General features: G+C 39.1%; 2 protein-coding genes across 2 annotated transcripts; both read left to right on the top strand.

Moving 5' to 3' along the window:
* The first annotated feature begins 4,516 nt into the window (after nt 1-4,516).
* Nucleotides 4,517-6,250, top strand: LOC125225551. Its single transcript, XM_048129309.1, has 2 exons — nt 4,517-5,211; nt 5,410-6,250. The coding sequence occupies exons 1-2, from the start codon at nt 4,517-4,519 to the stop codon at nt 6,248-6,250; spliced, it is 1,536 nt and encodes a 511-aa protein (XP_047985266.1).
* A 25,614-nt stretch (nt 6,251-31,864) lies between these two features.
* On the top strand, nt 31,865-73,228 carry LOC125225550. The gene is made up of 4 exons (XM_048129308.1): nt 31,865-31,874; nt 59,254-59,381; nt 69,598-69,766; nt 73,104-73,228. The coding sequence occupies exons 1-4, from the start codon at nt 31,865-31,867 to the stop codon at nt 73,226-73,228; spliced, it is 432 nt and encodes a 143-aa protein (XP_047985265.1).
* Nucleotides 73,229-144,179: the final 70,951 nt, after the last annotated feature.

Below are 144,179 nucleotides of genomic sequence, written 5' to 3'. Positions count from 1 at the left end.
TTTAGAATAAATTTATTCAAAAATTTAACACACACACACCCACGGGAAGAAAGGGGGTATACACAAATTTATTCAAAAACAAAAAAAAAAGAAAAATGTTACAAATAAGAAGACATATAAAAAAAATGGTGCTACGAAATGGTCTATTCTCAGCACATTGTTGGCGATAGTATGAGATAATTAAATTTTTATATTTAGTGCCATTGTTTTAAAAATGTCAAATCTGCAATAGAACTAAATAATTTCTAAATATTTTGGATATTTAGTTTCTAGAAGCTTTATGTTCACAATTAGGGATACATTTTTACTTGTACAAACTCATCATAGGTATAGGTAACTTAAGAGGCCATTTAAAAATTGAGAACATTATTTTAAGTGAATCATCAGATTTATCACACAGCATTATATCTCCAAGTAAATAAATCGCCTGCACTAAAAGACGGCTCAATTACCGCCCTTGCAATCGCAAAATGCCTTTTCAAAAGGCTATATTGCTTTCATATAAACATACGCCCTTTTGAAGTTACAACTCCTAGTTGCGCCGAGCGTTCATCTAGGTCACATTTTGTCTCTAAATTTTCTCGTAGTCCTGAATCTGACAGATTTGCTCTAAAACTTTTCAAGCTAAGGCTCGTGTTAGTGTTTGCTAAGCGATGCGTGCAGGTATTCAGTGGATGAAAGGAGGAACTCGTAACTAGTGGGGTTAGTTAAAACTCTAATTCTGTGTTGTGAAGTGATTGCTTTCTACGCCAAATAAGAATAGAATAGAATATAATAGAACAGAACAGAACAGGACAGGACAGGACAGAACAGAACAGAACAGAACGGAACGGAATGGAACGGAACGGAACGGAACGGAACGGAACGGAACGGAAAGGAACGGAACAGAACAGAATAGAACAGAATAGAACAGAATAGAACAGAATCATTTATTGCATATCACATGTGTCGCTTAACTTCAAACGGTTAAATCCATTCTGCTGTAAGGTTGATTATTTTTTCGATTATATTATATATTTTTATACATAATCAACCTTAAAGCAGCAGAATGGATTTAGCTGAGTTTGAAGTTAAGCGACACATTACAAGCATGGATGGAGTGGAACATAGTGGTACATGTGACACCCTGTAAGGGCGCATTGGATTACTAAATAAATTATTTCGTCGATTATATTTTATAAGTACAGTCAAGTGCAAAAATACGTATCGAAATAATCGTCTCATAAATATGGTACTACGCTCTTATTACACCGGACTAAGATGCTATAGGACATATTTTTGAGTAAGATGTGTACACACCATATTTTTACACTTGACTGTCTTGACTGTACTTCAAAATTCTGACTTTTTATTATTTTGCACATATGAAATAATTGATTTTTCATCACACCCGCACTTTAAATGTGCTATTGCACACAGGCGGAGCGTGAGTTATAGAAAAATCGTACTCCCAAGGGAATAATGAAATTTCTTGTACCGTACTTAACATTTTTACAGATATTTACATATTTTTTACATTGCGAGTGTGATGAAAAACATTGTGTGTACCTAACTCGGGGAGTATGAATATTACTAACTCGAGTCTTTAAATTGCTCCGGCAAGCCGTCGCGATTTAACTTACTCTCGTTAGTAATATTCAACTTCCTCCCCTTGTTGCACAATGTACTGTTATGGATTATTTATAAGTACCTACATCGACATTTTCAGCTTTTAAATGCCTAGGTACATATCAGTGATAACAAATTGATTTTATTACATAAATAAGAATCGCTAAGAAACGTCTCGTGTGTCGTAAATGTAACCAGTCGTGTGAGTGCGACACGTACGTAATATCCGATCGGCACAAAGGACGCGACGTGGAGTGTCGACTAAATGCAATAATCCGGACTAGTGTTGGAACAGATTCGAGTCTGAGCTTATTGAGTCTTGGCTTTTACGGCCCAGCCACGACATTGGTCTAAGCGCGACAGCGGTGAGCGGCAGCCATACGTGCGAATGAAAAGTCCCATCTTTGTATCTCGCTTCAATATATGGCCGCCGCTCACCGCTGTCGCGCTTAGACCAATGTCGTGGCTGAGCCGTTAGCCTCGCTTAGCCAAGTCACCCTTTACTCAGCGCTTGGCATAGAATGACTAGGGCTGGCTAACGTTGGCAAAGGACCAGTGGCCTATTTCACAACAGTGACAGTTGCCCGAGAGTGACACTCCGCCGTTCATTGCCTGTTCAACGAGGACGTATTGACGCTGAGTAACAATGTTACTTATCAAACCTGAAATGGGCACAGAATTGTCGGTGTTAAGGGGCTGACAACACCCAATTGCGCAAAATTGATGTTACTTGCGCAGTTTTTTATGACAAAATATTAGTTTTAGTAAAGCAAGTAAATTATATATTATTATTTATTATATTTCAACGAACATAGTCGTACTCGATACACGATTTAATGAAATCGGCTCGATAGAAAAAAATGGCAAAGATTGGTCTCGAGTTCGTCATTAAACGGTTCTACAGCGTAAACGTAATAAGGGCGATAAATGAAACCAGGCATTTAATTAAATATTGTTATCATTAATTAAGAGGTGTTTTTGAGTTACTCTTAATTTTCACCCCATAATGAATGTTTTAAATTTTTTCCAGCAGCAATGTACTGTAAACGTGGTTGCGATGACAATCAATGACAACTGTCAACCAACGAGCGTTTAACGCGAGTGTGTTTGCATTACGTTGCGGGCCGAATTAATTTGTATGGATAAAAAAAATATTTCAATTTTAATTAAAAGTTATGTAATTACATTTTTTATGTCCTATACTCACCACCGTTAAGAGGTTCGCCCGTATTAGGTTTACACCCTGTATATCGTTCAATTATTCACTTAGTTGTCTTATTAATATTACAATAACAAAAATATACATATCTAAAACACCAACGAATCATTTTGCACAAATAATGCATCTTTCTATTTTATTTTAATATTTTTCCGTACTTTTCGTACCTAGCCGCCCTCTTTCAGTGACATCGCGCTCTCACTTACTCCCATACGAATAGACAGTGTACACTAGCGTCAAGGCCATTGGGTGTTGTCAGCGTCTTCAACGACGACGTATTGACTCTGAGTAACAATGTTACTTATCAAACCTGAAATGGGCACAGAATTGTCAGTGTTAAGTGTCAACGTCGCTATGGTGAAATAGTCCACAAAATAGTGTTACAGTAGACTCGAATCTAAGCTGATAAACTTTGAGACTCTTTTAGCAAATCTTTTTCTTAGATATTAAACTAAACTTGTGGATATAAACAGGTGTCTAATGGCTTTTATCTTCATTATCAGATCAGCGCAATAGTGCCATCGTCGTCCAAGTCACATGTGCATGGAATGTGGGAAGGCGGTCAAAGTTTACTTGTATTTATAGGATCAATCTAACGAAGGGTGGGGAAGGGACTGTTGGTTCTAGGCCGCTTTATCCTTTATTAATTATTGTTAAAAAAGGATATACTAAGATTCATTAAAAAAAACATTCATCACTATTATGAACTTCGAAAAAAAAAACAAAAAAATACTCAGACTCAATAGACTCGATATTTTACCATCCCTAGCCCGACTTGCTTGATACTACGCCACGGTGCTATCCGAGTCATTTAAAATTGCACTAGGAGCAGAATTGAGATCTCAAGGAATCTGTTATATTATTGATATTTATATCAAATCAATAATATAACAAGTTTCTTCAGATCTCAATTCTCCTAAATATTTTTTATTTACCATTCTGTCACTTGTGATGGCAGGGGCCTGGCAGCACCACTATTTATGTGCCACCAGTGGGCTTTGTCGCTTTTTCCTTCGTGTATGATATCTATGTTATGGACCAAGTGATAAATCGGGCACTATACATAATGCCCGGGCCATTATATCAGTTTATAATAATTTATATGTATATAGTGGCTATGCAACGCGGCAATGCTGCTAGCATTTTTGGCACCTTTGGATCAGGTGACAGCCGGAACGGAACTTAATTATTAATTTAGTTTTAATTTTAGTTTAGAGTAGCTGTTGTAGCGGTAACTCGCTACCCGCTCCGCTCCGCTCATGACACTTAGACCGCCGGCTGGGCGCGCAGTCACAAAGCAGCGGCGCATACGTCACACGCCCCGCGCGCCGCGCGCATCACCCGCCGTCGCCACGGGGGCCGGATCGACGGGCCCCGCCACTTGCTCTCGGACCGCGTTCATATGCACCCGCGCGCTTGGTTTATATAGCTGCCGCTTACGCAAAAATCGAAATTGTAACGTTTAGTTTTATTTTTATTTAAATTTTAATATAATTTGAAGTTAACGTTGCTTTGCTTATTTATCGCTTCAACGACATCGTCCCTGCTTCGCAACAAAAGCTACGTGTAGTGACCTACCCGGTTTCTACAAATTGGTGACCCCGACGTGAATTACAAGCTCCTCTCCATTCACTACTTGGCGGTGAACAAACGAAGGGCTCCAGGCCAATCGAGCTGAATGCAGAGCAAATGGAGGCGTTTGAAACCTGTAAGTACAGACTGGCACAAGCAGCACTTCTAGCGCATCCAGATTCCAAGGCCGAGCTCGCGATTCAGACAGATGCATCGGACGTGGCGATTGGCGCTGTACTTCAACAACTTAGAGATGGCATATGGGAGCCATTAGCTTTCTTTTCGCGGAAGCTGAATGCAGCACAACGAAAGTACAGCCCGTACGACAGAGAGCTACTTGCAATTTACGAGGCAATTCGGTACTTTAGGTACATGGTAGAAGCACGTACTTTCAGCATCTATACTGACCACAAGCCACTTACATACGCATTCAGCACACGCAGGGACAACTGCTCACCACGTCAGTATAGGTATCTGGATTACATTTCCCAATTCACCACTGACGTCAGGTTCATAGCCGGCAGGGACAACGCAGTGGCAGACACTCTGTCACGAATTGAAGAACTTGCCTTTGCCCCTTTTGATTACCAGTCTTTAGCCCGCGACCAGGATGCAGACACGGAGTTGCAGGACCTACTCAGAGATGGTTCTTCGCTAGATCTTCAGAAGGTAACAACTCCGCACTCCAACGTACCAGTCTACTGCGACGTGTCGACTCCAGAGCCTAGACCATACATCACGCCAGCGTATCGGCGTCAGGTATTCAGCGCTCTCCACAATCTTAGCCATCCTGGTGTTAAAGGCTCGGTACGGTTGGTCACACACAGATATGTATGGCCTGGCGTGAGGCAAGACTGTCGACAATGGGCAAGGGAGTGTGTACACTGTCAGCGTTGCAAAATAACGAAGCATACTTCCTCACCAATCGGACAATTCAAGCCACCTCAAGCCCGTTTTCGACATGTCCATATTGACATTGTCGGTCCCTTACCCCCATCTCATGATTTCAGGTACTGCCTCACAGCCGTCGACCGCTTCACACGATGGCCTGAGGCGTACCCGTTGAAGGACATCACGGCGGAGACCTGTGCAGCCGCATTCCTGGCTGGCTGGGTTGCCCGCTTCGGTTGCCCTGAGCGCATCACAACGGACCGCGGCCGCCAGTTCGAGTCGCGCATGTTCCAGTCCTTGGCAAGTCTGATGGGCACCGAGCATCACACCACGACCGCATATCATCCAGCAGCTAATGGGTTAGTGGAACATCTCCATCGCCAGCTTAAGGCCGCCATCACGTGCTACGCGTCACCATCATGGACTGAGGTGTTGCCATTAGTACTACTTGGGATCAGAAGCGCCTGGAAAGAGGATATCCAGGCGTCTGCAGCCGAACTGGTCTATGGCGAGCCACTCCGCTTGCCTGGGCAGTTCCTGACTTCATCGCCAGACCAGGTGGTTAACTATGAGGACTATGCCAGCCGGCTTGGTGCTCATATGGCAAAGCTAGTTCCCCAGCCGACGTCTCGCCATGGAACCCGACCATTCTACATTCCCAAAGACCTCAATACCGCCACGCACGTTTTCCTACGACAAGGTCCAGCAAGAAGACCTCTTCAAGCGGCGTACCTAGGGCCTTATAGAGTTGTGAGAAGAGGGCCTAAAACATACGTCCTGCAGGTGCAGGGTAAAGAAGTTACCGTTACCATAGATCGCCTAAAACCGGCTTATATGGCGAAGGAAGAGCAACCAGCACCTACTGATGTTCCAGATGATGGCAGAACCATCGAGCACGATACCGAGAGAAGAACGAAGAGCGGGCGAACAGTCAGGTTCCCGGATTACTATCGCCCGTAGTCACGGTCTCAGCGGGGAGTACTTGTAGCGGTAACTCGCTACCCGCTCCGCTCCGCTCATGACACTTAGACCGCCGGCTGGGCGCGCAGTCACAAAGCAGCGGCGCATACGTCACACGCCCCGCGCGCCGCGCGCATCACCCGCCGTCGCCACGGGGGCCGGATCGACGGGCCCCGCCACTTGCTCTCGGACCGCGTTCATATGCACCCGCGCGCTTGGTTTATATAGCTGCCGCTTACGCAAAAATCGAAATTGTAACGTTTAGTTTTATTTTTATTTAAATTTTAATATAATTTGAAGTTAACGTTGCTTTGCTTATTTATCGCTTCAACGACATCGTCCCTGCTTCGCAACAAAAGCTACGTGTAGTGACCTACCCGGTTTCTACACTGTTAACCTTTAGTTTAGAATAGTTTTAATTTGCTTTGTTTTTTATTTGTAGTTTTACCTTATAGCAGTGTAACTACTTGAACCTACACCAACCATCGTAAGTAAACCTTCAGAGACGTATGAAAATATTACCAAAACCCTTTTCAAATTTCATCAAAATAACGTTCCACAAATTCAATGAATCCGCGAATACACAAGTAATTCAACATTTCTTCGTCCATGTTACAGGGACTCTGACTCGGAATTGCAACCCCACAGTTAAACAACACCCGTACAATGTTTTATGACAAATGTGCGATAAGATACAGGTTTTCTACAGACTTCTTTATACAGATTTTGAGTTAATATGACGTGTCTGAGGAGCTGGTAGCCTATCGTTAAGTGCGTGCGACTTTCGTTTCGGAGGTCGCGGGTTCGAACCCCGGCTCGCACCAATGAGTTTTTCGGAATTCATGTGCGAAATTTCATTTGATATTTGCCAGTCGCTTTTCGGTGAAGGAAAACATCGTGAGGAAACCGGACTAATTCCAATAAGGTCTAGTTTACCCTTGGAAGGTCAGATGGCAGTCGCCTTCGTAAAAACTAGGGACTACGTCAAATCTTGGGATTAGTTGTCAAAAGCGGACCCCAGGCTTCCATGAGCCGTGGCAAATGCCGGGATAACGCAAGGAGGATGATGATGACGTGTCTGAGTGGTCTAGTGGTAAAGACGTTAGCCGCGTAAGCTGAAGACCCGGGTTCGATTCCCGGCTCGGCCACCAGTAGGCCTTGCCGTTTTTTCTTTCGTGTATGATATCTATTTCAATTCATCATATCAAATTGTTGATTTAGAATTAGTCTCCATGAAATTCAATTAACTCAAGAATATTGACACAAGTAATTCAACATTTTTTCATCCATGATTCAGGGAATCTGAGTCAGAATTGCAAACACGCAGTTAAACAACAGACGTACAATGTTGTATAATAAATGTGCGAAGTCCGCGGTAAACAACGCCTTGTGCGGGTAAAGTAAACACATTCGTGAAGAAAACTGAGGAATATGTATAATAGAACATTACATCAGAGGCCGGGAAAATGAGGATTTCCGGCCAAGTGGGTATATAGGGATATGGATACGAGGCCGGGAATCCGTTTTCACGCCGAGGCATGTATAGTGCTTTTCTCTAACATACAATGAAATAAAAAATGTTGTCGAAATTAAAAAAAAAGTTACTTTGCAGCCTAGGCCTAAAAAATAATATGAAATCCCTTTACAGTCCTCTCGAGTTGTTGCGCCCAAAAAAGCGATACTTCCCAGCCCATTTTAAGGAACGTAAAGACAATATTTCATTGCATGTTTGAGAAATAGTTATTTGTTATACAAGGGGGCGAAGTTGTATTTTAGAGTGTGGAATTGAAAAACGAGCAAGTGAAAGGATTCTATAGTTGAACCACGAGCGAAGCGAGTGGTTCGAGAATAGAATCCTGAGCTTGTGAGTTTTTTAACACACGAGAAGTAAAATACATTTGCACCCGAGTGTAACACAAAACTTTTCCCCTCACTATAGCGAGGAAACTACAACGCAAAAAATGCGTTTATCACTGCTTCCAGTAGTTCCACAGGTGGTAAATCATCTTTATTACTAGATTCACCTTCTTTTATCAATTTTAAAGCAGTTAATTTTACTTTATTGAAGGTCAAATTACTTGACCCACTAGTGGATAAAATGCGTTTTTACCCGCTGGCATTAAATGACAAAACATGTGTTTCCGAGCTAGTTAGGGGAAAAAATAAAATTTTGAGAAAACCCCGACCGCGACATAGTAGACCGATTTTCATGAAACATGGCTAAGAACACTCCCGACTTACTCAGCTTTCAGACAAAAAAAAACTAAATCCAAATCGGTTCATCCGTTCGGGAGCTACGATGCCACAGACAGACACACACACAGACAGACAGACAAACAGACAGACAGACGGACAGACAGACAGACACGTCAAACTTATAACACCCCGTCGTTTTTGAGTCGGGGATTAAAAATAATGGAAATCGAGATTATAACACTATAATAATTTTGAAAACGCTATATAATAGGTAATTAATTGTACAGGTTTTTTTTTACACAGGGGAAAGGAATACGGAAATGACGTAGAGCACTGGTTCAACCGTGAGGCAGCAGAAATCGATTTTTCAACACTGCATTTTTGAGGTTACTTCACAGAATATACTGAGACGTTAAAAATCATGATCTCTTTTTTATTTAGGTACAGCTGCAAAAGTGCATGGCGAATTTATCAATGAGTTCATTCGTTATTTCTCTGTGCAATTTTTCAGCTGACTACATAATAATATTTCTAAAAAAAAATATTTTAAACCGATATTGTGAAAGCGCGCAAGTCGAAATGTAGCTTACAAAGGTTTGAAATTCTCATTTAATATTTAACCCCCGACGCAAAAACGACGGGGTGTTATAAGTTTGACGTGTCTGTCTGTCTGTCTGTCTGTTTGCCTGTCTGCCTGTCTGCCTGTCTGCCTGTCTGTCTGTCTGTCTGTCTGTCTGTCTGTCTGTCTGTCTGTCTGTCTGTCTGTCTGTCTGTCTGTCTGTCTGTTTGTCTGTCTGTGTGTTTGTCTGTCTGTGTCTGTCTGTGTGTGTGTCTGTGGCATCGTACCTCCCGAACAGATGAACCGATTTAGTTTTTTTTGTCTGAAAACTGAGTTAGTCGGGAGTGTTCTTAGCCATGTTTCATGAAAATCGGTCTACTATGTCACGGTCGGGGGTTTTTTCAAAATTTTAATTTCGTGGTTAGGTTATATATACTTCTGAGTGACCCAGTTTATTATAAATGAATAACAATCAATCATTGAGGTGTTGCAATGTTGTTTCAAAAACATCACCGCCATGACACCATATATAGTTTCGTTATCATAGTTTTTACTCAGAATTTCAGGCAATTATTTGGAACTAAACCGGATAATCCCTTATAAGGTAATATCGCTATTATGTCACGTTACGATAACGCCACGGCTCATTATAATATGCCAATGATAGGCTTACTCTATTCAATGGCTGCTTAGCTTTACGTATCGGAATACACCATACGCCAATTATGGCTGATGAGGCCACTTATGATCGGACATCTTAGACCTTTGAACGACAACATACGTCATGCTTATACAGAATGAGTCCTGTAAATGAGCAAAAACATAGAAATGTAAGTAGTCCTCAAACTAGCCAACTGTTCAGCGACATTTGACCATAAATATTTTTTTAGGATTGAGAAGTAAAACATAGTAAGTAAATATACTTTATTGCACCATTTGTTATTCGCCGAACTCTGGTCAGCGTTGGCGCGCCGTCCGTTTTGGAGCCACCCGGTCTCGTGCGTGATGACGGAAAGAGACCCGACGGAATGACCCTTATTCCCTGGCGAATGGGACGGCCGCTCATCTGGGATGCAACCTGCGTGGATACCTTGGCGCCGTCCCATTTGGCCTCTACTTCTTTAAGGCCGGGCGGGGCAGCGGCTACGGCTGAAGCACTGAAGCACCGCAAATATGCTGGTCTTTTGAGTGGCCACGTATTTGCGGCGTTTGCAGTGGAGACCTTAGGGCCTTGGTGTCAGGATGCGCGAACTTGGTTCAAGGATTTGAAGAGAAGGCTCCTTGACACCACCAGGGATCCTAGGGCTGGTTCATTCCTGGGGCAGAAGATTGGCATTGCCATCCAGCGGGGAAATGTGGCCAGCATTATGGGTACTCTTCCGCAGGGATCAGATTTGGGAGATTTTATTTGATAGTTTAATAGTTTTTAAGGGAAATTTTAGATGTTAAGGCTGATATATGGTATGTGTGTTTATGTTTAATTTAATGTGTAATTAATATTTTTGTGTAAATTTAATGACAATATAATATTATGTAGTTATTTTTTAATATGCATAAAATTAAAATTATTATTTGGGTTTTTGCACCATTTTACATGTAAAAAAATATACAGAATGTTGAGTGAGAGTATAACTAGGTAACAACGGTCTGATCGCGTATAGACTATTTGTCTTTCAACAAACTAGGGGCATCTATATGGCTATTTATTATTTTATATAGGATAACAGAATCAATGCAGTCTCTCCGACACTCAAGCGTCTGCATTTTATGTCGGTTTAAGGATTCCACATAATCTTTGTATTCAGATCCACATTTGTAATCAAGTGCTTTTAGGAACTTTTTTTGCAATCTCTCTATCCTGTTAATATGTATGCTATAATAGGGTTTCCAGACCGCACTTGCAAACTCAATCCGACTTCGTACATAACTGTTATAAAGAATTTTTAGCGTTAAGGTATTACTAAAAGGTTTACCAATTCGCAGTATCATACCTAATTGCTTAAAATACTTAGATAGGATAGAATCAATATGAGGTATAAATGATAATTTGTCGTCCATGACTACTCCAAGATCACGAATCTCGTTTACTCTTACCAGGTCATGGTTACATAACTTGTAATTGAAATAAGATAATGCTTTTTTTCTGGAAAAAGTAATTGTATTACATTTCTCTGTGTTTAAAAATAAATTATTCTTTCTACAAAATATCTCAAAATTACTTAGATCTCTTTGTAAAAGTTCGCAATCAGAAGAATTACGAATAACTTTATAAATTTTTGCATCATCTGCATAAAGAAGAACGTGAGAGTGGGAGATGCACTTTACGATATCATTTATATATAAAATAAACAACAGAGGTCCCAAATGGGAGCCTTGAGGCACGCCTGAGCTGATATATTTACTTTGAGAGATAAATCCCGACGCTACCACTGACTGTGTACGATTTTCTACATAAGATTTAATCCAACGAAACAAATCACCATGTATACCGAGTTCCCAGAGCTTGCATAGTAAAGTGTAGTGACATATTTTGTCAAATGCTTTGGAGAAATCGGTATACACGGCGTCCACAGAGAAACCATCATCCATAGCCAGTAATATGTCATTCGTGAAAGTTAACAAGTTTGTATCTACTGAACGGCCTCTGTAGAACCCGTGTTGATTGGGTATTATATGGTGTCGCACAACAGCAGCGAATTGGTCGGTAACTATCTTTTCCAGGAGCTTGCTAAACTGACATAACTTGGAAATAGGTCGATAGTTTTCAATATTACGGCTAACCGGACCCTTTGGCACAGGAGTTATCCAGGCTTTTTTCCAGATAGCTGGAACACAACCCTCCTTGATAGATTTATTAAAGATTATTGTAATTGGAGCTGTTAGGGAAGCATAACAATTTTTAATAAAAAGTGGGTGTACTCCGTCAGGTCCTGCACCCTTATTCACATTAATAGATTTGAGATATCGTGCCACAATTTCTTCGCTAATTTCAACTGAATGCATATCTATCAAGGGATTAGTTGGTGCTGCCAGATTATCCGCATCAGCAGAACTCCTGTCGTAAACTTCAAACACAGAATGAAAGTGGTTATTAAATAAATTACAAATGTCTTCACCATTACAGGTAACAATATCCTTATAAGTCATAGTTTGCGGTAAACCGTTACTAGAAAAAATAGATTTTAAATATCTCCAAAAGTATTTAGGATTATTCATTATATTGTTTTCTGAGTAAGAAATGAAGTCACGGTAGCATTTTTGTTCCATTTTTTCGGCACGTTTTCGTAGAATTTTAAAACTGTCATAATCAAGTGGATTCCTATACAGCTTCCAACGCTTGTGAAACTTACATTTTTCCTTAAGAATTTTTTTCAAAGATTTATTATACCAAGCCGGTGATTTTGATGAAGACCGTAGCTTTCGCCGGGGAACATACTTTTCAATTAAGTGATTTAATAAATTATATAATTTTTCTACCGAACCTTCACAACTAATGCTACAAAAATAATTACCCCAATCTATATCCTTTAATTCTTTATTAATGTCTGTGTAATTAGCTAAATGAAAATTGTAAACCTCTTTCACAAGTGGCGTTAATTGTGGCACATAGGAGAGTTCAACATCAATTGTCAATGCCTTATGGTACAATACATCTTCAGATACCAGTGGTTCATCACATGTAGATACTACACAATTCCTATTGCATAATACTAAATCTAGTAAATTATTATATGAATTTATGATGGAATTATATTGTTTAAGGTCAGAAAAGCATAGAAAGTCTGCAAAATCTCGAGTTGCAAAGTCGTTACCCGACGAAAGCATCATCGCACCTGATAATGTCGGTACCCATTTTGCTTGAGGTGCATTAAAGTCACCCATTATAAGAAATGTATCATTACAATGGTCTACTGTTAATTGACACACAATATCAAAAAATGATATCAATGATTCCCTGTAAAGGGGTCCATTCGGCAAGTAAACACAAGCAATATTCAAATCACAGGTATTGGCCCGTTCCGCTCCTACGCTAGTATTATTTCTCAGCGAGGCTTTTAGAGGGACGGATACCCACACACACTCACAGCCAGCCGCGGAGGGTACGGGCCAGTCGCGGCGCACCGGACTAAGGTCGGCACGCACGGCCAAGGCCACTCCTCCACCGCGCACAGCACCACTGTCAGCTGCAGATCGGTCGCAACGAAACACGCTATATCTGTGATCAAAATACTCACGATCATAAAAATTCCCTGTTAACCACGTTTCGGATATACCTATGAAATCATAACAGGATTGAATAACATGTGATAAAAATGTACGAGACTTTGTGCGTAAGCCCCTCGCATTTTGGTAATAACCATTAAAAGATTTTATTGACACAGTATAAGAGTAAAAATAGACTGAAATCTAAATAATTTAATGCCGACGGGTTAAAATTACAAATAAATAACCACGTTATTCGAGCGAACTGCTCATTCGTACTATCAACAAGCATGTATTCCCCATTCTTTTGTTTCTCATACCTATATATATAAAATTTAATTCTAGTTCTAGTAGTATTTCTTAAGTTAATTATACACATAACGGACTCAGTATACACTGTTAGCATCGAGCACTTTCCAAAATAATTCCTATTTGTAAATGAAACTTTTTCATTATTAAGATAAAATAGATCACATAACATAGACATCAGGGCCCACAATAAAGTGGAGTGAAAGTTTGATACATTACTATTACACGTCTTAAGTGCGTACTGTATTTGCATATTTAACACTATCTTCATAAAATAGCAAAACAAATTTGTTTTTTTAAGATTAACTACCGGTAATAAAATACACAAAGGTCATTTTAGCTTATCTAAATCGGCAGAACTATTTATATAAATTACCCTAGTATTATCCTTCTTTCTCATTAATATTCTACAGTCGCGAATCCACAAATAAGAATATTGTAGCTCGTTTTTAATTTCTCTGGCTCGTTTTAGTAGCAGTTTATTATCCGGGGTCAGGTGATCACCGATGTACACACTGGAGGCAGGCCCCGGGAGCTCGATGTCTGCAGTGGTGATTCCACGTCGAGCCCGAACAGCTGATAAAAGCTCATCCTTTCGCTTTCGCTGAGTAAATCGAACGACAATGGCAGGTGGTCGTGAGGTTTTCTGTGTACTTTCAGCGCTCAGGTAGCGACGAACCCTGTGAATCGAGTCAACGTCACTGTCCATAAGTGTAAACCCGACCTTGACACATATGTTACGCAAGATCAATAATAAATTTTCTCCTTTGTTGAACGGGATACCCGAGATTTCCAAATTATTCATCATGGAATACTGTTTGGAAGTATTATTTTCTTTAACAAGCTTTTTTATAGTTTCGTTAGCCTCGGATAAACTTTTTGTATAATCACCATCATCCATGCTCCTGCGAAGCTGCTGGTTCTCTGTACGTAGATCGACCGTCTCCGAGCGTAGCTCGGCTGTCTCCGAGCGCAGATTAGATAGCTCTGCACGTACCTCGTTGCTACTGCTAGAAATTTCATTAAGTTCTTCCCGCATGCTCCTAACAGTGCCCTCGAGCTGCAAGAACTTGGATGACCAGGTTTCTATTTTGTCGGCTAGTCCGTCAATTTTACCGTTGAAAGTATTTCTAAGTTCAGTCATGTCACGAGTCAGTTGTTCAAATTTGGCGTTCATGTTGTTCATCAAAGCCTCCGTATCGATACTTAAGATCGAAGGCATGTTGTCGACGTTGCTATCCAGACGTTCGTTATTTACTACGGGTGTACTTGGGCTAGACGTCGATGAGCCTTTTTTAGCACTTTTACAGTCGGGACATTTCCACTTTTTTAAATTCATAGGGAGTATTCTTTTAAAATCTTGCTCCGATAGTCCACCACACCCATAGTGCATATTTCCCTCGCAATTTGATGTGCATTTTATGAGTTCGCTGGAACCAAGCGTCTTCTTGCATTTTGAGCAATTCATTTTGTTCTAAAGTCCACCGTCAAATTATAAGTAACGAAACAGAGTAGAGTTCACGCGGCGATGAAGACTTTAAAATCACCCAGATAACGCTCACTGTCCAATGCACAGCCGGGCGCTGGCTACGTTATCTTTTAGCACACCTCTCAGAGAACAAATGTTTCAAGCGCCGCGCAAATCGCAGCACTTACGACGTTTTAGTCCAGTCTGAGCAGCAACCGCTCGATGCAATGAAACCAAGCACAACAGTGAAGCCTAAACACCAAAATTACACCAAATAAACACATTTTTAACGAAAAACATTGTTACTTGTCGATTGTCACTATGTTGATGGTTCTCTTGAACTAAATTTTACTGTCTAAAACTTTGATTATTCTCGTAAACAGATTTAAGAAACGGGAGCAAAATAAAACACAAGTGCAGGTACCGCGCGCGATGTTGCCATGATGTTATGTGCACAAATACAATGCAAGCGTCAAGAGGTCTCTCAAATATCGTCTTTATCGAGAAATTATTAATATTTTCATCCTTTCTTGCTTCGACCTAACTATACCTAAATATTATTACATCTTTAGCTTAGCATCTTTAGTTTCGTGCTTACCGTGGGTCTCGGTCAATCTGTGTAACAGGGCATTTTCAGAATTTGGGACCCCTCAATTAGCGTAAGTTGTTAACAAAAATTAACTCACTGTCAGTTGTGTGACGATAATCAAGTGAAATTTCAATAAGAATATTGTTTTTGTGTTAGTTACATAAACTTTAAGGGATAATCTACATTCAGAATGTGAAAAAAGTAAATTTTTAGACATATTTTATGCTCGTCGTCACAAAACTGAAAGCGAGTTAATTTTTGTTAACGACTTTCGCTAAATGGGGGGTACCAAATTCTGAAAATGCTCAACAATGTCCTATAATATTTATTTATATGGTTTATCTTTTTAATGTTAATTTATCTGTCAAATATTTTAATAGTGGTAATAACAAACATCTCCATTACATATTGCCATCGAGCTTCTTGACTCAAGCCTCACGCATCACTGACATAATAACTAATTATATAATTTACCTCAAAGCCAATTAAGGCGTAATACGGCTCAGTGATCAGTACACTACAGCTGTGGTATTCATTACACAATACAAGTACAGTCAACCAATAAGACTCCTAGGCCACTCTGGAACCCTGTCGTATTGGCACCTCTTGCTTGTTGCTTTATTGGCTATAGCAGTCACTTTGACTTTTACTGTGAAAGGGTTCTACAGTGACCTAGGATTGAGATTGGTTGACTATACACTCACCATCATATGCACGGTGCTCGTGAGGAACCCGCATAACTTTAACAGCGTATTCCTGGGTACGTAGCCGAAAGGCACAAGTGCTCACGAAACGCTCACGAAATGAAACGCTCGTAGATATCTATCTCTATCGCTCTTGCGTATTGGCGTGACAGAGCCAGACTACCTTTCGCGGCGTTTCGTTTTCGTTTCGCGTCGCAGAAATGCCATTCGGCTACGGCACCTGATCACATTTTAATATTAAAATGTCATGTAAACTCTTCTCGATTTCGCATAGATTTATTGCCAATCTAGAAAAACTTCATCTTATTGTTACTCAGTTCAAAAGCCTTTTTTAATGGCGTCGATGCGCCACGTTAGGGCACAGACTCACCAGTCAACAAAAAATGACAAGAAAAGCTTTAAAAAATGGTTTTGTAGAAAAGAAAAACTCATTATAAGCGCCAATATTATGAATAACATTTACTTTTTATGTGAAAATACCGCCCAAAAAATGTGAACATTTTTTTTGCAAAAATTGTGCAAATAACATTATTTCTTTCTTTTGGCCTCAGCAGAAACACGTGGTTAAAGTTATGCGGATTTCTCGCAATCACTCTGTATATCGGAGCTGCCAAAGCTTTTTATACTATGTCGGTGGCAAACAAGCATACGGTCCCCCTGATGGAAAGCGGTCAGCGGTAACCTATGGCCTGTAACTCAAGTGTCACATGCACGTTGCCAACCCATTAGAAACTATTACACTCCTTTCTGCTATGTTAAGTACACAGCAAAAAGGAGTGTATAAGTTCTAAGGAGGGTTTGGTTGCCGACGACTCAAAGGCCAGCACACCGCACCCTGGTTGAGCTTGGCAGCCTTACTTACCGGCAGGAACACAACACTATGAATTGAGTCTAGTGCTATTTGGCTGCGGTCTTCTGTAAGGTGGAGGTACTTCCCCAATTAGGCTCTGTTGTAGGTTCGAGCGAGATATTCGCTGTGCTGTGCCCTACCACACAAAGTGGAATATCATTCGCTATGCCCTACCTCTTACGAGCTCTCACAAATATCGGAACAGTGTTCGTAGCCGAATGCACAAACGCTCACGATAATACCTCTTTCGTAGCTATCTATCTCTATCGCTCTTGCGTATTGGCGCGACAGAGCCAGACTACATTTCTGCGGCGTTTTGGTGGTGTTTCGCGTCGCACGAATGCCATTCGGCTACGGGGCCTGGCCTCTATTGTCAAGACGATAGATAGTGTTGTTAGATAGTGTTCCAATATTTGTGAGAGTTTTAGCAGCTCCGATATACTTGATGACGACTGTACTTGTAGCTTAGTAAACATATATTGTAATTGGATCTCTTATTGTTTGTTCTAATTGTACAAATAGAGTTTTCTGAATAATATAATATCTTCTATTTTTGCTAGACAAAACAAATACAGTCACCGGCCTAAATAAGTGATGATTTCTGTACCTTGGCGCTTTTAATAGTTTGACGATTTCGTATGACATTTTATTATTATTTTTTATAAATATTAAATATTAAGGAGCAACTGGCGCGCATCGACCTAGTCTCATTGACTTTAAATATAGCTTTTGAAATCGGATATTTGACAACAATAGGTCATATTAGATATTTATTGATAATTAGGTACTTAATTCAAAGATAGGTATTTATATTTAGAAATCATTTACAAGTCAGAGTCAAATACAATATGAGTACTTATGTGATAATAAAATAACACAGGATTTAAACCCAAGACTTCCAGTTTTATTTAACTACTTTTTGTATACCCATCTCCAAGTCAATAATTGAATTTATTTCCTTCTTCCAATATTTTTCATAAAATCTGTGATGAATTTTTGTCGGCATAGTTATTGCCCTTTTAAAACGATTACTGGTATTCTCAATTTTTCATACAAACTTACTCAACTTAGCCAACGCCATTCTAGGCTTATCCTTCTAAAAGTTTCAAAATAATTTACATTATTTTAATATTTTCCTCTCATTTTTATTACAACAGTTACAAGAATGTTATGACTAGCCAAAGTTCCCCGTCCGGGTGTTCCGCTCGGCTAAAACATTTGATTGACTAACTTTTCATTCTCGGAGATGTTCTATGAAATTACTTTAAAAGTGGAAGTTTTGCGTTGTGATCTTAGCTTCAACTCATTCTACCGGATCGAGACTAATGCTAGGTTTCTTGTAGGGTGAGATTGTAATTTTTGAAGACTGCTTTTAGTGTCACGCGGAGCGAACTGCTCCACGTGACACTTAATCCAGCCTAAGTAAGTTTGGATTAGTAAATGGCAAAAAAACTTAAGTTTTTCGAAATATCTTGACCCCAAGTTCTAACAATCCAATAAGTAATACAGGTTACCTAGCCTAGTCCAGGTCGGGAATGTTTGACTTTCGCAAGGGTGCTAGTAAGTGCCGCTGCAGGAATGCAATTAGTGCAGTTCGAGTTGCGGACAAATATGTGACTTTCAAATACAAAAGGGTCCTTAATTCTAAGGAATTCTAAGTAATCATAAGATGACAGCTTCCAAAGTCCATCCTGTAACAACAAATTAAATTATTTATTTTAATTTGTATTTTTAATTAGTCACACTACTATTCAAGTATAAACTAAAATTTATTTATTCCACCAAAAACATTTATAAAAAAACTAGCCAAGTCTCGATGGAGCTGCTTGTTTATCTCTAAAAAGTAATGAAATCTAGACAAAGTCGTGCCAAGTCTAAGGTTCTTTACTGCGATTTCTTTATTATTATAGTTAATGTTATGTGTTTCCGAAAACTTGTGCCGTCCCTGAGGTATAACAGTACCAGTGGTTCGACCACTTAAATCAACGAATCAACTCAGGTGATTTTAAGCTAGCGAAGCGAACGACCTTACTACTAGAAGGAATACGTTTTTTACCAAAAATTTAATTTTTGGCACAAGCTTTTATTACCGACTTGTACCTTTCTTTCAACAGTCATCTACTGCTCTCCGAGACGTTTCTAAAAACCTTTTACTCGATGGGGATACGACGTTCCATAACAGAGTTCCTATGACCATCTTTCTGCTCCATCATCAGATCAGCTCTATGATACCATAATATTGCATTTTCACGTGATTTCCATATGTGTGCAAAATTTCAGCTCAATAGGAAACCGGGAAGTGGGTCAAATTTAGCTTCCACGTTTTGACCCAAACTAACATACAAGGCAAGTTGAATAAAAACTTGTAAAAACGAATGACGCTGGTTCGAATCCAGCTCTAGACACTTGAGCGCCTTTGTATTTTTAATTTGTATATGTCATTTATTTCAGTTTTGCTAATGTGTCCTTGTTGTAGGTGAGGCATAAGGACCTTTTTGGTGTAGAACGCCACGTATCACTAGAACGGGGCACAGAGTGACAATTGAGGCCAGGAATAGAGCTTATGTCGTTTAGCTGAGAGGTCAATTGACTTGTACACGGTGTATATACTTGCAGTTTTTATATAGTGCTAAGGAACACATTTTAAGCTATTCTCAGAAAAATAAGAAATTTTGAAAGTGGGAAAGCTTAAGAGGGCTTTCTTGTGAAAAATAGTGAAATCGCAACCGAGCGCTTAGTCAAAACGTGTGTGGTATCAAATTAAAGGGCTTTGCGAGTAGTTTACAAATATGTAACATATTATAGGACTTTTTCTACTTGGTTAAATTATGAGAAAATGTCCAGAAGTGGTAATAATTGTGACGGCGAAGGCTCGTTTTCGAAAAATTTCCAAAAATATATAAAAGAAATTTATAATCACTAAGGCATATTTAAGATCAATTTTAGTAAACGTTGCAGATTCATTTCTTAGTATGAAAATAACTTCGATGTGATGAAGATTTTCAAAGTTGTCACTTAATTTTAGGTAATTTCTGAAAAAAATTGACTGCGTCTTAGCCTCGTTTACTCTTTTTCAAAACCTTATAATAAAATTGTAGTCTGATAAGATTATAGTATATACTTACGTATTATAAAATTAACAGTTTCAGTATTCAAAATTGTCCAAATTTACTAAATAAGATCGACTAATTCAGCGCTATACCGGTTTTCCTAAACGTGCATCAGAGAAAAAATCATAATTAATTTAATGAGTTAGTTTTCAAAAATCCCGTCTGATAAGAATCAAGATAATAAGATGCTCTAATTGAAACTTGAATTAAATATATCTATTAGATAACGGAAAGTGTACTATTTCACCGACTAAAACTATCAATTTTACATTATTTTGAAGTTTTTCTTGAAAGCACCGTTCCATCACAGTGTAAGCCTGTAAGGCCTGAGTGGACTGGGACGCTCCTCGTTCGGCGGAGCGTGAAGCGGGGCGGGCGACCGTGCGTACACCTACACCACAGTATAATAAAGAGTACTATCGTACAGTATGGCCACTCCCGCTCCCCGCTGAAAGTGCCGCCCACCCCCTCTCGGTTACCTCAGTTACCGCCTGTCAAAAACGCGAACAGTCGACCTGTCATATTTCACTCATACAAGCATAGTGCGCGTTCACCTACACGAGCTTAGAATGTGTGCTAGGAACGCGCCTCTTTCATATATTTGATCCCCAGTGTCCGAGGTGTGCCTACACCCTATGTAGCGTCGACTCAGGACACTTGTATGATCTTCAATTGTTTGATGTGCACGCTGCACGCCCCGCCCCGCTAACGTGCACTCAGGCCTCACACTTAGGCGCCGGTACCTTAGAATAATAAATAAATAAATATTATAGGACGTTAAATAAAACTATGGAAACGGATTAAATCGCGTATAATGAATTTAAAATACATCCCGACGTTTCGAACTGTAAAGACTAACGCTGTAAAGAGTTCGAAACGTCGGGATGTATTTTTTCTCAAACATGGTATGAAATATTGATGTTATGTGCCTTATAATTGGCAGCGAAGTATGACGTTGCAGGTGCGGCTAGGACGATTGATAGATAATGGAATTTCATACAAACCTTGCAGGCCAAGGCCGGCAAAGTCTTCTTTTTTAATTTCCAAACACAGATAATTGTGACATAACATCCAGGTATTTAGCCAATTAAAAAAAAAAAAATGTTTTATTAGAGTACTATAAGGGGCTTTATTGACGTGCCGACTGCAACTGGTACGGGCCCTAGACAATATTTGATTTTGGGTGCGTTTTCATACAAAAAAAAATTTTTTTTCGTTTTTTTTTTTTTGAATTTTTTTTTTTTTTTTGAATTTTTTTTTTTAACTTTTTGTTTTTTTATAAGCGTATACGGGGTGTCAAAGGGGAACGAAAATTCGATTATTTTTGCGCTACGACGCACCGTTTAGGAGATACAGCCATCCAAACTTACTATTTTCAGTAGACTTTATTTATTTCATACCATGTTTGAGAAAAGCACTATACATACCTTTGTCCCGGCCTCTGTAGTAATGTACTATAAATTCATTATACGCGATTTAATCCGTTTCCATAGTTTTATTTCATGAGTAACTATCGCGGTAACCGAAGACAATATTATTATAGGACGTTCTTACACAGATTGACTGAGTCCCACGGTAAACACATGAAGGCTTGTGTTGCAGGTACTCAGACAACGATATATATAATATACAAATACTAATATACATAGAAAACATCCATGACTCAGGAACAAATATCTGTGCTCATCACACAAATAGATTCCCTTACCGGGATTCGAACCCGGGACCGCGGCGTAGCAGGCAGGGTCACTACCGACTAGGCCAGACCGGTCTTAAATAAGAATGACGTGTTTTCATAATTCATACGACAAAACAAACAGGTTTTTCCAAAACGAATATTTTTAAACAATTATGTTCTTACCTATTTATTTTATTACACTATTATGCATATTTTAGATGCAATTCCAAAGTCATTTAAATTCATAGTATCTGCGAGCGAGTAAACGAGTGAAAGTTTCGGAACGCTCCCGATATAAAAGCCCGGGTGTTCAAAAGTTAGGACTAACAAGAATGGACGCGCCCGGGCCGGTAATTAATTAATTCGCGGCCGGGCCCGCAATCTACCGTTACTCCCTAGTGTATGGCGACACAACAACGTGGTTCATCTAACTTTAAAGCCAATACAATGACGTGCAGTATTTAAAAAGTTAACGGTTCACGACTCGAAACAGCTGAAAATGATTTGATGTGACTTCTGATGTGTTTTTTGTGTCCAATTAGGTTTTTTAAGAAAATTAGGAATAAGCTACCTACAATTATTGCAATAAAATTAAGGGCAGTTTTGGTCAAACTTAATAACCTAACCACAAAATTAAAATTTTAAAAAACCTCCGACCGCGACCTAGTGGACAAATTTTCATGAAACATGGCTAAAAACACTCCCGACTAACACAGCTTTCAAATAAAAAAAAACTAAATCGAAATCGGTTCATCCGTTCGGGAGCTACGATGCCACAGACAGACACACACACAGACAGATAGACAGACAGACAGACACGTCAAACTTATAACACCCCTTCGTTTTTGCGTCGGGGGTTAAAAAGTAAGCGAGAACCATATAAAATTATTCTCTAAGGTATTGGCGCCTACTATGGCCCGGTTTTTGACTCACTGCAATTTTGTATTAAAAATTAGTAAAACAAATACCTAAGTTACTTAAAATATGTAAAAAGAGTGTCTCTTTTCGCCAACAAACTGCTGTGCAGTTTGGCGAAGATTTAAATTTTAATTTGTGTTATGTGTTTTCTGTAATAAAAAAAAAATCGAAATCGGTTCATCCGTTCGGGAGCTACGATGCCACAGACAGACACACACACAGACAGACAAACAGACAGACAGACAGACAGACAGACAGACGGACAGACGGACAGACAGACAGACACGTCAAACTTATAACACCCCGTCGTTTTTGCGTCGGGGGTTAAAAGGAAGAATAACGAAGGGATTTTAGGCGTTACCTTATAGAGAACGTTGGGCAAAAGGTGGTATAGGTATTCCTTATTTCTTACTACAAACTATAATATCAATATACTTCTTTTCTCTACTCTCCTTCAGTTATTCATGCGAAGTTACTCGTTATCTCGTTTGACTAAAAAGCAGCGTTTCATCTCATGCGTTCGATCGCTGGCGCTCGCTAGTTAAAAGCGATTTTGTGCCAGGACTCAATTAAAATGTGTCTTTGTGGAACTCACAGTGAAACTTTTGAATACGAGTGGCGTACTGCGATTACGTAACGATTCGACTGGCATTTAACGCCGACACCGCATTGACGGGTAAAGCATAAAAAATGGCACGTTTTCACTATATTATTATGTCGCAAAAGCCGTGATCTGAAACTTGGAGGCTTCCTTATTTGCTGGCGAAGGTTTTCTGTTCGACGGAGCCGGGAAGTGTTAACTTCGTTTTCCGCAGCTGTCTGATACATTACTTACGCTTTCCAGCCGGGGGACGGAAAAGTAATGTTAAAAGTGGTTTTGTACAAGTGTATTTTCGCTGTGTAATGTGAATTGTCGCATCTGGCGAATAATTATTATAATCCATGTTAGCTGATTCTGCACCGAATGTACCTAAGGAAAATACGTGTAAGTGTTATAGAAGAACGACAAAGATAACGTTTGAGGTGGCATTTTCACTTTAGGAATTAGTTACGTCACAATACAGCGTGAGAACAATTTGAGATTTCGTAGCACAAACCATCTGTATGAAGTGAGAAATACCAAAGCCACAACGCAAAAGGAATTTTCCCAGCGCGCACTTCGCTACACTCTTCATTTTTGCACATAATACCAACCCGCGAACCACGAAACACCTAGCTTATTTTACACCGCAGATAAATAAAACTTCTTTCGCGCAAATATTTTCCAGCAAAACTGGGTCAACCAGGTTGACCGCGGTTGGAAAAACTTTCCCCGTTAACGAGTAGTATTATCTCTGATTGAGTTCGCGAACACTAAGATCTCCGATCATCGGCTTTGGGTTTCGAGTTTGAAATTTGAGGCAAAGTGAATTGAACTCTGGCCGAAGTGGAGTAACTCGCAGATCACTTCAATTGCCAGATAATCGACCAACTACTTAGCCTCCTGAGACCCAAGGGTCTGGGTAAAGCAATGGACTACTCTGAGTTAGATACTGGATACCAAAGTATCCAACACATTCTGGATATTTTAAAAGCATTTTAAATCGGCGTTCAATCGCATTATGTTATTTCACGCCATTTTTTCCTTGGTAATCCACCATTTTGGCGTGACTACACTATCAAAGCATTTACTGGCAAGAGCTACAAAGTGCATGGTAGCCGACGCGCGCCCGCATTTTAACTGAAAATTACTCTGTTTGCTCACATACTCTGTGTGCACTTACAATGTATGAGATTAAATGTTTGGCGACTTTCACGCGGTGGGAGGTGAATTCAGATTTCTAAAATATTAAATTGATTTTATAATCTGATATTCCCCTCGCTTCTTTACTATTAGTGTGAGAGAGATATAATTGTTAATATCAACTCAAAATCGTATATTTATGATAAGCATATGCTTTTGAACTGCAATAGCTATTAAGATCAATAGGGATTCAGTTTGGGTACAGTTGGGAATACGGAAATTTAAGTTAAAAGTCAGAGATTAGTGTATTCTGTGCTGCAGCATTCAATTTTATTAGTAAATTATTATAGCGATGGAAAACACGAACAATTGCTCCTTTCAATAAGTTGTAAGTATTCTCAGTTGCTAATAAGAACAGAAAAATCAATCGAGTAGTCGGATATCAACAGAAATCTGTTTAAAATATAGTTTTTGGAGGTGTTATTGCGTTTTCTAGGCAGATTTTAGGTTCTGCTTCTTTGAAAGCTTACATTATCCCGCGTTTCCTCTAACTAATAATAGCTAGTCCCATATACTCCTTCTAGTTGTCATGTATTTGCAACTGCGTCTAACGCTGAAGCTTCGCGCTCGTGCCGGCTTTGAGCCGAAATAGTCTGTCAGCCTCAGACCGAATTGCTACAGAAAATTATTTAGTAACGCGAGATGTGACCTACATTAGTTTTAGGCGGATCGCTGTTACATTGTTTAGGCAGATGTGGGTCGTAGCTTTTTTATTATTTTAGTTTTTAGTTTTAGTAAAAGTATCAAGTCGTCTGTATGTTTTTTTTTTATGTTTGTTCCTCGATATCTCCGTCGTTACTGGACCGATTTTGAAAATTGAATGTATATGCATACAGATTGGTCCCATTTTTCTCAGAACCCAGTTCTGATGATGGGATCCTGGAGAAATCGAGGGAACTCCTCAAATCTGAAAGGCATACATATGGTGATTTTTGTGTTTTTAAAGGAACAGCATGCATTTAGGTACGGAACAGTGACATTTGGTGCAGTGGAACTGCTGATGATGGCCAGAACGGAACTCTTCAAATCTGAACGGCACGCTTATAGTGACTTTGGTATTTTTATACGAACAGCATGCACTTTCGTCCAGAACAGTGACATTTGGTGCAGTGGAATTTCTGATGATGGTCAGAACCGAACTCCTCAAATCTGAACGGCACGCTTATAGTGACTTTGGTATTTTTATAAGAACAGCATGCACTTTCGTCCAGAACTGTGACTTTTGGTGCATGGGAACTGCTGATGATGGCCAAAACCAAACTCCTCAAATCTGAACGGCACGCTTATAGTGACTTTGCCATTTTTATAAGAACAGCATGCACTTACGTCTAGAACAGTTACATTTGGTACAGTGGAACTGCTGATGATAGTCAGAACCAAACTCCTCAAATCTGAACGGCACACTCATAGTGACTTTGGTATTTTTGTAAGAAAAGCATGTATTTAAGTTCAGAACAGTGACATTTATTTAGTTATGTTTGTTAAGCATATTGAGTTTTGAAGTCAAAAGTTTGTCAAGCTTCGATTTCTTATAATATAATCGGATTCATGAGGAATTGAGGAAACTCCTCAAACCTTAACGTTATACGTATATTCATTTGTGTTGCCATCTAATAATTAAAGCATTAAAAGCAGTTTAAAAAAATACTTACACATTTCTACATAATCCAACATTCGCAAGTAGCTTTCACCAGAACCCGAAAGGCGACTGTTTTTTTTTCTTAAAAATTATTTATATTTTATTGGTTTATTTTCATATAATATTCCTGTATTACATTTATTTATTACAAATCATTTTGATAAATGTTTATGTTCGAACAGCACCGGACACTTGGTATTTTTTTTCTTTTGTCATATAATATATTTTATTTCAGTTTAACACCTAACATTTTCGAATAAAATTTGTGCTAATTAAGCGTTCTGTACCCAAAATATATCCAACATTTTCATTAATATCTTTGCTATGAATAACGTAGTTTATAATAAAAGAGCTTACATCCAAATAAATTTAAGCATCCCACAATTCGGTTTTCCAAACTTTATGAACAATAATTAAATTCCCAAGGTAGAAAGCCCTTACGTTTACCGTGTACCTGACCACATATTCTATTTACTATGGAGAATCGAGTTTTAGAACAAACCAGTGTATTCATTTATGACATTATATATTTAAGGATGTCTTTGAAACAGTTTAAATGAGGGAATTTTTATACCTCTTATTCTATTCATAATCATGAAATCTTTATTATGTTGCAGGAATAAAATGTCTTACATTTTTTTTTCTACTGAGTTACGAATTTTTCATAAAACCATAAGGGTCATAACTCACAGATAAATTAAAAAAAGTTTTAGGTACCCTTTTTTGTCTCTTATTAAGATCGAAAGAGCTCCTGAGTAGAAAAAAATTTGAAAAAAAAAACAAAGTGAAATCGACAGCAAAATTTAAATTTACAACACAAAACACAGACAAACATTGATGACGTTTGTATGTATAATAAGTAGAATATGTAAATTATAAAACAGTAGACTCTTACTTCGCAACAGAAGCTGAGTTAAGTAGACACGCAAGATTTCACGAACTAACCGGGTACTTACAGATTTGCACTGCACAAACTTTGCACCGCATGCATTTTCGCTAAGCTTTTGCAATAATTGTCATCCTACCTATAGCTTAACAACTTGTTTGTTTACGGTCTACACAAGAGAACCTTCCTCCACCCGATGTGGAGACAAAAGGTCGTATCTTCAATTTATCAATCGCAAAATAATTCACATCTAAATATCTTACCTACTATTTTCTGAATTTCCTTTTTTCAACTCTTTCTTCAACTCTTGCCCTCTTTCAATTCTCTATTTTTACTTGTTACGCGTAAATAATATTTATTAAGGGTTACCCTCATCTGGCAGAATAATTTTGGTCAGAAACACACTCCGCATAACATGTTTCGCAGAAAAACTTTCGATCGAATTTTGCCTAAAACTTAGTTGACATTATTACTACCACGCATACGACACATTTGGCAGAATATTGTTTATACAGAATATTACTTTGGTCGACTTTGATTTAGCATAATTTTATGTTCCATAATAATCGTATAGCATACTATTACAAGAGCAGAATTATGACACGCTATCGAAAAGGAAATACTGTCCCAGAGCCCCCGTTAGGTACGATGACGAGCGAAGCGAGGAGGAGTGTTAGGTATCTTGCATCCCCAACACATCCGTCTCGCTATCAAAAAGCAAATTGCAACTTTATGCCGCCCAAATATTATGCACAAATATTATCTGCAAAAGTAGTATTCGGCTAGAAGACTATTAGGTATGCTCATCAATTTTATGCCAACGTACGATTCGGTATTATAAAAATTTGCAAAATGATTGATGCCAAAGCATATTCCGCGTAAGGTGTTTCTGCCAAACGTGCATGACTTCTGCCAAGAACTATTATTCAAATCAGATATATACGAAAAAAGTTTTAACAACGATGCATCTTTTAAACATTTTCACAATAGGTACTGGAAAAAGGAACCGGTTTAAGTCCAAGTTACCACTGTTAAGATAATTACTTCATTTTTGACAACCCTAGTTAGTCGACCTTGATGCCGGCCATGATTTGACCTTGAACCACTGTTAAACGTCGGTTTTGTAGGAAGTGTCCTTTCTGTACGTTTGTACTAAGTATTATTTATTCTGTGAAAAAGGGTATGGTAAAACATACCTACGACGTTTTGGACGCAAATGTTTGTACTTTGCGGCCGCAATTAAAAGTTTGTAGGTAATCTCCTCTCGTCCATTCTATGGGTAAAAGTTAGCAAGTATTATTGATTTTTCCGTCAATTCATTGAATGCGTAATCTAGGTACTTTATTTGAATAAAGTATTTTACGATATACAACCGTGTTTTTTTGTTTTCCGTTAAATTCGACACGCAGTTAGGTTCATCATCAGGAACCACTCTGTATATCGCTTTTCATTAATTTCGATTTTTTTTTTCCTTTCCATACATAACAAATGAATTAATAAGTGTGAGATGACCTTAATAATAACATTAAAGTCAGTGTCAAGTGTCTGACGGCAAATGTCAAAACAAATGACATAAGGAAGTGGTAAGAGATGCCACACACCGTGTTCAGTATTTAATTTATTTTTTTAATAATTCGATAAACGTAAGAGAGAAAGAGGCATATATTCAGCAGTGGACGCAAATATGCTGAGAAGAGAGAGAGAAGAGAGAAGAGAGAAAGACGCTAGTTTCTAAAGAAATTAACTGCATTTGACCTAAAGAACCTTTTCTTAAAGTAAACGGAATTCAATAAAAACACTGTGTATTTTTATGTTATAGGTACATAATATATATTATATCGTATAAAGTATTTTTAAACGTCAAAGAAACAAATAGAGGGTCATTGACCTCACGTATCTCAGTTACTTAGGACAAGCACCTGCAGTATTGAGCCGTAACTTTTCCATTTCTGTTACCTAGTTACGTTACTTCTCACTGGAACTTTCAGCTAATGTCTCTGCCGGACGTCTTGAACCTAATGCGATTTTGTCTTGAGACTTTTAAGACTTGTAAGTTTTGTGAGATTTCAGTTTATCTGACCTTTTAACCCTTAAATGCATGACTTTGACAAAGATTTATTCAAATTTGAATTTTGACATGCTGTCAATAGAGTCAAAAATGCATGATGCATATATACATCACTATGCAATTAAGGGTTAAATAAATAAATAAATATTATTATAGGACGTTCTTACACAGATTGACCGAGTCCCACGGTAAGCTCAAAAAGGCTTGTGTTGTGGGTATTCAGACAACGATACATATAATATACATAGAAAACATCCATGACTCAGGAACAAATATCTACCGGGATTCGAACCCGGGACCGCGGCTTAGCAGGCAGGGTCACTACACGCTAGGCCAGACCGGTCGTCCGGATAAATAAATAATACGGATGCAGTGCGAAAAGCTCGACCTTCGTATTTTTCCGGAAACATTCGTATTTTTCATGCTAAATCAGACAGCGTCAGTAAGGTACAGCTGGGCAAATCTCGACTGGGGGACAAATGTAACTGGTCCATTTTTTCCATGTTTTACAATGTTTGCATTATTAAGTAGAGTGTCCACCGGTTATACACAGAGTGGGGCCTGTAACAAAGGCGAAGAATTGAACTCTAGGCTATTCTCCTTATACTGATCAACATTTGTTCGGCGACTTTTAAAAATAACTTGAAAGTTTTTTCTAAGAGGTAATGTATTGCGAATTTTGTTAAGTCTAAAGTGTGACAGACAACGTCAATGACAACAATAATGGCGTACATTGAAGCTAATATTTATTTTGTATGAAAAATTAAAATTTTAAAGACTTCATAATTTTTAAAAGTCACTGAACAAATGTTGATCAGTATAAGGAGAATAGCCTACAGTTCAATTCTTCGCCTTTGTTACAGGCCCCACTCTGTATATTATGGTAGGCGTGTTCAGTGGATAATTCAATTCAATTCAAAATATCTTTATTCATGTAGGCCTAATTACAAGCTCTGATGAATAATAGTTCATTAAATATATATTATGATATGATCTTAATCTAACCTAATTATCAGAGCAATTTATTGTTGTAATTATTGTTCATAATAATATTGAGTCTTTAATATACAATTTCATATAAAAATAATCGTTAAAAATCGATACATATAGAACTCAACATTATAGTGTAATAATGGAAAACATTTATTAGTTACAATTGTTCCCCCAGTCGAGATTTGTCCCGCTGAACCTTACCAGCCCAGCCACGACATTGGTCTAAGCGCGACAGCGGTGAGCGGCAGCCATACGTGCGAATGAAAAGTCCCATCGCTGTGTCTCGCTCCAATATATAGCCGCCGCTCACCGCTGTCGCGCTTAGACCAATGTCGTGGCTCTTGTATTACACAGAAAGTGACTGAAGCACATTAAATGTGCTTCAGTCACTTTCTGTTTCTGTTTCTTTAGTCATTCATTATTCAAATTTTGAATAATGAATGACTAAAGAAACTGGTAAGGGAAACTGCAACTTAACTTTAACTTTAGTTAGAACTTAGAATTAGTATATAATAGTATCAATTGTAATTTCAACTCAATTTTAAATATTTTCTAAATATGTACATGTGACGTGTAAAAGTGCCCCTGTGGCCTATTTGCTGAATAATTTATTTTGATTTTTTTGATTTTTTTGCAAATCACAACTTAAAATAGAAATTAATTTTCAAATTGAGAGTTTTGATCGATTCACGGTTATTTTCATTAGACTTATATTGACCGGGATATAGACCGTGATTACCTTTTTAATTTTTGTCGAGCTCCCGGAATTTCGACGCAGTTGCATGCATCATAATCACGCAAAACTGAAGAAGGCGGGTGGATGTCAAAGTTGCGTAGACAGCGCGCGATCTACCCTCCTTGGTGCGCGTCGGCTGCGTTCACTTTCAGCGTTATCACTGGTTGCATTCACACTCAATGATATGTCTAAACACACTAGACTCACAGTGTTTCTTTTTGTTCAATCAAAAGGTTCGGTCAATTAAGTCTATTTGAAATATTTATAGGTAATGTACATGTTACAAAATTTACATACGGTCCATCTTCGTCTAACATAACCCTGTTTCGGTTCACAGGACCAAAAATCCATATTTTTGGTCCTGTGAACCGAAACAGGGTTATGTTGACAACTTACCAAATATTTACTCACTGATATAGGTACTTAGGTTGTTTATTTTTATGTATTTTATTTAGTTTGAGGATCCTCTTTAATTACTGACGACCGGTATGGCTCAGTCGGTAGTGACCCTGCCTGCTGAGCTGCGGTCCTGGGTTCGAATCCCGGTAAGGGCATTTATTTGTGTGATGAGCACAGATATTTGTTCCTGAGTCATGGATGTTTTCTTAGTATGTATTTATCTATTTATTTTAAGCATGTATATTGTCGCTTAGTACCCATAGTACAAGCTTTATTTAGTTTGGGCCTAAGTTGACCTGTGTAAGGTGTCCCCAATATGTATATAAATGAATTAACCTTCGCAACAAATGTAATATACGATAATGCGTTTTTCTTTCTGTCGTGACACTGACTTACTGTCACTTTATTTCTTTATATCAACTCCTTTTCGACAACACCCGACGAGGAGGCCGTAAAAAGAAGTGTTAAAAGAATTTTTGAATAAAGGCGCAAAGAATAATTTTAAATTAGCCAAGATTAGCACGACATGGATGAAGGTAACTTCCAACATGCAAATTCCTTCAACCCCCTACATGAATGTCCGGAGTTAAAGAATGCGGGTCACTGGAATACTTGCAGCGGGTCAAAGGGTTAACAAGGTAACTCCGTAATTTGACGGGAACTTTGCAAAATTTGACCGTACCAAAGACATATATCTAACTCCGTATAGACGGATAAAGTCTAAGAAAAAACGTACCTCAAGGCCCTAGAGAAAAAGGTACGGTGGCCTAGATGGCGTTACACCTTTGGGGAACGCTCGGCTAGATGGCTAGAATAAAAAGTTTTAGGTACCCTTTTTTGTCTCTTATTAAGATGGAAAGAGCTCCTGAGTAGAAAAGGTATGAAAATAAAAAACAAAGTGAAATCGACAGCAAAACACAGACAAACATTGATGACGTTTGTATGTATAATAAGTAGAATATGTAAATTATAAAACAGTAGACTCTTGCTTCGTAACAGAAGCTGAGTTAAGTAGACACGCAAGATTTCACGAACTAACCAGGTACTTACAGATTTGCACTGCACAAACTTTGCATGCATTTAAATAAAAATAAATAAATAAATAAATATTATAGGGTCATTCTTACACAGATTGACTGAGGCCCACGGTAAGCCCAAGAAGGCTTGTGTTGTGGGTACTCAGACAACGATATATATAATATATAAATACTTATATACATAGAAAACATCCATGACTCAGGAACAAATATCTGTGCTAATCACACAAATAAATGCCCTTACCGGGATTCGAACCCGGGACCGCGGCGTAGCAGGCAGGGTCACTACCGACTGCGCCAGACCGGTAAACTTTTGCAATAATATTTTTTTTTTTTTGGTTTCGCTAAGCTTTTGCAATAATTGTCATCCTACCTATAGCTTAACAACTTGTTTGTTTACGGTCTACACAAGAGAACTTTCCTCCACCCGATGCGGAGACAAAAGTTCGTATCTTCAATTTATCAATCGCAAAATAATTCACATCTAAATATCTTACCTACTATTTTCTGAATTTCCTTTTTTCAACTCTTTCTTCAACTCTTGCCCTCTTTCAATTCTCTATTTTTACTTGTTACGCGTAAATAATATTTATTAAGGGTTACCCTCATCTGGCAGAATAATTTTGGTCAGAAACACACTCCGCATAACATGTTTCGCAGAAAAACTTTCGATCGAATTTTGCCTAAAACTTAGTTGACATTATTACTACCACGCATACGACACATTTGGCAGAATATTGTTTATACAGAATATTACTTTGGTCGACTTTGATTTAGCATAATTTTATGTTCCATAATAATCGTATAGCATACTATTACAAGAGCAGAATTATGACACGCTATCGAAAAGGAAATACTGTCCCAGAGCCCCCGTTAGGTACGATGACGAGCGAAGCGAGGAGGAGTGTTAGGTATCTTGCATCCCCAACACATCCGTCTCGCTATCAAAAAGCAAATTGCAACTTTATGCCGCCCAAATATTATGCACAAATATTATCTGCAAAAGTAGTATTCGGCTAGAAGACTATTAGGTATGCTCATCAATTTTATGCCAACGTACGATTCGGTATTATAAAAATTTGCAAAATGATTGATGCCAAAGCATATTCCGCGTAAGGTGTTTCTGCCAAACGTGACTTCTGCCAAGAACTATTATTCAAATCAGATATATACGAAAAAAGTTTTAACAACGATGCATCTTTTAAACATTTTCACAATAGGTACTGGAAAAAGGAACCGGTTTAAGTCCAAGTTACCACTGTTAAGATAATTACTTCATTTTTGACAACCCTAGTTAGTCGACCTTGATGCCGGCCATGATTTGACCTTGAACCACTGTCAAACGTCGGTTTTGTAGGAAGTGTCCTTTCTGTACGTTTGTACTAAGTATTATTTATTCTGTGAAAAAGGGTATGGTAAAACATACCTACGACGTTTTGGACGCGAATGTTTGTACTTTGCGGCCGCAATTAAAAGTTTGTAGGTAATCTCCTCTCGTCCATTCTATGGGTAAAAGTTAGCAAGTATTATTGATTTTTCCGTCAATTCATTGAATGCGTAATCTAGGTACTTTATTTGAATAAAGTATTTTACGATATACAACCGTGTTTTTTTGTTTTCCGTTAAATTCGACACGCAGTTAGGTTCATCATCAGGAACCACTCTGTATATCGCTTTTCATTAATTTCGATTTTTTTTTCCTTTCCATACATAACAAATGAATTAATAAGTGTGAGATGACCTTAATAATAACATTAAAGTCAGTGTCAAGTGTCTGACGGCAAATGTCAAAACAAATAACATAAGGAAGTGGTAAGGGATGCCACACACCGTGTTCAGTATTTAATTTATTTTTTTAATAATTCGATAAACGTAAGAGAGAAAGAGGCATATGTTCAGCAGTGGACGCAAATATGCTGAGAAGAGAGAGAGAAGAGAGAAGAGAGAAAGACGCTAGTTTCTAAAGAAATTAACTGCATTTGACCTAAAGAACCTTTTCTTAAAGTAAACGGAATTCAATAAAAACACTGTGTATTTTTATGTTATAGGTACATAATATATATTATATCGTATAAAGTATTTTTAAACGTCAAAGAAACAAATAGAGGGTCATTGACCTCACGTATCTCAGTTACTTAGGACAAGCACCTGCAGTATTAAGCCGTAACTTTTCCATTTCTGTTACCTAGTTACGTTACTTCTCACTGGAACTTTCAGCTAATGTCTCTGCCGGACGTCTTGAACCTAATGCGATTTTGTCTTGAGACTTTTAAGACTTGTAAGTTTTGTGAGATTTCAGTTTATCTGACCTTTTAACCCTTAAATGCATGACTTTGACAAAGATTTTTCAAATTTGAATTTTGACATGCTGTCAATAGAGTCAAAAATGCATGATGCATTTATATACATCACTATGCATTTTAAGGGTTAAATATATACGGATGCAGTGCGAAAAGCTCGTCCTTCGTATTTTTCCGGAAACATTCGTATTTGTCATGCTAAAGCAGACAGCGTCAGTAAGGTACAGCGGGGCAAATCTCGACTGGGGGACAAATGTAACTGGTCCATTTTTTCCATGTTTTACAATGTTTGCATTATTAAGTAGAATGTCCACCGGTTATATATTATGGTAGGCGTGTTCAGTGGATAATTCAATTCAATTCAATTCAAAATATCTTTATTCATGTAGGCCTAATTACAAGCTCTGATGAATAGTTCATTAAATATATATTATGATATGATCTTAATCTAACCTAATTATCAGAGCAATTTATTGTTGTAATTATTGTTCATAATAATATTGAGTCTTTAATATACAATTTCATACAGAAATAATCGTTAAAAATCGATACATATAGAACTCAACATTATAGTGTAATAATGGAAAACATTTATTAGTTACAATTGTTCCAAACAGTGACATTTGGTGCAGTGGAACTGCTGATGATGGTTAGAACGGAACTCCTCAAATCTGAACGGCACACTTATAGTGACTTTGGTATTTTTATAAGAACAGCATGCGAACTGCTGATGAACTGCTGATGAAGAGTGAGCCGCCCCTGGTTAGAGTTCCGTTCTGATAATCAATATAATCATTCTCATCTGTAAGTACTTCAGAATAATCCAAATTTCAAAATTGGTTCAGAAATGACGGAGATATCGAATAACAAACATTAAAAAATATACAGACGAATTGATAACATAATCCAACATTTGAAAGTATTTATCACCAGAACCCCAAAGGAAGGCGGTTTTTTTTTCTTAAAAATTATTATGTTATAAGTAGGTACATACATTATATCGTATAAAGTATTTTTAAACGTCAAAGAAACAAATAGAGGGTCATTGGCCTCACGTATCTCAGTTACTTAGGACAAGCACCTGCAGTATTGAGCCGTAACTTTTCCATTTCTGTTACCTAGTTACGTTACTTCTCACTGGAACTTTCAGCTAATGTCTCTGCCGGACGTCTTGAACCTAATGCGATTTTGTCTTGAGACTTTTAAGGCTTGTAAGTTTTGTGAGATTTCAGTTTATCTGACCTTTTAACCCTTAAATGCATGACTTTGACAAAGATTTATTCAAATTTGAATTTTGACATGCTGTCAATAGAGTCAAAAATGCATGATGCATATATACATCACTATGCATTTAAGGGTTAAATAAATAAATAAATAAATAAATATTATAGGACGTTCTTACACAGATTGACCGAGTCCCACGGTAAGCTCAAAAAGGCTTGTGTTATGGGTATTCAGACAACGATACATATAATATACAAACTTATATACATAGAAAACATCCATGACTCAGGAACAAATATCTGTGCTCATCACACAAATAAATGCCCTTACCAGGATTCGAACCCGGGACCGCGGCGTAGCAGGCAGGTCACTACACGCTAGGCCAGACCGGTCGTCCGGATAAATAATACGGATGGAGTGCGAAAAGCTCGACCTTCGTATTTTTCCGGAAACATTCGTATTTGTCATGCTAAATCAGACAGGTACAGGTAGTAAGGTACAGCGGGGCAAATCTCGACTGGGGGACAAATGTAACTGGTCCATTTTTTCCATGTTTTACAATGTTTGCATTATTAAGTAGAGTGTCCACCGGTTATACACAGAGTGGGGCCTGTAACAAAGGCGAAGAATTGAACTCTAGGCTATTCTCCTTATACTGATCAACATTTGTTCGGCGACTTTTAAAAATAACTTGTATTTTGATTTTTATCACCCTTGAAAGTTTTTTCTAAGAGGTAATGTATTGCGAATTCTGTTAAGTCTAAAGTGTGACAGACAACGTCAATGACAACAATAATGGCGTACATTGAAGCTAATATTTATTTTGTATGAAAAATTAAAATTTTAAAGACTTCATAATTTTTAAAAGTCACTGAACAAATGTTGATCAGTATAAGGAGAATAGCCTACAGTTCAATTCTTCGCCTTTGTTACAGGCCCCACTCTGTATATTATGGTAGGCGTGTTCAGTGGATAATTCAATTCAATTCAATTCAAAATATCTTTATTCATGTAGGCCTAATTACAAGCTCTGATGAATAGTTCATTACATATATATTATGATATGATCTTAATCTAACCTAAGTAATTATCAGAGCAATTTATTGTTGTAATTATTGTTCATAATAATATTGAGTCTTTAATATACAATTTCATACAAAAATAATCGTTAAAAATCGATACATATAGAACTCAACATTATAGTGTAATAATGGAAAACATTTATTAGTTACAATTGTTCCCCCAGTCGAGATTTGTCCCGCTGAACCTTACCAGCCCAGCCACGACATTGGTCTAAGCGCGACAGCGGTGAGCGGCAGCCATACGTGCGAATGAAAAGTCCCATCGCTGTGTCTCGCTCCAATATATAGCCGCCGCTCACCGCTGTCGCGCTTAGACCAATGTCGTGGCTCTTGTATTATACAGAAAGTGACATTTGAATAATGAATGACGAAAGAAACTGGTAAGGGAAACTGCAAATCACAACTTAAAATAGAAATTAATTTTCAAATTGAGAGTTTTGATCGATTCACGGTTATTTTCATTAGACTAATATTGACCGGGATATAGACCGTGATTACCTTTTTAATTTTTGTCGAGCTCCCGATATTTCGACGCAGTTGCATGCATCATAATCACGCAAAACTGAAGAAGGCGGGTGGATGTCAAAGTTGCGTAGACAGCGCGCGATCTACCCTCCTTGGCGCGCGTCGGCTGCGTTCACTTTCAGCGTTATCACTGGTTGCATTCACACTCAATGATATGTCTAAACACACTTGACTCACAGTGTCACTACGTTTGTTCAATCAAAAGGTGACGACCGGTCTGGCGCAGTCAGTAGTGACCCTGCCTGCTGCGCCGCGGTCCCGGGTTCGAATCCCGGTAAGGGCATTTATTTGTGTGATGAGCACAGATATTTGTTCCTGAGTCATGGATGTTTTCTATGTATATAAGTATTTATATATTATATATGTATATCGTTGTCTGAGTACCCACAACACAAGCCTTCTTGAGCTTACCGTGGGGCTCAGTCAATCTGTGTAAGAATGTCCTATAATATTTATTTATTTTTTATAAAAAGATTCGGTCAATTAAGTCTATTTGAAAAATTTATAGGTAATGTACATGTTACAAAATTTACATACGGTCCATCTTCGTCTAACATAACCCTGTTTCGGTTCACAGGACCAAAAATCCATATTTTTGGACCTGTGAACCGAAACAGGGTTATGTTGACAACTTACCAAATATTTACTCACTGATATAGGTACTTAGGTTGTTTATTTTTATGTATTTTATTTAGTTTGAGGATCCTCTTTAATTAATGACGACCGGTATGGCTCAGTCGGCAGTGACCCTGCCTGCTGAGCTGCGGTCCTGCATGGGTTCGAATGCTGAGCTGCGGTCCTGCATGGGTTCGAATCCCGGTAAGGGCATTTATTTGTGTGATGAGCACAGATATTTGTTCCTGAGTTATGGATGTTTTCTTAGTATGTATTTATCTATTTATTTTAAGCATGTATATTGTCGCTTAGCACCCATAGTATAAGCTTTATTTAGTTTGGGCCTAAGTTGACCTGTGTAAGGTGTCCCCAATATTTATATAAATGAATTAACCTTCGCAACAAATGTAATATACGATAATGCGTTTTTTTTCTGTCGTGACACTGACTTACTGTCACTTTATTTCTTTATATCAACTCCTTTTCGACAACACCCGACGAGGAGGCCGTAAAAAGAAGTGTTAAAAGAATTTTTGAATTAAGGCGCAAAGAATAATTTTAAATTAGCCAAGATTAGCACGACATGGATGAAGGTAACTTCCAACATGCAAATTCCTTCAACCCCCTACATGAATGTCCGGAGTTAAAGAATGCGGGTCACTGGAATACTTGCAGCGGGTCAAAGGGTTAACAAGGTAACTCCGTAATTTGACGGGAACTTTGCAAAATTTGACCGTACCAAAGACATATATGTAACTCCGTATAGACGGATAAAGTCTAAGAAAAAACGTACCTCAAGGCCCTAGAGAAAAAGGTACGGTGGCCTAGATGGCGTTACACCTTTGGAGAACGCTAGGCTAGATGGCGCTAATATTAATATTTGACATTTTAACACATATCAAGTTAACAATATGGCCAAATTGTCAAAACTGAGGTCCAAAAGTTTTAAGCTTGTGTCGAGAGATGGCAGTTTATGCAGTGTGATTACACATTTTACTTTGACAGTAACTTTCTATAATACTCGATCCTCTTTGACCGTACACAGGAGTATTTGAAACAGGAAATATTTGACTTGTAACGGAGTACGGTTGATACAAGTAATACAAAATACAAACGTTTATTCAGTAAGTAGGCCATATGTCAATTGGCACAATAGATGAAATATACTACATACGTTACACGAAAAACATGTCTCAACATAAGAAAACCTACATAAATCTGTAAAGAAATAAAAAAATAGTACCAAATATGTAGTCTGGCGATCAATACAATTTTTTCAATATGTTTCGAAATACTAAATAGTTCTTTGTTAATCGTTAACCGCTCGCTTCGATAAGAGCGAAGCTCTTAAATAATGATGGGGAACCACAATAGCCGAATCGCACCCAACGAAATTGTTGCTTAATTTATTTGTGCCGTCCTTTATAATGGAGATTTATCGAATGAATTTAATTAAGTTGCGGCTGCACTTATCTGGCAGGACGGGATAAAGCTACCAGTTGGAAAAGAGCAGTTTTACTATGTGAGTTTTGTGTTCTTAATGCGTTTCTTCGTTCGGTCGGGTTATAATGTGGCGTCGACTCTATTAGGGCAAAGCCATGATGCATCGACGAATTATGCCAAGCGCTGATGAAATCTCGCTGGTGGATTTATTGATCATTGGAGAATCTGGTTCAATTCTGCTGAATCGAATCAGGGTTCGTTAGGGCTCACCATTGTCCCACAAAAATGCTTTATGTACAGCAGTGCAGCCACAGTCGTGGAAAATTAAATTAAACCGTCTATACATACTCGTAGGCTCGTAGCACCGAACTGTGATCTCCAAATCTTTATTTGGATCGCATTCTGTCGACAGTGTGCGTTAAAAATATATATCTCTCTCTCTTCTTCCAAATCCTGTTACCCTCTGCTGGGGTGTAGGGCTCGAATCATATTTGTCAGCTACTTACTCCTAGCTTTTACCCGCGGCTTCGCTCGCGTGTAAAATTCGAAATTTGCAGAATGCTCCATATAAAATTCCACCCCCCCCCCCATTTTAGGAAAGTGTGGGGGGGGGGGTAAGAAAGAAACAAGTAGCCTATGGTCACTCTCCATCCTTTCAACTATCTCTACTTAAAAAATGGCACGTATTTAACCGGGCGACTAAATAACCATAGAAATGGGTATCAAATATAATAGTTTGGCGACTAAAATGGGGCCTCAAATTATTTCAATATGAGGTAGCATTTTAATGTCATTACGGCTACGGTTTATTCAGACGCGAGTACCAACTATTTATTTGGCAACTGAATTATTATATTGGAAACAATTTAAGAGAGACAGTTTAATAGGAAAACGGCTATCTATTAATATAAAATATACAGTTCTGTACGGTTGGCGGAATAACAATAAAATACGGAGCTCGATTACATGTGTTTATTGTTCAAACTCAACTTACAGACTACTCAATACATGGATGATACATGACATATATATCTATAGATACACATACACCACACGCCCCCTCTTCATTTAAAAAAAAATACATAATAGAGAGTGTGTTTTTTTTTTAGGAAACATATGGCTTAGTCCTATTTTTGTGCAATATATTTTGCTTATTTTTATTATCTAAAATGATTACATTTGGTTGTATATCCTTAACTACCTTATATGGGCCTAAATATAAAGGGTCCAATTTATTGGCGCGAGCTTCATTTTTTACCAAAATTAAATCGCCTTCTGCATATTTTACAGTGTTTACATCAGTGTCGTATCTGTATTTTCTTACCTCTTTACTTTTACAAAGATTTGTCTTAGCATCTAATTGCGACTTTTGAATCCTATATTTAAATTCGCATGGGTAATCGTTATGGTTATATAATGGGTCTAAAGTATCTGTTAGATGTGTCGGTATACTACATAATTTGCCAAAAACAAGTTCAAATGGGCTATATTTAGTTTCACTGTGTACAGTGGTATTGAAAGCAAAAGACCAATAAGGTATACAAAGTACCTAAGAATTATGCCATAGCAAATTTGGTAGGACTTATATTCTACTAAAAAAATAACCTAACACTAACCCACTTTTCTGCTAGCAGAAAATAATTCTGCTCCTATACCTCTAATATTATACTATACGATTATCACGGTAATTTTTTTAAATGCCATGTCGGTGGTAAACAAGCATACGATCAGCCTGATGGAAAGTGGTCACCGTAACCTATGGACGCCTGCTACTCAAGGGGTATCATATGCGCGTTACCGACCCATTAGAAGCTTATACACTCCTTTTTGCTGTATATTTATTATAAAATGATTTGGTACGCGTTCCCTTATAGAGATATTTAAATACTACTCGTGGTTTACGGGTCGCAAATACCATGTTTGAATAGAATAGAATAGAATAGAATAAACATTTATTCGTGAACACAGGCAAGACAAAATACACATAATAACAACAAGACGGAAAGGAATGAAGTGCCACGAAATGGCCTCATCTCAGCGTGTTGCTGGTGACTTCCAGCGCTGATTTTCCGATGGGACCATCGTTTCCATAAAGAAACGATTTTATACAATACAATACAATACAAATACTCTTTATTGCACACCTCAATACACGAAACAACATAGCAAGTATAAACAACAACTTAAGAGGTAAAACAAGAGGCGGTCTTATCGCTAAAGAGCGATCTCTTCCAGACAACCTAGGTAGTGGAGAATAATAAATTTAACCTTGTAAGTAGGTGTACTAAATGTAGACTTAGAGGAAATCTAGCACAAACTATACTACGCAAAACAATATACTACACACATAAAAATAAAATACAATACATAAACATACAAATACATATATATATATAACAAATTACATGCCAGCTATATTTTATATGTTTTTTTAAAAAAAACCTACTTCCCAGTAATTTTTTTAGTTGCCTCCGCAATTTAAATACTACTTTAAACGATGAGCTAAGTATAATTATTTAGGTGCTAACATCTATATGACTACAAATATTAAAAATCTTACGCTTTACAATACTAGGTGCCAATTATTATTTTAGTCGCCAAAGTATTGTTTAATGTTCCTAGGCAATATTTTTGTCGCTTGAAATTTGCTGCCGTTTTTTCAATAATAGTGATGCTTAATATTTGAGGCTCATATATTTTTTTTTGTCGCCACAATATTAAAACACAGCCAAATTATATTATTGTATGCCCGACTTAACTTCCCGTTTAATATTTTAGTTGCCCGGTTAATTATATGCCTTAAAAAATCACGTCAATTCGTTGCTTAGCTTTGCCGTGAAAGACGGACAAACAGACCCACACACTTTCCCATTTATAATATTAAATAAGTAAGTAAATACGAATGAGATTACTAAGGTCCACCAATGCTAAGCTAAGTATTGTTATAACAAGGAGGATAATAAATTAACCAAAGAAAACACCCAACAAACAAGACTAAATGAGTTCCTAAGCGCCCGGGCCTTAACCGCACATTTAGTATTTCACCAGCTCATTTTTAGGCTACGCTAAGTATGCCACTCAATTAACTACATGCCACATTTATATCCTAGGTTAAATGGGTTAGCTTAATCGCGTTAGTATATCAACAGTGTAGTCCTAATACAACAACAGCGTACTTAAGCTGGTGTCTGACCGCGAGCGATAAACGAGAAGCCATAAGCAATTCATTCAGCCTTTTTAGAATACTTTGATCGGCATGGTAATCGGCGGTGGTTGTTTACCCTCTGTCCTTGATGAATTCGAGCGCAATGTAAGTAAGAATTGTTTTTTGTTAGCCTGTTTTAGTTTTCCAATGCTGGGCAAAGGCAAACGATGGGGCTGAGTGGAGGAAAAGAGAGGAGGCCTTTGCCCAGCAGTGGGCAACTAAAACAGGCCAGTAAGATACTGAATAAGCGAAAAACATTGAAAAACTATTTTTAAAAAAAATGTGTCCAACCTCACGATAGCGTTGTTCTAAGTCAGAGTGTGAGTGGGCAATCTTAGCAATTGGGCCATAGGTACTTGGAGATTATTAGCATAACTGGAGACATACTTACCTTGTCCACTATTGAACGAAGACAGAATCTCAGTGCTAAAAATCGTGTGTATGATAATAATTTCGCGCGATCGCAAGTCATCAATAAGTCACCTTAGGTAGCCATGACAATCGCATACTGCAAACGCCGAACAAAACACATCGGAATCACCGACGAAACAGGAATGCCACCTTAACCGTCTAAGCCAGGACCTAGCTGATTAAGCCGACCGCTAAATCCTGCAATAAGGCCGCCACAGCTAAATGAGTCGGATGACCTAACCCGGAACAGAGGCTTAGAGACCTAAGTCTAGGCTTCAACTTTCTAGACCCGTAAAAAGATACCTCTGGCCATTGAGAAGACTGTGAAGCAATTTTAAGGTATATTGATTCAGAAGCCTCATATTTTATGGTTTTGATTCGCAGATATCTAGTGGTAGGAATTCTACCTTAAACAGTGGTCGATTAAGTTCACCGCTAATCCTGCAATGGCCACCGCAGCTAAGTGAGTCGTATGATCTGACCCGGGACAGAGGCTTAGAGACATATAAGTCTAGGCTTCAACTTTCCAGTCATAAAAAAGGATCCTCTGGGTACGTAGCCGAATGGCACAAACGCTCACGAAACGAAACGCTCGTAGATATCTATTTCTATCGCTCTTGCGTATTGGCGTGACAGAGCCAGACTACCTTTCGCGGCGTTTCGTTATCGTTTCGCGTCGCAGAAATTCCATTCGGCTACGGCACCTGGCCTTGAAAAGGCCGTTTGTATTTAGACTACACCAGTTAATACTTATGACGTGGTAACGTTTTTCCCATAGAGTAACGTATTCTAAAAGGTATAAAACTATATACAGTGGAAACTGGATAAGTGGAACCTGGGTAAGTGGAAAACCTCTTTAAGTGGACCCAAGTTCTCGGTCCCAGTCCCTTAGCAACGAATTACCTCTATAAGTGGAATTTTGGGACCTCTATAAGCGGAATCCATTTTTTTGTAAATTTCTTATTTTTACCTCTGCAACTGGAAGCTTTTTCGTCTCCGAAACCTCTATGAGTGGAAAAGCTTGGCGTTATAAAATTTGTATTTTCTATAAACCACCGCAAGGGGGGTAGTTTGTTTCGTTAACATTATGGTCTGTGTTTTAACACTTTTAACTACATTATAGGTAGGCTATGTATTCCCAATATTCCGATTATTTTATCAAAATATATCTCTCCCTAAAAACCACAGATAAACAACAAGCGAAATGCTTTTTTTATACTATGTTGGTGGCAAACAAGCATACGGTCCGCCTAATGGAAAGCGGTCACCGTAACCTATGGACGCCTGCAACTCAAGGAGTGTCACATGCGCGTTGCCAACCCATTAGAAGGGAAAAGGGTTAAAAAGCATCCATAGTTATGTACCAAGGTGATAATAGTTAACTTCTCGCTGTAGGTGTCGGGAGGCGTGTCAAAGAAAGTGCAATCCACGCTTCGTTAGGGTCAGCGCGCAACGGCGCTATTCCACACGTTCTAATATAAACTCGTGACATTGTGGTCACAGTTAACTTCTCTCTGTAGGTGTCGGGAGGCGTGTCAAAGAAAGTGCAATCCACGCTTCGTTAGGGTCAGCGCGCCACGGCGCTATTCCACACGTTCTAATATAAATTCGTGACATTGTGGTCACAGTTAACTTCTCTCTGTATTAGGTGTCGGGAGATGTGTCAAAGAAAGTGCAATCCACGCTTCGTTAGGGTCAGCGCGCCACGGCGCTATTCCACACGTTCTAATATAAACTCGTGACATTGTGGTCACAGTTAACTTCTCTCTGTAGGTGTCGCAAGACTTGTCAAAGAAAGTGCAATCCACGCTTCTTTAGGGTCAGCGCGCCACGGCGCTATTCCACACGTTCTAATATAAACTCGTGACATTGTGGTCACAGTTAACTTCTCTCTGTAGGTGTCGCAAGACTTGTCAAAGAAAGTGCAATCCACGCTTCTTTAGGGTCAGCGCGCAACGTCGCTATTCCACACGTTCTAATATAAACTCGTGACATTGTGGTCACAGTTAACTTCTCGCTGTAGGTGTCGGGAGGCGTGTCAAAGAAAGTGCAATCCACGCTTCGTTAGGGTCAGCGCGCCACGGCGCTATTCCACACGTTCTAATGTAAACTCGTGACATTGTGGTCACAGTTAACTCCTCTCTGTAGGTGTCGGGAGGCGTGTCAAAGAAAGTGCAATCCACGCTTCGTTAGGGTCAGCGCGCCAGGGCGCTATTCCACACGTTCTAATATAAACTCGTGACATTGTGGTCACAGTTAACTTCTCTCTGTAGGTGTCGCAAGACTTGTCAAAGAAAGTGCCATCCACGCTTCTTTAGGGTCAGCGCGCCACGGCGCTATTCCACACGTTCTAATATAAACTCGTGACATTGTGGTCACAGTTAACTTCTCTCTGTACCTAGGTGTCGGGAGATGTGTCAAAGAAAGTGCAATCCACGCTTCGTTAGGGTCAGCGCGCCACGGCGCTATTCCACACGTTCTAATATAAATTCGTGACATTGTGGTCACAGTTAACTCCTCTCTATAGGTGTCGGGAGGCGTGTCAAAGAAAGTGCAATCCACGCTTCGTTAGGGTCAGCGCGCCACGGCGCTATTCCACACGTTCTAATATAAACTCGTGACATTGTGGTCACAGTTAACTTCTCTTTGTAGATGTCGGGAGACGTGTCAAAGAAAGTGCAATCCACGCTTTGTTAGGGTCAGCGCGCCACGGCGCTATTCCACACGTTCTAATATAAACTCGTGACATTGTGGTCACAGTTAACTCCTCTCTGTAGGTGTCGGGAGGCGTGTCAAAGAAAGTGCAATCCACGCTTTGTTAGGGTCAGCGCGCCACGGCGCTATTCCACACGTTCTAATATAAACTCGTGACATTGTGGTCACAGTTAACTTCTCTCTGTAGGTGTCGGGGAGATGTGTCAAAGAAAGTGCAATCCACGCTTCGTTAGGGTCAGCTCGCCACGGCGCTATTCCACACGTTCTAATATAAACTCGTGACATTGTGGTCACAGTTAACTTCTCTCTGTAGACGTCGGGAGATGTGTCAAAGAAAGTGCAATCCACGCTTCGTTAGGGTCAGCGCGCCACGGCGCTATTCCAGACGTTCTAATATAAACTCGTGACATTGTGGTCACAGTTAACTTCTCTCTGTATTAGGTGTCGGGAGATGTGTCAAAGAAAGTGCAATCCACGCTTCGTTAGGGTCAGCGCGCTACGGCGCTATTCCACACGTTCTAATATAAACTCGTGACATTGTGGTCACAGTTAACTTCTCTCTGTATTAGGTGTCGGGAGATGTGTCAAAGAAAGTGCAATCCACGCTTCGTTAGGGTCAGCTCGCAACGGCGCTATTCCACACGTTCTAATATAAACTCGTGACATTGTGGTCACAGTTAACTCCTCTCTGTAGGTGTCGGGAGGCGTGTCAAAGAAAGTGCAATCCACGCTTCGTTAGGGTCAGCGCGCAACAGCGCTATTCCACACGTTCTAATATAAACTCGTGACATTGTGGTCACAGTTAACTTCTCTCTGTAGGTGTCGGGAGGCGTGTCAAAGAAAGTGCAATCCACGCTTCGTTAGGGTCAGCGCGCCACGGCGCTATTCCACACGTTCTAATATAGAATAGAATAGAATAGAATAGAATAGAAATCGTTTATTCGTGGTAAATTACAATAGGTATTAAAAATACAAACATTTAATTATTAAAACATAATATAAAAATTATCGTTTACCACGAAATGGTCCCGCCTCAGCATAATGCTAACCATACAGTCAGCGCTGGTCTTCCGGCGACACCATTTGTGGGCCACGGACGCAAACGTGCAACACGGCCTTAATATAACTTGAACGCGCCCATTTGTCATTCTTGGGTCGACGCCATCTTGTTGCGCCTGCGCGCTGCACGATGGGTTAGGTGTCATGATGACATTCATATGACATTTGAGAACTGAGAAAACGAAAACCATGTTGCACGTTTCACGATTGATATAAAATTACAATTCTACATTTCAAACAGTTCAATCTGCTAAAAAAGTAATAACTACATGGAACAAGCATAACGTTAACTCGTTACACGGAAAAATAAGTGCAATAATACATTGATTAAGTTCTTTGTACAAAAGCGTTTACGTTGCCGAAGCGTGTGTGCTCCGAAGTGCCAAGAAACAATATGCATACAGTTATCACCTATATAAGTGACGATTGGGTTACAACAATTATACCCACAAGTTACGATGCGGCAATAAATTGCGAAAACGCGGACACGAGATCAACAAGTGCGCTTTGGCTGTGTCTGTAAAGAAAGGACATAAAACAGGTATGCCTTTTACTACCTAATATAAACTCGTGACATTGTGGTCACAGTTAACTTCTCTCTGTATTAGGTGTCGGGAGATGTGTCAAAGAAAGTGCAATCCACGCTTCGTTAGGCTCAGCGCGCCACGGCGCTATTCCACACGTTCTAATATAAACTCGTGACATTGTGGTCACAGTTAACTTCTCTCTGTAGGTGTCGGGAGGCGTGTCAAAGAAAGTGCAATCCACGCTTCGTTAGGGTCAGCGCGCCACGGCGCTATTATTCCACACGTTCTAATATAAATTCGTGACATTGTGGTCACAGTTAACTTCTCTCTGTATTAGGTGTCGGGAGATGTGTCAAAGAAAGTGCAATCCACGCTTCGTTAAGGTCAGCGCGCCACGGCGCTATTCCACACGTTCTAATATAAACTCGTGACATTGTGGTCACAGTTAACTTCTCTCTGTAGGTGTCGGGAGGCGTGTCAAAGAAAGTGCAATCCACGCTTCGTTAGGGTCAGCGCGCCACGGCGCTATTCCGCACGTTCTAATATAAATCCAAATAGCACTAGACCCTACTCATAGTGTTGTGTTCCTGTCGGTGAGTAAGGTTGCCAGAGCTCAACGAGGGTGCGGTGAGCTGATGACGGGAGGACTTACGGAACTAACTTGTTCCGTCTATTGTCCTTTGAGTCGTCGGCAACCCGAACCCTCCTTAGAACTTGTACACTCCTTTTTGCTGTGTACTTAACACAGCAAAAGGGAATGTACAAGTTTCTAATGGGGTGGCAACGCGCATGTGACACTGTTTGAGTTGCAGGCGTCCATAGGTTACGGTGACCGCTTTACATCAGGCGGGCCGTATACTTGTTTGCCACCGACGTAGTATAAAAAAAAACTCGTGACATTGTGGTCACAGTTAACTTCTCTCTGTAGGTGTCGGGAGATGTGTCAAAGAAAGTGCAATCCACGCTTCGTTAGGGTCAGCGCGCCACGGCGCTATTCCACACGTTCTAATATAAACTCGTGACATTGTGGTCTCAGTTAACTTCTCTCTGTAGGTGTCGCAAGACTTGTCAAAGAAAGTGCAATCCACGCTTCTTTAGGGTCAGCGCGCAACGTCGCTATTCCACACGTTCTAATATAAACTTGTGACATTGTGGTCACAGTTAACTTCTCTCTGTAGGTGTCGGGAGGCATGTCAAAGAAAGTGCAATCCACGCTTCGTTAGGGTCAGCGCGCCACGGCGCTATTCCACACGTTCTAACATAAACTCGTGACATTGTGGTCACAGTTAACTTCTCTTTGTAGATGTCGGGAGACGTGTCAAAGAAAGTGCAATCCACGCTTTGTTAGGGTCAGCGCGCCACGGCGCTATTCCACACGTTCTAATATAAACTTGTGACATTGTGGTCACAGTTAACTTCTCTTTGTAGATGTCGGGAGACGTGTCAAAGAAAGTGCAATCCACGCTTTGTTAGGGTCAGCGCGCAACAGCTCAATTAGACATATTAAGTAAAACGCTAACTCATGGCATTGCTTCATCGAGTGCGGAGCAAATGGAAAATACAGAAAGTAGAACCATAATAAGAGATATGCACCTATCTCTCCACTCACCCGGTACATGCGGAGGTTAGAGATACCAAGCATAAATATAGTTAAAATGTAAGTACATATATTATTATAATACTCCAAATTTGGCGTGACCTGCAACTAACTACAGGTTAAATAAATAACTTTTCTAAGTTGTTGGTTCAAGAGCTTATTTTACAAATAAATGTTTCTGAAGACTCATGTTATTTTAGCTACCTAACATGTGTCAAAGAACTATTATTTGACTGACAATTAAACATAAGTAACAAAATATTAAACATACCATTAAAACTAAAGTTAAATCTAAAAATAAATAAAAACTACATAACAAACTAATAGGTATAGTTATATGCATATAAAAATACTTACTACCTACAGGGATAACCCAGTTATAAGGAAAATACCAAGGAATATCATTATTTTGTAGTTCAATGACGGAAATATGTGGATTATACTCCGTAATATTTCAAATATATTATTTTAGTTGATTACACTCTGGGTGGAAAGGTAAGATGGCAGTCGCTTTCGTAAAAAACTAGCATCTTTGACAAATCTTGTGATTATAACAAGCAACATGTACCTACACTGTAAATAGTTTCGTTCGATATATGTGTTTATTTCATGCTGCGCATACATATTTTGGGTGGCACTCTAACTTAAAACCTATGTGTATATTATTTTATTTCATGTTGTAAATGTCAGCTTTTTTTATACCACGTCGGTGGCAAACAGGTATACGGCTTTCAGTTGTTTTGTGTGCCTAATAAATAAAAAAATAAATAAATAGATTACTTTTCAAAGCGGACCTCAGGCTCTCATAACATGACTCATGAGCCATATCCGCTTGTGTCCACGCCAGTAAAGATCCAGTCTTTTAACGATGACTCACTTAATATATGCCTAGAAATATGAACAAGTCATGTCATTAAAACGTCTCGAATAGAGCCTCAGCCGCTAACGATCCCTAGGCAATACTCACGCAACAGTGGGCGCCCAACAACACAACGCCACCGTAACTTATGCTTTATTCGAACGGGATAAGGTCCTGTTTCGTGTGACTTGGTAAATAAGCCAGATCTAAACTTGGAGTAAAGACACTACGCTTTCAACGTTTGACGCTGTGAAGTCTTGTTCTGTCAATAATTAAGAGGATTTAAACTTGTATGAAACTTGCATTTAATATAATGTTAACTAATATATTTGTGTTGGTGCAATTAAATATCACGTAACGAGGCGTTTTTAACCCCCGACGCAAAAACGACGGGGTGTTATAAGTCTGACGTGTCTGTCTGTGTGTGTGTCTGTCTGTCTGCCTGTTTGTATGTCTGTGTGTGTGTCCCTAACGGATGAACCGATTCCGATTTAGTTTTTTTTTTGTCTGAAAGCTGAGTTAGTCGGGAGTGTTCTTAGCCATGTTTCATGAAAATCGGTATATTATGTCGCGGTCGGGGGTTTTTTCAAAATTTTAATTTATGTTTTTGTTGACTTCAACTTACTGACGGCCGAAAGCTGCAAGCTACGATTATGGGACAAGTCAATGGATTTTACTGAGATCATTTAACAGGCTAAGTAGAAACTTTTTCTTGATCTATGATATATAATATGACATGATTGTGTGGTACAATCACACTATTTATAATGTTAGTTATATTTTTAATGTAAACGTGACTTAATCGCGTGTAATTTACGTTTATATTTGGCCTCACGTTACACAGAACTCACAGGCAGACTGGCGGGGAGTTGTATCAACGTCTTCTATCTGTACGAGTTTTTCAATCTACCCGCACTTTTATTTAAGTTTGTTATCGCTATTTTTGTTTTTCAATCGGAGTAACCGACCAACAAATGACCCAGCTATAGTCTATGTCGCGTCTTCAGTAAAAATATGAGAAAAATCGTATCAGTTTAAATCAATATAGTATAATTTTATTGTATACAGTACAAGAACAGAAGGCTCACTGCTTTGATGTTCACAAAATGCCGCCTCTCATAATTCTTACCTACATTAACAAACGGAGAGATGATGGATGAGAGGAGAGTAACGAAGAAAGTATATGAAAAAAGAGTGGAAGGGTCAGTTGTAAGTGAAAGACCTAGGCGAACTTTTCTTGTTCAAATCGGGGAAATATTGCAAAAAGGCCAGGTCAGAAGTACTCGAAACCGACGAGCGTGTATGAGAAACGTTATGAAAGTGTGTGAAGCGAAAGTGATTTGTCAGGATCGTAGTAAATGGAAATCCGTGATCTCTGCCTACCCCTCTGGGAAACAGGCGTGATTGTATGTATGTATGTATTAACAAACGGACCGCACGCGAGCAGCCGACATTGAGTTAATTGCGCCGTGCGAAGGTCGTCACCACTGAACGGGCCGCGAATACGCGGCCGTCGGCATATGCATTGTATCTCGGCAAAGGAATCGTGGAGTGAGCCATCCTTGATAAAAGACTAGTATACGATGTTTAAAAGACGATAGTGTAGACACTGTGTCTGTTGTAATTGAATTTTTTTAAAATTAAATGTCCTCAGTCCATTGGTGGGACTATTTTGCCAGTGTCAAGGTAATATAATCAAATTGTTATTGATTTTGGTACGGTAAGTACGACAATGTTCGGTAGTTGGCACTTGTAAATTGATAGCTAGATTTTACAAGGGCACGTGGACTATCGGTCGTTGACGACAAAAAAGTGGCTAAACGCGTTTCGAGATTAATTCTTCATCAGCTTCTCACTATAAAATTAGTTTACTGCATAATAAGCTATCGATATTACACTTTAAACAACATTAATTACCTGTGTGGTGACGGGTTAACACCACCCCCTAAAGGCGACTATGGGATAGTTAAATTGTGGCGTAGGCGAGAGGCTGGCAACCTGTCACTGCAATGTCACAGTTTCGTTTTCAACCCCTTATTTGCCAAGAGTGGCACGACCCCTTTATGGGATACAGGCGTGATTGTATGTATGTATGTAAACAACATTAATGAGTAAAAGGAGAAATTATTCACGACACGATACCGCTAAGATGGCGTTCGAACCGGAAGTCCCGTGTCTGTTGTAAATACATAAGCAAACCAATGGAGTTACCCTGGCCCCGTGGCATTTCTCCGACGCCAAACGAAAGCGATACGCCGCACTATCACCGCAGATACGACACCAACTAGTTGAGGCCTAATTACTGGTTGCGGTTACATTTGTTTGGATACCGATGGTTGTGGGAATGCGATTAATTAATAGTTAACAATAGTTTGATCAATATTTTATGGTAACAGAAGTTATAAAGATATATTTGAAATATTTATTAGATACTAAAAATTACACTTCCAACCTTAAAATAAAACAGTACTTAACACTACTCCCATGCGAAAATTCATCCGCAACGCAGGCTTCGTCATGTGGCCACAAATCCAAATCAACAACATGCTTCGTCAAACAAACCAATGATGATATCCGCAACAGGCTTCGTCACACATAAAATAATAACTTTAAGCTAAATGAAACCGTCCCGAATCGTACCCGGTTCAAATGTCCCCATCACACCGGCAGCGTTACCACGCTGAATAGCCAATGAGATCTGTTGGACCAGGTACGATCCGGACCGTATTTTACATTTATTTGAAATAAATGTAAAATACAAAGAAATGATGAAGGCATCCAAATGTGCAAAGCTGGATAACTAGCTAAGTTTTGGACATTTAGATGCCTTGATCAGTTTTCCTTGGCATATGACATTTATTTCAGTTTTTAGTTAATAGTAGTTTGACTGCTCAAAATACAAATTAAAGTGTCTTCTGTGAAAATAATGTAATTTGTTCTTAGAACATATATTTGAAGAGTTTTTGACTAAAATCCAGAAATCTTTAAGAATTCTTTGTTAAATGACCTAAGTACCTACGAGTGCTTGACTTTTGTTAAATAGTCAGTACGTAACTACGTAAGCAATTACCTTCATACGTATACCGACAGGGTTTGCGAGAGGAGTTTTGTCCGACATTTTTCATTGATTTGATATCAAAATATATTACTTTTAATGACAGATTGTGCCAATTATTGAGCATTTCTTTTTTTTTGCCATTTTTTTTTTATTTTGATCTTTTTAGGGAATTTTAGGTCAATTGTACTCAGAATCACGTACTTTCAATCTCACTGGGAGACAAAAAGTGTCCCAGAATTTCCATAAATTTTTGTTACTTTCCTCTTTTGTTACCCCACACAACATGTACGTAATATGGTAAGAAAATAGGAAAAAATAGTATGGGACAATTTTTTTAACTACTAGGATTGAAAAGCTAGTGATTCTGAGTAGAAATAGCATTTTTTTTTTTTTTCAAAAATATCACATTTCATAAAAGTTGCAAAAAAAAAAAAGAAATGCTCTATTAACCCATTCGCTCATGTCGATTTATAACATAAATCAGTCAACATTTTGAAGAAAACTCTAATCTGTTATTTAAAACGCCTTAATGTACCTACTTGTCTAATCCATTAAACTTACAATGGCATGGTGATGTATGGAGAATATTTATGGCTCGTTAGGAATGGTTACAAAACGCAGCAAGCGATGTGTTTTGCGACTAAATTAAGATGTCATGAATATGAGTGGTCTGGCGCAGTCGGTAGTGACCCTGCCTGCTGCACCGCGGTCCCGGGTTCGAATCCCGGTAAGGGCATTTATTTTTGATGAGCACAGATATTTTGTTCCTGAGTCATGGATGTTTTCGAGCTTACCATGGGCCTTCTCTGTCTAAGTTCTCGTCGTTAGGTAGAGTGCCCACGCCCAGAAGGCTGGCCGCATTGCCCCGCTGGATCCGCTCAGCGAAATATCGGCCAGCTCTTTAGTCATAGAGGTGACGCACACATGGCCCTAGGGTTTCAATCCCCAAACGCCGCAAATATGTAGCTGTGTAAGAATGTCCTATAATATTTTTGGGAGTGCGATGAGATGATGGCAGGAACATTAACAACAACCGTGTATGGGATACAAATCCGTTTATTTGGATTACGTCGACAAATCTTAGTTTTGGACAATCATAAATTACACGTGTTGTAATTTCTCTAGATCTAGTTTTCGACGAGTGTCAACATGACAGCTCGGTGTTGCTGTTGTATTTTATAAAGGCGGCTATACATTAATGTAGATGGTCGCCACATGTTTATTTGTTTATTTACTGCCTAGGGTAACATACTCCCGACGTTTAAAGTCTTCAGCCGAAGATGCAGCCGCACTAGCATCAAGTTTGGTGCTGGGAATATGGGAAATATGATATCAGGTATTAATATGATGTCACATTCGTGAGAGTGCATGAAAACGCCATTGAAGAAATTTAATTTGAGAGTTTATTCTTTCGAGCCCTCTAATTTTTACTGCACTTAGATGATACATTCCATTCTGGCCTCAGCGTCTATTTCAGACGATTTATGGTGCAAAGTCCGAGAGACGAGAGACAATAACGCTTTTGATGACTAAAGAGACCTATGCGAGAGTGACATAATGAAAATGAAAATGACGTCTCATCGACGAACTTGTGACCATATCCAACGCACTTTCGCCACTCCGTCCGCTTCATTTTATAATCTTGATATATAAAAATCCAACCTCGACACTCATTTCCATTGACTTCTTCATTGCTAGCTTCACCAAGTAATGTCGTATATAAAGCACGCGGATAGAACGTCGAGATTTAATTAGACAACGTCGTTTAAGTCGCTTTTAACGCCGTCACCTCATCCTCTCGAGAATCTTCGGATAGTGTTGGATACTAGACTCGAGACTTCATCCATACTAATATTATACATGGGAAAACTTGTGTGTCTGTTCGTTTGTCCGTCTTTCACGGCAAAACGGAGCGATGTATTGACGTGATTCTTTAATTGGAGATAGTTGAAGGGGTGGAGAGTGACAAAGGCTACTTTTTGTATCTTTCTAACCCCCACTTCCCTAAAATGGGAGGTGGAAGTTTGTATGGAGCATTCCGCAATTTACGAATGCGAGCGAAGCCGTGGGCAAAAGCTACATACATACATACATACAATCACGCCTGTGTCCCATGAAGGGGTAGGCAGAGCACATGAAACTACTCAGGTTTCAGTGCCACTCTTGGCAAATAAGGGGTTGAAAGAAAACGAAACTGTGACATTGCAGTGACAGGTTGCCAGCCTCTCGCCTACGCCACACTTTAACCCATATCCCACAGTCGCCTTCTACGACACCCACGGGAAGAAAGGGGGTGGTGAAGTTCTTAACCCGTCACCACACGGGGCAGAACGTAGGTAGAACGCCGAGATTTAATCCGACAACGTCATTTAAGTCGCTTTTAGCGTAGTCACCTCAACCAATCGAGAATCTTCGGATAGTGTAGGATACTTACTGGATGGACTCAAGACTTCATGTTTTTATATTAAAGGAAAAAATTGAATATTCTCAATACGACTTGAGACTCAGCTGGTGGCTTGGCGGTAAGAGCGTGCGACTTTCAATCCGGAGGTCGCGGGTTCTAACACCGGCTGGTACCAATGAGTTTTCGGAACTTATGTGCGAAATGTCATTTGATAATTGTCAGGCGCTTTTCGGTGAAGGAAAAACATTCCAATAAGGCCCAGTTCGGGTTAGAAGGTCAAATATCATTCGTAAAAACTAGTGTCTACGCCAAATCTTGTAATTAATTGTCTAAACGATCCAGGCTCCTGTGAGCGGCGACGTATGCCGGGATAGCGCAAGGAAGATGATGATAGAATTAATTGTACTCAGAATCACGAGTACTTTCAATCTCACTGGGAGACAAAAAGTGTCCCAGAATTTCTATACATTTTTGTTACTTTCCTCTTTTGTTACCCCATACAACATGTACGGAAAATGGTAACAAAATAAGAAAAAATCGTATGGAACAATTTTTAGCTAGTAATTCTGAGTAGAAATAGCATTTTTTTTTTTTCAAAAATATCACACTTCATAAAAGTGGCAAAAAAAAAAGAAATGCTCATCCAATGAATCTATTCTTGCCGAGTCGAATCTCATGTTACAAGGGGACAAAAGGTTCGAGTTTTTCCCATCCCTATCTCAAGCCCGCCTCGGAACTTAAAACTTTATTAGCATTTCCTCCACTAACTAAACTTTATTGTTCACTGCACTAATGGCTTACTTCGTCAATCCCCCACACATGCAATCCCCCGCCCTAACACTTAAGCATAAAGTGCATTTTGCTTTAGTGACAATATTTCGCGCTTAAGCCAAAGTAAACCCTGTTCTATATAGTGACGCTTAAAGCCGGTGATGTTTTGTAAGGGTTGCTGCAATAATCTGCATTCTTAATACAAGTGTTGAAAGTCTGCGTTAGTGATGGGCAGGAAATTCGGGAAATGTCGACAGAAGCCGTTAAAGTTACCGGCGATAAAATCAGAGGAGTGAGATTAAATGCAAGCTTTGCACCTTTTACAAGCCGTCACTACAATGTCTGTCGCCTCTTGGTGTCGCCTCTTGGTGAGAATTGGAAACGTTGGGATAAATACCCGAAATGACGACCGGTCTGGCTCAGTCGGTAGTGTAGTGATCCTGCCTGCTAAGCCGAGGTCCTGGGTTCGACTCCCGGTAAGGGCATTTGTGTGATGAGCACAGATATTAGTTCCTGAGTCATGGATGTATTATATGTATAATTGTATATAAGTATGTATTTATCTATTTAAGTATGCATATCGTCGCTTAGCACCCATAGTAGGTACAAGCTTTGCTTAGTTTGGGGCTAAGTTGATCTGTGTAAGGTGTCCCCAATATTTATTTATTAAGTTGTTGGAATTTCGATTTCAATTTCATAATGTCTAAATGGTGTTATTCTTAGTCTTTATTCATTATGTAATTCATTTTCACAATTGTGTATATTTCATGACAAAAAATTATCGATTTAATCAAAGTCATTTTTCAATCTTAATTTAAAAAAATAGTTGAATCAATATGTTCCCGTTCACATATTATCGATCTTAAACAATGAGCTCCTTCGTCATCACGTCAATGTTATCAAAATGTGTTAAAAAATAAGCCTTATAAATACGTATATTATGCTAACAACGTGAATTCGTTTTGACTCGTCCAAACTTTTCCGTACAATTTATTTTCCGTTTCCAAAAAACTATTTTCCGTAAGAATATTCCCGGAACATCACTACGCTGCATCAGCAGAACTCAGCGCGGCAAAAGTGCCGTTTTGTCCCCCTTAAATATTTAACAGCCGCGATAAATTCCAGCTTTGTAGTTGGAAGTAAAATTTGATCTCCGGCCGGTTGCGGAAGCTTGAGCATTTTGCATATTTTAGAGTTGTCTTCTCTCCATGAAATAGGAGAAGTCGGAGGTCACAATGCTTGTAAATTGTAAATGTCCCATGCCTTATGTATGTACAAATATAATGTTTTTATAGATGTTAGGTATCTTGTCAAATTGTTCATGCTGTATAAATCTCTTCAATTTCTCCTTGCGAACGTCATGATGGACAATAAGTCAAATGACAAAGCCTGTAGCTGATTTGTTTTATGTCCACTTGACGAAGTATGCGCTGCTGATCACGAACTATTTTTGATTGTATGGGTTGTGTTATGGGTTTTGGGTTTAGTTATGATTTTGATTTTTTTATTGTATTTTTTTTAACCCTGAATTATAAAATATTCTTAGAGTCTGGCTAATGAAAGTTGATCCCGAAAAAACGTGGCAATTTCAAAAAAAATGGAGCTGGCAACACATTGATAACATGGTTTCTTTTTTATTATTTCTAATTTGTTTTATTATTTCTAATGCTTACCAACATTAGCAATTGAATTTTAAATATAGGTTCAGCATCAAGACCATATTTAAAAAAAAATCCGTAAATTTGAATTAGCTTTAAGGTTCCTAGTCCGACCTTGACTTGAACCTTGTCATTCTTCCTTCAGTTGGGGTAGTTGTGCCCCACTGTTTCGGTCCAACTTTACAGAAAGTTTATATCTAGCCTCAAGCCTATCAACGTCTGTCAAAGTCAAAGTTCGGTTACCTGAATAGGTAGGTGGTTTATTTAATCCGAAGGTCATGACCACAAGTTCAACCGAATGTTAGTACAATATTAGCTTCGAAATTCACAACAACGGTGATTATTATATGCAAGATGATATTTGTATATAGGCATGATAGTTCAAATTGGCCTTGAGGGTCTAAAGCGCTCGCATCACAAGACCAATATCTGCAATGAAGAAATAGTTATTTGTTATACAAGGGGGCAAAGTTGTATTTTAACGCCGAGTGTGGAATTGAAAAACGAGCAAGTGAAAGGATTCTATAGTTGAACCACGAGCGAAGCGAGTGGTTCGAGAATAGAATCCTGAACTTGCGAGTTTTTTAACACACGAGAAGTAAAATACATTTGCACCCGAGTGTAACACAAAACTTTTCCCCTCACTATAGCGAGGAAACTACAACGCAAAAAATGCGTTTATCACTGCTTCCAGCAGTTCCACAGGTGATAAATCATCTTTATTACTAGATTCATCTACTTTTATCAATTTTAAAGCAGTTAATTTGACTTTATTCAAGGTCAAGTTACTTTATCCACTAGTGGATAAAATGCGTTTTTACCCGCTGGTATTAAAGGACAAAACACGTGTTTCCGAGCTAGTGAGGGGAAAAATATATTTTTCTCAAACATGCAATGAAATATTGTCTTTACGTAAAATGGGCTGGGAAGTATCGCTTTTTGGGCGCAACAACTCGAGAGGACTGTAAAGGGATTTCATATTATTTTTTGGCCTAGGCCTGCAAAGTAACTTTTTTTTATAAAATATTGTATGTTTGAGAAAAGCACTATACATGCCTCGACGTGAAAACGGATTCCCGGCCTCGTATCCCTATATACCCGATATACCCACTTGGCCGGAAATCCTCATTTTCCCGGCCTCTGATGTAATGTACTATTTCAGTAGAGATGGTGCTTTTTGTTGGCACTACTGCGCAAAGTGGTTCATTGTAAGGTCGAAACTTCAGAGGGTCATCCTGTACTTAAAAACGTCGTACGATACAAGTGCGAAAGGAAAATTCGTAACTCGTGTCGATTTAACTCCCTTCGGTCGTGTTTTAATTTTTCACTACTCGTTTCCAACGTCCTCTTTTCCGCACTTGTATCGTAATATATAGTATTTTACTTTTCTTTCGTGTCTTATAATATGATATGTTTTTGTTACAGTGCCATCAGCACGGATCCTCGGCGGACCAGATCTTCACGTGGACATGGGGTCCACCATCAACCTGACCTGTCTCATCCAGTTCAGCCCTGAGCCACCCGCCTACATCTTCTGGTACCACGAGGACGAGGTGAGTGTCCACTAAAAGACTATCTCCTCAGCTCGACTCCACGTTTGGATGTAGGGTGCATCGGAGTAATTTCGAAGCACAGAAATGCTCGGGTAATTTCGAAAGGGGAATCTTGATGTGATGGAAATAATGGTGATTTTTTGTGTGATTTTCGAACTAAGACGACCTACGAAATTACCCAATGCACCCTAAGTTATAAGGTAGGTAATTTACCTAACCGTTAAGTTCATCTTCTGATTATAAATTGAAATTGATGCTACACACTCAATAAAAAGCGATCAAACCGTCTGGTGGCGAAGCCGGGAGTCGAACCCGGGTTTCCAGCAATCGCGGCTGACTTGTTTGACAACTACACCACCCCGACCGCCATGGTACCCGTCGAAATCATCATTAATTCACCTTCTGATGTCATAAGGAATGAGGATGCGGTGTGTCCAATAGAAGGAAAAGGCTTAAAATGGAGTTGGGCGGGGTATGTCCATGGCAGAGTGATGGCAGGTGGACTAAAATATTAACGGAATGATGGCCGCTAAAAATGTAAGAATTGCCTGGCATCCGTTGACTCATTGGGTCGACGACATCCGGAAAATTGCGGGTCACAACTCACAACTGGATTAGACTAGCTTAGGACCAGGAGACGTGACGTACTGGAAGAGAGGCCTATGCTCAGCAATACGGACATTTGGCTATTCCGCCGCTGATGCGGCACTGAGTGAGTAAGCAGTGCAGTAATATAATTTTAGCGTGTGCGGCAAAGATAGGAAATGACCGGTCAATGTACGAAATTCTTCGTGCTTAGCAGCCTCACTTTAGCTAATGATAATATACGATTATTTAAAACAGAAAAAAACTTTAAAAAGGCAAATGTAGGAAAGGTTAGTCCAAGCGATATAAAAGCACAGCAGTGTAAAAATCAAGTGGTCTCGAATGGTTACACTCCACAGAGGTGCTCTCGCACTGCTGTTGATGCTGGCAGGCATCCAACTGGGCTGAGTCAGCAAAGATATGCTTATGGGTACGGGGGCCGCGTCTTATGACATCTTAATAACAAAGTTGCAGTGGCCAAGAGGAAAATCCGTGTCAAAGAATGGCTTTTCTACATATAAAATAAATCAACAAATAACCAAAGACACCGTTAAAGAGACCAAAGACATTTCAATTCGGAACTACAATGGGATTATTAGTTTCAAATTCAACACTGCATAATGAGTCTGAGCCCTAGGGTGGTAATACATAGGGTATATTGTACTGGTATGTTAAAACAAACAGTACTTTTATTTCAGCAGGAATAAATATATCCTCTGTAAAATCAGTATAATACACAACTATAAAAAAAAAATACCTGTAAAATAGTAAACACATTAAAAAAATAACAATACATGAAACAGAAAGAATCACACATACATATACATATAAATACCTAATATTTATCTAAATACTATTAAGACATTAAAACCCTCATAAACAGCAAATATATTAAATAAAGTGTCAAGAGTTATCGGCCGCCTGTACTGAAAGCGAGAAACGTAAACTTAAAAAAAAATATAAAAAAAAAAATATCCATAATATCGGTATCAAAATTTCAACACGTATTTTCAATAGTATCTCAATTCAAAATGAAACTGCCTTTTTTACTGCTTTTTCTTTTAAAGGAAAAATACCCGACGTATTTCCAAAAATTGCATTTAAAATTAACAAACCTTGAACATTCCCTAATAATTCCTGATTGACAGATTCCAGAACACTCTTTGTCTACAATTCCAATCACTTCCTGCGACAAAGGACTCGTTTCCATAAAATTAAGCCTAATTGTTTTCCGCGAAGGCCTTTCATTTCCATTAAGGAAGGAAGATAGGTTTCATTGTTCAGAATAAGGGTCCAGACTTCAAACGGAGCCGGACTGACACTATTTTTATTTACCGCTGAGAATTCTTTCGGAGAACTGATTTTATAGTTCTTTTAAAACATGTTAGAAGGAAGAATGAAGCAAAGGAGGACGCCAAGGAAAACGAATTTTGAATAAAAAATATTAATTATAATTGTATCCGATCGTAGTAAAGAAAATGTATTTAGTCTAATGACTGTAAAATTTCTTAAGTATTACCTTGTTCATGATTTCCCTTACATACCTAATTTTGTTAGTATGTTAACAATCTTTATATTCACTAATGAACCTCCAGGTCTTTTTTTATCCAAATTACTTAGTCCAACTCATTTGTTTATGTGACTGTTTGTGTTCTAAATAAATAAAAAAAAAAAAAATATTGTACTTATTCTATTCTAATTATGACTCAAATAAAGGAAAAAATCAACGTCGTGTCGTATCGAGAATTCAAAAGGAATTTAATTCAATTCAAAATATTATACATATTCATTCAAGTAGGCTTAATTAAATAAGCACTTTTGACAAGTCCATACAAAATATTAATAATTACAACTTAAGAATTACAAATCAGAAGAAAGAATGAAGTCAGAAGACCGGCACAAATGGAAGTTGCTCCATCGATAAGAGTCCAACTCTTAAATGGTCATGATTTTATGGTCTGAACTAGTTGAATTCGCGGCTAAAAGTCTGATTTCGACTCCAGTAGAGGCCAGGTTCCAAACGGCGACGTTTTCAGCTAAAGGAGCAGATTACCAGTTCGCCGAAAGATAAGAGGTTGTAATAAGCTCAGTATCCAGCGAAATGGTAAGCTTTAGACTTACCGTCCCAGACCTTTTGGCTAACCTGCCACGGTGACCTCAATCCCGATTTCTGGAGAGTGCAAAATAAATGGCCAAACGTAAGTTTTACATAAAATAAATGGCTGGAATTTTGCTATTTCTTTACATTTCGAAAAGGAATCATCTAAGATCTGCATTTAGCCTGGTATACTATTTCAATTCTGCCAAGAGTTGAAAGAACATCGAAAATAAATTTTGTCTCGTATTTCATATTTTAAGAGGTCCAAAGTTGCTGGTTAAAAATTCCGTATCAACCATTCCAATTCTTTCCTAGAAAGTGTCGAAAGATCATCTAATATAACACTGGTCTCTGGTTACGTATAATCAATGAAAGATCTCAAGGTCAAGTTAAACTAGTTAGGTTTAAGCCGAAGCCAATGAAATACATGGTGAGGCTGGTCGTAAAATTACTGCCGACGCCATTAAGAGGCTTAGAGGTGATATTTTACGCGCAATCGAACTGTACCACCGAGATATTAGTTAGGTTCATTAGGACATAAATACTGGTGATGGTTGTACAAATTTCACTGAAGTAAGTAGGCCTTCGAAAACCTTAGGAACCACCTGTAACAACTCAAACGTTTGTCTGGAAGACAAGACGCATTTGAAAGAAAGCTTGTTAGAAAGAATACTTTGACTGAAAAGAAAAGACAATTTGAAAAGTAAAATAATTTTGACGCAAATTCTAATAAGGCCTACTGCCGTATGTGCACACATATCACAGCAATTTGAGTGTCAAAAGATTCAAAAGTCACATGTCCTCCACCAAAAATGTCACTATCGACACCGCCGATCCAACCCGCTAGGCGAGTTCTTTATTCAAAGGTGATTTTGTTACACAGGTTTTCCCATGATGGTATGTGTTTTCCCATATTATCAGCTAGCCTCTAAGATCTAGCTAAGAAGCTTTACACTCCTTGAAGAACCCTGCTCAGATTATTGTCGTAAACTTGAAAGATTTAAATTGTTAATAAGAAACAATCCCGTTTAATTACACTTTGTTCTGAGGCGCGAATTTGGGGACGACATCGCGGATTTATCGCCGTCCCCCTCTGATAATGGGGTGATTAGTATTGCTGTCCCCCTCTAGCGTGTAATGAGTCGATTAGTATTCAAGCGTAGAGTCACTTGTGGAACTAATAAAGCGTGCGTCGCGAACGTTCGCGGGGATTCAGAATTTATTCGCTGTCAGAGACTTGTAAATTGTATGGACTGACAAATATCAAAGTTCCTGTTTATATAAACAGATCATCGTCCGCTTTTTTTACCACTTAGTACGGTATATATTTGGATTATTTTTTTATTTCTTTTTTATGTTTGTTCCTTTCTTTAAATATACCGGTGTTTTTTCCTGGAGAAATCGAGGGAACTCCTCATAGGTTCAGTTGTGCTTAACGGAACAGTATTTTGCTGTGGACTTGGGATTTAAATCTGAACGGCACACTAATCTGAGATTTTTTGTTACCGCTACCCGACTAGTTTGTCAAAATTAAATTCAAATGCAGCAATAACAAACATTAAAATATATAAGTTTGTATATAATCGTTATTATTCCCTAGGAAACCTTATGGACAATATACAATCGCCCTCGAGTAGGGAAATTGTTGTCGAGAGAATCTAAACTTATGCCAGTGAAAGCAAATCAAATCGAAAATCCAACTCACCTCGTCTCCGCTCGGCGAACAGCTGGTCGCTACCGACACTTCCCAATGGAGGACTGATATTGGAGAGGTCGCGGTGAGGGCCTCAAGGCCAATCACCTCAATCGACAGTTTTACCTCCTCAGAACGAGCTTGCGCACAGGGCAATGAGCAGCCATCAAATCAAATCAAAGTATTATTACTTGTAATAGTAGGTAGCTTTATAGTATTCTTTAAGAGGGTTTGATTCCATTGCTAAATATGACAAATTGATAATTGACGTGTCCACATTTCTCACTTATTATTTTTCTGTCACACCTGTGATATGACAGGTAATCTCTATATCATAATTGCACCTATCCAAATTATTAACTAACTATATAGCCTGAAACTTAGTATTAAGCTAGATATAAATAATTTGTGTGCCCTGACAGGGTGTCATGGAAGCTCTGCTATTTGTAAATTTTTTAAGATCCTATGTACATGACTTTTTCAAATAAACATCTTATTTTATCTTATCTTATCTGTCAGGCTGTCAAAGATAATCACCAGTCTACATTCCACTCGTCTTTAACTCCCGAAGCTGCACGCTGCGGGCGCGACCCAATTTAGATTAATTAGCGGTGTGCCATGTAAACAACGGGGTTGGGGGCTGTAGGTTGGGGGTTAAGGGGTGGGGGGTGCCACAGGTGATTAATATATTAGTCGGCAATACAAGATCATGCTGACGCGACAACGGTCTTTCATCGTCCGTTTTACATGAATTGGTTACGTCGGGATTTGAATTTGGTATTTGTGTGATTTGGTATCATGGATTGTACGGTTCATATTACTTATTAGGGTCACTTGCTCCAACGAAAATGGAGGGAAATTGTGTGTGTCTGTTTGTTTGTCCGTCTTTCACGCCAAAATGGAGCGATGAATTGACGTGATTTTTAGGTGGAGATAGTTGAAGACAAAAAGTAGCCTAATATGTCACTTCCCATCCCTTCAACTATCTCCACTTAAAAAAACATGTCAATTTGTCGCTCTGTTTTGCCGTGAAAGACGGGGAAACCAAACAAACACACAATTTCCCATTTATAATATTAGTATGAATTATGATTTTATGCAAATTAAGACGAAGTTTATTAAAAGGCGCACTGACCTCTGTTTTTATTTGACTCTTATTTTCAATGAATTGCAACATTAAAGAGGTTTGTTTAAGGGTGTGTTGACAGCCTAAGATTCTGATCTGGTGCCGCAGCCGAATGGCATTTCTGCGACGCGAAACGAAAACGAAATGCCGCGAAAGGTAGTCTAGCTCTGTCGCCCAATACGCAATCAACTCGACACAAATTACTCTCAACTGAATCCAGACGTTCAGTGATTCACGAACATCAATGTACATGAGATGTACCTACCATGTACATTGTATAGTACACAAGGGATCCTGCACAACAGGAATGGTAATGAACGTCAGCGTTACTGCTCTTGTGGGATCCGTTTAGAATACTGTGACATTGATTGTTAGGCGTTATGTAGTCTATAAGCATTTATGCACATACCTACTTAGCTTGTTTATCTACTACCTAAATGAAGGTAAACATATTGAAAGACGTAATTAAAATTCTCCGTGCAACACTTGTAAAGTACACAAGGGATCCAAATAAGAATGGTAATGAGTCCGTCATCAATGACATATATAAAATTTTGAAAAAACCCCCGACCGCGACATAGTGGACCGATTTTCATGAAACATGGCTAAGAACACTCCCGACTAACTCAGCTTTCAGACAAAAAAAACTAAATCTAAATTTGTTCATCCGTTCGGGAGCTACGATGCAACAGAGTTCATCCGTTCGGGAGCTACGATGCCACAGAGTCAGACAGACACACACACAGACAGACACGTCAAACTTATAACACCCCTTCGTTTTTGCGTCGGTGGTTAAAAATACCTGTTAAAATATATTTTCCAAAACAGTTAACACATCCACACAACGGTATCTGTTAAAAACTGTCTAACATGTAAAACAGAAAATCATCATTTCCAAGAAAATACTACCAGCAGCACGTTTTTATACTTTTTATACCGTTTAATGCCTGTAAAATACCAGTAGAAACGCGTAATTAAGAGCTAAAGCTGCGAGTAAGATAATTTACCAGAGTAATGGCACTGAAAACATCCACGCTACATGCTCGGTTTACACGAGCTTAGTGATTAGTGGTTAGTGGCTTAGTGGTTACTCTCCTAAACGGAAATCGATTTTTACTCTTTACAAATATACGGTATTATTTTCGTCTTTTTAGTTCTTTGGTGTTTGGTGGTAGGGTTTTAAGGGGTTTTTGCTTTTTTTTTTTCAAAACAGAAGTGTACAAGTTTCTAATGGATCGGCAACGGACATATGATATCCCTTGAGTTGCAGGCGTCCTTAGGTTACGGTGACCGCTTTCCATCAGGAGGACGGTATATCTGTTTGCCACCGATGTGGTATAAAAAAAGGGTCAACCTGATAATTTTTGTTGTTACCTAAATACATAATTGAGTGCTATATAAAATGGGTTTCATAGTTCTAAGTCTGTTTCGAGTTTTTATTAAAATACTGGTTCAAAACCCTGCTCTTAAAGATAATTTGTAAATAAATAATTATAACGTATTAGCTTTTGCCCGTGACTCCATCTGCGTGGAAATACTTAGTATGTACCTGAATTGTTTGACGCCTGATAAAAATTAAAGACAATAATTCTATTCTATTTCTAGATGATTCTATCTAATTCTAGATGATTTTCGTGGGACCTCCTACTTACTAAAATATACTTGTGTACTTACCGAATATTACTGAATACTTCAGTAATTTCGGCAAAAAGAGACAATCCAGCAAACTTGCTACTCCGCAAATGATGGGCGCGACAGTATTTCTCCACGACATATATCACATGTATTTTTCTAAGGGCCACTTGCACCAGCGAAAATGGAGGGTTAAACCGGGGGTTAACCCACCAAAATATATGGAATTTGACAGTGACAGCCCACTAACCCTGAGTTAAGTGGTTGGTGCAAATAAAATGCTAGCCGTGCAAAGACAGAGAGATTGATACCTACACATTCCCATTATAAATATTAATGTAGATGCACACTATTTTGTACGAGCAGTTACTGCAATATAATAAAATAGTATTTTTTATCTCTCAACTAAAACAGAAACTTCCTGCCTCGCTCAGCTAAACTATGAAATTAACTGTCGCCCGAGGTGTTTATGAGACGCAGGTGTAAGTGTCTTGACTGCCCGCTAATAAGATATTGGGTTGACGAGGGATGGACAAGTAGTCTTTAAGAATAAGAGTTTTGAATGATTCACGGTCTATATCCCGGTCAATATAAGTCTAGTCTTTAAGAAGTTTGTTTTTATATCTTCCCTTTATGTACCTACACCTTTAGGCATTTAAAACACTTACCGACTAAACACACACATACATACACTTAGAACACAGTTACACTTGTCCGAGTTTTGGGTACGTAGCCAAATGCACAAACGCTCACGATATCTGTTTCGTAGCTATCTATCTCTATCGCTCTTGCGTATTGGCATGACAAAGCCAGACTACATTTCTGTCGGCGTCTAGCGTCGACGATTGCCATTCGGCTACGCCGCCTGAGCTAATCTCATCAAGTTGTGACCTTCTAACCCGTAACTTTCCGGATGTCGTCCATCTAACGAGCCAACGGATGCCAAGCGATTCTTACATCTGTAAGCGGCCAACGTTCCTTTAACATTTTAGTCCACTTGCCATCACTCTGCTTAGGAAATATGAATGCTGGTTATTAAACTCGACTCGTGTAAACCTAGCCTTACCCCGCGTCTGTCGCGGCACTACATAATATTACATGCAGCACATACCAGCGTAGCTTGCATTGCAAATGACATATTAGTTGTAGTACATAGCAGTGGGGTTGGTATTAACGAGCGACGCGGGGATATGAGCTCATTGTCAGCGCGAAGCGTTTACAGGAAATTGTTTCCAATTTAGAGAGTCATTAAAGGATTATAAAGTAAATGGACACGGAACAGGATTTGTATTCGGGGAACTTAATAATCTGCTTCTATTATATTCAAGAGAACCGCTCCCTTTTTGTATGACCAGTAGTTAATTTCAACTGAACAGTACTCGTACTCGATAATTTCACAGTAGTGTATTTGTAGTTACTTTAAATGTGGAATGATAATGATCGGTTCGGTTTTTCATGCAAACGTTATCCTCATATATATTAATCATATTATATTATACAACGTGTTTTTTTTTTGTTTTCCATTAAATTCGACACGCAGTTAGTTTCATCATCCAGAAACCACCCTGTATATAGCTTTTTGTTAAATTCGAAAAAACATTTTTTTTGTTTCCATACATAATAAATGGATTAATTAGTGTGAGAGCAACTTCATCATAACATTAAAGTCATTGTCAAGTGTTTGACGGCTCATGTCAAAACAAATAACATTAGGAAGTGGTAAGGGATGCCATACACGTGTTCTAATTAAATTATTTTATTTAATAATTTGATAATCCTAGTTTCTTATAGAAATTGATTGTATTTGAACTAAAGAATCTTCCCTTAAAGTTAACGGAATTCAATAAAAACAGGGTGTATTGACGTTATAAAGGGTGGTCTGTGCGTTATAGAACTTACTTTTGCATGATACCTATAGTTCTTCGTTTGTCTTAATTCAGTTTTTAATTTATCACCATAAAAACCGGCCAAGAGCGTGTCGGGCCACGCTCAGTGTAGGGTTCCGTAGTTTTCCGTATTTTTCTCAAAAAGTACTGAACCTATCAAGAAACAATTTTCCTAGAAAGTCTTTATAAAGACTTTTTTGATTTTTTTCAAAAACATATGAAAAGTTAGAGGGGGGACGCACTTTATTTTCTTTTAGGAGCGATTATTTCCGAGAATATTAATATTATCTTCCCTTATTCATTTTTAAATACCTATCCAACAAATAGTATTGTAACCTTTACATGTAGGGGGTAAGAATAAAACATTTTTTTCCATTTTTTATTTTTGCACTTTGTTGGCGTGATTGATATACATGAAAATTTCAGAAGTGCTAACGGTTACTGAAATCCGACGGACGTGAACGGACGGAAACGGACGGACGGACGGACGGACGGACGGACGGATTTATTTTCCAGACAGTAGGCATATCATTGACTACGGAACCCTAAAAATTAGGCGGTAAAGACCATTTTCATCGTGAAATATAGTGCAGTAACAACAACGACTCAAAACGAATCTATACAAGATTCGGATCTTCCCATTCCTGCCCAAATAGTATTGTAACATTTGTAACCTCGAAAGATATATAATTTAATTATGTATAATGAAATGAAATGAAATGAAGTGAAATGAAATATTTATTTTCCAAGTAGGCATATTATAATGCGCATATGAACGTCAAATATAGCTACGCCGGCTCTAACCCTACGCCTCAGCCTCGAGAAGATTTCAGTCCCCCCTTAGTTGGAGGGGGGTATCCACTATGGGACCGGGAAGAAACTTGGTGGGCCACTTATAATTAACATGCATTAAAAATAAGATACAATTTAAAAAGCAATAGTATTCATCAAAAAAAAATATTAACAGACTAGGAACCTACGCTATGGAAATTAATATCAATAAATTATACAAAGTACAAAGCTATTATGATTAATAAGAGATGTTAGAGATGTATAGAGTCTCTAAGTGTCAAGTAATAAGCGTGTAATGTAATAAGATGTGGCAGACACATTTGGCACCATATTCTCCAACATTATCCCAACCGCACCTCCATTGAATCCGATGTGTGAATGTAATTATTATCGTTGTTAAGCAGGTGATATCCTACGACTCGTCCCGCGGCGGCGTCTCCGTGGTGACGGAGAAGGGAGCGGCTACCACCAGCTACCTCCTGGTGCAGGATGCGGCCCCGGCTGACTCTGGGAGGTATTCCTGCTCGCCTTCCAATGCTGAGGTCGCTTCAGTACGGGTTCATGTGCTCAATGGTAAGATACTTAACTTTAATACTAATAGGCAAGGCATCACCTTTAGTCAGGATACCACCAACTATCCCCTGATGAAGGAGGCCCTTCATATCTAAATAAGTAGTAGGCGGACGGCGGATGCAATTTACGTCTAAATCATTTCAAATGAAGTGATATACGTAATATGGATAAGACTACAATTTTTCGTTTTGCAGATAAGTTTACCTGACATTTTGGTTCAAAAGATCGAGCCTTTAGAGGTATCGTAAACTAGATCCGGTTTATCAAGTATCCAATTTACGAATCGTGATTTCATTCACCATAGCCGACGACCGGTCTGGTCTAGCGCGTAGTGACCCTGCCTGCTAAGCCGCGGTCCCGGGTTCGAACCCCGGTAAGGGCATTTATTTGTGTGATCAGCACAGATATTTGTTCCTGAGTCATGGATGTTTTCTATGTATATAAGTATTTGTAAATTATGTATATCGTTATCTGAGTACCACTACAAGGCTTCTTGAGCTTACCGTGGGAGTCAATCTGTGTAAGAATGTCCTATGATATTTATTTATTTATTTAAAAAATAAAGAGATAATTATTTTAAATTTAAATATCGATGGAAACGCACATATAAAGTCACAAATTAAGACGTCAATGCAATTGACAAGTCTAACACTTACAGCCAGTTGCATCATATATTATTTGACACACACATCATCGTCACGCAGCAGATGTCTATGGAACTTCCCATACAATAAAATTTAACGAACGCTTTGACGGTGACAAACGGTTTGATGCAACCGGCCCTTAATAGATTAAAGCAGTTAAAAATAGTATAAAGACTTAAGTGGCAATAATTTACAAGTGGCAGGTACTTTCTTAATATACTAACTATATACTATGGAGGACAGGGGTATTCTGTGCTGACTGATATATGTGTAAGAAAAACCGCATATATTTTTTAAATAAATATTACTCGAAGGTTTATAAAAGTCTTATCCACATTATGCTTTCGTCACCGTATTGCATCCATCGTCCGCCCTTTAAAAATAAGTAGGAAAACTGGACGACAGTGACACTAGTACACTACGATGTTGATACTTCTTGATTTCTACTCTTTTTGCCAGGCTGAGCATAGTCATCAACTTCTGACTGAAAATACACCGCTGACTATGGGCTATTCTTCTTCTTTCCTTCCAGCAAAGGTACAATAATCATGTCGGTGTAGGTAAACTAGAAAATAATTCGGCGACAAATTGCTGTCAAAAACTTGATTCCTGTTGACGAAACTTGCATTTAAATCATTTTCAACACTACCAGGCAACCAACATTTTACCTTATCTGAAAGGCAATTTCTTTACGATTCCTATGAAACAATGATAATGTAGATGAGTCTCCAAATATCCACTTTACTAGGAATTCAGTCGATGCAGTGTCCGTTACTAAGCATTTAAAGCAAAGTAACCACTTTTCGATAAAAAATCTACAACAAAAACTGCTGAACGAAGCTGTTCGCAGATTTTATTTAATAATATGATCTTTCAACTTTATTCTGACAATAGCTGGATATCATCCACCACAGCTATGAAGCCAGCAGCCTGCTAAAGCCAACGCTCTTCAAATCGGGTAAAAAACTTAATTTAACGAAGTCTCATAGTATTCACCTATTAACCGGAATAGGATGGAGTGTCTAAGAAATTCATTCATTTAAATGACACCAACCATAAGCCACCAAAATATTTAAAAAAAGATAGTCCTTGACAGGACTAAAACTAAGAATGTGTCGAAAAACACTGTCGGATGTACGATGGAGGGCGTACAACAAAACTTACAACATGAGCGAGGAGAAATGGAGAATGATAAATTTACTAATAAATAATAAATTTTAAATACATTTTAAACACATTATAGAAAAACATACTTTTCGGCCGGCCATACTTTCGACTTGATTCGGCCGGCTCTGGTACCGTTAAAACAGTTTTGAATTTGACAAATCCGTTACGAGTCAGGCCTTATACAGTGGGAAGTGCCACCAGTTAATTTTTTATTTTTATTATTATGAATGGGCTTACTCTTGACTATAGACTAGCCAAAAGTAAAGACGTGGCCTACGATGGAGTGAGCTCGCCCAGAAGATGCCTGTTCACCCTTGATTTGAAGGTCACCGGGTTATATGAGCTCGGAAATATAGCCGCCGGCAAGGAATTCCACTCCTTGGCAGTGCGCATAAGAAAAGAAGAAGCAAAGCGCTTCGTGCGAATTCGTGGAATATCTAACAAGAAAGGATGGAAACTGGCCGTGCATCTAAGAGCAGTAAATGGGGATGGTGGAATAAGCTCGTGTAGCTCTTGAGCACACTCCCCGAAGTGCAACCTGTACAACATGACATGATGTAGCATTTTGACTATTGAAGCTCTTTACATTTATCCGCACAAAACGATTTGCCTCATCCTTTGTAATGCGGACTGCAAGGGAATGGAATGCGCTCCGAGCATCGGTGTTCCCAGAAAAATACGACTTCGGTCTCTTTAAACGTAGAGTGAATAGGCTATTACTGAATCGGTGAGCTCCATCTTAGACTCTGTGTTCACTTCCCATCAGGTGTGACTAGGGTCAATCGCCGATCAGTCCATAATAAAAAAAACCGGCCAAGAGCGTGTCGGGCCACGCTCAGTGTAGGGTTCCGTAGTTTTCCGTATTTTTCTCCAAAAGTACTAAACCTATCAACTTCAAAACAATTTTCCTAGATAGTATTTATAAAGTTCTACTTTCGTGATTTTTTTCATAATTTTTAAACATATGGTTCAAAAGTTAGAGGGGGGGGGACGCACTTTTTTTTCCTTTAGGAGCGATTATTTCCGAAAATATTAATATTATCAAAAAACAATATTAGTAAACTCTTATTTATTTTTAAATACCTATCCAACAATATATCACACGTTGGGGTTGGAATGAAAAAAATATCAGCCCCCACTTTACATGTAGGGGGGGTACCCTAATAAAACATTTTTTTCCATTTTTTATTTTTGCACTTTGTTGGCGTGATTGATATACATATTGGTACCAAATTTCAGCTTTCTAGTGCTAACGGTTACTGAGATTATCCGCGGACGGACGGACGGACGGACAGACAGACATGGCGAAACTATAAGGGTTCCTAGTTGACTACGGAACCCTAAACCTGCCTATTTCGTGGCACTTTATTACTATTTTATGTCAGTGTAAAATTGTTTATTATCTGTGTGCTTTCGAATAAAAATATTCTATTCTATTCTATTCTATTCTAAAAAAGCTCAAAAAAAAAAAACATTTTACAAGACAAGATTACCAGATTTTCAGAACAGATATTCCTCTTCCGCAGGCGAACGGCCAGCAGCAATGCAGACAGGCTCCGCTGGGCTCTCTAACAGCTCGCACTGCATTGCGGCGCTGCTGACGCTGGCGGCCCTCCACGCGCGCTGGCTACGCTCGCGGCTCGACAGCTGATCGCCAAGCGGCTAGCTCGGCCGGTGTAAATGTTGTATATAGGTAGCAGCGGGTTAGGTTAAGGGTTGTAAACCAGTGCGTAGCTCTGTCATAACTGTCATAAGCGTCGGTTTGGCAACAGGTGTCCCGGTTCGAATCCCGGCCAGAAATAAAAGGTCTAAGAAACTATAACCGATCTAGGTACTATCTGAAATAGGCATGAAAGAATATATAAATGTGTGAAAAAGATGGTTTTACGCACGTTTATTTTATTGTTACTAACGATAATGTTTGTGCTGCAGTGCGGTGCACAGAGTGCAAGCACTCATTTTATACCTGGCAAATAATTAAGCTGATTCGAAATGTTGCCAATATCAGTATAATAAACGTGAGTAGCTAGAACCTTTTTCGATATTCAACTATGTCTCATGAAAGTTTAACTTCTATGAAGGAATAATATATCTACAGAAAGGTTATGTGACGCTACTGTGACGCTAGAGCGTGGCTATTACACCCAGCTGTTATATTTTAAATTGTCATTGTAAAATATATAGGATAGACTACTGGACTTGATTTGGAATTCGGTGGAAGTTAGATAACTTTTAAAGTGGTTAAGAATATTTGACAATGGCATTGTCAAAAAGCATTGTAAAGAGAAAATGTAAGATGACTTTAAGCTATATGTATTTAATTGATGTTGGTTTTTAGATGATCGCCAGCAAATGACGAGTCTAAAGTTTAAATATAATACAAAATTTAGTTTAAGTAATCAGAGTTATTTCACTCGTAACTTTGAATATGATTTAATTTGTCAGGAAATCTGCACCTAATGTTATTATAGTATTTTATTAAGTATCAGTTCCGCTATAAGTATAATATGGTTTCATATGCGCTGAAAGGATTACCAAATTGCAGACAAAAGAGAAAAACAAATTACTTATATTGAGGATCATAACTTTTCATAAAAACCATTTGATTATGAAAGTGCACTTGTATGGACATATTTATTTTATGTAACGGGATTAAAAAGGATTTCCATCGTCGGTAATTTGAAAATGCCTCATATATTGCTGTCCCAGCAATTTTCCAATTAACTTTAGTTGCAACTCTTAATAAGAGCTCATAAATTGAATCGATTCACAGGCTGTAATTAAGTTTTTATGAGTGCTGTCTGAACAGGCCCCGTAGCCGAATGGCATTTCTCCGACGCCAAACGAAAGCGATACGCCGCTGGCTCTGTCGCGCCAATATGCAAGCGCGATAGAGATAGATATCTACTAGCGCTTCGTTTCGTGAGCGTTTCGTGAGCGATTGTGCCATTCGGCTAGCCACCCTGTTTGCTAAAGGGTTTTTAGTAACGCGATGCAACAAATATAATGTTTTCTGTTATAAAAGATCTGTGCTCAGAGCATGTAATACTAGAGGGCGGGCAAGCCATTGTTAGCTCATTGTGCATACAGTTGTGGCTGTGTGAGTGCGACGTGATACTACCAGCCGGTCGTTCGCATATGTACACAAACATGGAAATGATGCACGTATATTGCACAATAGGCTAGTTTGCTACTAGTCAAATCAGCTTCTTTTTATTAACCGACTTCAAAAAAGGAGGTTCTCAATTCGACTGATTTTTTTTTTTTTTTTGAACTGTCAAAATGATTTGTTAGCATGGAATTACTATGAAATAGTGAGAAGTGACGTCACGGTCAATTCACTTACTTTATATCTTTCTCATTGACTTATTAAATATAAATTATGTTTAAAAATAACTACTGTCCATATTTTTCTTCTAATTGTGTGGTGCTTTATTTCGTGCACTGCATAAAATATTTTATTTTAAGTGTAGGAAACTAGCGTATAGCCCAATAGTAGCGCCCATCTACAAGTGTGTGTATTAGGTTCAAGATTTTGTGACAATACAAATCTCTCGGCTTTTCCGATCTCCTTCCTTCATATCAGCACGAGTCATAGGGCCCACCTATTATGAGCACCTACCCGCTGACATAAAAAATGAAAAAAATGAGGAAAGGTTCGGACGAAGACTGAAGAACCTTCTGTTGGAAAAGGAACTATACTCAGTAAAAGAATACATGCAAATAATAAAATAAATTATGGACGATTTTTCTTAGACATTAATTATTTTCTATTATAATTTTAATATTGACATTGATATGTACTAATTATAGTACTACAACTTTACTCTTACATTTCCGTAATTTATTTTTATATTATTTCTCATTATTCATTATTCATTATTCTATATTGTATTATTGACATTGGTTATTTTTGATTTGTACTATGTAGTACTAAACCTGTATTTATTTTATTTTTACCAATATGACATTTTAACGGGTTGAGAATTTCACCACCCCCTTTCATCCCGTGGGTGTCGTAGAAGGCGACTGTGGGATATGGGTTAAATTGTGGCGTAGGCGAGAGGCTGGCAACCTGTCACTGCAATGTCACAGTTTCATTTTCTTTGCCCTTATTTGCCAAGAGTGGCACTGAAACTTGAGTAGTTTCATGTGCTCTGCCTACCCCTTCATGGGATACAGGCGTGATTGTATGTATGTATGTATGTATGACATTTTAATATTTTTTTGTTCACGCTGCTTTTTCCATTTTTATTTGTAATTTTAATTTTATTATTTCTTTTGTAACGATCGTTATACGAATAGTAATATAAGCTGAAATGTAAATTTTAATTGTGTGAAATTTGTATAAACGAGATAAATAAACTAAACTAAACTAAACTATCTGTGGACTATGCATGCCGAATGACTATAGATCATTATCTAAATGGACGATTCATATGGTCGTTGTAATACACCAATTCCGAAAGAAACCGCTTGTCATACCACGAATTAGTCTAGAGCCAATTTGGCCACAAGTCGTCTCCTTCACGATTTTCGTCGACATCTCTTCTAAATACCTAAAACAGGTATGGATATGTTCCTCGTTCTCTCCAGATTACGAATCGACCTGTTTTAGTTTAAGGAGGGGGGACGGGTCGAGAAAAAGGGGGAAAGATGACGACCGACCATCATAGATATTTATTCACATCTCGAGTCCTATGGCACCAATCTGTTCGTGCGATGTGTCATTTGAAAGCTTATTAAACCTACTTTAATTGTTTTCCAATAACTATGCTCATAAAAGTAACCGTTTAGGAAATATTTGAAAATATATGTTTTTTTATCGCGCATGAATTGCACAAGTACTAGTAAAAAATGCGTCTAACTCAATAAACAATAACTTTACCGCAATTGATGTTATTATAAAATTTTCGCGTCTATTCATGCTCTTTCTAAAAATATAAGTGTTGCAGACCGCGTCCGCAAAGCTTCCTATCGACGGCTCGAAGTGGAGAGAATGTGCTGGAGCTCGTGCGACTCACTCTTTCGTCCCGGGCCTGTACCTTGAGCTTCGATGTCGTCCTCAGCAATCAACCGTACCGATTATGATTTTGGAATACACTAACTAAAAAACGAATCAAATCAAATGGTTTATATTTACAATAATCAACGACTCTAATTTTAACGCGGTTATAAAAATACTCCTAAGCTAATATCCTAACGAAACGCTCGGTACGGACGATACGTCGCGATGCTGTCGTTTTCTGCGGCTGCCGCTACCCGTCGTGGAGGGTGGCTGGCTGCTGGCTGTAGGCTGCTAGCTGCTGGCTGTAGGCTGCTGGCTGCTGGCTGTAGGCTGCTTGTAGTAGGCTGCTGGCTGCTGGTTTTCCTTGGAGGCTGCTGGTTCTTCTTGTTCCGGTCGAATTCGAATGTCCCATACCGAGCGATCGTTCCTTTTATACCCCTTTTCAGAATGCGCCTACGCTTCACGGAAAGAAACATTTCAATTTATTCGCCCAATCACGACTCGGCTGAGCGCGAGGCTCCGTGCGATAGAGAGGTAAATAATTGCGCCCGATAGGCGACGGATGGCGCGTCGTGATTGGTCGAACGCGTTACGGCGCTCGATTACGTGAATTTAACGCTATCATTTTTCGTTCAAATCCTAATTACTTATAAACTAATTAGGCTATCGCTTCGAAATTACGTAACAATGCACCTGACACTAGGGTCATTCACCTCGAGTGGAATGCACCTGCGTTTGTTTACGTTTTTACACAATAGAAGAGGTGATTAGCCGTCCGGGCCATACAATAGACTGGTTTCGCGGCTCGCCTTGAGCTCCATTGTTATCGATAACGGAATATTACTGTGGAAATGTAGGTTATCGTGTTACGTAAGTTCCCAGCTACGTTTTAAAACTATTTACATCTTCGTATGTCTTATAGTTATCGAGTTATTGGCTTGGATTCGAGTAATCCTAAGGCAATTTTCGGGTGAAAGGAAAATGATTTCGGAACTTTAAGGAAATATTTTTAGCCAATCAGAGGAGAGTTCGGTTTTCTCGCTCTAAGCCTCTCACGTTAGTGCTTATTGGCTATTAATCGTAGTCCAATGGACAGTCTGAGTTTAGATTGAACTTTGGACTCGGTTTCCGCGACTTGGGAAGGAAGGAATATGGGAATTGCCTGCTATCGAATACATCACATATGAGTCTTATTATCATACTTAATAATCGGAATTGACAAAATTAACTTAACTAACGCAGTTCTACCCGTTTCCTACCTACGAAATAATCTTTATTACGAATACAGTCTTAATCGAATTCTTATGCTATTTTACATATATTTCGACGCGTCGCTAACATTTTGTCCCCGCAGTCGAAGACTCCTGGTGCATGGGTTGCGACGCGATGACCGCCAGCCTGCAGCTGGGCCTGCGTAGCGTCCCGTGTCTCGTTCTGATGTCAGCGGAGCGGACCCGTCCATCGGGTCCCGGGTAGGTAGTCTCGACGACGCCTCGGGGCCACACGCTGCGTGGACCATTGGGTTCAGCGACGATGACCACATCGCCTGGTTGAAGTTGCCGCCCTCCGTCGTGGGACGACTTCCTCGGTGCCAGTAGAGGAAAGTACTCTTTGGTCCAGCGCCGCCAAAAGTGGTCGGCAAGCGCTTGGGCCATCTTCCATTGCTTCTTCTCGTTCTCGTCGTAAACGCCAATCATCGGTAAGTTAGCGTTATGAAGAAGTAGAAAGTGTGCTGGAGTCAAACTTTCTTCGGAGTCTGGATCGACGTTGACATGTGTAAGTGGTCGTCGGTTGACGATATTCTCTATCTCGGCGAGTAGAGTTTCGAAAACTTCGGGTTTCGGTGCTCGTTCGTTGAAAGTGTAGGACATCGCTATCTTAACTGTCCTTATCATTCGCTCCCACGCGCCCCCGGCCGAAGGATTGCCAGGTGGGATGAATTTCCACTCCATTCGGTTCTGAGTGGCGTAAGTTTGCAGTACAGGCAGCCATTGCCGGTACGCCTCACGTAGTTCCGTCGCCGCCGCCCTGAAGCACGTCGCGTTATCGCTGTACATCGTCCTGGGCCATCCTCTTCTCGCGGCGAATCTTCGTAGTGATAGTAGCGCGCTGTCGGTTGAAAGACTGTGCACGCTTTCAAGGTGAATAGCGCGCGTCACTAGGCACGTGTATAGACACACCCAGCGTTTTTCTCTGCGCCGTCCGATCGTGACGAACATCGGTCCCATGTAGTCTTGTGCGGTGTGAGTGAAGGGACGTTGATACGCCTGTAGTCGCTCGGGCGGGAGATCGCCTAAGGGCTGCGCTCTCGGTGTTGCTCGTCGTAGTGTGCATAGCGCGCAGTTTCGAGCTACAGACTTCACGGTCGGCCGCAGATGTAGTATCCAATATTCTTGTCGCAGTTCGTTGATTACTGCTTCGTTGTGAATGTGCGCTGATCGTCGGTGAGCTCGCAGGATGAGTAGACGGGTGAACGGCTCGCGGCCATCCAGTATTATCGGTTGTAGCGCGGTGTACAATACTGGAGCGCTGCCCAGCCTCGTCTTCATGCGTAACACGCCGTCATCGCCTAGCTCGGGTGCCAGGTCGTATAATCGCGATTTGCGATCGATGAGCCTATTCTGGCTTAAGGCTCGAAGCTCTTCGGGAAAGCTTCGTCGTTGACTGTATTGCAACCACATGTGTTCTGCCTTTCTCAAATGTCTGACTTGTAGCTGCAAGGCTTTATTCTTCGTTCTCATTTTCTCGATGAATAGCAAGACGTTCGCTGTCGCGTTCAACAGTCTGTCGTAACTGCTAAACCGTCTCACGTCTGGCAGTACGCTCGAAGGGTCTGGCTTCGCTGAGATGATCGCCAGTGATGTCTCGGTTGACGGCCTCGCCTTCCTCTCAGGCAGGTCGTCTGTTCGATTCGATGTGTGACTAGGCCATGATGTCTCGGGTCCATAGAGAAAGCGCGGTCCTTCGTACCACTCGTCCTCGATGCGCACGCTCTGCGCTGGTTGACATCTCGTCGCTCGATCTGCGGGGTTCTGAGCGGTTGGTACATACCTCCACGCGTCTCTATCTGTTTTCTCGGCGATCTCCGCAAGTCGGTGTGACACGTACGGACGATAGTTTCGCGCGTCATCGCGAACCCATCCGAGAACAACTATGGAATCTGTCCAATACGTCACCTTTGTCACAGGATAACGCTGCTCGCGTAAAATTGTCTCCGCCAGCCGCACGCCGACGACTGCTGCGGTTAATTCGAGCCTGGGAACTGTCATTACCTTTAGCGGGCAAACTCGGCTTTTCGCTATAGCTAAGCTCACTTGCGTTTCCTCCTCGTCGTTCGATACTCGCCAATAGGCCGCCGCGCTGTAGGCCTCGGTCGATGCATCACTGAAAATATGCAGTTCTCTTCTAACTGCACCGGTGGGCGTGGCGTATCGTCGGGGTATTCGCAGCGCGGACACGTCGCTCAGTGCCCTCAGCCACCGGAAAAAGTCCTCCGCTTCCTCCGCCGGCAGCCGCTCGTCCCAGTCCGTGCCCTTTGTCCACACACGTTGGAATATGATCTTAGCGCTTATCATATACTGCGCTATGAGGCCTAATGGGTCGTAAACTGACATTACGGCACTCAAAAGTTCCCTTTTAGTGGGCGATCGCTCGTACCTTTTCACGTCGTCTGGCACTCGTAGCATTTTCGTGTTGTACCCCAGCGTATCCGTCTCTGGGTCCCACGTCATTCCGAGGACGGTCTGTTGCTTTTCTCCGAGATGAGAAGGTCCCGTCGCTCGCTCCTCCGGATCGATGTTTCGCATTAACAACTCGCTGTTGCTAGCGTAGCTGCGCAGCCGAAAGCTAGCCTCCGCGTGTGCTAGTCTCACCTGTGTCGCTGTTGATATGAGTTCCCGTTCTGTCTCATATGATGCCACATAATCGTCCATGTAGTGATTATTATGGATATCGTAGACCGCGTCCGGATAGCGATCCTTGTTGTCCGTCGCATTCCTATTCCGCACCGAGTGTGCGAGAAAAGGAGAAGAGATGTTACCGAAACATACCCGGTTTAGCTGGTACGTCCACGGTGTCACGTCACGCCGCGATCCCCTCCAGATGAAGAGCTGACTATGCCGATCCTCTCTTCGCAGCTGTATTTGAAGGAACATTTCCTGTATGTCCGCGGTGACGGCGAATTCCCACTCACGGAATCGAAGTAGTATCCCCAGCAGGCTCTGTAGTAAATCCGGTCCCGCGAGGATGAAATCGTTCAATGCACATCCCTGACTTTTCGCGGCGCAATCGAATACAGCGCGATACTTTCCTTTATTTAAATTGTAGACACTGAAATGGGGCAGAAGCCACATCCGATCTGACTGCGGTGGTTCCATGATGCGCTCTGCGTACCCCTTTTCCAGAAGCTTGTGTATCTGTGCTTGATACTCGTTGGCGAAGTCAGGATCTCTCGACATGCGGGCTTCTAGATTGCGTAATCTCGCCTTCGCCATGTTGAAACTTGGTGGCAGCTTTATGTCGTCGGCAGCCCATAGTTGGCCGACTTCGTATCTCTGTCCTACCTTTTTTACTGTTCGTTCGAATGTATCGATCGCTCGCTGGTCGTCGGGTCGAATGTTGTCCTTTGCCGTTATGCCAAGCGCCTCGACTGCCCAGTGTTTCTTGACCTGCTCCACGAGATCACTGTCGTCACTGTGGCAGTGCATCACGACCTGCTCGTTATTTGGTACATACCTCGGCATTCGCCCGAAGAAAACCCATCCTAACGAGGTTTTAACTGCGCACGGCTCGTCCTCGCCGCCCTGCCTCACCTCTGTCGGGTTTATAAGATGACTGAAGTCTCCGCCTATTAACATCTGCGGCACGCCCATGCCCGTGTAGCACTCGTCGCCCAAGTCCGCCAGATGTTCGTATTCCAATAGACGCTTCTTATTTAATGACTGCGAGCGTATCCCTAGTCCGTCTACCGTTTTTAGGGATATATCGTATGTCAAGCCGCCACGAGCGGGGCTTACTTTAGCCTTGACCGTCTGTGTCACTGAGCTAAGTTTCAACCGCTGAATACCTCTTATGCATAGCGGCTCGTCTTGACCGACCGCGCCGATCTCGTCCGCGACGTCCTGGTCGATCATTGACAAGGTGGATCCATCGTCAAGGAAAGCGAAGATATGCGCCGTTCCCTTTGGACCTGATACGGTTACGGGTAGTACCTTTAGCAGCACGCTGTAGTCCGGTGTTGACGACACGTACACGCGGGCGTCGTTCTCGTCGTCCGCAGCTCGCGGCTCCGTCGTGTCCGCTGGCTCGGCCGATGACGTCACTGCTGACGATGTAGGTACTGACCTGATTTCTTGTGTTAGCACCATAGCCGTATCCTCACGCACTTCCTGCGGCGAGTCCGCATGAAGCAGTCGATGGTGTACGTGAGGACAGCCTGCAACGCCGCACGCTTTGGCCTTGCATTGTGTTTTCATATGCTTCGCGTCGATACAGCGATAGCATATACGATTTAATTTCGCCCACTCCCATCTAGCGCCCACGGATTGGGCGGCTAACTTGCGGCAGTCCGGCGTCGGGTGACCGCCACCGCAGAACAGGCACGTCGTCGAACGGGATGTTGTGGCTTGACGTGTCGCGTACGTCACTTTCTGCACCTCGTGTTGACGTCCTGTGGGAGCTCTCGGCGGGTTGTGCGTTGCGGATATTTTCACGCGAGCGCCGGCTGCGCGCGCGTGCGGCACTGATAACGGCGCCTGCGCTCGCCTCGGGGCGGCGCGGGCGTGACAGAAGGACATCTCCTGTTCGCTCTCCTCCATGAGGAAATCCGCCAACTGCAGAATCTCCGGGTCCTTGCTGTCTCGATGTTTCTTCGCGTAGTCGCACCATCTGCTTCGAAGATGCGGCGACAACCTGTCCGTAACCTCTCTGATGAGCATGGGGTTATCGGCATAGTGCCTTCGATCGATATCCATAACTGTAGATACCACGTTCATTATTTTTATCGCGAAAGTGTTGAGGTCGTTCGCGGTAGGCCCCAACTGCGGCAACTTTCGCAGGTCGTCAATCGCCTTGTCTAACAATACCTCGCTGCGTCCAAACTGCTTTTTCAGTATTCTCACGATCATATCGGGTCTGGTGGCTGTCGATAACACGTGAGACACACACGTCTTTGCGTCCCCGCGTAAAGCCATCCTGAGCCGCGCCACGTTCTCGTAGTCAGTAAACTTATACCGCTTCGATGTCTCTGCGTAGGTATTGTAGAAACTTCTCCACTCGCTGACGTCTCCGTAGAAATGCGGCAGCTCGAATATATCCTTCGGGGCTGGACGGGCCGCCATCTGCATCCTCTCGAACAGGTGCAGCATGGACTCTGCTACAGTACCTTCGGTGGCGCGCGTGTGCGCCGTGTGCGGAGTACGCGCGTCCAGCTGTGGCGACGTCGATCGCTCGCGACGCGCCGGCGGCGTCGTCGATCGCCTGCGTCGCTCCGGTGGCGATATCGATCGCCTACGCGACTCCGACGGTGGCGATATCGATCGCCGATATACCTGGCGGTCCGGTGAGAGGCCTCGAATATGCCGCTCCGCCTGCGCAGGTCGTCTCGGAGTCTCGTACTTGGGTAGAGGTTCGTCGGTTAACCTCTTACAAATGGGTTTTGACGTCGCGTCTCGCGAGTTCTCTAGCCATTCGTCTAATCGATCTTGATTCGAATTCCGCACGCTACCAGCAGATTCGTGCTCGTCTGCGCTATCCGCATTAGCGCGGATCTGCAGTTTTCTGGCGTCTAGCCGTTTACGTACCATGTCCGCTTCTAGCTGCAACTCCCTCCGGGATATCTCCGCTAGCCGTTCGCTGGCCTCGAGCTCCGCCTGAGACAGCTGCGCTTCTATCACAGTGACGACTGCTCGCATGTGATCTGACGGACTGAGCTCTAATAATTGGTTTATTTACCTCCTTGGTAGTTTCCTGCAGCGACTTTCGTTTCTCGGTAGTTCTGTCTATGACGGCAGCCTTGGGATGTCTAGCTGGGATCGGCGTGGGTCTGGAACGACGCCGTAACCGCTTGGCTAAATCCCTTCGCCATAGCAATGTCGTGTCGTAGGACGGTGACCTCGGTGTCTCTACGGTTAATCCATACCTGAGCGTGCTGTTAGCTGTCGCCGCGCCCATCGGTTGCGCGCCGGCGACGCTAAGCCCTTCCGTTACGCCAGCGGGTCCGGAGGGAGGTGAGGGAGGGCGCGCCGCGTCGGCGCCCATCGCCCTCTCAGCGCTTGCGCGTGCGGCCTCTCGTTCGCGGGCCGCCGACGCGCCTTCGTCGAGTAGTTGCTGCCTCTCCTCTTCGCTCGTCACTGACGCAGCTCGGTTGGACCTGGACCTCGTCCTTACCATCCTGTCGTCGCTCATGACAGGTACGTCGCTGTAGACCCGTAGTCCGCACGAAGATCCGGCTCGAAGGACCAGAAACTGTTGCAGACCGCGTCCGCAAAGCTTCCTATCGACGGCTCGAAGTGGAGAGAATGTGCTGGAGCTCGTGCGACTCACTCTTTCGTCCCGGGCCTGTACCTTGAGCTTCGATGTCGTCCTCAGCAATCAACCGTACCGATTATGATTTTGGAATACACTAACTAAAAAACGAATCAAATCAAATGGTTTATATTTACAATAATCAACGACTCTAATTTTAACGCGGTTATAAAAATACTCCTAAGCTAATATCCTAACGAAACGCTCGGTACGGACGATACGTCGCGATGCTGTCGTTTTCTGCGGCTGCCGCTACCCGTCGTGGAGGGTGGCTGGCTGCTGGCTGTAGGCTGCTAGCTGCTGGCTGTAGGCTGCTGGCTGCTGGCTGTAGGCTGCTTGTAGTAGGCTGCTGGCTGCTGGTTTTCCTTGGAGGCTGCTGGTTCTTCTTGTTCCGGTCGAATTCGAATGTCCCATACCGAGCGATCGTTCCTTTTATACCCCTTTTCAGAATGCGCCTACGCTTCACGGAAAGAAACATTTCAATTTATTCGCCCAATCACGACTCGGCTGAGCGCGAGGCTCCGTGCGATAGAGAGGTAAATAATTGCGCCCGATAGGCGACGGATGGCGCGTCGTGATTGGTCGAACGCGTTACGGCGCTCGATTACGTGAATTTAACGCTATCATTTTTCGTTCAAATCCTAATTACTTATAAACTAATTAGGCTATCGCTTCGAAATTACGTAACAATGCACCTGACACTAGGGTCATTCACCTCGAGTGGAATGCACCTGCGTTTGTTTACGTTTTTACACAATAGAAGAGGTGATTAGCCGTCCGGGCCATACAATAGACTGGTTTCGCGGCTCGCCTTGAGCTCCATTGTTATCGATAACGGAATATTACTGTGGAAATGTAGGTTATCGTGTTACGTAAGTTCCCAGCTACGTTTTAAAACTATTTACATCTTCGTATGTCTTATAGTTATCGAGTTATTGGCTTGGATTCGAGTAATCCTAAGGCAATTTTCGGGTGAAAGGAAAATGATTTCGGAACTTTAAGGAAATATTTTTAGCCAATCAGAGGAGAGTTCGGTTTTCTCGCTCTAAGCCTCTCACGTTAGTGCTTATTGGCTATTAATCGTAGTCCAATGGACAGTCTGAGTTTAGATTGAACTTTGGACTCGGTTTCCGCGACTTGGGAAGGAAGGAATATGGGAATTGCCTGCTATCGAATACATCACATATGAGTCTTATTATCATACTTAATAATCGGAATTGACAAAATTAACTTAACTAACGCAGTTCTACCCGTTTCCTACCTACGAAATAATCTTTATTACGAATACAGTCTTAATCGAATTCTTATGCTATTTTACATATATTTCGACGCGTCGCTAACAATAAGTTTCATTGGTATATGATAATATATAACCATATAATTAAGAATTTTGTTTGGCAGGGGTTATCCTCCAGGTCGCATAAACGGGCGCTGACCGTAGTAAAGTATTCAATATTTTTGAGGTCTTATTTTACGGATCCATATGTGAGAGGTATCGTTTGAAAGATAATTAAACCTACTATAATTGTTTACACATAACTATAGTATTAAAAGTAGCTGTTTACATAATATTTGAAAATATGTGTTTTTTATCGAGCATGAATCGCACAAGTACTGGTAAAAAATGCTTCTAAGTCAATAAACAATAACGTTACCGCAATTGATGTTATTATAAAATTTACGCGACTATTCATGAGCTTTCTAAAAATATAAGTTTTATTGGTAAGTGATAATATAACCATTAAATTACGAATTTTGTTTCGTAGTGGTCACTCCGCTGGTCGCATAAAAATGAGCGCTGACCGTAGTAAAGTATTCAATATTTTTAAGTTCTTATTTTACGGATCCATATGTAAGAGGTATCATTTGAAAGAAAATTAAACCTACTATAATTATTTTTGAATAACTATAGTTATAAAGGTAGCTGTTTACAAAATATTTGAAAACATGAGTTTTTTTTTCGAGCACGAGTTGCACATATACAGATAAAAAATGCTTCTAACTTAATAAACTATAACTTTACCGCAATTAATGTTAGTATAAAATTTACGCGAAATTTCATGCGCTTTCTAAAAATATAAGTTTTATTGGTGTATGATAATATATGACCAAGTAATTACGAATTTGGTTTAGCAGGTGTCACTGCGCCCTGTCACGATATTGGGTGCTGACTGACGTCGCCAAATTTTCTACGTTACTCAGATCCTATTTTACTGATAAATTTGTGAGAGGTATCATTTGAAAGCATATTATGCGTACTATCTTTATTTCTAATATTTCAAGTCGAAACTGTAGAAGTTTACAAAATATTTGATTAGTAATATGTGTATTTTACTGTGCATGAATAGCATTGGCATTGATAAGACACGCTTCTAGCTCAATAAATTATAGTTTTCCGCAATTGAAATAATAACAAAATAAACGGAAAATGTATGACTTACACAAAAAATAAGTTTGGTTTGTATTGCATAAACAATTTATTTGAATTTGTTCAGCTCACCTACTGCGCACCATCATATAAATGGATGTCCACCGTCGTTGCCTTTTTTCATGATTTTTCAGATTTTATTTCACTAATCGTATATTCATAATAAATATAATCTATCACGTATCGAATTTACTTATATACTTAATTGATCAGTAAAATAAAATCTGTAAAATGATGAAGAAATTAAGGCAACGGCGGGGGACATCCGTTTATATGACGATTGACCGTGCGCAGTGGGTATGGTGGACAAATTAACATTAATTGTTTAAGCAAATCTAACAAAACTCATTTTTTGTAAAGGCCATACATTTTGCGGTTCATTTCGTTATTATATCAATTGCGGAAAAATATAATTTATTGAGCTAGAAGCATGTTTCACTCGTATCAGTGCGAATGCTATTCATATACAGTAAAAATACACATATTGTCAAATATTTTGTAAACTTCTACAATTACGACTAAAATTATTAAAAAGTAACGATAGTACGCATAATATGCTTTCAAATGATACCTCTCACAAATTGATCGCTAAAATAGGATCTGAGAAATACATAAAATTAGGCGACGGTTAGCACCTATTTACGTCACGGGGGTGCAGTGACACCTGCTAAACCAAATTCGTAATTACTTGGTTGTATAATATCATACATCAATAAAACTTATATTTTTAGAAAGCATATGAAATGTCCTGTAAATCTTATCATAACATTATTTGCGGTAAAGTTATTGTTTATTGGTCATGCACCAAGATACAATCTTAAAAATTATGAAAACGGCAACGAAAATGGTCATCCATGTATATGACGGTGCGCAGTGAGTATGATGGATAAATTAACATTAATTCTTTATGCAATACTGACAAAACTTATTATTTGAAAAGGTCCTACATTTCGCCGTTTATTTTGTTATTATATCAATTGCGGAAAAAATATAATTCATTGAGCTAGAAGCATGTTTTACTCACGTCGGTTCCAATGCATATTTTCAAATATTTTGTTAGCTATACTACAGTTACAACTAAAATTATTGAGAACCAATGATAGTACGCATAATATGCTTTCAAAAGATTCCTGTTAAATAAAATAGTATCTGAAAAATATAGAAAATTTGGCGACGGTCAGCATCCATACGTGGCCGGGCGCTGTGGCCCCTACTTAACCATATTTGTAATTACTTGGTTATATAATATCATACACCAATAAAACTTATGTTATTAGAAAGCACACGAAATTCCGCGTAAATCTTATACTAACATCAATTCCGGAAAGTTGTTGTTTATTGATTAAGAAGCCTTTTTTACCAGTAGGTACTTGTGCGACTCATGGTCTATAAAACACATATTTTCAAATATTTTCTAAACAGCTACCTTTATGATTATAGTTATTTATAAAAAAATATAGTAGGTTTAATTAGCTTTGAAACGATACCTCTCGCATATGGATCCGTAAAATAGGACCTCAAAAATATTGAATACTTTACTACGGTCAGCGCCCATTTCTGCGACCGGGCAGAGTGACTCCTGCTAAACCAAATTCGTAATTACATGGTTATATATTATCATATACCAATGAAACTTATATTTTTAGAAAGAGCATGAATAGACGCGAAAATTTTATAATAACATCTATTGCGGTAAAGTTATTGTTTATTGAGTTAGACGCATTTTTTCTAGTACTTGTGCAATTAATGCGCGATAAAAAAACACATATTTTCAAATATTTCGTAAACGGTTACTTTTATGAGTATAGTTATTTAAAAACAATTAAAGTAGGTTTAATAAGCTTTCAAACGACACCTTGCACGAACAGATTGGTGCCATAGGACTCGAGATGTGAATAAATATCTATGATGGTCGGCCGCCATCTTTCTCCCCCTTTTTCTCAACCCGTCCCCCCCTCCTTAAACTAAAACAGGTCAATTCGTAATCTGGAGATAACGAGGAACACATCCATACCTGTTTTAGGTATTTAGAAGAGATGTCGACGACTTTTTGTAAAAGAGGTCGTTTGGTCCCTGACTAAATAGGTACCACTATGTATTCGCTAGGAACACTTTAAATTTTACGGATTCAGCACCTCCGAATATTACGAGTATTTGAGACAATTCCGCCACACGCCATGCGCTTTACCAATTATCACCATTTAATAATTTCACATAAGACAACAATTTCATCTTCAAAACATGGATAGATAAATAGACATTTTTAAAATAATTTACCTAAATAATGAAATTGTCTTGACTGCAAAGCAAAAATTCTATATTTTCCAGGACTAAGTGAGCATTTCTTTTTTTTTTGCCAATATTTTTTTTTTATTGTTTTAGGAAATTTTAGGTCAATTGTACTCAGAATCACGAGTACTTTCAATCACACTGGGAGACAAAAAGTGTCCCAGAATTTCCATACATTTTTGTTACTTTCCTCTTTTGTTACCCCATACAACATGTACGGAAAATGGTAACAAAATAAGCAAAAATCGTATGGGACAATTTTTTTAACTACTAGGATTGAAAAGGCTAGTAATTCTGAGTAGAAATAGTATTTTTTTTTTCAAAAATATCACACTTCATAAAAGTGGCAAAAAAAAAGAAATGCTCAAGTACATTTGTATACTTCATCGATTTTTATTTGGAAAATTGAATTATTGATTTAAATTATCATCAACATTTTAACTTGATTTTTGATCTGACACAATTAATAAAATGAATTCTACGTAGTCGTACGTTATAATTACGAATACGTTAATAACTTAGATGGAACATATTGGGATCTGTTAGTCAAGGCGTTATTCCCTTACCCAAACGCGAGTCGTGCGATCACCAAAATCTGTGCTTCAAAGTTTCAACTTTAAAATTGTATGATTTATTTATTTAATCAAAAAAGTAACACAACATCACAAGGCACTCTGTCATCAACAAAATAAGACACAAACAGAATAATAATTCACGCTACTTGATGCGTGATTGACGCGTGATTTTCGCTAGATGTTAACTATGCCTATACAAATAACCCGCATTTACTGATGTATGGAGTTACTACTCTTCCCTAACTTATTCCTCTATGGTTAGACTTACTCGTACCTTAGATACACTCTAAATTGGCTTGACTAATCTAGTAACGCTTAAACCATCTGGAACGCGAACCTCAAATTCATCTGCGAGTAATCACATTCCGCTCGCGCTCCACGTGTTTAAAGTTAGTCTGAATTAACCGGTATGATTTGATTACATTTTCCGCTCACCACCCCGTATCACCTGTCGCTCTAATTTACCGTTTATTAATAGTTAATTCAACGTTTACAGTCTAGTAATCTGGGTCATGTGTTTGATGAATCTTGTTCCTCGTATTCTTGAGATAATATTGCCGTAATTTTGGTGCTAACAGATAGAAGGTCTTTATATATGGAAACAAACACCACATAATTTGGGAAGGATGCCGCAGTGGCGGCACACCTCGGACACTGACGATCAAATATATGTATGAAAGAGGCGCGTTCCTAGCACACAGTCTAAGCTCGTGTAGGTTAACGCGCGTACTATCGTACCATGCTTGTATGAGTGACATATGGCAGGTCGACTGTTCGCGTTTTTGACAGGCGGTAACTGTGAGGTAACCGAGAGGGGGTGGGCGGCACTTTCAGCGGGGAGCGGGAGTGGCCATACTGTACGATAGTACTCTTTATTATACTGTAGTGGCGGGTAGTGGGTGGTAAGGACGTTATTTGCGTAAGTGAAAGATCCGGCTTCGATTCCCGGCTCAGCCGCCAGTGAACTTTAGTGTATACACCGTGGGACTTAATAACCCGAAAGATTTTAACAATGTATTCCTGAGCACATTTAGAGACTATAATGTCATATAAACTTTTCTGGATATTGCCTGAGTTTCAGAGTTCTTGCCAATGAAAAAAAAATCTTATAGTTACTCAGTACATAAGGCCTTTTTGATTTGTTTGTTTGTTATGGAGAATATTCTCACTATCCTCATTGATAGATGTCAAAAAGTAAGAAGTACGAGTAAACCTATAAATGAGGTTTTTAGAAAAAAACAACACAACTCATTTTAAATGCCAGTTTTATTTACTTTTAATTTGAAAATAAATTCAAAAGTAGTAAAAAAAAACATTTTTTTTTTTTTCAAATATAATTTTTTGTTTGTCTTCACATCAAAAGTGTGTGGTGGATTTTAATAATCTTTCGGGTTATTCAGGCCCACAGCGTATACATATTTCAGTTTACGCTATTTTCTGCTGTTTATGGTCCACACCAAAGACAGACATGAAAAGTTCAAAACTTTGTTATACTAACGAATGAAGTAGACACACTACCATGTTTCATTTTGGCATTTGTAATAAAATAAAATTAAAACAGCTCATCCATGTTTTCCCAAAACCTTTTTAAGCCCGATAAAATTAAATAGGCACTACCAAAATGGATTCCAACGATTTGAGTCAGTAAACTTAATTAGCTGAGTATTTTATTAATTGATTATGAAAGCTCAGTTGGGGCTCTGCCAAGAATTAAAAGCAGTCGCCCCTTTAGTCTACTTGGCAGTGGAAGTCGGTAAGTTATATGGTACGCCATACTGTTTTGCTAAAAAGCTTGGTTTAATGGACAGTGAGGAGCTTTTTTTATTACGACGTATCGCGCGTTGGGGCGGGTCTGTTTGTATGCATACTGAAAGTATAAGAATAAGTATAATTTAAGAAGTAAAATAACACAGACCAACCCCTATAGACATCTATTACAAGACGACTCGCGGTCGCCAGCCTTCCTAGTATTTGCACTGATATAAGCGCGGGCGCTCGCCGTGCCCGATCAGTATCGACCAAGTAACAGACCCGAAAGCAGCGCGTGTTTTTCGCACAAAAAAATTGGAAAAGGGTATTTTGATGCCTTAAAGATGTCCACCTGTAGTGTGAAATGGTGTGGAAAGGTAACAAGAAGCTCAAATTTAAAAACAGACGGCATTACATTCCACAAATAAGTCATATTTATAATTTATTCAGAGCCGGCATAGGTCAACTTACATTGGCCACTTACGCGTCAGTAGAGGGACAGTCATACTTCTGTCCCTTTTCATCTGGCGCGACTGCCCGCCGTCCTTGAAACGGCCAATCACAGCGCGCTTAACACATTCCCCGCCCGCTCCTCGCACCCCAAACACTGGTGACTCGTATCGCGAACCAAATATACAAGACTGCCACTCTATAGGAGGTTCTCTGTGTAAAATAAATAAAGGACAAAGAAAAAAAAACTGAAAAAAACCTTATTGCTAATGTTACATTTATGCGTTTAATTATATTACGTGGCATTACGTGCAAATCATATCGAAAACAGATCGCGTCCGGCTAAATTCGAATTCATTCAAAAAGGAAGTCTCGGGTTCGAATCCTGATAAAGCTAGTGTGTACCCAAGTCTGCTCATCTTACTGTGGAGCTAAATCAATAAACAACTAAGCACACAACCAGTTACAATTAGGTTCAAAAGACAGAGGTACTTAACCTTTTTCTACATTATACGGCCGTCGTTTTCATCACCTTAAATTTAGACGCTTATTGGCACAGATCCTAGCGACAGAAGGGGACCGCCTATCTCCTGTCTCACTTACACCTTATCTTTTCATTGTCCACTCTCTAGACAGCAATGTTTCATCGGACTTTCTAAATTGGATTAGCACTTGTTGGATGAAATTGCTAGTTATGGATTGATTCTTCTTAGAGCTCTCTGGAGATTTTTCGTAATTGAATGTAGCTTTCAAACAACTTTCAAATCGTTCAGACAGCTTTATTTGTCCAAAATCTTTGTATCTAGGAGTTAAACCTTTTTTTTACGCACTATAAAACAGGTTCATTATAAGAGCGGATTTCTAGGTTTTTTTTTTTTGATAAAATTGGGCTTAGATTGCAGAGTTTCACATTCTGAGGAGATAAATATGAACCACAATTCAGGGCATAAAACGTTACTTACCTTAAAATTAAACCTATGATCTATCTCCTATGATCGTTTTGTGTACTTGATATTACGTGTAATTTTTTCATCAAATAAAATCTAACACAATGGAACAAAGAATTTTCTCGATACAATATCGATTCGAAAATACACAAAGCCTGAACATATACATACCGGTCTGGCGCAGTCGGTAGTGAACCTGCCTGCTACACCGCGGTCCCGGGTTCGAATCCCGGTAAGGGCATTTATTTGTGTGATGAGCACAGATATTTGTTCCTGAGTCATGGATGTTTCCTATGTATATAAGTATTTATATATTATATATATAGTTGTCTGAGTACCCACAACACAGGCCTTCTTGAGCTTACTGTGGGCTTCAGTCAATCTGTGTAAGAATGTCCTATAATACATCATAAGGTGATATACTCGCATTATTGGCCAGTACAGTAAAACGCGCAGGCAATAACTTTAACGATAATTTATCGTGTTTGCGTACCTGGCCGTACGAAGATATAAACGGCATGCATAAAAAATGGTTTTGGTGTATTTCTGAAAACAGTTTTCACTTGAAAAAGGAATATTTAAAAGGTTTAACTTCAATTAACATATTTACTTTGATTAATATTTTATGATCTCTCTTTACTATTTTTGACGTTATTAATAAGGGAAAAAAAAATATTTCTTATTTTTTTTCAGCCTATTTGCCATAGCTAATACCAGAATTTCACGTGTAAGTAATTGTCACGTACGCATTTCGTTAATTATCAATTTATATTGATAAATCGTTCTTTCGATTTTATCACTTATCAACGTGGATAAGACATCTGTCACTCCGACACTGACATACTTGCCAAAATGTGATCGCGCTTTATCCACGTAGATAATTGATAAAATTGCAAGCATCATAGGCCTGCAGCGCGCCAAGCGGAAACAGATTGCTCAACTTCTGTTTACCCTATCAAATCTTACATAGTGCGTCGTGTCCGAATCCAATACGTGTTCTGTCACCGCAGAGCTGTGGGTGTCCCGGCCCTTCATACTACGTATGTATAGTTCTCTATACAAACAAAATGGTTCTGGCTTATATGCAATTCGTACCTCTTACGTTAAGTTTTTAAATGAAACTTATACCTACTAGAGATCCAGTTTAAACCTTTAAACATTGAACGACGTGAGAAGGCGACGAATGCGAGTTAATCAGTAAAAAGATAGTACCATCGTTTACCAAAATACTTAGAAGGAACTTTTATTATATTGGCACAGACTGTCTTGCCAATACAAAGCCCGATATAGTTATTAATTTCTATAGATTAAGTCTGTTAAGGAATACATTTTATGACCTAGATATAAGTTATGTATATTATACTTGAGCACTAGCGTAAGTTCGCAAAGTTTCAAGTTCGATTTTAGATACGAAATGTTATTTATTTATTTTAATTTAACCCATTTATGCATAGTAATGACAAAATTTAAATTTTTTAATAAATTTTTGTCAAGGCCATGCATTTAAGGGTTAAATATACCTATATGTCACCCTCGGTGATTGTAAATATGATATTACTACAACTGTTTTTAAAATTGAAAATTCTAACACTAGTTCTAATGTCGTTAGAGGTATGTATTTTTATTAAATCACCAAAAGGTTGCCGATACCTGTAAAATGGTCGAAAACACTGAGTAATGTCATAAATAATAATAAAATCCAATTGTACATAATAGGTCAAAACAAAATATATTTTACAAACTAATTAAGGCCACTTGCACCACCGAAAATGGAGGGTTAACCCAAGGTTAACCCAATGGTGGGTCAACCCAAGGTTAACCCACCATTTTATGAGGAATTTGACAGTTGACAACCCACGTGGTGCAAGGGCCCTTACGGACACTGACCGGTCTGTCATTTTGGTGCATGTTGATACTAAAGTGTCATGTTCTGTTCTTTTCTGATATATTATAAACATAATTTAACAAATTTCACATTTAATATTTGATCGTCATACATTTTTACATCACCATTTACTGTCAAACCATAGATCATACCATCCCATACGTTAAATTGCAACCGTCTAAGAACGTGCATACACTACACATAGATGGAGCCACAAAAAATGCCTTGCCATCGATTATTTGTAGATTGGCGTTAAGTGTCCCTTTCGAGCCATAAATCTATGTCAAAAGTGACACTTAACGCCATCTGCAAGTTAATCGAAAGCTACAAGACAATTTTTTTTATGGCGCCATCTATGCTCGTTCTTAGGCGGTCGCATTTTAATGTATGGGATGGCATGATCTTCTTATATTTAGGGCCAGTTGCATCAACCACATTTGACAGACACATCATCGTCACGCAGCAGACGTCTATGAAACTTCCCATACAATAAAATTTTACGAACGCTTTAACGGTGACAGACGGTTTGATGCAACCGGCCCTTAGTCTATGGTCAAACTAACAGACTGAGTCTGCCGTAATGATACAATTTTACGTAGGGCCCATGTAGCCACATGGATCCTGTGGCTTTTTTAGAAAAATCAAATGGCAATAAATACCGTAAAATCGTGCACATCATTTATTTCATTGGTGGATTTTGAAGTCCGAAAGAAAGACGAAAGACGTAGCTGAATGGCACAAATGCTCACGAAACGAAACGCTCGTAGATATCTACCTCTATCGCTCTTGCGTATTGGCGCGACAGAGCCAGACTAGTCTACCTTTCGCGGCGTTTCGTTTTCGTTTCGCGTCGCAGAAATGCCATTCGGATACGGCACCTGGCGCCTCAGTTTCGTCTCCTGGCGAATAAAACGATTTAGAAAACCCTCATTGTAAAAACATTGAACATTTTGTAAAAAGACTAAGCGTAAACTAACCGTTAATAAACTAGCTATAAGTACACATTTACTAACTGGTAGATAGTATCAACTTGTTCTCATTAAGTTTGTAATGGTATGTCTACCCAGCAGACCTTGTGGAAATACACTAGAAGGTTACGTAGTAACCTACAGATGTTGCTATGGCAACCATTGTTGGTACAGTTGACTGTGTTTCCAAGTCAATAAAATCTTCGAAACGATGTATTATGTGATTTGACAGTAATAGGAACATCATGATAAAATGTCGCTTTGCTCTCAAATCAAGGGCATTATTGCCATGGCAACAAGAAAAGACCTATAATTATGGTTAGTTAAAGATTAAGGCGTGTTGGTGTGGATATACCTTAAACAAGAGAAAATAACTATTATATCTGTCAAATCAAGTACAGCTACCATGAGTTCAGGATACGTTACTCGCTAGTGAGAATGTCATCGAAAGTGTATCGAGAAAGTGAACCAGAAGGTTACTTCTAAAAAGACATACACCGTGAAATAAAGGGTTGGCCCGTAGGCGCTTTACTCGCTACGAGCGCGTAGCGCTAGCAGTGAATGTGTTCTACATAATATATGACGCCATGAGGACTGTACGCAGATATATCCCTGCAGGGTTAGCAAATCATTGTCGCAACATTATATCACACGTCTTTTTCTAATTATATAAGGACGGGAAATCATCTCGCGATGACATAATCTCGCGTCAATCATGTGCTCTGTCGAGTTATCGACCCTATAACCAAGAGTTCACACTTCGACGCTCCATACACCGCTGTATATCTCTATCGCTTTTCCTTAGAGCGACAGAGCCAGTGGCCTTACGCTACGGAACGTCTTTTGTACAGTCAACAACAGAACTATGAATACACGGCGTCACGGCGTGAGGCTTTTCCGTACAGTCGGCCCGACCGACGCTACGCTTGCGAGACGCTAGATGTGGGGGGCCCTGTACAATAAAGTTTATATTTCGGCAATTTGGCTGTATTCACATCTGTTTTGTTGATTGTACACTTGTTTAGTGGCCCAGTTTACATCTGAATGTAACAACGTAAACAATAATTAGCGAATTTTGTACACGATGTTATTTCAGTGTGTTTATTTGTTAGTGGTCGCAGTATGGCGGCTTGTCACGTAGTGTCACTGCTCTAGTGTAATTCGTGGTAGGTGGTGAAGGTTATTGGTTGAAAATATCACAAAACAAATGGTATACGATATTAACCTCCATATACAAATGTATATTTATTTAATTCCATCGTTGCTTAGAATAAGGACTGTATCGATAAGTATAAGGACAAAACAAACCTCGTCTAAATGTTGACATGTGCATAATTTTATATTATTCTGTTCCGAGAGTATGATCTGAAGGTATTGGTAAGCACTATTTGATATAAGAAGGTCTAATTTTTATTTTATTTTAGAGACTTTATGGTACTTTCATTAAGGTCTAGCAAATAAATTTCGGACAACCCCTATCTGGCTTAATTTGAGAATATTTCAATGACTGTTTGCACGATTTCAACAAACAAAGGTTAATATGCTGCCAAAATATATTCTTTAAGAGTCCTCTTCATGGTTTTTCAATTGGGTACTTGCAGAATAAATGCGGTGAATTTATATAATTAAAAAAAAACGCTATTTTGAGCAACGTTCCGGATTGTCGTAAATTTTTGATGCAAGCAGGATGAGAGAAACAGATAAAAAAATTAGCCATAGGCCAAAGTCTAATTGACATTCACGGTGTTTGAACAGTGCCTAAACCAAATCGATATAAACAGTGTATGATAGTTAAATTCGACATCAAAGTCGGAGTTAGAGGAAGCACCATGCCACATTCTCTAAATGGCCGCCATACACAGATCCTGAACTTTATTTCTTAAAAATAACTATGGCTAGACTATGTCCAGATATTCTGCTTTGTGGATCATATGTCGTTGAGGTTCACACAGTACAATTTTTTTCGCAATCGTATCGTTTTTTACGCACTTTGTGAATTTTCTAATAGCATTTGTCCGGAATCGTAATTGTTACTCGGGAGGATTAAGTCAATACTGTCTAAACCACTTGCTTTACGTCGAGTTTCTAGGACAAAATGTGAACCTTATTATGTGCCTTATTAAGCCTATGTCTTGTTTTAAGAAAAAAATATAATAGCAAATAAATACGGCTACTCAAAGTTGTCCTCATACTTAACGATACAGTCTTATAAAATAAAAATCGACACAAACTTGACCTGTGACGAGTAAATTTAAATAAATAAGTAGGCAAATGGAAAGAATTACTTTATGTATCTACTCATCTTTGTGTTTAGGAGTTAATTTTGATACGATTGATCAAAGTCCCGTTTTCGAAAATAATTATGTGAATAAATAACATGATGATTTAATTTTACGTAAAAATAACATATTATATAAATAAAAATCATCGATTCGCCGTAACACCTTTCCCACAAAATTTTAATTCTTAGCACTAAATTCTCTCTTTGCTCTTTAAAGATTTTCCATACAAGTGCAGTAATTTCGAGCTAAAGTTTTCGTCAAAACATAACGTTTAAGCTAAGGTCTAAAACGGCAAATATACGGGCACCAGGTGAATTCTTAGCTAAACTGGGTTATAATTTTAACATGCTTTGATATCACAAAGCGGAGTGCGAGTGCATGCAACCGCACAGGGGATGACTTAGGGTAGAATGGAATTTCATTTTGCTGTAATGTGAAGACCTATACTTGGAACATAGATTCGAGATAATTTGAAGATCCGTAGCTGGAAGATAGTCAAATACTGGCTTGTATAAGGTGCTGTTGATTTTAGTTGACTTATTTCTTTATTATACTTATCTCTGTTTGACTTATTTCTTTATTATATCCAAAGAGTCCTAGTGCTTATTACTTCAAAAAAAACTCCCATATCCAAAAGGAAGCAATTTCAGATTTGCGAATACATTTTGTAACGATACTCATATGCAGAAACGACAAATAATGAACTGCGTTACAAAAGCAATGGCGCGTTTTGTCACTTCGGCTAGGCTAGCGCCCGGTAGCCGAATGGCATTTCTGCGATGCGAAACGCCGCAGAATGTACTCTGGCTCTGTCGCGCCAATACGCAAGAGCGATAGAGATAGATAGCTACGAAATAAATATTATCGTGAGCGTTTGTGCATTCGGCTACGCACAGGATTGTTAAATACGCTATGTGGGTCGAGTGCTGCATTCACCAAAAATGCGGAATGAATTGCACTTATTTTTCGGCAGTCGATATGTTGTTGGCTGCAATTCATTTCAGTCGCGTTTGTTTATCTTATTGCTGGTTGAAATTATTTTACTTAAAATGGAGATTTATTGGAAGAGGCGGACGAGTTTGTTTTTCAAGCATGGCGGGAAAGTATCTTTCCGTTTGTCTTATCGCGTTGCAAACATAGCATGAAGCAGTAAATAGTAACGAGGCCCGAGTGTAATAGGTAATCATATTTTTACTCGTATTTGTGGGTGTCGTAGAAGGCGACTATGGGATATGGGTCAAATTGTGGCGTAGGCGAGAGGCTGGCAACCTGTCACTGCAATGTCACAGTTTCTTTTTCTTTCAACCCCTTATTTGCCAAGAGTGGCACTGAAGCTTTAGTAGTTTCATGTGTTCTGCCTACCCCTTTATGGGATACAGGCGTGATTGTATGTATGATTGTATGTATGTATATTTTTTTACTAAAGTGTTGCACATGTTGACGTAAAGAATTTCATTTTATCAAGTTGTACAGTAAAAGTGACAATCATTTAAAGAAATATCAAATGAAACACTCTCAGTAGCGTTTATTTTTCTAATAGTAATTGTAATCGTAGCTCCCAAACATACAAGAGTTGATATTGTTTCATTAACGAAACTCTAGTTTTGGCTCATAATTTTATTTGGAAGATATTGACAAAACAGGACATGTAAAACTGAATCACAAAACTTCAACCAGTATCCTCCATCCGCCAAATAGATATAAATAAAATATATAATTATAATTGTTGTGACGTTATTGTACGTCGGCAAATAAATTATTATATAGCCAAGTAATTGTAAATTACTACTTTAAATGAAATTGGACACGTTTTGTATAGAATAACTTGTAAATATATAGAATTTTACAATAAGACCGAGTTCCGTAGATCCGCGATCACTGTATCATACGAGACTATCTATGTATAACATTCTAATATATGTATACATAACAGAATAAGTTTGTTTTCAAAATAAAATATTTAATATTAAAGTAACTATTGTTTTTTTGGCAGCCTGTCCCTTATTATTTGTACCCGGGCCATTTTTTTTTTTTCAAAGTTGTCCACCCCACAAGTTTTTTGGATTTGGAAATTTTTATGTGGTTTCCACTCAGAATCGCGAGCTCTTTAAATCCTAATAGTAGAAAAAAAGTGTCCCATCAAGGTTTTTTCCCATTTCGTTACCGTTTGTATGGCGGTGACGGAATGAAGGTTTGAAAAATGTATGGAAAACTTGGAACATCTTAGAACAAATTAAATTATTCTCATTTGAAAATATTTTAATTTTGTATTTTTTAAGTAGTAACACTACTATTATACTATAAACATTAAATAAATGTCATATACAAAGAAAAAGTGACCAAGGCCTCCAAGTGTTCCGAGCTGGAATCGAACCAGCGTACTCCGTTAACCGGTCGGATGCCTGTAAAAATTTTTACAGGCATCCGTCCATTTTTAAAACTTGGAACATTTTTTGTCTTCTATCAGGATCGAAAGACCTCGTGATTCTGAGTATGAATCTCAAAAAAATACCCATGTTACAAAAGTGGGATGGACAACTTTGAAAAAATGGCCTACCTACTTCCTATTTTTTTCTTTCATCAATGTTTACTTTCCGCTTTCTATTCTTCGTTGTGGTGATTTACTCAATATCATCGTAAAAACGAATAATACTTTCACGTAAAATATGTATCAAAATCGGTCTAGCTCTTTAAGACCCACTTGCACCAACCACTTAACTCAGGGTTAGTTGGCTGTCATCTGTCAAATTCCATGTAAAATGGAGGGTTAACCCTCCATTTTCGTTGGTGCAAGTGGCCCTAAGAGGTCTGATCCCACAGAATATCAATGACTTCAAACTTGTTTCCCCCCCTTATTAGGGTGCATTGGGGTAATTTCGAAGTACAGAAATGTCCGGGTAATTTTGAAAGGGGAATCTTGATATGTTATCAAAATAGTGATTTTTACTTGACTCGAAATTAGCCGGATTTCGAAATCCCCTACCCCTTTTTCTGCTTCGGGAGTTAAAAAATCTATTTGCATTCCACATGAATTGAACCAAATTGAGCCATCAACTCTGAAAAGATCTAAGACATGAAATCTCTTGATAATTGAAGTGAGTGCCTTTGAGGAAGCAAACAGCTTCAAGATGTTTGCTTTCCGCATTATTACCTGGTTCGAATTTTAATATTTGTCTACACTTAGCTCTAGATACGATACGATATACATATAGATTAACCCCCTTATTCATAAAAAAAGTTACTGAACTGATTAGCAGGGAGCGTACTTTTCATGCCGATGACATTAATCTGACGTCACGCTCCATATAGGGTGATCCCAAATAGTTTTATTGTAAATTATTAATCATTAGTCGTCAATCATTTTAATCGTATACAAATTCTTCAAATACAGTAGTCCATATACATGTAGCATAAATAATACCTACTTGAAATGTGAAACGTGAATAAAATTTTTTGATTTGTTTTTATAAATAAATTTAATTAAATAGTATTGTTAACAACACATTACAATAAATACGTAGAAAAGACCTCTCTAACGTAAAGCACACCATCCTTCTTGCATTCATTACCATGCAAAGAAATTCATAACTTAAAATGATTGATGACTAATGATTAATAATTAACAATAAAACAATTTGTGATCACCCTCTATGGAGCGTGACATCAAATTGATGTCATCGGCACGAAAAGTACGCTCCCTGCTGATTAGTTAAAAGTGTTTTGTCTTTTTCTCACAAACACAAACGTCAACGTGACAGATAATGACAAACTATTATTAGCTAATTCAGTAGGGCAATCATGGTCGCGCGATAAATGATAAAACATCGGGCCGTCCCTATCGCACTTACGACGGCCTGCTGTTTTATCATTTATCGCGCGACCATAATTGCCTGCCAGGTTTACAAAGCGTTTAATGAATAATGACATAATGTCAACATAAAAGATGTAATTACAAGCTTTTATTCAACTGGGTGAATTCAAGTCAAGAGTGAATAGGCTATTACTGAACCAGTGAGCTACAACCTCGACCTTGTCGTCACTTTCCATCAGGTGCGACTAAGGTCAATCACTGGCCAGTTTATAAAAAAAAAACTTGCCTTTTTAGTAAGTATGTCAGTTTGGGTCAAAACGTAGGACCTTCGAAATGTAAGAAAGCTGCGTTTTTGGCAACGGTAAGTGACACTTTTGCGTGATCTGCAAAAAAAGGTCTGTATCAAATTAATTCCGTCGCTGGCGTTTTAATACGCACCCACCGCGGAAGGGGGTGAGGGGGGGAACACGCATGAGCTGGTTGAGAGCTTTATGCTAAACTCTTTCTAATCGCTCATGCATAATGAGCGAGCGAATGCATAATCTGGTGTGTTGATGTCACATAGAAGCTTATAAAACAAGGTAGCACGCTAAAAATTAGGTAATTAATGAAATGCGGACTGCAAAGGAGTGGAATGCGCTCCCAGCATCGGTGTTCCCAGAGAAATACGACCTCGGTCTCTTTAAACGTAGAGTGAATAGGCTATTACTGAATCGGTGAGCTCATTCTTAGACTCTGTCTTCACTTCCCATCAGGTGTGACTAGGGTCAATCGCCGATCAGTCCATAATAAAAAAAAAAAACGCATAGTCGTAGTAGTAGTGAAATAGTCACTTTCCGTCAGGCGGGCCGTACACTTGTTTGCCACCGACGTAGTATAAAAAAAAGTTATATCAGGAGTCAGGCTAAGCCCGACACACGCGGTTCATAGCCAGGTTCAGTATTCTCAATACTTAAAGTGGTTGACTAAGATTATAATATGCATCAACGGTATAAAATGCGGCGAGCTCCATCTGAGACTCTGTCTTCACTTTCCATCAGGTGCGACTAGAGTCAATTTGCTGGTCAGTCTACAATAAAAAAAATATTATAGTAGATGAGACTAAGCTTTCGGCATAATATATCTTTCACTTCGAAAACTAAGACCATGTCACTAAGTCACTTTGTTTATCAATCACAACTTCTTTCACAGCAAAACGGGCGACGAATAACGTAATTTTTTTATACTACGTCGGTGGCAAACAAGCATACGGCCCGCCTGATGTAAAGCGGTCACCGTAACCTATGGACGCCTGCAACTCAAACAGTGTCACATGCGCGTTGCCACTCCATTAGAAACTTGTACATTCCCTTTTGCTGTGTTAAGTACACAGCAAAAAGGAGTGTACAAGTTCTAAGGAGGGTTCGGGTCGCCGACGACTCAAAGGAGAATAGACGGAACAAGATAGTTCCGTAAGTCCTCCCGTCATCAGCACACCGCACCCTCGTTGAGCTCTGGCAGCCTTACTCACCGGCAGGAACACAACACTATGAGTAGGGTCTAGTCCTATTTGGCTGCGGTCTTCTGTAAGGCGGAGGTACTACCATTCGAGCGAGACGATATCCGCTGTGCTGTGCCCTACCACACAAAGCGGAATATCATTCGCTATGCCTTACCTCCTAAGCTTTTAAGCGGAGATTGTTGAAGCGATAGACAGTGACTTAGGCTACTTTTTGTCTGTTTCTAACCCCTACTTTCCTAAAATGCGGGGTGGAAGTTTGTATGTAGATTCTGCAATTTTCAACATTTAACTCAAACGAAGCCACGCTAACAAAAGCTAGTACTCTATAATATGCTAAAAGCTAAAAGTACGATGCAGGAAAGACTTTATAAAACTCCAAAAGAATACAAAGATAAAAATGCGCCCAATACTTTTATACGCCAAAGGTTATATTTACGTACCAGCAAAATCCACAAGCCGGAGAAACCATAACAAAGCTACGGGGCTTATCTCCCAATATTTTTGTTGTAAAAATGAGTTTTCCGCCGCCAATATGTTGGCTAGGCTTATTCGGTGGGTCGCGGAGCGAATGATATCAAAAACGAATTGTTTGCCAACGCCACTCCGCTTGGCATCCGTTGGCTCGTTGGGTGGACGACATCCGGAAAACTGCTGGTCACAAGTGTCACAACTGGATGAGACTAGCTCACCGAGACTAGTGACGTATACTAGAAGAGAGGCCTATGCTCAGCTGTGGGCGAAAAAGGGCTGATAATATTATTATATAATTATGATGACTGCTCAGCGTGCGTAGCTGAACGCACAAACGCTCACGAAACGAAACACTCGTAGATATCTACCTCTATCGCTCTTGCGTATTGGCGCGACAGAGGCAGACTACCGTTTTCGTATCGCGTCGTAGAAATGTCATTCGGCTATGGGGCCAGGCCATCAAGTCATACATACTGTACATACAGGTTGTGCCATAACACGTCAGAGTGACTAGTTCATTTATGGGACAACCTATACATTAAAAGGTATCAAAAGTTGGTAGCGATAGCCTTGCTGGGGAAAATGTTATTTTGAACGTCAAATTTCAATGTCAAATTATTATACCGTTACAACACCCTTGCACAGGGGGCTATCAAAATCGTTGCCATTATTTTGGTCTGACTTTGAGCATTATTCTTAAGAGGCAAATTATTCTAGTGTTAGTTCAGCAGCATAACTGATCAGAATGTCATATTGATATAACATTTCTGAAGCATGTCGTTCGATAACATCGTTATTGTCGAGATTACGGCTGTGGGGAGGGAAAAAGGAAATGGGATATGAGCGTGACGTATGCTAGTCATTTACAAGGGCGAGGAATTGTAGGCGGAAGATGGCGCACTTTCATATTGATAACCACAAAATTAAAATTTTGAAAAAACCCCCGACCGCGACATAGTAGACCGATTTTTATGAAACATGGCTAAGAACACTCCCGACTTACTCTGCTTTCAGACAAAAAAAAACGAAATCTAAGTCGGTTCATCCGTTCGGGGGCTACGATGCCACAGACAGACACACACACAGACAGACAGACAGACACGTCAAACTTATAACACCCCGTCGTTTTTGCGGCGGGGGTTAAAAAACAGCCGTACGTTGTACGTACCTAACTGCGTCGAAATATCGGGAGCTCGACAAAAACCGTTGACTTTATTTTGGTCAATATAAGTCTATCCTTTTTAGGGTTCCGTAGTCAACTAGGAACCCTTATAGTTTCGCCATGTCTGTCTGTCCGTCCGTCCGTCCGTCCGCGGATAATCTCAGTAACCGATAGCACTAGAAAGCTGAAATTTGGTACCAATATGTATATCAATCACGCCAACAAAGTGCAAAAATAAAAAATGGAAAAACATGTTTTTTTAGGGTACCCCCCCAACATGTAAAGTGGGGGCTGATATTTTTTTTCATTCTAACCCCAACGTGTGATATATTGTTGGATAGGTATTTCAAAATTAATAAGGGTTTACTAAGATCGTTTTTTGATAATATTAATATTTTCGGAAATAATCGCTCCTAAAGGAAAAAAAAAGTGCGTCCCCCCCCTCTAACTTTTGAACCATATTTATTGACGTGTCGACAACGGCAACATTCGGGTCGGACCACACGATCTAAAGACCGACTGTACCTGTTATTTATTCATTGTAGTGAATCCTGAAAGAAATTTATATAATATTATTTTATACAATCGTGATATAATACAAAACTTTTCAGTCGAGTACCATGTGTAGTACGGTACGAGAGTGAAAAGCTTAATTATATCACTATTGTATACAATACTTTTTCTACGAGTCATCATCTTCATCATCAATGGACGGAAATATCAACATTCATGCAAGTTAAAATTAATGTCAATAGAGTCGTTCACCGTTGTATCAACATCGAATTACCTAGCAACCAATTGTTTGTAATAACCGTCTCTGATTGGCCGATAACGCGACAGATAAAAAAAATGTGTTTCAGATGCAGGAAAATTTGCCAGGTATCGCAAATTAGTATATAAATTGTATAAAGTTCTATTTTTGAAATTATTATAGTTAACTAAAGTCAATTATAATGAGCTTATTATAATTGAGTCGGAACTGCCATAGAGTATGCAACACTGAAAAGTTAGCACTTATAGTTTAGTCTGTGGTGTCCTAATTGACAGATTACTCATACTCATACTCATACTATACATTCCCTTCACAAAAACATAGCTGGGTACATATGGAACTGCATAAAAAAGGCTCTACCCTCTTTATGCAGTTGCATCGGTTTTTGCAACCTGGGGCCCGTTTCTCGAAAGGTACAAGCCTTGTATTACAAGTGCGCGAACTGTCAAATCGTATGGGTTGTCATGGAAACACACTTGTAATACAAGGCTTGTACCTTTCGAGAAACGGGCCCCAGATTTACATTTACATCTTGTAACTTCTAAGCATATACTGGCCACTTCAGTGTTGTCTGACCAGTGTGGTACCCATTCGTCTCCTTCTTCCTTCCATCCCCAAGAAGACGGACTTGGCAAATTTTGGTGTGGCACCAACGCCAACGCCTGACTCCAAACAAGAACGCCCTGAGTCCCATTTCTCAAAACTGAAAGTTACAAGTTACAAGCGGAAGTCTCTTCCAACTTGTCATATTAGACATTGACAACCAGTTGAAAATTGTAACTTGTAGCTTCGAGAAATGGGCCCCTGGTACACTGTGCGCAGTATATGCTGATCCAAGGTAGCCTCCGAAGGAGGTATGTTCTCCAATTGTCGATCTTTTTTGGTACCTAAAGAGGTAGGTACTTCGACCACTCATTCACCGTTGCGCAACGACTTGGTCTGAAACAATATGTGCATTATCATTTTAGAGTCTACAACTATCAAATTACAACTTTTTGGTGGATCACGTAACCTTCAGTATTACCCACTTACGTTACGTATCATAGAAAATTATTACAAACTTTAGTAGAATCTGATTTGCCTCTGATATTGCTCCATCTTGTAATAGTTTGACACCTTGAGTGGCCTGGCTAAGCTTCAAAGCCAAAAGAAAACGTTTCTAGATTAGACATAGTATGGGATAGGTACGATAAACGCAGCTTGAAACGATCAACAAGGGAGAAACATGGCCACCCAAGGCTTCAAACTATTACGAGATGGAGCAATATCATAGATAGGCTAATCAGATTCTACTAAAGTTTGTAATTATTTTGTATGATAGGTAAGTGTGTAATAGTGAAGGTGATCCACCAAAATGTTGTAATTTGATAGTTGCAGAATCTGTTTAAATAAAATGACAATGCACATATTGTTTCAGATCAAGGGTCCTTACGCAACAGTGAATGAGTGCCGGAAGAACCTCTTTACTAGAAAAGATCGACACTTGGAGAACATACCTCCTTCCGAGGCTGCCTTACTTCATCATATACTGCCATTTGTCTAAGACTGGGGCTAAAGACATGCCAACCACACCCTTGCTGCCGACGCATTAGGACACCACGGACTCCACTGCCAGTCTATTGCTGGCCGAATTTTGTGACACACTGCACTTAACGATTTAATCCGCAAGGCTCTCGGCACAGCGAACATGTCGACAACCCTCGAACCTGTTCAGATTCAGATTCAGATATTTTATTTATAAACATTCAATAAAGTTTACATGTCAGATATCTTATAACTAAAACGTGTTATTTTACAGAAATATATTTTACATACAGGTACATATAGGCATATTAAAACTACTTAGTACATGATTTCAGTGAGTGCAACGACCCCTATTCAGAAATTCGTTTATATTGTAGCATGCTAATTCAATAAGCATGTTTTTAAGTTTTTTAGTAAATATAGCATCACTCGGAGCATTCTTAATGTCAGTGGGTACACAGTTATATAGGTTAGGTCCGACAACATCGAGCATCTTGCGGGCCTTTGCTAGTCTGCGTCGCGGTGGCACTAGGAGGTTATGTCTGCGTGACAATCTTTGACTTGATTCACCGTATGTTTTGTAGTCATTTAGGTTAGACCGGACATATTTGCAAGCTGATAGAATAAAGATACAGGGCAAAGTCAGCACTTTATGTTTCCTGAATAGGTCCTGAGCCGGGTGATCTGTTGGTTTTCGATCTATAATGCGTAAAGCTTTTTTTGTAAAATGAACAGCCTGTCCCGGCCAGCGGATGCCGCCCAGAGATCTACACCTTGTATCAAAATGGAATGAAAATAGCCAAAATAGGCTTTCTTTAAGTTTTCAGTTGATAACGTTGGTGCCAGTCTCGAGAGGGCATAGCACGCCGAGGACAGCCTGCCGCACGCGTAGTCAATGTGGGGAGACCACGTCAGCCCGGCGTCGATTACAAAGCCCAGGTACCTGGTTGCGTCAACCTGAGGGACGGTACAGCTATTTACTACTATGTTTAGTGGAATGTTACTTTTTCTTAACCTGAAATGTACTATATTAGTCTTTTCAACATTAAGCAGCATCCCATTTGTCGAAAACCACTTAGTAATCTGGCCCATTACATGCCCTAGCTTCAATTTCAAGGCGTCAATACTAGCCGCGTTCACAATGAGACAAGTGTCGTCGGCGAACATCACAAACTCAGGGTCACCACAGGCAGTAGTAATATCATTTACCAATAATAAGAATAGGTTATTTCCCATTACCGAGCCCTGCGGTACTGCACAACTTCCTATCTGCTCAAGGTCAGACTTAGTGTCGAGGACATATGTGCTTTGTTTGCGGCCACTCAGGAAGGAGGCGATGACGTCATGGAATGGAAACTTCCCGAAATGCCATAAAGAGAGAGTTTAGCAAGGAGAAGCTCGTGGTCAATCATCTCGAAGGCGCGCGACAGATCACAGAAGATGGCGGCGACCTGCCGCCCGCCCTCGAGGTGCGCCATCACTCGCGTCACGACGTCGCGCGCTGCGTCCACGGTGGACCGTCCCGGCTGGTACGCATATTGCTGACTATTTAGGAGACCATTTGATGTAATGTGTTTCATTAGTCGATAACTTAGTAAACATTCGAAGATTTTAGATACAACCGGTATAAGTGAAATAGGACGGTAGTGCTTGGGTAAGTGCATTTCACCCTTCCCCTTGTATATAGGCTGCACTTTTATTTGTTTAAAAGCTTCCGGATAAATCCCATAGTGTACACATTTATTAAATAACATGAGAAGTAGTGAGATCACAGTCGGAGGCAAATAATCGATAATGCGGGTCGACATGTCGTTGATGTCCTTGGATTCCTTACGCTTTATTTTCTTGCATGCGACCGTCATCTCATCCAGCCCAAACGGTTCAAATCTAAAAGCCGGACACGGATCTTGTAGGTATTGCGAGAGATAAGCTAATGCGGTCCGGGTGCACGGCGTAGCGTTGTTTATGTTCGCGTCGATGTAATAATTTACCGGTTTAATAGCGCGGCGGCGGCGGCGGCGCGAGCGCCGACGCTGTCGCCCGCCGACTTACTAATTAATACATCGATGGCGTTTCCCTCGCTACTTTTACACGTTTCCGCTGTAATAACACGCCATACACTTCGACTCATATCATCCTTAGAGTTTGATATGTAGCCGTTAATAAAATTGCTACGCACCTGCCGTAACTGTGCCCAGTAGTCAGTTTCCAGGCGTTGCAGGTCAGCACGAGATTCGACGCTGTCGGTATGTGTCGTTAACTTGTGTTTTAATGTTATTATTTTCTTACGCAATTTCCGTATAGTGTCGTTGACCCACTTACTTACAGGTTTTTTTACTAGATGTTTCCTTAAGGGAAAATAAATATCAAAGTGATGTTTGATTACATTCATAACTAGTTCAATAGTTTTGCTTGGACATGTTGTTTTATTCAATGTTTTATCCCATTGATATGAATCTAAGCACTCGACAAAGTCAGACTTCCGTTGTTCGGTAAAAGTTCTTTTTAAGATGTGGGATTTTTGCAGTAAGGCTTTATTTTGAATGTCAACAGTAATATTTATACATAGGTGGTCAGAGACATGCATATCATAACAAGATATAGATTTTACATTCGATTTAATTACATTTGAATAGGCGTGATCAATACAAGTCTTACTGTTATTCGTTATTCTAGTAGGTCCATTAACTAACTGTCTAAAACCAAACTGTTTCAATGTGTTTAATAAATATTTGGAATTATTTGTATTACATTTATTCATAAGGTCGATATTAATGTCACCAATTATTATTACATTACAATTTTGTATTAAATTTAAACTAAGCAAATTATTTAACATATTTAGGTATAACGATATGTCGCCGCTGGGCGGTCTGTATATATACATACGATGATTAATTCAAGTCCTATACACTCAATTGCGCATACCTCGAACTGGGATTCAACTGACAGGTCCGTTATTTCCTTCCGTCGTCCTGTCGGCTTGTCAGCAGCAGACGGAAAGCGGCCTGATGGTTGCTTGCTTTTGCCTTGGTTTCTGGGACGACCCTTGGCGTGGGGCGTGACCTGTGTGGATACCTTGGCTCCGTCCAACGTCTAACGCTCGGCCCAGAAACCAGAGACTGCTGCTGCAAAACGCCCAGTTTAAACGCGCAAATATGCATTTTTAAAAAACAACTACATATTTGCGGCAATTGCATTTAAAACATTTGGACCATGGTCATCAGACACCAAGCAGTTCGTGAAGGAAGTTTCCACCAAACTTGTCTGGGTGTTTGGTGACATATATAAGAGAAAAAGCAAACGGTTGACATTTTTGTTGACTTGAATTTGCAAATTATAGATGATTTTTTTTTTAATTTATTTACAATCAAATTATAATTGTAGTACCAAAAATAAATTCTTTGTTATTAATTTACTCGAAAACTATATCAAACATGACCTAATAGCTAAACCGGGTCTAATAGAGTTTTTAAAATAGAGGTATTTTAAAATTACGCTCGAGGCGTCCCGACGCCGCGCGTCTTAAAGTAATTTTTTAGTGGAACTTAACGTTTGTGAAGGTGAATAAAAGTTATATTTTTTATAATCTATATTAAATAGGCTTTCTTATCATATTTTTTATTTATAGAAAAAGCAAACAGTTTGTCATTTATGATGACTTGAATTTGTAAATCATGGATGAAAATTTCAAATTTTTTAATTTTTTTTTAATTTTACTTACCATTAAATTATAATTTTAGTACCAAAAATGAATTCTACGTTATTGATTTACTCGAAAACGATATCAAACATGACCTAATAGCTAAACGGGGTCTAATAGAGTTTCTAAAATAAAGGCATTTTAAAATTACTTAAAGTAATTTTTTTGTGGAACTTAACGTTAGTAAAGGTGGATAAAAGTTATATTTTTTATAATTTATATTAAATAGGCTATCATGTCATATTTTTTATTTATAGAAAAAGCAAACAGTTTGTCATTTATGATGACTTGAATTTGTAAATCATGGATGAAAATTTCAAATTTTTTATTTTTTTTTATTTTATTTACCATTAAATGATAATTTTAGTACTGAAAACGAATTCTACGTTATTGATTTACTCGAAAACGATACCAAACATGACCTATTAACTAAACGGGGTAAGTTAGAATTTTTCAAACCAAGTATAAGGAACAACTGTGCCAAGTTTCACGCTTTGGTCAAAAAATTTAAGGTTTTTCAATAAACTCCCCAACTAATATGTTTAAAAAATATGAAAAAAATCACAAATGTAGAACTTTATAAAGACTTTCTAGGAAAATTATTTTGAACTTGATAGGTTGAGTAGTTTTTGAGAAAAATACGGAAAACTACGGAACCCTACACTGAGCGTGGCCCGACAGTCCCGACACGCTCTTGGCCGGTTTTTTCTGATACAAGCTCCAGGTTATAACTGAAAGGATCACATGAAATTCTGTAAACTGAAGTAGAAGTCGCGGGTACCTACCAGAAACGAAGAAAACTAATGGTACTCTTATACGGGATTCGGGTAATAATGCTGCCTATTAGGCTTGTGTAGTACATATTATATGTAGTACAAAATACTTGATTTCCTTCACTGTACTAGACCGAACTATTCCCAAATGATTCTGGTCTTTAGAAGTTATTTGTCCGCACTTCTATATTATAAGAGGTGATATATTGGTGTGGAATAATAAGCACTTTATAATTAACTCCGTATATTAAAATAACCAGTTAACGTTACAATGGTCGGAGTGAGACTGGCGTCTCGTTCTCACATTGAAAGGATATTGCTTTTGGCTAGTCAGCTCATATCGCGGTGCGCACGTACTTGAATATGAGCTGACATAGCTATACTGTTCCTATATTACTTCCCCCTTAGGGAAGAAAAAAAAAATTACATAAAAAATTACATACAATTGAATAGTATCTGATATTTGTTACACCCTGTATGTTTCGTATGTTGTGGCTATTCAGCTATCGGACAGGTGCGCGTTTCGCTGACATAGCGTGACGCGCAGCTGTGCGATATGAGTACAATGTTACACAATGGAGGTTGTATTATATGATTACGTTACACCTATAATTAGATATTAGAACTAAGTTTATTACAAAAATGTTTGATTTTTTTTTTTTTTTACAAACATGTTCATTTATATACTGAATACACTTGATCATTTTGATAGCACTGAATTATTTGTTTTATTTATAACACTTCACTTAGTAAATCACAGGTTGTTGTTTCGGTTGGGGTTGGGCTGGTTCCCTGTGCGCTACGACTGCTGTTGGCTGAACTCTAGCTACTGCTTTTAGTAACCAACTTCTTATACATTGTCTGCATTTGGACTGTATGAAATACAAGAGAAACAGTGCCAATATTACTGAGATAATTATGAGGATTATTCCAAAATAATTCAATTTCGTGTCTACTTGTCCAGTAACACTATGGACTTCAGCAATTGCAATACTGTTATGTGAACCATCCTCTTTGCTCTGTGCATAGCCCATTTTAATTATATTCAAAATTTACTTTTATTACACGGTAAATATATGACACACGTTGTGTGTTGTTAGTACCAATATTTTACGACAATTGCTTATAGTTGACACAAATACATATTTATAAGACAATATATTAGTAACACATACATTGCGAAATTCATTTAAATTAGTACAAAAATAATTCTGTGATCAAAGTTCATACTTTCACAATACAATCTCTTCAGCATTTTATGCTGTTATACATAACGTAAACACTTACGACATCATGACTAACGCTACCCAGCCAGTACTGTAACCGCTATACTTTGCTATAAAACAACATCACATCATTGCCTTACTATGATAAATAAGACGGATAATGTCTGTTTTGACCGTTCGTATGTAATATAAGTCCCGTTACTGACGTAAAGTTCAACTTAAAACTTAAAGTATCTGATTTCCTAACTAGGGTGCGGAACATCATGTTGCAGAGTCCGACTTGAAGCTGATTATACCGGTGTAATGAGTTTGAACGTAGTCTTCCCTCTCGAGAGATAAACTACCGATGCTACTTTTCGGAAAACAGGAAAAAACTTCCTGCTCCCGGGGTCCAGGCTCCATCCAGGAGATGCTAAATTAAACACAGTAGCGGACCCGAATGTCACGTTCTCTTATTCATCGATTAAAAACCTTACAGGTTTATTTATAACCCTACCACTTTTAGTGGTCCGCGGTTTCGAGTTAGCTTCGCTTTCGCTCTGCGTTGTAGTGGAGTCGCTTACCTTACGTAGGTTCACGCTATCGTTGACGTCATCATTCCAAACGTGAGCTGGCTTCAACCTATCAATTGAAATGCGAGCTTGCCTATTTTGAAATTGGATGAGAAATACTTTATCGTCTCTTTCTAAAACTTTAAATGGTCCCATATACGGTGGTTGTAAAGATTTCCTCACGGTATCGTCTCGTACGAAAACATATTCACAAGTTTGCAACTCTTTGTGAACAAATAGAGTACGGTTATTGCGAGAACCAATAGTTATCACGTCGGGGTCACCACTTTAGAAGTTATTTGTCCGCACTTCTATATTATAAGAGGTGATATATTGGTGTGGAATAATAAGCACTTTATAATTAACTCCGTATATTAAAATAACCAGTTAACGTTACAATGGTCGGAGTGAGACTGGCGTCTCGTTCTCACATTGAAAGGATATTGCTTTTGGCTAGTCAGCTCATATCGCGGTGCGCACGTACTTGAATATGAGCTGACATAGCTATACTGTTCCTATAGGTCTTTACTACATTTAGTACACTCACACACGCCCAACAGAATGGGAGCGAAGACCCGACTAGTGACAATGACAGCAAAGCGATCCGTGTGATCCGGATCACGGAAGTTGAAGCATTTGATATTTTCGGATGCCCGGCTGCATTACTTTTACATCGTTGTTACAGATAAAACAACATTGATATACTTTTTTTGGAAATACATACAAATAGCCTGGTCTGTTATAAGCTGCGTCACACGGTGGAAGAAAAAACGGTCTGCGGTGGAGCTTGATGAGGCATTCCACTAAGTAGGGAGCAGGTTCGAATCCCGCACCAGCACCACACTGTCACTATAAGCCATACTCTGTTGGATTCAAACACCGTGTTTTGTTTTGTGAGTAAAATCTTAATATAAGGTGTTAACCTGTTAACTACTATAGTTTATACTTTTGGCAGCTGAAAAGAGTGTAAACAAACCTGAGCTGTCAAATTTGTGGGTTGTTTATTAGGTAACGTTTGGTTCCTGATTTTTTTTCCTTATTTAAAAATAATTGAGCTTACTACTATTTTCCATTTCATTCCACTAACATGTAATTTCGTTTAATTTGACGAAACATATACACCTTCACAAATACAAACATATCTTAGTTACATTTAATGAATATTATCGTCACTACTTTGAAAAAATCTCGTATCTCACGCTGCTCCTCAAAGTTAAAACGCAGTAAGCCTATATGCATTCCATACATACTTACTACAATTTTCTTTTCATTGGTAGACGAAGATACAAGTTTTTTTAAAAGTAGTGACGTTATTCTTTTCTTCTGGGAATCATCTACCAAAAAGTACCCAATTTTGCAGACAAGATTTTGAAGAGAAGATTTTGAAATACTCATGGTTGCATTTTAATCTGGGTGTAACACTATTAAAATATAAAGGTACTAACCCTTACGCCATTTTTAATTTTATCTGTTTGATGCTTGGTGTCAATCATCATCATCATCTGTTCCGAGTTCCATATTTGTGTTTTCGAGCTTCCGTTTCTCCTTATGAGATAGTGATTGTTATATTTAAATTTTTTTTTACTAGATGGTAGTTTAGTGGATTCAGTCATATATAATAGGTACCGACCTATTAGAAACTTGTACTTACACTCCTTTTGTTGTGCATTTGGTAAAATTAAGCGAAAGTATTTGTTTCTGGAATGGAACGGACTATAGTTAGTGAGCTTAATTATTTTTTAATACGAACAATTTAACAGGAATCAAACGTCAGCTTATAAATAACCCCTTTGACGGTTTCTTCACAGTTTTTTAAATACGTAAAAATACAAGGTATCACATTGTTACTTTCTCCTTACTTATCATTTATGCGTTTATAATCATTAAAATAAGCCACCATAAATAAAAAATACCTACCAAGTAAGTCGCCACCTATTTTGTTCTACGATCTGGCCTTAAAAGGTTCACTATACCTGGATGTGTCAAATTTGACAGCTTCGGTTTGTTTACACTTTTTTCAACAGCCAAAAGTAAAAACTATATTGTCAAGTGATTGACGGCACATGTCAAAACAAATCACATTAGGAGTTAGTAAATGCAGTCACACACGTGTTCAATAATTATTTTTATTTTTTTAATAACTCGATAACCGTAACAGTTAAGACGCTAGTTTCTTAGAGACATTAATTGTATTTGATCTAAAAAACCTTTCCTGAAAGTTAAAGGAATTCAATAAAAACAGGGTGTATATTTGTAAGGCTGGATGGAGTTACATAACATGTGCTAGAATCGTGCGGTGTGACACGCGCTGGCACTCCGCGGTAATCGCAGAACCATGCTGGCTCCCTGTGGCGTGGCGAAACATGTTGAGTTTGCACTATAACAGAACTTATAGCTAGAATAAATACGTAGGTTCTCTGTGATTAGTCATCAACAAAATCTTATAAACCTGCGAAATATTAAACAAAGTACTCATAGAGTTTGTCCTAGTTATGTCCTAGTTATGTCCTAGTTATGTCCTAGTTAGTATAATCTTAGATATTAAAGATTATTACTAGGTTTAAGAATTTTTAATAATTACTTTTTCAAATAAACAGTTTTAATTTTTAAAGTTTTTTTTTTAGCTATCGGCCGCCCGTATTCAAAGTGAGGACCGTTTAATTTAAATAACAGACAGGGGTGTAACAGACCTAAAGTCGCACGCGTACAGCAACGAAGCCGCGTGAGCGTCTTCAAACCAGCGAGAAATTGTGACTGTGCACGGGAAAACGTCCCACTTTGTCGATTGCTATGAAGCCGCTTTGTCAGTTTATTCATTTAAAGATACAAAGTAAATCTCGCCTTAATGGTAACCGACAAAGTGGGACGTTTTACTAAGCACACTCACAATTTTTGGCCGGTTAGAGCTGGTTCCGCGTCGATCGGTTTGGGGAAAACCTAAGTTAGTATTCACTCGTCAAACTTGGTCAAACAATGGAATTACAGTAAACGTCCATAAATAATGTACATAGGCTGTTCGTCTTCGTAGAGCGTTGTCTCTTTCTTGCTTAATGTGACAAATTACACATTACAAATCATTTATTCAGCAAATAGGCCACAGGGGCACTTTTACACGTCAATGTACAAGTTGAACTGAAATTACAAATGATAATATTAATTCTAAGTTCTAACTAAAGTATTACGCTACTACAATGATTAGAGATGTATAAGGTATCTAAATGTCGATATTCAACTAAAAACTACACATAATAGAAAAGTACAAATACAAGAAAAAAAGTCTAAAATTACTTTAGAGATGCAAATGACTCTAAATGTCACAACTAAAGATAACATGTATACTTAATCTAATTTTTGATGTTAATTGTCTCTTTCCCAGGGATCGTTACCGGTATTCTTCCTACCGGTTTTAAATAAGGTATAACCGGTTATCATTGCATTTCGGTATTTATATCACTAAATATCTAATTAGCGGTATAATCAAAACCGGTATTCAAATGTAATAGCGGTTTCGACTATTGACAACATTACCTCTATTTGATAAAATACCAATAAAACCATTACCGGTAATACACCTGTCACTGTCAGTGTCCAAATAAGCACATTTTCTTATTTTAATTAATGACAATCACCGTTTGTCCTTTTCATTTTAATAGTGACGTTATTGACGTGTCATTTGTATTTTCGACTAGGTATTATTTTAGATTCTTCTTCACAATACTCTAACTATTATATATACAAGACTTTTATGTGGTTTTTCTCGTGAATATTACATAACAAATTTGTGGATAAACCGATTGTATGTTTTATTTTCTTTTTTATTCTCATATTCTAGTTTTTAAAAACAAAATTAAAAAGCATGATACAAAATTTACATTTTAAAAAAGCCTGACATAGTGGTGACTGGTGAGAGTCAGAATGGCGGGTGTACTTAAATAGATTTAAAAATGAAAAGCATTCCATCCAGAGATGGGCATTAATCGATTAACTTTTTATTCGACTAAATAATCGTCGAAATTAGTCGACGATTAATTTATTCGCGATTAAATTATTCTACCTAAGATACGATTGAAATTGATTTAATCCGTCTCTTAATCGATTGATTTCACGATTAATTCTCGATTGAAATATGACAGGAAGTAAATTTCTACGAAAAGTCAGGCTAAACTAACTCTGAACTTAGGGTTTCAAGTTGGTCATTATTTTTATAATCAGCATTACCTAACAGGGCCTGTAAAAGTACCCTTAAAAACGGTTTTACCCTATTTTACCCGACCGTTAATTGACGTTGCTGACTGTCACTTTGACAGAAAAGTCGTCATGGGTGTCGTCAAATAGGTTCTCGGGGGTGCTGATACCAAAGTTAATGACCAATTTGGAATCTGACATTGCTGACTGTCACTTTGACACAAAGGTGGTCATGGGTGTGGTCAAATAGGTTATCGGGGGTGCTGATTCCAATATTAATGACCAATCGGGAATGTGACATTGCTGACTGTCATTTTGACACAAAAGTCGTCATGGGTGTCGTCAAACAGGTTTTTGGGGGACTGGGGGTGTTGGTTATAAAATTAATGACCAATTTGGAATCTGACATTGCTGACTGTCACTTTGACACAAAGGTGGTCATGGGTGTGGTCAAATAGGTTATCGGGGGTGCTGATTCCAATATTAATGACCAATCGGGAATCTGACATTGCTGACTGTCATTTTGACACAAAAGTCGTCATGGGTGTCGTCAAACAGGTTTTTGGGGGACTGGGGATGTTGGTTATAAAATCAATGATTAATCTGGAACGCGACATTGCTGTCTGTCACTTTTGACATAAGTGGTCATTGGTGTGGTCATAGGTTCTCAAGGGTGCTGATTCCAAAATTAATGACCAATCTGTAATCTGACATTACTAACTGTCACTTTGACACAAAAGTCGTCATCGGTGTTGTTGAATAGGTTTTCGGGGATGCTGATTCCAAAATTAATGACCAATCTGTAATCTGACATTACTAACTGTCACTTTGACACAAAAGTCGTCATCGGTGTCGTTAAATAGGTTTTTGGGGGGTGCTGATTCCAAAATTAATGACCAATCTGTAATCTCACATTACTAACTGTCACTTTGACACAAAAGTCGTCATCGGTGTCGTTGAATAGGTTTTCGGGGGTGCTGATTTCAAAATTAATGACCAATTTGGGATCTGACATTGCTGAATGTCACTTTGACACAAAAGTCATGGTTGTCAGATGTCCCTACCCTATAAGCACCCCTAAAAACCTATTTGACGATACCCATGACGACTTTTCTGTCGAAAGTGACAGTCGGCAATGTCAGATTCCAGATTGGTCATTAATTTTGGAATCAGCACCCCCGAGAACCTATTAGACGACACCCATGAGGGTTTTTATGTCAAAGTGACAGTCAGCAATGTCAGATTCCAGATTGGTCATTAATTTTGGTATCAGGACTCCCGAGAACCTACTTGATGACACCTATGACAACTTTGTGTCAAAGTGACAGTCAGGAATGTCAAATTCCTGATAGGTCATTAATTTTGGAATCAGCACCTCAGAAAACCTATTTGACGACACCAATGACGACTTTTGCTTTAAAGTGACAGTCAGTAGTGTCAGATTCCAGATTGGTCATTAATTTTGGAATCAGCATCCCCGAAAACCTATTTGACGACACCCATGACGACTTTTGTGTCAAAATGACAGTCAGCAATGTCAGATTCCAGATTGGTCATTAATTTTGGAATCAGCACCTCAGAAAACCTATTTGACGACACCCATGACGACTTTTGCTTTAAAGTGACAGTCAGCAGTCTCAGATTCCAGATTGGTCATTAATTTTGGAATCAGCACCTCAGAAAACCTATTTGACGACACCCATGACGATTTTTGTGTCAAAGTGACAGTCAGCCATATCAGATTCCAAATAGGTCATTAATTTTGAAATCAGCACCCCCGAGAACCTATTTGACCACACCCATGACCACTTTTGTGTCTAAGTGACAGTCAGCAATGTCAGATTCCAAAGTAGTGTTTAATTTTTAAATCAGCACCTCCGAAAACCGCGGCCCATTTTAGACGTTATTCTTATTAATGCGAAACCTTTATTTTTCGTGTGGCTTTTTGCTATTAGTTTATAAACTAATTACAGAAAGGCGAATAAATAAACCGACTATGCAAATTCGCAAGTCAAATTATTTCTTCGTTACTAGCAGACATTTCAACCAGTGTTAGCCCAAGACGTCATTGAGTAATCCCACCGCTGTCACCATGTAGTGTTCAATGAAACAGCACGAGTCCATGACAACAACTGATTTATTCAGTCATAAGAGGGTACATCTCAAAACCTATAGATACCCACAACAGTTACACCTATTTGATGTGCTTTAGTCATAAATGTCATAATGTCTACTTGACGCCTTATCTATCACGAGCAAATACCGGTATTGAATAGAGGTAAATAATACTGAAAATAGTTCATACATAGTGAAAAAGACAAAAGCGGTTTGACAACAATACCTCTAATTCGAATATGGGTATTAGTTTTTTAGCGGTAATAGTTTGACAGTTTGTATACAGGTATTCAATTTAACCGGTTTTACAATCCCTGCTCTTTCCAAAGGCCGATGTGCATTCTTTAGGAATGGCCGTTTACTGTATAACGTTTATTTATCCTATGCACAGACAGGATTGTCAAAGTAATTGCTAACTTGGCTTGGCCGAAGGCGATCGTTTAAACCAGTAGGAATTAAACCGAGAAATTCCAAGTCAAAACGTCAATATTACCTACAAAAGGAGAGTAGATTTGAAATTTGAAACCTACAGAGAGCCAATAAATGCAGCGTTGAGCTATTAGGTAATTGCTAGCATTAGTCGTGCCGTGTTGTGTCGCAAATAGTGATGGGACATTACTGGGAATATTCTCCAGAGCTTTTAAGTACCACAGGGCAATATGACTACTTTCTTCTAGTCAAATAAGCTTGTTTAAAAAAAAAACTTCTTGTCAAGAACACACAATTCCCAGTTCAGTTCAGTTTGACAGTCCTTTTTAAGAACTGTTGAAATTTGAACGATTTACTAGGGTGGTTCAGACCTCTCTCCTGCATTACCACAATCACGTTCAGCTGTTTTACGGTAACTACTACAGCGGTAACAACTACGAACGTTTTAACTTACCATAACAGTGTAATACCTACCTGTACATGTAGGTACGACACGTCAACAAAAATTATACATATACCACAGTATAATACAGAGTATTATCGTACAGTATGGACATTCCCTGCCTGTGGTTACCTCACAGTTACCGCATATCAAGAACGCGACCAGTCGACCTGTCTTGTCTCACTCACACAAGCGTGGTACGCGGTACGCGTTCGCTTTCGCCTAAACGAGCTTACACTGTGTGCTTAGTAACGCGTTTGGAACGCGATCACCAGTGTCAGAGGTCTGCATATACATACCTACTCCCAGTCATAGCAGTTAAAATGATACTTAGTATTTCTAAGATTTTATAAATGCTTAATATTCATTCTTTAAATCTATTACCGCATACCAACAGACAGCTAGGTAAGTAGGTAAGTATAAGTGCTTTGCAATCCCGTAAGCATTTATTTTTGTAATCTAGTACTGTATTTCTGCTTTCAACGTTTCTCAGAACCGAGTCGATAAAACAAATGCAAATCTAGTTTAAACTAAAAGGTTTTCCTGGAAAGCATTGGCAGCGAAAAATCATTTCCGCGACATCACTAAACTCAAGCTCCTGGAACTGTCGAGAGCGCACGGCAGCCGCGCGGAGCAATTGCCACGCGAATTCCATCAGGCGCTCCAATATTTTCTGGACCCAATAACTTCCGGACTGTGTCATTCGCTAAGTCGTCCGCCTTAGTTTGTATCTTCATGCTTTTAAAGGTTAGGTTTGACAAGTTGGCGCGTCATCGTGAACGAAACGTTCTGTATATCCCTAGTTTAATCCTCAGAAGTTATTTGTAAACGTATTGTCCATTGGCAATTGAGTTGTTATCGGCTCCGGCGTTTCTTTCGGATTAGGGAGTAGCAAACAATAAGCAGCTTGGGAGGGATTACTAATGAAATTCGATCATGAGTTACTCCGTCTCAAGTTTTGTTTTATTTTATTTTCGATAGGGAATAGAGACATCATAAAAATGGGTAACAGTAAGTTACTTAGTTTTAGTGTTTTGTGAAAGGGATACTTTAAGAGAAAATCCTAGTATAGGTACAGCAGCAAAGGAAATATCGGTAATTTTACAAAAGTATGCAGCTCAAAAAATTAGGTAGTAGGTAATACTCACCAAAATATGTACTACCAAAATATGTAAAATGAAGTATAAAAGTGAACAATTGACAAATGTCAGTGCTTTTCCTAAGCCTATATTGAGTAAATAAGCTTATACACGAAACGTTCCGTTCTATATTAAAATTTTGGCAACCATTGCACATACATAATAAGTATATGGGATTTACACCTTACGTACATGAAAGACACTTATATTTTACTTCCTACCTCATACTTTGCCACAGAAGTCTGTTTAAGTGACAGAAGACTCCTTACAGCAATATCCCAACGAGGCAAGTTTGCTCGGCAACAGAGACAAGCAATCAATAAAGACTGCTGATTTTGTGGGGCTCCTGCCCGTGCCCAGTAGCGAATTGGCAGTTGGGGCATTGACAACACCGTCCATTCTAACATTTCTAACTACAAGTAACTTACAGCGTCGTTATGTCAGTATATTTTACTTAGGGGAGAGTAGGGGAAAAGCGAACGGCGGATAAAGAAATGACAAAGAAATATATCATTCACTGCCAGCTCTCTGACAGTTTTTCGGAACTAGTAGGTAAGTATACAAAATGTCATTGAATATCAGTGCCAGATGCATTTCTAAGCAAGCATTCGTGAACCAGTGTCTTCACAAATAATTATATATTATATTTTGGTTCTAGTAAGTAAGCGTTTGGAAACGCTGTTCACAATGAATATCATTTTCTAGTTTGTCCTCTGTATTGGAACCACAGAAGGCAGTCGCTTTCGTAAAATTTGTGTCTGTAAAAATTAATGTTATTTTAGTTCTAATGACTGTTTGGGAACGCTGTTCGCTTTCCCCGTACAATTGATGTCATTTTCTTAGGTAACTATACTTATAAATATGTACATATACATGTCTCTGGCAGACACTCGTCGCGAGTTGTCCTCGCCGCCGCTTCGGGCCGCACTCGCGACTGCAGCTGCTAATATACATTACTGCTCAGCAGTTACATGTCACGACAGTCTACTGTCAGACAGTTAAGAGTCGCCGCCATCATCAAGTATATTTTCTTTAGGCTAGTATGTATCTTACTTGTTCACGGAGTAGGTATCTTATTTATACAAAAATATGTAGTTTTTGGTTCTAGTTTCCGTTTAGAAACGCTTTTCACATTCTCTAAACAATGTATGTAATTTTCTAAGTTACATTTGACGACAGTTTACTGTCACTTGACAGTACTTATTCACAGTGTCTCTTAATTACTTATACCAAATGTATGTAATTTTTGGTGCCCCTTTAGATGCGCTTTTCACTTTCCCCATATGATTAATGTCATTTTCTTAGGTAACTATACTAATACATACATGTCTCTGGCAGAAACTCGTCGCGAGTCAACCGAGCGCGGGCGCGCTTTGTCCCCGCCGCCTCGGGCCGCACTCGCGACTGCCAGCTGCTAATATAAATTACTGCTCAGCAGTTACATGTCACGACAGTCTACTGTCAGACAGTTAACGCTATCATGTCATTTACAACATTCAGTGCGTACAACCCGATTTAACGGTTATTAAATGTTTTTGATCCCAGGCTAGACGACAAGTTAAGCAGAATCTTGATACCTATACTTACATAATTAAAGACCACGCCTGCAAACTCTATAAAGGCAATGTCTGGTACGGATGTCTAGTTTGACCGAGTGACAATGAATGTATCTATAAGGTAATGTATGGGTGTGTATTTGTGTGTAATTAGTGGCAATGTGTGTGTGTTATCTTAGTATATTTCATATTATACATGTCTCCGGCAGACACTCGTCGCGAGTCAACCGAGCGCGGGCGCGCTTTGTCTCCGCCACTGCCTCGGGCCGCACTCGCGACTGCCAGCTGCTAATATACATTGTTAATTACATGTGACGATAGGACATTCAAGGCGAGTAGAGACATACGAAATAATTTAAGTTAAGTTAAGTTTTAAAATTAAATGGCCTCAGTCCATTGGTGGGACTATTTTGCCAGTGTCAAGGTGATATAAGCTAATTGTTATTGATTTTGGTACGGTAAGTACGACAGTGTTCGGTAGTTGGCACTTGTAAATTGATAGCTAGATTTTACAAGGGCACGTAGACTATCGGCCGTTGACGACAAAGAAGTGGCTAAACGCGTTTCGAGATTAATTCTTCATCAGCTTCTCAATAGAACATTAGTTTACTGTTTAAAGCAGCTCGATAGTTCCGAGAAGTGCCGTAAACTGCGACTAAACAAATCTTGATCCTTTTTACACCTTATGCAATTTTAGCATTCGACATGCTTTTCATATGATTTTGGATTTTAAGTTATACGTGAAGTTTGTTGAGAGTTTGAATTATTATTATATTTTGGGACCAGGATGAGGTTCTGGTTCTCATGATGATGGAGTCAGGCAGGAGATGTTCAACAGAACTGCTATTCTACTTATCATAACTCCACCATGTTTGGGCTCATTAGATTTGGGCTGATGAGCACCATCGATCTAGATGAGGTCCAAGGTCTCATGATGGAGTCAGGAGGTGGTCAACAGAACTGCTATTCTCCTCATCATAACCCCATCATGTTTGGGCTCATTAGATTTGGGCTGACGAGCACCATCGAACTAGATGAAGTCCAAGGTCTCATGACGGGGTCAGGAGGTGGCCAACAGAACTGCTATTCTCCTCATCATAACCCCATCATGTTCGGGCTCATTAGATTTGGGCTGACGAGCACCATCGAACTAGATGAGGTCCAAGGTCTCATGATGGAGTCAGGAGGTGGTCAACAGAACTGCTATTCTCCTCATCATAACCCCATCATGTTTGGGCTCATTAGATTTGGGCTGACGAGCACCATCGAACTAGATGAGGTCCAGGGTCTCATGATGGAGTCAGGAGGTGGTCAACAGAACTGCTATTCTCCTCATCATAACCCCATCATGTTTGGGCTCATTAGATTTGGGCTGACGAGCACCACCGAACTAGATGAGGTCCAAGGTCTTATGACGGGGTCAGGAGGTGGCCAACAGAACTGCTATTCTCCTCATCATAACCCCATCATGTTCGGGCTCATTAGATTTGGGCTGACGAGCACCATCGAACTAGATGAGGTCCAAGGTCTCATGATGGAGTCAGGAGGTGGTCAACAGAACTGCTATTCTCCTCATCATAACCCCATCATGTTTCGGCTCATTAGATTTGGGCTGACGAGCACCATCGAACTAGATTAGGTCCAGGGTCTCATGATGGAGTCAGGAGGTGGCCAACAGAACTGCTATTCTCCTCATCATAATCCCATCATGTTCGGGCTCATTAGATTTGGGCTGACGAGCACCATCGAACTAGAGGAGGTCCAAGTTCTCATGATGGAGTCAGGAGGTGGTCAACAGAACTGCTATTCTCCTCATCATAACCCCATCATGTTTGGGCTCATTATAAATATGTGGAAGGTCGTTAATAATAATAAATGTTTTATTAGGGTACCCCTACATGTAAAGAGGGGGCAGATATTTTTTTCATTTCAACCCCAACGTGTGATATATTGTTAGATAGGTATTTAAAAATGAATTAGGTTTTACTAAGATCGATTTTTGATAATTTTCATATTTTCGGAAATAATCGCTATAACTTTTGAACCATATGTTTAAAAATATGAAAAAAATCACAAAAGTAGAACTTTACAAAGACTTTCTTTGAAAATTTGTTTTGAACTTTATAGGTTAGTTTTTGAGAAAAATACGGAAAACTACGGAACCCTACACTGAGCGTGGCCCGACACGCTTTTGGCCGGTTTTTATTTTATTTTAATACTTTTCTGTGCTATTCATACATAGCCACCCTAGGGGATTCAGTATTGACAGCTTCTTTTTTTCTTTCTGCATATATTTGTTTCCGCTTTTAAGTTTATTGTAAATAAGACTGCTTGCACTTACATTGAGATTATAATTACATAATGCTATTAAATTAAATCTAATGAAGCGTTGTTTTATTTCCTAAATCTCAAAACCCTTTCTCGATCGAATATGTATAGTAATGAGCAAAAATTTTACCGCAGGCTTTCCAAACCGACGATGCTTGATCAGCTACTTTTAGAACGAACATGTACACCGTGTCCAATAAGTCCGAATACTCACATTTTACCTCAGTTCTAAAGATATAGGGATCACTGGCCATCAAATTCTTATTTAAACTGAAGAGTATATTCCTTTTAATAAAATACAAGCACAAAGTTCATGAAATTTCCGAAGTGTCTAAGAAAAACAAAGAGGTAAAGTGCCAACAAAATACTTGCTCGGCACGCAGGTGACGAGTTATTTTTTATAAGCAGAATCTGTATGTGAAAAAAACATTCAGTCGAATTGAGAACCTCCTCCTTTTTTGAAGTCGGTTAATAAAACAGACGCCACGTGTCCAAAATAAACTATTATGGGTACCGAGGATAGATCACGTTCCGGGCAACTAGAAAAATGTGCCTAGGTTCCAGAGCTCACCATCGGCCCAGGTGTGGGATGCAGTATGTAAGCGAGGTAAACTACCTTCAGTACTTACAGATAAAAGCGTTAAAATCAACGTTTTTTTCTTTAAAACCAAGGTTTTGGAGAAAAAAATGCCTTAAAGTTAAAAAGGATGCTTGGGAATGAGTATCATGTGTCCCAACAAGACGCACCTCCAGCACATTCGGCAAATGGTATTCTAGCGTAGTTTCAGACTAATTTGGCAGTTTTTTATCCGAAACATGAGTGGCCACCCAGGCCTCCAGGTTTAGGCGTATTAGACTACTTTGTATGGTCATACATGCTTTGAAGACTAAATTTTTATAAAATCATAAACCTAGATCATTTCAAAAAGATTATTGAGAGTATTTGGGATGAAATGTGAAGAAAACGGTGCGTGCCGCGTGTGATCCGTTTGAGAAGCGTTTGAGGCTGGTAAACAAGTTAATGCTGGAGTTATTCCAAAACATTTGTTGTGAATGTAGTAAATAAGAGTGCCATTCATAAAATATAATAATAATCAGTAGCGACTTGCCCTAAAGTGCGCTTGTGCGGTGCACTCCCAAAAATAATCACAATTAAACTATAGTAATACATCAATTATGGTACCTCAAATTAATGTATTATACTATATAAAAACTATCGCAAAAAAGTCCAATCAAACAATTACTTATATTTCTTAAAAGTTCATTATACAGTCTATATTAATCCGCCAATTCCCTTCCTATACAATTTCATACGCACCGCGCTCAACGGAGCGCTTTGAATTGCGCTCCTATGGAGAAATATTCAGTACATTCTCTAATACGAAATTCAGTAAGAGCGAAAGAGAAGTTTAGTCATAGCTCCGCGCGTGAGACAGAAGATTATGTATGAAATATTAGGTAAATCTGGAGCGCCGCTCCTAGGGACGTTTGACCACAGAGCTATATCAAGATAGAAAGAAAAAGTATTATATTTAGTACCGCGAACGGCAGTCTGCTCGACGATTGGATGTCAAAATTAGTTTTCCATTGCGGTTTTAATTTGACAAGCTCGATTTGGCGTGCGTTCAAAACAAACGACCTATAAACATGAAATAAATGCTAGAATAATGTGTATATAATGATTGTAATGAAAATAAATTGATTTGTTCTTATTAGAGTACGAGCGATGTAAAAATAAGCCATGAATTCAAACTGTCGAGTCAATTCACATTTGTGGTATCAAGTATTTATCTATTTATTCAACAGATTAAAAAGTATGCAACACAAATTAAATTACAAAAAATTAAACTAACTTATATTATAAATATTCTAAACTACATTAATAATTAACTAGCATAATCCAATCATAATAAGAACACCAATAAATGCGAAATGTTACACGATCGGTCTCCCTGTCAACCGCCAAGCTTTTTCCTTCTATCTCGATATAGGTCTGTGGGTTTGTCCTTGATTACCGTCTCGGTTGCATCGCGCAGGCGCGAAATGCGTCGCGGTCATCCGCGAGCCGCGTATTTCGCGCGCTATTTTGTTAATTGTTAGTAAACAATAGATAAACAAGTTTTATTTTAAGGCACGCGCGGGAATACAATTTTGCCTTGTTTTGAAACCGTTTAAATTGTTTTTATTGCAAGTGTGTGAGAATGGATGGATACAATGTGACATTTATAAAAGAGTGTGAAAAAACTTTTGCAACGCGATTAGAATTAAAAGCTAAAGGACCACCGCGGCCCGACCTTAAACTTACGCAAATATGTTTTTTCAAAAACCAAAATTTTACACGTGTTTTTAAAACGGAACAGTATGAAAAAACACCGTGGTTATGTGGATGTGAAAAAAGTGACAAACTGTTTTGCTTTCCGTGTCTTTTATTTGGAGCGGGCGCGGACGGCGGAGGTGGTGAGTCTGCATGGACAGATAGTGAATAGTGACCGTCAGTGACTTATCACATCTTTCGATGAAAATAAAAAAAAAACATTCACAATCCCGCATTCATTTACTGAATGAACTGCAGTTTTCGTCTATTCATTTTTATGTTTTACTGTTATTAACCCTGAAGCTGGGCAGCTATATAAACTAAATAAAGAATATTTTTCACTGAAATTTAAACTTATAGTTCAGGCATTTGTTGGAAAATTGAAGGAAAGAAAAAAAATGCATCTCTGAGCCAATTTAATATGATTTAAATTTAATCACATTGAATAAGTACACACAGGAACACTAGACTTTATGCCGCTGTAATAGGAATTACAAATACACAGTTAATAGTGTTGATTATATTATGTAGGCTACATACATGTAGGACCTTGGGCCTTACGATGATTATTTGGGTGAACACCCACAAATTACAGCCGCGAGCCGCCTCTGATAATAATGTAGTAACTATTTGTTCATTTTGTTTTATTGGCTATTTGTGCTGTATTCAAACTTATTGGACACGGTGTACATATTTTGATTTTCACCCTTTAAAATGTTTCTAAGACGCAACGTTTTGCAAATTTGGTCACGTCATGCACAGTTAAACTGTGGAATGAATTGTCGCCAGCGGTATTTCCGGACCAATGCGACCATCAAACCTTCAAGAAAAGAGCGTACATCCATCTTAAAGGCCGGCAACGCACCTCCAACACTTCTGGTGCTTCTGGTGTCCATGGGCGGCAGTGATCGCTTACCATCAGGCAGCCTATCTGCTCGTTTGCCTCCTATCCCATAAAAAACGTTTAATATTTTTTAAGAAAAAAAACCGCCGCCTTTCGGGTTGTGGTGAAAGCTACTTGCGAATGTTGGATTATGTAGAAATGTGTAGGTATTTTTTAAAACTGCTTTTAATGCTTTAATTATTTGATGGCAACACAAATCAATATACGTATAACGCTAAGGTTTGAGGAGTTTCTCAATTCCTCATGAATCCGATTATAAGAAATCGAAGCTTGACAAACTTTGACTTGAAAACTCAATAATTATGCTTAACAAACATAACTAAATAAATGTCACTGTTCTGAACTTAAATGCATGCTTTTCTTACAAAAATACCAAAGTCACTATGAGTGTGCCGTTCAGATTTGAGGAGTTCGGTTCTGACCATCATCAGCAGTTCCACTGCACCAAATGTCACTGTTCCGGACGTAAGTGCATGCTGTTCTTATAAAAATACCAAAGTCACTATAAGCGTGCCGTTCAGATTTGAAGAGTTTGGTTCTGAGTGTTCTGACCATCATCAGCAGTTCCACTGCACCAAATATCACTGTTCTGGACTGGACGTAAGTGCATGATGTTCTTATAAGAATACCAAAGTCACTATAAGTGTTCCGTTCAGATTTGAGAAGACCGGTTCTGATCTGACCATCATCAGCAGTTCCACTGCACCAAATGTCACTGTTCTGGACGAAAGTGCATGCTGTTCTTATAAAAATACCAAAGTCACTATAAGCGTGCCGTTCAGATTTGAGAAATTCCGTTCTGGCCATCATCAGCAGTTCCACTGCACCAAATGTCACTGTTCCGTACCTAAATGCATGCTGTTCCTTTAAAAACACAAAAATCACCATACGTATGCCTTTCAGATTCGAGGAGTTCCCTCGATTACTCCAGGATCCCATCATCAGAACTGGGTTCTGAGAAAAATGGGACCAATCTGTATTCATATACATTCAATATTTTTTTTTAATCGGTCCAGTAACAACGGAGATATCGAGGAACAAACATAAAAAAATGAAAAAAATAAATAAACATACAGACGAATTGAGAACCTCGCCTCAAATCTCTCAGATTTGAGGCGACGGTTAAAAAGTGACACATCATGAGCAGTTCCAATGCACCAAATGTCACTGTTCTGGACGTAAGTGCATGCTGTTCTTATAAAAATATGAAAGTCACTATAACTGTGATAATTTCCGAAAATATTAATATTATCAAAAAACGATCTTAGTAAACCCTTATTCATTTTTAAATACCTATCCAAAAATATATCACACGTTGGGGTTGGAATGAAAAAAAAAATCAGCCCCCACTTTACACTAATAAAACATTTTTTTCCATTTTTCATTTTTGCACTTTGTTGACGTGATTGATATACATATTGTTACTAAATTTCAGCTTTCTAGTGCTTACGGTTACTGAGATTATCCGCGGACGGACGGACGGACGGACGGATGGACAGACAGACATGGCGAAACTATAAGAGTTCCTAGTTGACTACGGAACCCTAAAAAACAGAAATCACTATTAAACTATTCTCTAATTTCAAGTTCCTAACTAAAATTTTCCTAATAAAAAAAAACAAATTGATCCCGCTACAAACTTTCACCCCTTTTTCCCTCTACTAGGGGTGTAAATTTTCATAATCGATTCTTATCTCTTCGAAATTTTGTTAATGCAATCTATACAAATTTCGACTTTCTAACTTTCGTAGTTTCGGCTCAGCGGTGTTGGTTGTTGAATCAATCAATTAGGAAACCTGAATTTATATATGTACATGTAGACTAATACTATACTTTTACTACATTCATATACCTTATTTACTACTACCATACCATGAATATGAAATTAAATAAAGAGTCCCCATATAAAATTGAAAATTATGTTATTAGCAATTTAATTCAAAACTATCAAGATTATTCGTGTCTGCGTTGAAACGCGCGTTGAGTTGCCGGTGCTCGCGTACCGAGCGCCAACGCCATCTATCGATGGCCGTTTCGTGAAATTGATGAGCGCTCTAAGGAGTAAGGGGTCTTAATAAGCTGTCGATATTACACATTAAACAACGTTAATGAGCAAAAGAAGGAGAAATTATTCACGACACGATACCGCTAAGATGGCGTTCGCACCGGAAGTCCGACATACGACTTTGATACCATTGAACGATTTTGACAGCCCCACTAGGCTAGTTTCCTACTAGTCAAATCAAATCAGCTTATTTTTATGAACTGTCAAAACGATATGCTAATATGGAATTACTATGAAATACTGAGGAGTGACGTCACGGTCAATTCATTTTTCTCTTTGACTTATTAAATAGAAATTATGTTTAGATGTAACTAATGTCCATATTTTTCTTCTAATTATGTGGTACTTAATTTCGCGCACTGCATAAAATATTTTATTTTAAATATAGGACACTATAGCCAATTGTACAACAGTTAATTAAAAGTCGTAATTTCATCATATTAGCAGGGATTTTGGAAACTTCGCCGATGGAAATGTTATTTTAAAAGTCAACTGTCAAAATCTCTCTCAACTTATCTTGGTTTGACTCAGCGTATTTTGAATTTAAATAATAAATACACACACATCGACCTAACCTCAAACTAAGCTCGTACTATGGATAGGGCTATTTTTTTTTTTTTTTTCAACGTTGTCCACCCCACTTTTTTTGTAACATGGCTTTCGATCCTGATAGGAGAAAAAAATGTCCCAAGATTTCCATACATTTTTTCGAACCTTCCATTCCGTTACCGCCATACAAAATGTATGAAAAAGTGGACAATACTCCGGAACAAAATTGTGAGTATCACAGAAATAAAAGGCCTTCCTTTGATTCTAACCCAAGGCCACCATTAAAAGTAGCGAATTATTTTTTGTTTCATTTCTATTTCCTTTAAAACCGCATTAACGTTAACTCATAATTACTTACCACTTTCTTCAGTCCCGCTGCTGATGCTGGCACGCTCGTCACGTCTGATCTGACGCGATTTTTCACTCCCGACACGGAAACGCTCTAAACAGCGGGGCGCGATTACCCCAGTCTACCCCCTTGTTTTAGCTTCCTGTTGCCCATAACATAACAGCTAATACAGGCATAAGAATTAATAACAAATTGGTGAAAACATTGAAAAGAAGAAGGTTATGTAAGAATATCGTGCCGGTGGTGCCTCATATTTCCACTTCTATTTTCAATAGTAGACATTGGGTGATACACTTGCAGCCATAATAGTCAGCAAGTAGGTATACGAAGCGACACCAAACTAAGCCTCCAAGTTATTTTTAGAGCAGACTGCAGCTTATCTATATTAAACCCCTCCAATATTAAATGAACAGACTCCTACTTCAGCAGCGCTAACTTAAGCACGGATTCGTCATAGCCTTAGAGATGCGATAGGGACGGCCTGCTATTTTATCGTCTATCGGGCGACCATGCTTCCCATGCAGGTGTCCCAATTTACTTAGTTTACCTATATTTAAGCGCGCTGGTAGCCTAGCGGTAAGTACGTGCGACTTTCGTTCCGGAGGTCGCGGGTTCGAACCCCGGCTCGCACCAATGAGTTTTTCGGAATTTATGTGCGAAATGTCATTCGATATTTGCCAGTCGCTTTTCGGTGAAGGAAAACATCGTGAGGAAACCGGACTAATGCCAATAAGGTCTAGTTACCCTTCGGGTTGAAAGGTCAGATGGCAATTAAATTAAATTTTGAACCATTTTAACGAAAGTTTCAAATTCAGAATTGGAAAATTTGGTCTTACGAGTTTCTGCCCATATCCTTGAGGGCAAAAATGGGTGAAAGTTTAAAAACAGAGCAAGATAAAACAGCGAACATGTTTATTACCTAAGTTTTCAAGGTATTTTAAAAACAAACCGCAGCTTATCTATATTTAGCTTCCAATATTAAATGAAGTAAATGAACACACATACTCCTACATGAGCCGTGCAGACTTAAGCACAAGTTCGTGAGAGTCTAAGAGCTGACCCCAAAAAATGGCATACCCTGACAATATTGTCAATGTCCAATGTGTGTTTTCATTGGTTTTAGTTTATAGACGTTCGACTTCCGTGAGACAAATATAAATACAATAAGAGTTTTGAAAGATTCACGGTTATTTTCATTAGACTTATACTGACCGGGATATGGCGATAGGTCACGGGAACCATTTGTGACGCCCGGATGCCTCTTCGACTGAAGGGCAAAATTTATAAATCAGTCATCAGACCTGTCGTCATGTATGGATCAGAGTGTTGGGCCCTAAAGGTGACGGATGAAAAGAGATTGCACGTGGCAGAGATGAGAATGTTAAGATGGATGTGTGGCGTGACAAGAATGGATAAGATAAAGAATGAGTATATCAGAGGAAGCCTGAAAGTAGCACCGATTGTTGAAAAAGTAAGAGCGAATCGACTAGCATGGTATGGACATGTAATGCGGAGGGATGAAAGGCATGTGACGAGAAAGGTATTACGAATGAATGTGGAAGGTGGTGGAAGTAACGGGAGGGGAAAACCGAAGAAGAGGTGGATGGACATATAGACCGTGATTACCTCAAAAAGGTCTATATCCCGGTCAGTATAATTATTCAGAGCCTACTGTGTCCCACTGCTGGGCAAAAGCCTCCCCCTCTTTTTCCAATTTTCTCTGTCTAGTGCTATTTCTGGCCAGCCAATCAAAAATGAGTCCAGGTTATCCCGCCATCGCCGGTGTGGTCTGCCGGATCCCCGGTCAGTATAAGTCTAATGGAAATACACCGTGTTTCACTTAACACTAAAAACCTGAAAACCGTTTGTTCAGAATCGATAGTAGAATCGATTGAGCTACATCTTGATGGGGGTAATATATATTTTTTTAATTTGTATTATTAGTTATTTTTTACGTGCCCATTCTACAAATTCGTAATACAACATTGTGCATATCGCATTGCTAGAGGTTGTATACCTTTTTCAGTATTTAGGGGTATTCATACTGGCTGGTTACTTGGAAGACTATTTTTTCCGCTACGAGTTTGACGTTGTTTGTCAGTTTAATTTTAATGTTTACCTCTAATAAGTCATAAGTCATAACAAATTGAACTCGTACCTAATTACAACCTTGTTATTTAAAATGTTGGGTTTAAATTTGCTTACTGAGATTACCTGTCCAATTTGAAGTTTGCTGTGACAAAGCTTTAAAGTGTTTTACAGTGACATATGGTAAACCTTATGTCGTTGCAGTAACGTGCACAAATAAGTAGTTTTAATGTTTTTGATGGTAGCTAGCAATTTTTTTTTTTGAGTGTAGAGTTAAAAGTCGAGTAGAGCTGTACAGAAATTTAAATATTCAATTTAAAAAATAAATAAACATCAAATTAAAAAATGAATACTCTAGATAAGTTTAAAAAAATAAAAATCAGTTGGGGTGTCTGAGGTTTTGAGTGATAACGGAAACACCGTGTATAAATACACTTACGGATGTACTCACGTTAATAATTTCAATGCCCTAACCAGAACTTGGGTTTTAGTTTATTTCACCGACAAGGTGGCTCTTTGACAAAGTTTTGCAGTTTATAAAGGCGAACTGAAATCATTCCTCCCTCCAGTAGCCCCGGCTTATGGCCAGGTTACTCTGGTTCCAAGTCAATGGACATTTACGTGATCAAAAGAGTTTTACTTTTTAAGTGATGATGAATGGCAGTTTTGACAATGACGTGTCAGTGTGTTTGACCCTTTTTCGAAACTAGCTCTTCGACTATAAATCTAAGAAACGCCTACGTATTATGTACATCTAAATCACTTTCAACTGAAGTTCAGTGTCGTCTTCTGAGCGCTCAATTTAAATCTATTAATACCAAGCTGAGGAATTAAGTACCTACAGGGAAATAAATCTTGATGTTGAATTGTTTACTTAATCTTCTAACTGAGCTATGAACTTTCCGTGCGATTTAAGGTTGATTTACGTAAAGGTTCCTACTGATGATCTATTGATCAGTCCACCGGCAGGTAACGGCGTGAAAGTTCTTTAGCGTTGTCACTTTTTACTTCTGACAGGCTGCTGGCCTATTTATTTCACAATAGCAAAGACATATGTAACTTCGTATAACTAGACAGCTTAAGAAAAAAACGTACCTCAGAACCATATAGAAATAGGTACGGTAGCCTAGATGGCGTTACACCTTTGGGGGACGCTCGGCTAGATGGCGCTAATATTAATATTTGACATTTTAACACATATCAAGCTAAGAATATGGGCCAAATTGTCAAAGCTATGGTTTAAAAGTTTTGAGCTTGTGTCGAGAGATGCATTGTGATTACATATTTTACTTTGACTCTCTATAATACTTGATCCTCTTTGACAATAGTGACAATAATTGTCACCCGACAGTGACACTTTGCCGTTCATTGCTTGTTGAACAAGGTAATATTGGCGCTGAGTGACAATGTATCAACCCAGAAATAGGCACAGAATAAAATTGTCAGTGTCAAGCGTCACTGTAGTGAAATAGCCCACGGACTTTCAGCGCTTAACCCTTAAATGCATAGTGATGTATATAAGGTCCTAATTTATTAGTTGCAGATATTTTAACACATGATACTTTACATTAAAATAATTAACTTTAAATATAAATTAAGAAATCTTTTCATGTAACTTTTTTGATTTCATTTTCCTAACAAAAAAATTAATTATAATTTCGTCTAAAAAAAATCATCATGTGCATTATCACATGTCACAATAACACTGTCTGTCATGTCAACAATTGTTTGTTGTAAATGTCGTAAAGGTTCGGCGGGAAAACTGCACATGTCATTGAAGTGGCCAGTTACAGTTCAATGGTACGTAAAAGAGGTACTAGAATCTGTTCAATGAGTTTTCATTTAATAATCACATAAACAGGGTGTTTTTTACGTAGCAAATTAGTTTTTCCGTTTTCTCCAAAAAAACATCGTAAAAGCTATAATGTTTCACGGTTTAATATACTCCAGAGACCGAGTACTATCAGCTGCAAAAATATCTGCATCTAATAAATTAGGACCTTATATATGCATCATGCATTTTGGACTTCATTGACAGCTTGTCAAAATTCAAATTTGAATAAGTTTTTGACAAGGTCATGCATTTAAAGGTTAATTTCTTGACAGGTGTTACTTTTGTCGTAGCAAAGCGAATGCTACCGATATAATTATGTAGAATAACAAAAAAAACAACTTTTCTTCTCAAACCTTCACGTAATCCCTTCCTGTTTTACCAAACCGAGTTACCGCGCAAAATCCACAGTAGGTACACGTAGCAAAGAGCAATCCAATTGAATAAAACTTGTTACGCGGGCATCGATGTGCGTCGCATCACGGCGTCACGTGTGACAGTGACGTAGTGCCACAGAATATGTAATAGGACAAGTACAGAAGGCTCACTGCTTTGATGTTCGTAAAATGCCGCCGTTACCTTTACCTTACCTACATAAGAAACGCACAGCACGAGAGCAAAAGACATTGAGTTCTGTTGTGCCGCGCGAAGGTCATCACCACTCTTCTTCTTCTTCGTTCTTTCAATGCTGAGGATCGCGACCACAAGTAGCCATTGAACGCAGTCATAAGCCATGTGGACTGCACGGTATAGGCTGCCGCCAGTCGACCTCTTTCACACAGTCAAACCATCTCTTACGAGCGCGGTTACCATTTATTCACCCCAAGATGATACACTTCTCCATATTATGCATTGGTGATCTCATAATGTGACCGAAAACTCTAACGCCGTGTCTTGCGTGGGCGCCGTCGCGCGACCGTCGCCGCCGCGTCTCATACTTCCATATCCCGGCATATTTTGGAGAGGCGTGTGGTCCAAAATAGAGATGTTAGTTCTTCTAGCTGTCCTAGGTATACGTAGCAGTCTTCGCCAGCACCACATCTCAAAAGCGTCAATCTTAGCCACGCCACAGCTTTTCAGGGTCCAAGTATCGGCACATACATAAATATCGAGAAGACAAGTGCTCGAACCAGTCGCACTTTAGTTCCTCTCTGATTCCTCTGTTCTGATCGTCACCACTGAATGGACTACGAATGCCGGCATGTATTTTGTAATCGGCTAAAGAATCGCGTCGGGTAGGGTTTCCAACATCGTGATACAGATGTGATCCGAATTTTTTATCTTCGTATTTTCACGGAAACTCAGGAACTTATCATGTTTCAGTCAGTAGACAAACTGACTGAACTAGCTCGACAAATACGAACGTTTTCGATACAACCTAACCACAGAATTAAAATTTTGAAAAAGCCCCCGACATAGTGGACCGATTTTCATGAAACATGGCTAAGAACACTCCCGACTTTCAAACAAAAAAAAAACGATGCCACACACAGACAGACAGACACGTCAAACTTATAACACCCCGTCGTTTTTACGTCAGCGGTTAAAAATACAATGGAAAACTATAATGGGATTCTATCGAGGCGAGCGTCACATCGTGGCAGCGTCACGGCGTCACGGGTGACAGTGATGTGACGTGTAGGGAAAGGAGATCGATTGCATTGCGAATTTACTGCACAACTTCGACTGCATATATTATTTTCGTAACAAATTAAAAAAAAAAACATAAAAAACTAGTTTAGGCAAAGACCATCACCATTTTGTAACTTTAGGCGTTGTAACTCTAAGTCCATGTTGAGGTCTCAAAGCGAAAAAAAATTCCTAGAAATCGCGAAGTATCTGATTGACGTAACCGGGACTGAGCAGCGGAAGAATTTTTCGCACAACGTATAAGTCCGTTTTCACACTATCCGATCCGATATCGGAAGGGGGAAGTCGGAAGAATTTCAATGGAAAAAATCCAAGATGGCGTCTGTAATGTATGGGATATCGGTCCGACATCCGATATCGGATCGAATAATGTGAAAACGCACTAAGCATATCGTAGCATCGCCAGCATCCTTGGTCTATTTACATGCGTCAAGGCTCTATTTTATTTATAAAATAAATATCAAGTATCAAGTATCTAAGTATCAAGTTTTATGCTTAGTCTAAGTTTCTTAAATGTAAATATGATCATGACATAAATATTTTCATGTTAAAACTCATTGTATCAGGAAACCTTGATATCAACAATTATAACATTTATAACACAGCAAACTGTCCGGACACGTCCGCGAACGCGCGCCGTGATTATTATATCATGAGGGGTCTAATTGAGTTCAAAACGACCCCCTGCCCGCCCCGCACGTACGAGGTGCCAAGGAGGAACAAGGCACAGCAGGTCCGACGAGGAAATCGAGACACGAAAATTGAGATGGATTGGTCACACTATTCGAAGAAGGGATAGAAATAACGCAAGCATTGATTTCGGCTGAAAACCGCAAAATGTAAGCCGCTCTGTTCAGTCATGGAAGCGGTTCGTCGAAAATGAGCTACGAAGCGGCCGGTTTGAAATGGAGCGACCCCACGAGGGTCGCTGAAGATATGAAGGCGTGGCGCAAGATCGTAAAGACGTTTTGCACCTCTAGGGTGCCTTAGGACTACAACAACAGGTGCCGTAGCCGAATGGCATTTCTGCGACGCGAAACGAAAACGAAACGCCGCGAAAGGTAGTCTGGCTCTGTCGCGCCAATACTCACGAGCGATAGAGATAAATATCTACAAGCGTTTCGTTTCGTGAGCGTTTGTGCCATTCGGCTACGCACACATGATTAATTCGAGTGATGTCTGAGTTTTCTGAAACTGTACACTTGTATAGTTTAATAAGAAGTCAACGGTTCCGTAAGTAAGATACAAAACTATTAAGTGTAAGTATAGCCTCAACATTATTTTTATTCTTGGTTGCCTATAGTGATAGGATTGTGTATGCCTGCCAGTAGGCTGAGGCTATTTTACGATTTATAAAATCATTTGCGAGCGTAGCACACAAATTCGATAAACTTTATCGTATAGATGCGTCCCTATCGCACTTACAAATAGTGCGAAAAGGACGCCCTGACGTTATATCATTTACATGCTTGCCTGCTTGGTTAGCTACAAACCTCTATAGCTGTGACTATTTTAACTTAAGGAGTCGAATTAGACTTCGAACGACCCCCTACACTCCCTCCAGCCCTGCCCGTTCCACGCGGACGTGACAAGCCAGAAAGTGGCACAGCAAGTCCTTATATTAATGAAGATTCGCTTTTCTTGGTAGGTAGCTTTTGGCTTTAAAAGTGTTATCTTATATTAAGAACAACTATACCTGAAACAAAAGTACATAAGTTTATTCTCGACACTAATTTTCCCAACTCAAAACAACAACAAACAAGTGAATGATGAGATGACGGGCAATAGAGAGGAACATATTGATGCGAAGGACATGCTGCGCCGACTAGTAATGTAGGAATTGCAGAACATTCCCAAAAAGCGGAAACATTCTTGAGAATGTTCGCAGAACATTCCTGCAACATGAAATTTATTGTTTAAACGAGAGAATATACTAGAAATAAAGTTTAAATGGGCATAATATAAAACTATATGTTATTATACATATAATATTGTCTATTACAGTTAGGTATTTTGTTGATAAGTGATAAGTTACCAATAAGTTGCTTAAATTCTCACTATACTTCAGGGAACATTTCGACTTTCACACTTCACAGTTTTAGTCCTGACTTTTTTAAATTAGGTACTGAACTATTATTTCTTGATGCCTGTCTTTGGTCATGTCAAAATAAAAAAAAAAAAAAACACAAAGATCGCTGTCAGGACCGAACCTGAGAACATCGGCATACGAAGCCAGCGCACTACCACGGGACGACGCCTTGACGTGCTGAGTCCGACGAAATCATGGTATTATGATTATGGCATAAACTACGAAGCTACTAATTCTGATAAATTCTCGTTCTCGAGAACATTCTCAGAAGTTACCGAAAATTCTCATGAGGAAAGTTCTGCAACTTTGGAAACTTCTCGTCCGTGCATTGCTACGCCGACCCCAAATGACTGGAAGAAGGGCCAGAATGATTACTAAATTTGGCAATTTTCTGTTGACCTACTGTCTTCTTGTGCCTCGTGCAAAGGAATTAGCGCGGCCTCGGCAACGGATACTGCCGATCAGAGGTTATGAGTCACTTTATTATCCCGTAAAGATGCCAACTCCATCGATAAGAGGGCACGGAGCCGTTTCCCCGCTTAAAGATCTGCAAATAAATTGACAATTAGACTACATATTCGACTTTTCCCAAGAATTGGCGAAGGCGCTAGTTATTACGAAAGTGATAGGATCTGGGGTCTGGGGGGCGATTGTTGAATCTTGCGTACGGGATTTTGTCACTAAAATACCAGTTGAAAACGGTGACTTGCTTATTATTTTCAGTGACAATTTTCTGAATTCGAACGCGTGAGACTCAAAAATCGGCCCGCTGGTTTCCTAAGAATGTTTTCCATCACCTAAAGATGTCTAATGATACTCAATACTCAATATTTTATTGTGTTCCATGTGTATACATAATGATCGACTGAGCGATTGAGCGAGTTTTTATTTGCCAGTCGCTTTTCGGTGAAGGAAAACATTGTTAGAAAACCAGACAAATTCCAATAAGGCCTCGTTACCCTTCGGATTGGAAGGTCAGATGGCAGCCGCTTTCGTAAAACTAGTGCCTACGCCAAATTATGGGATTAGTTGTCGAAGCGGACCCCAGGCTCCCATGAGCCGTGGCAAATGCCGGTATAACTCAAGGAGGATGATGATGTGTATACATAATGATCTTAGGAAGCCTCAACATGAACCCTGTGACGGCTCAGCCACGACATTGGTCTAAGCGCGACAACGGTAAGCGGCAGCCGTACGTGCGAATGAAAAGTCCCATGGCTGTGTCTCGCTCCAATGTATGGCCGCCGCTCACCGCTGTCGCGCTTAGCCCAATGTCGTGGCTGAGCCGTGAGGGTATAGCAACAATGATCACTCGCACACAAGTTCCAAAAAATCTCGTTGGTACGGTCACCTTAAATAGTTATTTGTTATACAAGGGGGCAAAGTTGTATTTTAACGCCGAGTGTGGAATTGAAAAACGAGCAAGTGAAAGGAATCTATAGTTGAACCACGAGCGAAGCGAGTGGTTCGAGAATAGAATCCTGAACTTGCGAGTTTTTAAACACACGAGAAGTAAAATACATTTGCACCCGAGTGTAACACAAAACTTTTCCCCTCACTATAGCGAGGAAACTACAACGCAAAAAATGCGTTTATCACTGCTTCCAGTAGTTCCACAGGTGGTAAATCATCTTTATTACTAGATTCACCTACTTTTATCAACTTTAAAGCAGTTAATTTGACTTTATTCAAGGTCAAATTACTTTACCCACTAGTGGATAAAATGCGTTTTTACCCGCTGGTATTAAAGGACAAAACACGTGTTTCCGAGCTAGTGAGGGGAAAATAATATTTTACATAAGGAAGACCGCAAAAATATCTATGAAAATGAAAATGAAAATGAAAATGAAATATTTATTTTTCAAGTAGGCATATTACAATGCGCATATGAACGTCAAATAAAGCTACGCCGGCTCTAACCCTACGCCTCAGCCTCGAGAAGATTTCAGTCCCCCCTCAGTTGGGAGGGGGGTATCCACTATGGGACCGGCAAGAAACTCGGCGGGCAACTTCTTTTCAAAACATTACATCTTATAACTAACATGCATTAAATAACAAGATACAATTTAACATGCAAAAGTATTCATCAAAGAATATGAACAGACTAGGTACTCTATGGAAATTAATTTCAATAAATTATATTATTGCTTAATAATACGTCGTTCTTCTTCAGAGAAAACATATCAAATTGTCACAGAAGAAAAAGATAATATGAATCTCAATATCATTAAATATGTAATTTACCTACACAACATAAAATATAAAATATTTGATGTGCTTTCTTATCTGAACTGTGTCCTCTATACATAATACAATTATTTTAATTGCTATTCGTTTTTTGTAGTTTCTGGTTCGGGCCATGCATGTTTGTCTGTCAAATAGTCCTCGACTCTGTAATAAGCCTTTAACATCAATGATTTTTTTAAGTAGTTCTTAAGAGCTGGGAGGGGTAATCTCAAAGCAGTGTCAGGTAACTTATTATAAAAATGAATGCATTGCCCAACAAATGACTTCTGTACTTTACGGACACGAAACTTCTTTATGGCAAGCTTATTTTTGTTTCTAGTGTTATAATTATGGATATCAGAATTCTTAGTGAAACAGTCTAAATTCTTAACAACATAAATTATACTATCATAAATGTATTGGGAAGCTACAGTTAAGATATTAATTTCTTTGAAGAGTTCTCTTACTGATTCACGTGTTCCTAAGTTGTAAATAGAACGAATGGCTCTCTTTTGTAATACAAAGATAGTCTGTATGTCAGCTGCTTTGCCCCAAACCAGAATACCGTATGACATTACACTGTGAAAATAACTATGATACACTAGGCGAACTGTCTCAACATTAGTCAGTTGCCTGATTCTCCTAACGGCGTATGCGGCTGAACTTAATTTGCTTGCTAGTTTCCTTATATGAGGACTCCATTGTAGATTTTTGTCCAATGTTAAGCCAAGGAACAGTGTTGTATCTACCATCTCTAAGCATTCATCATTCAAAAGTATTTTTGTATCGATTGGTTTAACATTCGGCAGAGAGAATCGAATACATTTGGTTTTCTTAGAATTAAGAAGTAAATTGTTGACAGTAAACCACTGCAGTACATCAGCTAACGTGCTATTAATTACATTGTAATCCGTAGATTTTCAGTACTATTTCACAAAAGTTTTTTACTATACATGGCAAATCATTTATATAAACCAAAAACAGGAATGGACCTAAAATTGAGCCTTGTGGCACTCCTAATTGGACAACAGTCCCGCTAGAGCGAGTTTTGTTAACAACTACTGTTTGTGTTCTATTGCTAAGGTAAGAAGACATAAAGTTTAGGGACTAGACCTTATTAGTCCGCCTTCACATTATTCGATCCGATATCGGATTTCGGAAGGATTTCAATGGAAAAAATCCAAGATGGCGCCTGTAATGCATGGGATATCCGTCCGACATCCGATGTCTGGTCGAATAATCGGACGACCGGTCTGGCTCAGTGACGACCGGTCTGACTCAGTCGGTAGTGACGCTGCCTGCTAAGCCGCTGTCCTGGGTTCGAATCCCGGTAAGGACACTTATTTGTGTGATGAGCACAGATATTTTTGTTCCTGAGTCATGGATGTGTTCTATGTATATAAGTATGTATTTACTCGTATCTATCGTCGCTTAGCATAGTACAAGCTTAGAAAACTAATTTGGGGCTAAGTTGATCTGTGTAAGGTGTGCCCAATATTTATTTATTTATTTTATTTATTTTATAATGTGAAAACGCACTTCTCTGTAAATTCATAAGAGCGTGTTACATATTTTTTCCCCTCACTAGCTCGGAAACACGTGTTTTGTCCTTTAATACCAGCGGGTAAAAACGCATTTTATCCACTAGTGGGTTGTGTTAAAAGTTTTGTGTTACACTCGGATGCAAATGTATTTTACTTTTCGTGTGTTGAAAAACTCGCAAGTTCAGGATTCTATTCTCGAACCACTCGCTTCGCTCGTGGTTCAACTATAGAATCCCTTCACTTGCTCGTTTTTCAATTCCACATTCGGCGTTAAAATACAACTTTGCCCCCTTGTATAACAAATAACTATTGTTTTACAAGGGGGCAAAGTTGTTGTTTAACCGTACGTGCCCATATTGATACCCGAGCAAGCGAAAGATTCCAAAGAAAAGAAAGAGTGGAATCTTGAGCGTTGCGAGGGTTTCAAGGCACGAAGGTTAAACAAACTTTGCCACCGAGTGAAACACAAAATTTTTCACCACACCAACAACAACGAAAACTGACTATAAAACATAATACTAAATCAAATCTATCAATCTAATCAATGTTTTTAATTCAAAATCATTATTTATAGGTAAATTCTACCAGACAGCTTAAGACATCAAGTTAAAATTTGTATGAAATTACTTTGCTGTCTTGTGGATAAAATGCAATTTTGCCATCTGTTTTCGAATAGCAAAGTAAGCCTTTATCAGTTGGTGTGGTGAAAAAATGTGTGTTGTTTTATTTTGTAAATATTCATCATAATTCATGTCATCATGTTTTGAAACGTAATATATTGCCAGTCATTATCAACCAGGAGTTATCAAGAGAAGCATTACCAATTTATTCGTTGTCATGGTGATTCTCATTTTCGACTAAGTACGTACCTCTATTAATTTAATCATTCACGAGATTGAATTTAATTTAATTTAATTTTTGTTGGATCGTTCTTACAGATTTGTGTATGTGTCTTAACTTCATCACATCATTGGTTCTTATATAAAAAAGTGTTTGGGTATTACCCCTTTTTATATCCAACCAAATATTTGCTTGGTTGTTTAGGCTTCAACTCCTTAGAGGTAAGACGAAATTTTAAGCATCTCACTACAGCCTGTGGCGTCTTACGAGGTGAATCAGACTGTCCTGAACTCGTAGCGCAATTACTGCGCCTTTATGTCCCTATGCCGACCAGAGTCAATTTCCGGCCTCGTGATCGTG

The sequence above is a fragment of the Leguminivora glycinivorella genome, chromosome 4 (genome assembly GCF_023078275.1).
Source record: "Leguminivora glycinivorella isolate SPB_JAAS2020 chromosome 4, LegGlyc_1.1, whole genome shotgun sequence".
NCBI classification, from domain to species: domain Eukaryota; kingdom Metazoa; phylum Arthropoda; class Insecta; order Lepidoptera; family Tortricidae; genus Leguminivora; species Leguminivora glycinivorella.
The sequence above is the reverse complement of the archived record's forward strand: the minus strand, read 5'-3'. Positions and strand labels throughout refer to the sequence as shown.

What these genes read in the sequence shown, in the direction of transcription:
- LOC125225551 (XM_048129309.1), top strand. Translation starts at nt 4,517, where the DNA reads ATGGAGGCGTTTGAAACCTGTAAGTACAGACTGGCACAAGCAGCACTT. An exon ending in GGTGTTAAAGGCTCGGTACG is followed by an intron (nt 5,212 to 5,409) that starts GTTGGTCACACA and finishes TCATGATTTCAG; the next exon opens with GTACTGCCTCACAGCCGTCG.
- LOC125225550 (XM_048129308.1), top strand. An exon ending in TCTGGTACCACGAGGACGAG is followed by an intron (nt 59,382 to 69,597) that starts GTGAGTGTCCAC and finishes GTTGTTAAGCAG; the next exon opens with GTGATATCCTACGACTCGTC. An exon ending in ACGGGTTCATGTGCTCAATG is followed by an intron (nt 69,767 to 73,103) that starts GTAAGATACTTA and finishes CCTCTTCCGCAG; the next exon opens with GCGAACGGCCAGCAGCAATG.